This window comes from Mesoplodon bidens, assembly GCF_964165515.1.
Source record: "Mesoplodon bidens genome assembly, chromosome: 15".
NCBI lineage: Eukaryota > Metazoa > Chordata > Mammalia > Artiodactyla > Ziphiidae > Mesoplodon > Mesoplodon bidens.
The window spans coordinates 38,286,280-38,427,999 of record NC_138171.1 but is presented as its reverse complement, the minus strand read 5'-3'; the positions used below and the strand labels follow the sequence as shown (position 1 = coordinate 38,427,999).

Below are 141,720 nucleotides of genomic sequence, written 5' to 3'. Positions count from 1 at the left end.
GCACAAACCTCCAGTTATAAAACAAATAAGCCACAGGGATGTGGCTTATTTATATACAGCATAAGAAATATGGTCAATAATATTGTAATAACTTTGTATGGGGACAGATGGTTACTAGACTTATCGTGGTGATCATTTCATGCTGTATGCAAATGTCAAATCACTATGTAGTACATCTGAAACTAACATAAAAGTATGTCAACTATATTTCAATTAAAAAAAGAAAGAAGGGCTTCCCTGGTGGCGCAGTGGTTGAGAGTCCACCTGCCGATGCAGGGGACACGGGTTCGTGCCCCAGTCCGGGAAGATCCTACATGCCGCGGAGCGGCTAGGCCCGTGAGCCATGGCCGCTGAACCTACGTGTCCGGAGCCTGTGCTCCGCAACGGGAGAGGCCACAGCAGTGAGAGGCCCGCGTACCGCCCAAAAAAAAAAAAAAAAAAAAAAGAAAGAAAGAAGTAGTTATGATGGGCCATGGCTGTGGTTAGGATGATGTAATGAAGGCGTTACAGATATGCAATCTGGCTACATCCCAGTGAATGTGTGGCCCCTAATGGCGAAATACCTGGACCCCAGCAGCCTGAATTTTGCATTTGGCCAGAAGTTGCTGCCCTTCCTTGGTTTCCAAGGCTGCAAGACAGAGTTTATTTTGAAGAGGTGAAGTTCATCGCACATTTGTTTTCTACCATGGCATGTCAGGACCACATTTTACAAGAAGGCCTTGTTTCATTTGCTATTATTCCTGGAAAGGAAAGTTGTATGAAATTATTCTGGTTTTATTACAGAATGGTTTTTCTTTTTTTTAATTTAGGACTTATTTTGAAAAATGATGAGTTCAATTCAAATGTACGCAGATACCTTCCAAAGAAAGGTAATTTTATAGCAAATTAATCTTGATCAGATAGCATGGAGAAATTTTCTGGAATATTCTTTTTTTTCTTTTTGGCTGTGCATTGCGGCATGCCGGATCTTAGTTCCTTGACCAGGAATCAAACCCGTGCTCCTTGCAGTGGAAGTGTAAATTCCTAACCACTGGACCGCCAGGGAATTTCCTGGAATATTCATATTTGAAGATTATTAATGAATGCCTCTGATTTTATTTATTTATTTATTTATTTATTTATTTATTTATTTATTTATGGCTGTGTTGGGTCTTCATTGCTGCGTGCGGGCTTTCTCTAGTTGCGGTGAGCGGGGGCTACTCTTCGTTGCGGTGTGCAGGCTTCTCATTGCGGTGGCCTCTCTCATTGCGGAACACAGGCTCTAGGACCGTGGGCTTCAGTAGTTGTGGCACGTGGGCTCAGTAGTTGTGGCTCACAGGCTCTAGAGTGCAGGCTCAGTAGTTGCAGCACACAGGCTTAGTTGCTCCACGGCATGTGGTATCTTCCCGGACCAGGGCTCGAACCCGTGTCCCCTGCATTGGCAGGTGGATTCTTAACCACTGAGCCACCAGAGAAGTCCCTCTGATTTAAAACTAACCAAAAACTGCTAATATTTTCACTAGAGGGGCTTAATAAACTTGGTTGCAATAAATGAAGTACTTAAAATTAGTTAAAAACTCTTAATTTAAGTATCGTTTTGCAGAAGAGATGGGGAATGGAGGAAAGAAGGTGTTAAAATAATGTATGAACAGGACTTCCTTGGTAGTCCAGTGGGTAAGACTGCGCTTCCAATGCAGGGGCCCCAGGTTTGATCCCGCACGCGTGCTGCAACTAAAGATCCCTCATGCCACAGTGAAGATCCTGTGTGCCGCAACTAAGACCCGGCACAGCCTAATTAAATAAATAAATTTTTTTAAAAATTAAGGTAGACAATAATAATAATAATAATGTATGAGGGTAGTCATCTAGTGCCTTTGGTTATTTGGACATTAATTTCAGAAGTGTCTCTATAATTATAGTAAAGATCTTTCAAATTATAGGCCACAGGTATCCACTTTCAATGTTGAATAATTCTATAAAGATGCTATTTAAAATGGATGAAAGGATGTCCATTTAACTCAGTTAGATCAGGCTGGCTTTAGCTCCCAAGGGATCTGTTAGGTTGAATTTGAAGCAGCTGTTTAACAGACTCATTTAAGCAAAAGCTTTGGTTTCTTGGCTGGCAGTGTCCTCAGCAAGGAAACCATGTGGCCACTCAGGGTAAGGCCAAGTCCCTTCAAGGACATTCAGAGGTTTATGAAGTGGCTGCTTCAAGTCCACGCCCCACCCCAGAGGGACTGTGGTGATTGCCCCAGGCTGGGGTGAGGGCTCCCTGGTGACTCTGATGTGCAACTGGGGATGAAAACCAGCCAAGAATTGACTGACAAGAGGATGATGACTTTGGTCTTACTTCCATTGTCTGTCCTGCATGGGAGACTGGCGAAGAAGAAAAAGCCAGTGGATAAAAATATTTTGGTGACCTGGTAAATGTCTGCTCTAACTCCAGCTAATGTGTATGGCACGTGAAGAGTTTTTAAAGTGTTTTCAAAGATGTTCTCTGCTTTGCACTCTACAATTCCGTGAATAGATATTGTTGTCATTATGTTTATGGTTGAAAAAAACTGGTTTAGAGAGATCAGGTGAGGGGCCCAGCTGGCAAGAGGCAGAGCTAGGGCTCAGACTGGCTTAATCCACCTGCCCCTTTGTTCTGAGACTGAAACAATTCTCTTCTGTAAGGGCCCATCCATTCTACTTTTTGTTCTCTGCTGCAATCCAGCTAGCTTAGTTCTTTTCTTATTCTTTTTCTTACAGTGTAAATTGAGATCAGTGTAATTTCCGAGAAACTAGAAATTCACAGGGCAGCCATCCTGAGAGTGAAAAGTAAGGGACACAGTTGGTCGGTCTTGAAGCATGAAACACTTCCAGATGCCAAAATCACTTACTGCCCGCTTCACTTTCTTTGGCAGGGCTCAAATTAAATACTGCTTTCCAGTAGCTGGGATGGGAATTGAATTTTTGCATCTCTTGTTAGACGCTTTGGAAATGACCTTGAAAGATAGAAGAACCTCAATTTTTGTTCGTTGGTAGAAAATACTGTCAAGAGAATAGCGACACTTGAACACAGTTTCCATTTTTAAGCTGAAGGACTTGTAAATCACAGATTTTATTTCAAGGCAGGCAAAATTCAAGGGTAGGAAAGAGATCACTTTATTGGCAAAATTTTTTTTTTAATTTTCAAGCAAGATTATTTTCCACAACTACTTGAAGATCTGCTGCCACCGCACGGAAAATTTTTATAAACTTCCAGTTTAGGCAAGAATCCATGTTTGCTGTCTTCTAAGGCCTTCTAGTCACGGCTACTGTGTAACACTCCCTGGGACCAAAACCCCTGGGAATCTTTGGCCTGCCAACTGCAGCTTTTATATCCTTTGAGGTCACTTCGAAAATGGTTAGCATATCATAGAAACAATGGGATTAGCTATTAAGTAATAATACTTATTCTTAAAATATTTTTAATGTAAATTTTTTTAATTTAAATTTTTAAATAGTTCTTTTTAAAATAAATATTATTTCAGTTGTAGTTGAAATGAGTAGAGAGGACCTAATGATGAAATGTGTCCTCTGTAGCTCATGCCTGCCTGGTCTTGCACATACGTGAAATGACCTTCCCAGCACTGGGTTCGGGTGAATTCTTTTTTCAAAGCTCAGCTAAGGAATGGCTCCTCCGTGGAAACATCCTTCAGCTCATCCAGGCAGAGTGGGTCATGTTTCCCTCTTTGTTTCCGCAGGAAATTGTGCCCACTGCTAGGGTCATATTTACTGTTACCATATTTACTGCTGTAGCACTTTATTCCTTTTACTGTAATAATTTTGTAGAGGGAATGAATAGTGTGAGAGCTGAGAGCTCCCACTCCAGGTTCAAATCCTGGCTTTGCCTATTACTAGCTGTGTAGCCACGAGCAAGTTTTCTCTGGCGCAAAAGGAAGATAATTATAGTCTTACCTCAAAGGGTTATTATAAGCCTTCAATGAGCTAATAGCCGTCACGCGCTTAAAACAGGGCCTGGCACAGAGGCAACCCTCTGGAAGTGTGAACTCTCATTGCTACTGTCCACATTGTTATGCCCCATGTGCAGGTCTGTCTCTCCCAAGCACAGGCCTTTTGCATCTCCGATTCCTCCATTTAGAACAAAGTGAGTCAAGCAGTGCTCAGTTGTGTTTGGTGAATGCAGGTGTGCACAAATGAGACGTTTAAAATCTCATTTTCCACACAAATATTGTCACAATGGTGATCTCTGAGGGAGTGTGTGTGCGCTGGGGCCGGAGCTCTCTTTCCCCTGCCCGGGCATGTTCTAGCCCCCCATTTCAAGTCTAGTTCTAACTTGTAAACATTACACCAGGCTTAGGAGAGGGCAAGCTCCAGGCAGTCTCAGGAACGCAAAGTTTTTTGTTTTTTGGGGTTTTTTAATATTTATTTTGTTGCATTGGGTCTTACTTGTGGCAGGCGGCCTCCTTAGTTGTGGCATGCAAACTCTTAGTTGTGGCATGTGTGATCCTTGACCAGGGATAGAACCCGGGCCCCCTGCATTGGGAGCGCGAAGTATTATCTACTGTGCCACCAGGGAAGTCCCATCAGGCATGCAAAGTTGACACCAGCTAACACGCAGCCCAGAACAGAACCTGTGCACATGATGGTAACACATCTGGGTCAGAAGCCCAGCGTGGGAAGAAACATTTCCTTTCCAGACCCCGAGCTGCAGATACCTCCAGTTGCCTCCCCATATCTCCATTTTCCCCTCTGTTTTAGTTATTGTGTTAATTTCCTAGGGCTGCCGTGATAAAATACCATAAACTAAAAATAAAAATATCAGAAATTTATTGTCTCAGTTCTGGAGGCTAGAAGTCCAAGATCAAGGTGTCAGCAGCGTTGGTTCCTTCTGAGGGTGAGGAGGGAGCATCTGTTACAGGTCTCTCTCCTAGCTTCCTGTGGTTTACCAGTGGTCTTTGGAATTCCTTTGCTTTCACGTGGCATTCTCCCTGTGTCTCTTCACATTGTCTTCCCCTGTGCTTGTTTGTTTCTGTGTCCAAATTTCCCCTTTTTATAAGGACATTAGTCATACTGAATTAGGGTCAACCCTAATGACATCATTTTAACTTAATTACCTCTGTGATGACCCTATTTCCCAATAAGGTCACATTCTAAGGTACTAGGGATGAAGATTTCAGCATAACTTTTTTGCGAGGACACAATTCAACCCATAACAGTTATGGAGAAGATTTGAAGATATTGCTGTTAGAGGATTGGTAGAATTGCCATATTCTTGACCTTTCTGGGTGAAGTTGAAGCCAGTGTGATATAGTATTTAAGATTTGGGGGCTACTATTTTTTCCCCAGTTTTACTGAGATATAATTGACATAGAGCACTGTATAAGTTTAAGGTGTACAGCATAATGATTTGATTTACATATATTGTGAAATATTATTTGGTTTTTAAAGGGCACAGGGATCAGCACAGATGTTCATTGCTGGGTTATTTATAATGGTCAAATAGAGGAAATATCTAAATGTCCCACAGTAGGAGGATAGTTAAATAGATGCTGATGATGAGAATGATAACCAACATTCTTCATGGCTTACTCTGTGCCAAACACTGTACCAATGACTTTATATGAAAATTACCATTTAAGTGTAAGTTACGGTTCACAACCTGATAAAGAACATCTACAAACCCCCCCACAGCTAACATAATACTTAATAGTCAGAGACTAAAAAGCTAAAATCAGGAACAAGATGACGACGGCAATTCTCACCATTGCTATTCAACTTTGGTTGTTTTTTTGTTAATTAACTAATTAATTTATTTTGGCTGCGCCGTTTCTTAGTTGTGGCATGTGGGATCTTTAGTTGTGGCATGCGAACTCTTAGTTGCGGCATGCATCTGGGATGCCCCGCCCAGGGATCGAACCAGGCCCCCTGCATTGGGAGTGCAGAGTCGTACACACTGGACCACCAGGGAAGTCCTGCTGTTCAACTTTGTACTGGACGTTCAAGCCAGGACAATTAAGCAAGAAGAAGAAATGAAAGGCATCCAGGTCAGAATGAAAGAACTAAATTACTTCTACTTGCAGATGACATGATCATGTATATATAAAACCTAAGGAAGCCATTACACACACATGCACACACACACGCACACACACACACACACAAACTATTAGAGCAAATGAATGAACTTAGCAAGGTTGTAGGATACAAGACCAGTATACAAAAAACATCTATTGCATTTCAATCCAAAAATGGTACTAAGAAAAGAATTCTGCTTATAATGCTAACACACATATATGGAATTTTAAAAAAGTGTTACTGATGAACCTAGTGGCAGGGCAGGAATAAAGACGCAGACATAGAGAACGGACTTGAGGGCACAGCAGGGGAAGGGGAATCTGGGATGAAGTGAGAGAGTAGCACTGACATATCTACACTACCAAGTGTAAAATGGGTGGCTAGTGGGGAGCTGCTGCACAGCACAGGGAGATCAGCCCGGTGCTTTGTGACGACCTAGAGGGATGGGATAGGGAGGGTGGGAGGGAGGGGATATGGGGATATATGTATACATATAGCTGATTCACTTTGTTGTACAGCAGAAACTAACACAACATTGTAAAGCACTTATACTCCAATAAAGATGTGAAAAAAAAAGAATTCTACTTATAACAAACTCAAAAATAATACAATATTTAGGAATAACATTTTAAAAAGTAATGTAAGATTTGTACAATGAAGGCTATAAAACATCATTAAAGAAATTAAGGAATGGGACTTCCCTGGTGGCACAGTGGTTAAGAGTCTGCTTGCTAATGCAGGGGACATGGGTTCAAGCCCTGGTCCAGCCTTGGATGGGGGAAGATCCCACATGCTGCAGAGCAAGTAAGCCTGTGCACCACAACTACTGAGTCTGCGCTTTAGAGCCCGCGAGCCACAACTACTGAGCCTGAGTACCACAGCTACTGAAGCCCACAGGCCTAGAGCCCGTGCTCTGCAACAAGAGAAGCCACCGCAATGAGAAGCCCGCACGCTACAATGAAGACCAGCCCCCACTCACCGCAACTAGAGAAAGCCCGTGCACAGCAACAAAGACCCAACGCAGCCAAGAGTAAATAAATAAATAAATAAATAAATTAATTAATTAATTAAAAAAAGAAATTAAGGAAGACCTCAATTAATGTAAAGACATCCCATGTTCATGGATTAGAAGACTTAATGTTATTAAGATGATAATACTCCCCAAATTGATTTATAGATTCCAAGTGATCCCTATCAAAATCCTAACTAGCTTTTTTGAGCAGAAATTAAGAAGCTGATCCTAAGATTTATATGGAAATATAAAGGACCCAGAATAGCCAAAACAATCTTGAAAAAGGAGAACAAAGTTGGAGGACTCACTACTTCCTGATTTCAAAACTTCTAAGCTAGAGTGCAGTACTGGCATGAGGATAGATACCTGTATCAGTGGGACAGAATTGACAGCCCAGAAATAAACTCTCACTTCTAGTCAATCGATCTTTGACAAGTGTGCCAAGACCAATCAATGGGGAAAAAATTGTCCTGTCAACAAATGGGACTGGTAGAGTTTTATATATACATGCAAAAGAATGAAATTAGATGCCTATTTCACACCATATACAAAAATTAACTCAAAATGGGACATCAACCTAAATGTAAGAGCTTAAAACTCAGTCTCAGAAGAGGGTAAATCTTTGTGACCTTGGATTAGGCAGTGGTTTCTTAGATATGAGAACTAAAACAACAAGAGAAAAAACAGATAAGTTGGTAGCCAGCCACTGGGGGAACATGGACCCCAAAGTTCCCTGCCTCCAGGTATTCACACCCTTGTGTAGTCCTCTTAAGTTGTACTAGGTGTGCTCTGTGTGATCAGCAGCAGAAGGCAGAAGTGATGATCTTAGATGATTAAAAAGCCTGGGGCTTCTGTCTTTGGTGCTCATTTTCTCTCTTGAATCACTCTTTCTGGGGGAAGCACGCTGCCACATTGTCAGCAGTCCTAAGGTGAGGCCTATGTGCTGGGAAACTGAAGCTGCTGGCCAACAACCATCAAGAAACTGAAGTTTGGGTTTCCCTGGTGGCACAGTGGTTGAGAATCCACCTGCCAATCCAGGGGAAACAGGTTCGAGCCCTGGTCCGGGAAGATCCCACATGCCGCAGAGCAGCTAAGCCCATGCACCACAACTACTGAGCCTGCACTCTAGAGCCCATGAGCCACAACTACTGAGCCTGCGAGCCACAGCTACTGAAGCCTGTGCACCTAGAGCCCGTGCTCTGCCACAAGAGAAGCCACCGCAATGAGAAGCCTGCACGCTGCAACGAAGAGTAGTCCCCGCTCGCTGCAACTAGAGAAAGCCTGTGCACAGCAATGAAGACCCAACACAGCCAAAAATAAATAAATAAATACATAAAATTTATTTTAAAAAAAGGAAAAGAAACTGAGGTTTGCCAGCAGCCATGCAAGTAAGCTTGGAGCAGATTCTCCTGCCCCAATTGAACCTTCAGATGACTGCAGCCCAACCCACAGCTTGAGTGCAACTTCCTAGGAAACTCTGATCCAAAACCACCCATCTAAGCTGCTCTTAGATTCCTGACCCTCAGAATCAGTATTAGATAATAAATGTTTGTTATTTTAAGCTATGAAATGTCAGGGTAATTGGTTCACAGCAATTGATAAAAGTAATAGATGCCCCTCTTTCATGCAGTAAGCCACTTTGGGTAAATCTAAACTTCAGAAACAGAAGCAATCAGCAGTAAAGGATGTATCTACAAGGACATTTATTGCCACTGGCTTTGTTTTGGAAAATGAGTCGGTATAATTATAAATTATGGTGGTATTATTCTGTAGGACTATTGTACAGCTTTTGATAGGAATCTGAAAAGATTCATGATACATCAAGTGCGGAGAAAAAGAGTTGCTGAGTTATTGGTATGGTATCTATAGTAGGCATTGCTGGATGTGTCTCCCCAATACCTGTACTCCCCTTCTTCCTTATTCACAGGCCATGTACCCAGCTTAAAAAATAAACCTTGGGGGGCTTCCGTGGTGGCGCAGTGGTTAAGAATCCGCCTTCCAATTCAGGGGACACGGGTTCGAGCCCTGGTCTGGGAAGATCCCACATGCCGCGGAGCAACTAAGCCCGTGCGCCACAATTACTGAGCCTGTGCTCTGGAGCCTGCGAGCCACAACTACTGAGCCCGCGTGCCCCAGCTACTGAAGCCTGTGCGCCTAGAGCCCGTGCTCAGCAACAAGAGAAGCCACCAGAGTGAGAAGCCCACGCCCCGCAACGAAGAGTAGCCCCCGCTTGCCGCAACTGGAGAAAGCCCACGCGCAGCAACAAAGATCCAATGCAGCCAAAAATAAATAAATAAATTTATAAAAAATAAAAAAAAAAAAAAAAAAATAAACCTTGGGACTTCCCTGGTGGTCCAGTGGTTAAGACTACCCCTTCCAGTGCAGGGGGTATGGGTTTGATCCCTGGTCAGGGAGCTAAGATAGCACATCCTCACAGCCAAAAAACCAAAACATAAAACAAAAGCAATATTGTAAGAAATTCAATAAAGACTTTAAAAATGGTCCACATCAAAAATTCTAAAATCAATCAATCAGTCGATCAATCAATCTTGATTTCTCAGCTTCCCTTGCAGCTAGGCATGACCACATGACATATTTCTGGCTAATGAGATCTATAAGCAGAAATCTAAAGGAAGGAACCTCTGGGGAAACTATTGTTTTTCTTGTAGCAGGTTATTATGCTTTTAATCAGAGTCAGCTGGTATATGTCTGTTATCTTTTGCCCTCCTTCTTCTGTCCGCCTGGAACATGGACTCAGCGAATGCAAGGCAGAGCCGTCTTGTGACCAGGGGACCAAAGTCACACTTTCAGGATGGGGAAACATAAAGAGATGTGTGCCTGAGTGGCGGCAGCAGCCCACATCAGCTAACAAAACACATTTCTTACTTAAGCCACCATTTAGGTGCCGCATGCACTCCTGATTACCGTAGGATCCATTTTCATTTAAAGGGAAAAAAAAGGGAGAAAAATTACCAGTGGCTGTATGTGTGTGATGAATTATACTAGCATAAAGATGTTGAAGGATACACATGTCACCATGAACACTGACAGTTAATAGCAACGGATAAGCCTGGAGGCAAAGTCGAGATTATGAAGTTTCCGTTTGTACTCGATGTTGTTGACATCGGTACAGGAAATGTTCATTAATTTCGTGATAAAATACAATAACGTCCCAAAACCTTATTTAAAAAAAAAAGAGAGGAAGGGACTTCCCTGGTGGTCCAGTGGTTAAGACTCTGAGCTTCCACTGCAGGGGGCACGGGTTCAATCCCTGCTTGGGGAACTAAGATCCTGCATGATGCATGGTGTGGCCGAACAAAACAACAGAATAAAAAGGGAGAGAGGAAGAAAGAAAAAGGGTACAAAACCTTCTTGGAATTACGTGTTATCACTCAGCCAGCTCAGGTTCAAGGCAAGCTGGCCCCCAGTGACTGGGCAGGTACTATGGAGAGGGTCGTGGAGCCAGGCGTGGGGAGACTGAGGAAATGGAAGATTCGGAAGAGCTCTGCAGTGTGAGCCAACACCACCAGATTCAGAGTGTTCCGCAGGCCTTGGCGTGGAGGGTGGGGCCCTAGCACCGGCAGCCTAACAAGGCAGGCGCCCAGGAGATCATCAGAACCCCGCCTGGAGACAGGAGGCTCCAGGGTCAGGTGCAGCCTGGCAGAGAGGGGGAGCAGCCAGGGGTAGCTGGGGCCCGGGACCAGCGGACGACACAAGGCAGGGGTCCTGACCTGTGGCCTAGCACGGCTGTGCATGTAGCACAGGCCGCAGGCTCCCCAGCGGTCCTGGCTTTCAGGAGCAGGGCTCAGTTACCTTGCCTGCTCTGGGGGCCTGGCCTTGGGGCTGGATCCTGCCGTACATGCAGCTGAACAGGGCTGCAGCACACAGGAGCCAGGTGTCCGGACCAAATCACAAACAAAACCGTACAGCTGACTGTGCTTGGGCTTTTCAGCGATTCTTCACTTTCTGGAGCCGTCATGGCCCTCACTCTGTGCCACCAAGGGGTCGGGGTGAGGGCCACAGTGCTGCTGTCCTGGACCCACCTCCCCCAGCGCTGCCTCCCTGCTCCAATTTCCTCTCTCGAGGCAGCCAGAAGCTTCCTGTCCTCTCCGGCTGTCTGAGCAGCTTCCTCATTTATCTCTCGACGTCTTGCAGCAGGTGTCTGGATTGCTTCTGTGCTGAGAAAGGCAGACAGGCTGGGAGCAAACAGAGAGCCTCTGGGATTGTTCAGAGGTGCACCATGAAAGGATTGGCAGCTCAGCTTGGCGGGGCCCAGCTAGGTTCTGGGGGAGAGAGGCCACCATTTTCCTGAACCAGGTCTGATCGCTCTGTTTCTTCCTCCATCCTCCCCCGCTCAAAGGCCGCCTTCTCTCTGCAGATAACAGAGTCTGGCTTCTAGGGGAGGGTGGCCAGAAAAATACAGAAATTTGAATTTCAGATCAACACCAAATAATTACTTTTAGTGTAAGTTCTGTCTCAAATATTGCATGGGATATACACATACTAAAGAATTATTTGTTGTTGATCTGAAAATCACATTTAACGGAGCATCCTGTATTTTTATTTGCTAAATCTGGCAACCCGATCCTAAGATGGCTCGGCTTTCAAAGTTCAAATCAGATTTCCCAGAAAGAGAACAAAAGAAAAGAAAAGAAAAAAAACAGAAAACAGTGAAAAGAGCATGTGTGTGACTCAACAGCTGCCCCTCCTCAGGGTCTGGGGGTGGAGGGACCTCCCCCCGGGGGGGCCTGAGACAGAGAGAGGCTCAGTCTGGGAGGGGCCACTGGGGTCCAATCCTGACTCAGCCACCAACTTCCTGTTGGTCACCCTGGGCAGGGGCTGGGCCTCCCTGGGCTCCCAGGCTGGCGTCTGCGGCCTTAGCACCCGTTCATTCATCACACTGGTTCTGAGAAACCCCCTCCGTGTGTCAGACTCAGGCCTGGGAGAGGAACGGGATTCCCGGACCCTTGAGCTACTGGCCAGCAGTTGGTATGTGCAAGATACAGTCACAAAAATGGATCCCCATGATCCAGAAAGACGGAATTTCCTCCTCCCTCCAGATGGAGAGTGGCTCAACCCCCACTGGGCCCTAAACCTGCCCTCTTCCTGGTGACTGTGGCCACTCAGGGATCTGCAGGGACTGCCTCTGGGAAGCATCGCCTGTCATGGCACTTGGAGTACTCAGCACTGGCACTGCCATCATTGGCAAAAAGCCCTCTGGGGCTATTCTCTCTGTTAGGGGAACCACTGACAGAAACCGCCCACCCTGGCCAGGCAAGACAGTAGCCACTTGCAACAGGAGGTCCTGGTAAGGAATGCGGAACTAACAAGCTACCACCAACTAGAAGAATTCGGGAAAGGTCAAACGGAGAGAGGAGACGCTAGTCCATATGTCCTACCAACCTCCCAGAATCCTTCTCGCTGAAATCCACCCTGGCTGAGCGATGCCCACGCCACCAGGAAGGACCCTGAGTCAGAGTGATTGGCCAGAGACAACCCAGTTACCATAAAACCCGAGACTGCGAGCCCCGTGGCAGAGCGGTTCTCCTGGGTTCCCTGACCCTGCTGCTCTCCACCCGGGCACCCCTTCCCAATAAAGTCTCTTGCTTTGTCAGCACGTGTGTCTCCTCGGACAATTCATTTCCGAGGGTTAGACAAGAGCCCGTTCTCGGGCCCTGGAAGGGGTCCCCCTACCTTCAAAATTTCTCTACAGTGGTGTAGTTTCAAGATGCTCTGGAGGGACTTGCTTTCCCTGGACCAGCTGGGTTGGGTTGGATCAAGACAAGCTTGGGTCTCCCAGACGCCCACCTATAAGTGTCCAAGGGGCTTCCGATCACCTGGGTGCACCAGGGAATCTTTGAATGTCAGGCTGAGGATGGTATGGTCAATACTACGTGCTTTTTCCAGCATGGATGGACGGTGGGAAAAATGGAAGGAGAGAATTTGATTTCGATGACTAGAGGGGTCATCTAGATGCCACCACTGTCCTCCACGCAGCAGCCAGAATGCTTAAAAAAATTTTGTTTTTGGGCTTCCCTGGTGGTGCAGTGGTTGAGAGAACGCCTGCTGATGCGGGGGACACGGGTTCGTGCCCCGGTCCGGGAAGATCCCACATGTCGCAGAGCGGCTGGGCCCGTGAGCCATGGCCACTGAGCCTGCGCGTCCGGAGCCTGTGCTCTGCAACGGGAGAGGCCACAACAGTGAGGGGCCCGCATAACGCAAAAAAAAAAAAAAAAAAAAATTTGTTTTTAATCATGGTAAAAAATATATACCACTCACTATTTAGGTGCATAACTCAGTGGCATTAAGTACACTCACAATGATGTGTAACCATCACCACTATTGCCAGGATGCTTTCATCATCCCAAACAGAAACTCTGTACCCATTAAATAATCATTACCGAGGGAATTCCCTGGAGGTCCAGCAGTAGGACTCTGTGCTTTCATTGCCGAGGGCCCAGGTTCAATCCCTGGTCAGGGAACTAAGATCCCACAAGCTGTGTGGCGCAGCCAAAAAACAAAAAAGAAAGAAAGAATAATCATTCCCCACTCTTTCCCCTCCCCTCCTAGCCCCTGGTAACCTCGAATTTCCTTTCTGTCTCTGTGAATTTGCCTGTCCAAATACCTTATAGAAATGGAGTCGTACGCTATTTGCCCTTTTGTGTCTGGCTTCTTTCACTCAGCATGTTTTCAAGGTTCATCCCTCTTGTAGCAGGTATCAGAACTTCATTCCTTTTTGTGGCTAAATCATATTCCATCGTATGGATACACTACATTTTGCTTATTAGTTCATCTGTTGGTGGACTTCAGGTTGTTTCCACCTTTTGGCTATTGTGAATAATGTTGCAATGAACATTGGTATACAAATACCTATTTGAGTCCCTGCTTTCAATTCCCTAGAGTAACGTCTTAGAGTGGAATTGCTAGGTGAAAATGAAAAACTCCTGTGTTTCTCCTCTATTACAACATTCTGCATTTCTGGTCACCAAATGTGTGGGATTTTTCTCACACCAACCAATTTTCAGACACCAGCTTAGTGGGTCTACAATTTAACTCAATTTTAATGCTATCTACCTGGAGATAGCATCAGATCCCACAGGTTAAGGGCTCAATTCCACAAGACTGACCCCACTTTGGATGCCAATCCTAAATCCAGGTTGTCACCTGAGCTTCTGAAGGGCTGGTGATAAATTAGAGGTTTCCATGACTCCCTTCTTGGGTTCAGTCTTTTGCTAGAGTGGCTCACAGAATCAGGTTAACAATTTACTTACTAGATTTCCAGTTTATTACAAAGGATGTTAAAGGATATGAATAAACAGCCAGATGAAGAGGTACATAGGGCCAGGTCCAGAAGGGTCCAGAGCACAGGGACTTCTGTCCCAATGGAGTTTGAGGTGCGCCACCCTCCTGGCACATGGAGGCATTCTGGTTCATCCACTTGGAAGCTCTCTGAACCTGTACCGTAGGGATTTTTATGAAGGCTTCATTACTTAGGCAAGACTGATTAAATCATTGGCCATTGGTGAGTAATTGAATCTAGCCCCCTTTCCCTCCTCGGAGTTCAGGGGGTGGGGCTGAAAGTTCCAACCCTCTAACTATAAGGCTGATTCACCTGGCAACCAGCCTCTTTCCTTAGGGGCGGTCCAAAAGTCACCTCATTAACATAAACTCAGGTGTGTTTGAAGGGCTTGTTATGAATAACAAAAGACACCTCTGTTGCTCTTATCACTTAGGAAATCCCAACGGTTTTTGGAGTTGGTACCGGGAAAACAGGTGAAGACCAAAATATATATTTATCATATCACAATATCACACTGGTCATATAATTCCATGTTTAACTTTTTGAAAAACTGCCAGTTGCTTTTCCACAGAGGCTGCACCATTTCACGTTCCCACCAGCAATGCAGGGAGTTTCCAGTTTCTCCACATCCTCTCCAACCCTTGCTATTTTCTGTTTTATTTTTTATCATAGACATCCTAGTAGGTGGTACCTCATTGTGGGTTTTTTTTTTGTTTTTGTTTTTTTTAATTTTTGGCCACGCTGTGTGGCATGTGGGATTTTTTTTTTTTTTTTTGCAGTACGCGGGCCTCTCACTGCTGTGGCCTCTCCCACTGTGGAGCACAGGCTCCGGACACGCAGGCTCAGCAGCCATGGCTCCTGGGCCCAGCCGCTCCGCGGCATGTGGGATCTTCCCGGACCGGGGCACGAACCTGTGTCCCCTGCATCGGCAGGCGGACTCTCAACCACTGTGCCACCAGGGAAGCCCGGCATGTGGGATTTTAGTTCCCCGACCAGGGATCGAACCTGTATCCCTTGCACTGGGAGCACAGAGTCTTAACCACTGGACCGCCAGGGAAGTTCCCCTCATCGTGGTTTTGATTTGCATTTCCCTAATGACTAATGATGTTAAGCATCTTTTCATTAATTGATTGGCCATTTGTATATCTTCTTTGGAGAAATATCCACTCAAGTCTTTTGCCCATTTTTTACTTGGGTTGTGTTTGTTTTCTGTTGAGTTGTCGGAGTTCTTTACGTTCTCCACAGAGCAACCAGAGTGAGTTATGAAGAAGCATAAATTGGATCGTGTTGCTCCCATGACTAAATAAAACTCTTTGGCAGTGGCCAGGACACTGCGGATGAAGTCTTGCATCTCCAGCTCCATCCCATGGCTCTCTCCCCTTCACCCACCACTCGTCACCTCCACAGAAAGAAGTCCACTTCCTCCCCAATCCCCACCTCAGGGCCCCCATGCCCTGCTCCCTCTCTCTGGAGATGTTTGCCTTCTCCTGCTCTTTGCTTGGCTGACTCCTACTGACCTTTAAAGACTCAATTTCATCCCCGTCTCTTTCCTGGCCGACCCCAGCCTTGGTTCCTACACCTTGTTCATTTCCTTCACAGCTCTGGTCTTGTAGTTACATGTCGGCTGTTGACTTACTTCTTGTCCATCACAGGCAGGAGGCACGAGGTCTTGGCAAAGATGCTTCATGAGTGTTTGTTTAATCACTAAATAAGCTAATGAAATGTCACTCCAATGGGCTTATGACCTTTCAGGAGGATGCTTTCTGGTCACTTTCACCTCCTGGTCCTGACAGCCACCTCAAGAGGTTCACAAATCTACTGAAGACACAGCAGGTAACTCCCCCAACCTCTGCAGTCCCTGCCCCTTTTCCAGATTCACTTCAAACCATTCTCTTCATTGGGATCCAGGGAACCAGGTGCTTAGGCCCTGAGGATGTCTGAGGTCTGGAGAGCAGGAAGTCCCTCAGGTGATGAGGCAAGTATGTGAGCCTCCCAGAGTCCTAGAAACACCTCCTCCGAAAGGAGGTGGGGGCAGTAGCAGAGCAGAGAGAGAGAAGGAAGGAGGCAGAAGCAAAGGGAGCAGAAGCAGCCTGGGGTACTCCCTGGCGGTCCAGTGGTTAGGACTCTGCACTTTCACTGCTGCAGGCATGGGCTCGATCCCTGGTCGGGGAACTAAGATCCTGCAAGCCAAGTGGCATGGACAAAAAAAAAAAAAGCAGCAGCCTGCAGCTGCAGGGTTGGCTGACAGCAGAGCAGGGCAAGCTCTTGGAGAAGGAAGAAGGGTCAGAGACACCCCCGCCCCGCAAAAATGAGGCTTCAACAGACTACCAAATGGGAGAAGATATAAGCAAATCACATAGCTGATAAGGGGTTAATATCCAAGATGTATAACGAACTCACACAAAGCAAGAGCAAAAAGCAAACAATGGGCAGAGGAAGTAAGAAAGAGAAAGACAAATATCATATGATATCACTTATATGTGGAATCTAACAAAAAAATGATACAAATGAACTTTTTTACAAAACAGAAACAGACTCACAGATCTCAAAATCAAACTTATGGTTACCAAAGGGGAAACCTATACGGGAAAAGAATCTGAAAAAAAAAAAAATATATATATATATATATATATAACTGATTCACTTTGCTGTACACCTGAAACTAACACAACATTGTAAATCAACTATATTCCAGAAAAAAAAAAAAGGGCAGAGGATCTCAATAGACATTTTCCCAAAGAAGAGGTACAGATGGCCAATAGGTACATGAAAGGTGCTCCAAATCACTGATCATCAGGGAAATGGAAATCAAAACCACAATGAGATATCAACTCACACCTGTTAGAATGGCTGTTATCAAAAAGACAACAAATAATAAATGCTGGCAAGGAGGTGGAGAAAAGATAACCCTTGTGCACTGTTGGTGGGAATGTAAATTAGCATAGCGACTCTGGAGAACAGTATGGAGGTTCCTAAAAATTAGAAATAGAACTACCATATGATCCAGCAATTCCACTTTAGGGTATTTATTGGAAGGAAACAAAAACACTACCTTGAAAAGATATCTGTACCTCTGTGTTCACTACAGCATTATTTGCAATAGCCAAGACACCGAAGCAACCTAAGTGTCCCTGGATGGATGAATGGATAAAGAAGATGTGGTATATATATACCCACACAATAGAATATCACTCAGCCACAAAAAAGAATGAAATCTTGCCATTTGTGACAACATGGATGGACTTAGAGGGTATTACACTAAGTGAAGTAAATCAGAGAAAGACAAATATCATATGATTTCACTTACATGTGGAATCTAAAAAACAAAATAACAAATAAAACAACAAAAAACTGGGACTTCACTGGTGGCGCAGTGGTTATGAATCCGCCTGCCAATGCAAGGGACATGGGTTCGAGCCCTGGTCCGAGAAGATCCCACATGCTGCGGAGCAACTAAGCCTGTGCGCCGCAACTACTGAGCCTGTGCTCTAGAGCCCGCAAGCCACAACTACTGAGCCCATGCGCCTAGAGCCCGTCCTCTGCAACAAGAGAGGCCCATGCACCAAAACGAAGAGTAGCCCCCGCTCGCCGCAACTAGAGAAAGCCCGTGCGTAGTAACTAAGACCAACGCAGCCAAAAATAAATTAAAAAAAAAAAAAATCCTTACAGATACAGATAGATTGGTAGCTGGCAGAGGCAGGGAGTGGAGGATGGGTGAAATGGGTGAAGGTGGTCCAAAGGTACAAACTCCCAGTTATAAAATAAATAAGTCATGGGGACGTAATGTACACCATGGTAGGGGGGAAAAATGAAAAAACGAGAAATGAGACTTCAAGAGGAACAGCAGATTTCCTGAGCAAGGAAGGCTTGTATCTCAGACTTCAGAGCAGGACGTCTGGAAGGCGACAGAGAAGAAAAGGACATTCTTTTTGCTGGGGGATGTTTAGGAGATATTAGGAGCTAGTGTTTCAGGCTGTGTGTTCAATAAGCTCTTTTTTTTTCAGGGGACAATAGCACATTGTGTGGAGTTTTCTGAGAGCACCTGCTGGGCCGGGACCGCCTGGGGAGGTGGCACAAGAGAGGACCTTCCTGCTGGACCACAGAGCAGGGCAGACCCTTGTGAAGCAAAGGAAAGGGGAAGGGCCAGCCAGGCTGAAAGCCGGGGCAGAGGCGTGGAGGTATGTTAGGCTCTAGAATGTTCTGAGAACAGTAAGGACATGGTTTGGCTGGAGCCCAAGGCACACTGGGAGGTACAGAAGGAGTTGTTGGGGGCTGGGCCCCAGATGCCGGAGTGAGGCCAGAGGATTTCCTCCTGGGGCAGTGGGGGCCAGCAGAGCTGTGTGCTGGCAGCGCCGGGTGTGTCCAGAGCTGTGGCTGAGGATGGCCCCTCTCTGTGCCACTTTCTCAGATGCCAGTCCAACATCTGTGAGCCAAGCACTCTGCTATAACTGAGGATTGTGACAACACCTCTAATTAACAGTTTGAAAAATATGTGTGTGTATGTGCGCATATGTGTATGAGTCTGTGTGAGTGTGTATACGTGAGACTGTATGTGTTTGTATTTCTCTAGTCCTTCCAGCTGGGGCCTCCTGTTAATGTCCCTTTCCTGTGCACTGAGTGTCTTAGCAACTTTTCTGGGCAAGCCTTGAACTGGAACCCATTTTTCCCCCCTCTTTTTTTAAAAAATAAATTTATTTATTTTATTTATTTATTTTGGGCTGTGTTGGGTCTTTGTTGCTGCACACAGGCTTTCTCTAGTTGTGGAGAGCGGGCGCTACTCTTCGTTGCGGTGCGCAGGCTTCTCATTGCAGTGGCTTCTCTTGTTGCAGAGCCCGGGCTCTAGGTGCGCAGGCTTCAGTAGTTGTGGCTCGTGGGCTGTAGAGCGCAGGCTCAGTAGTTGTGGTGCACAGGCTTAGTTGCTCTGCGGCATGTGGGATCTTCCCGGACCAGGGCTCAAACCCGTGTCCCCTGCACTGGCAGGCGGATTCTTAACCACTGCGCCACCAGGGAAGCCCTCCCCCTTTTCTTATTTTTTAAATACATTTATTTATTATTTATTATTATTTTTGGCTGCGTTGGGTCTTTGTTGCTTCCCGTGGGCTTTCTCTAGTTGTGGTGAGCGGGGGCTGCTCTTTGTTGCGGTGCATGGGTTTCTCATTGCGGCGGCTTCTCTTGTTGCAGAGTCCGGGCTCTAGGCGCACAGGCTTCAGTAGTTGTGGCTCGTGGGCTCTACAGCGCAGGCTCAGTAGTTGTGGCGCACGGGCTTAGTTGCTCCACAGCATGTGGGATCTTCCCGGACAAGGGCACGAACCCGTGTCCCCTGCATTGACAGACGGATTCTTAACCACTGCGCCACCAGGGAAGCCCCCCCTCTTTTTAAATGTACCTCTGTTCTTCTTCAAACAAGGAGGAAACAAGACGAGAACTCCTCCCAGCTGGAGGTTGCTCACTGCTTTTCCACCCCTTGCCATGTACCCAGAGCGGGGAGGGGCAGCTGCATGCAGGATCTACCCTGGGGCAGCGCTTGGTGGCCTGAATCCTCTGAGTCAGGCAGCCCTAGCTTTGAATCCTGGCTTGGTGCTCAATTTTTCCTAGTTGTGTAACCCTGGATAATAACCCTTGATCTTTTTTTTTTTTTTTTTTTTTTTTTTTTTTTTTTTTTTTTTTTTTTTTTTGGTTACGTGGGCCTCTCACTGTTGTGGCCTCTCCCCTTGCGGAGCACAGGCTCCGGACGCACAGGCTCAGCGGCCATGGCTCACGGGCCCAGCCGCTCCGCGGCATGTGGGATCCTCCCAGACCGGGGCACGAACCCGTGTCCCCTGCATCGGCAGGCGGACTCTCAACCACTGCGCCACCAGGGAAGCCCCTTTGATCTTTTTTGAACCTCAAATTCTTCATCTGTAAGAGGAAGAAAGAATATTTACCTTGCAGGGCTGTGAGGATTAACAGTGCACACAAAAGGTCTTACCTAATGGCTCTGGCATTGTAGACAGTTAGTATATAGTGGTTATTTTACTATTATCTGCAAAAGTGTAAGCCAGGTGGAGTGTTTTTCGTACCTCTTGTAGCACCTAGTGTTTATTCTGGCTCCCATTTCCTACATCTTAGGTGGACCATTTCAGGGACATTGATGTTGAAACATCGGGCTTCTGGAGTCTAAACGTTTGACCAGAAATCAAGCAAGCAGGCTTTAATGGTGGAAAACAGGCAGAGGCACCCGTCCCAGTTCCCCATAGATGGGAGGGTGATGGGGTGGGGTCAAGGTTACTGGAATCACTAGGAAGGAGGATCTAGAGTTAAAGGAAGGGAGTTCCCTGGAGGTCCAGTGGTTTTAGGACTCGGTGCTTTCATTGCTGAGGGCTCGGGTTCAATCCCTGGTCAGGGAACTAAGATCCTGCAAGCTGAGTGGTGCAGCCAAAAAAAAAAAAAATAGAGTTAAGGGAAGGCTCACTTTCTGCCCCCCTGTGGAGATGAGTGCAGTAATAACATGTTTTGTTTGTTTGTTTGTTTGTTTGCGGTACGCGGGCCTCTCACTGTTGTGGCCTCTCCCGTTGCCGAGCACAAGCTCTGACACGCAGGCTCAGCAGCCATGGCTCACGGGCCCAGCCGCTCCGCAGCATGTGGGATCTTCCCGGACTGGGGCACGAACCCGTGTGCCCTGTATCGGCAGGCAGACTCTCAACCACTGTGCCACCAGGGAAGCCCAACGTGGTTTTTTTTTTAAAGGAGGTGAAATTTAAAAATTATGAGGTGGAGGGTATTTCTGCTTTAGACTGGATGGTCTGGAGAGGCCTCTGTGGAGGGGACATTTCAGTGAAAGGTAAAACAGGAAGGCGCTGCCACGTGAGTTGGGAAGAAGGAGAGGCCGCTTTGAGGAAATGAAAGAAGGACCCCCAACCCCATGTGACAGAAGGGCAGTGCTGGGGAGACGGCCCGGGAGATGAGATCAGGGGAGCACGGGGCAGAGGCCAGATCACTCAGAGAGAGTCTTGGGGATGTTGGGGTCCTGCTTCAATCCACACACGTCAACCTCTACTCCCCTTCCCACTTCTGCATCCTCCAAACTCGATCAACCAGAAACTCTGACACCCAGAGCTGCCCATCCCGCGACCACCAGCCTCCAGCTCTGCTCCTCCACCGTCTTCGTGCCTCAGTTTCCCCGCCGAAAAATCCCTAATACCATTTTCCCCGAGGAGCCCCTACACGAGGCTTCAAAGAGGTGCTACCATCCCTCTCCATCTTTCCTTTCTCCTTCTCTGCCTGGCCCAGGTGGGAGGGAGCAGACCCTACACCTTGGAGGTCAGCAGCTGAGCCTTAATAAAGCTTTGACTCCTTACTTAAAAAGGTATCTAGAAGGATTGTTGTGAAGCCCCTGCCAGTAGAGCTCAGGCTCTCACCCTCCTTTTTTAGCAGAAGGGAAGCAGCTGGGCAGGTGAGGGAGGCTTCCTGCAGGGGAGCAGGTGCATGAGAGCTGCTCCCCGCCCCGCTCCGGCCTCACCCTCTCTTTGTCCCTGCTCTGATTATTGCTTTATTACTGTTTTCAGTCAGATATAATTCTGGCATTTTCTATAATCTTGATCTTTTCATTGATACCAGATTTCTATACAAAGATTTGTATATAAAATGATTATGTACCCACCAGAATACATTTCCCAGCAATTAGAACGCCTGAGATGCAGCTCCCAACATGCTTCTGCACATTCCTCATTTATTACTTTTGAAAGTGTTTTGTGATTTTTTTTTTTTTTTGGTGCATGTGTTTACAAATCCAATAACAATTCTCATTTAGAGTTGCAAAACACGAAGCCAATTTTGAACCCAGACAGATGGCGGCTAAATGAAGTTTAATTAAAGAATGAGTGCTTTGAATCAAATCACTTTAAAAAGTACAGTACACTGAGATTCTGGAGAGGTTGCATAAACAGCATCTGGCTCTCTTGCAGAAAGCAGGGGCTGCTTGGGAGGACATACTTGGTAAGGCATCTCCCAGCGTATCTGGGGGTGCTGGCTGGGCACACGGTGGGCAAAGCGAGCAGGCGGGGTCGGGGGTGGAGGGGAGGTGGCCAGCGGCCCCCAAGCACATCCTCTGTACTCAGCCCGGACACACCTCCCAAAGCCCAGAGCGCCCGGGACAGGAGGGGAAACGGACACAGGTCACCTCTTGGTTCAAAAGCTTTGACTTGGCGGGGCGGGGAGGTCCCCTTTATGCTTTTATGAAATGAAGTCCGGCAACAAGGCGCGAAGGTTTGCTGCACCAACCTACCTATTTGCACACGTCCGAAAGATGACAGATGCAGAGATTCTGCAGTCCACAGCGCTGGTGTTTCGGGGTTCCAGCGCCCTTCCCCGGGGCTCCCTGCCTCTCCGCGCAGCCGGCGGCGGGCACGGTCTCGGTTACGCGGAGCCCCGCCCGCCCGGGGCCAGAGCCACTTCCGGCTCTGGCGGCAGATCTGAGCCCGGGGGCGGGGCGGCCCTGGCCGGTCTAGACAACCGGGAGGCGCCAGCTGGGGTGAGGGGGCGCCAGGTGGGCCCAAGTCCCAGGCCGGCCAGGCCGCGAGGAGGCCGGTGCCAAGGCTGCAGCCGCTCACTGTTCTGTGGCTGACGTGGAGAAGAAAGGGGACAGATCGGTGGGATGAGAGGCGGAGAAGGGGGACAGACCGGGAGCGCCAAGAAGTTGGCAATCAGTGCTGCGGGGGAGGGAAAGCAGTGGGGTTTTTTAATCCAGGGAGAGACAGGATGAGATGGGGGAAGGCTGGGTGGCAAGAGAAGGGGGCTGAAGGCAAGGTGGCAGCTGCAACGATGTCCTTGATCTCCTAGGCAGTTTATGCCTTGAGGGTGGTGGTCAGTATAGGGGATCGCCCCACCCATATCCTGGAGATTACAAGCCCAGCTGGGCCCAGGGCCAGGGGCCTGAGGATGGAGTGGAGAGCCCTAGCAGGTCCTGGGGCCACTGGCATGTAGCAGAGAGAGGACAAGTTTGGGTGGGGCATACCAAGCTCGTGGTTCTGGCTTCTTACATCTTTCTAGGAGGACAGGGCCTTCCCTCCCAGCTCTGGGCACCGGGCTAACCCAGAGGGCTGGCAGAAGCTGCTGAATTGTTTGGATCGTGTACTTAGCTGATTCAGGACTCAGTTCCTCCAAGCTGTAGGCCTCCTGCTGGACCTTGGCTGGACCCCGTGGTCACCCTGACTCCTCTATGCCCCAGCACTTGCATCCAATTGACCTCCAAGTCCTGTTGGCTGACCTCCCTGTTATTCTCCACCTGGCTCAAACCCCTGCCAGCTCTCGCTGGAACAACTACAAGAGCCTCCCACGTGGCCTCCAGCTTCTCTCTCCTCTGAAGTGTCCTGTCTGCTGGAAGTGGACCCTTCCAAAATGCAGATCTGGTCTTGGTTCTCCCCTGGTACTCCGTGCTGTGGCTCTCACCACCATACCCCATCACCTCTCCCCGGCCCACAGGGTCTTCCACCAGGGCCAGGGAGAACAGGATGCAACATGCAAGGCTGGGCCAGCAGAACCCAGGCTGCATTTCTGCCCCCGTCCACCTCTCGATCACAGCACCATGTGCAGGGAACAGCCCATCGGGAACACACCCGCCTCCCCGTCACACCTCCAGCCGCGCTCCCCAAGTCCTCTGCTCCAGCAACTCCTTGTTCCTGGAACTTCCAGGTTCTCAGTCCGGGCCTCCCTGCCTTTGCATGTGCGGCTCTCCCCCGCTTGGTCCCACCGTCCTGCGCCAGCCCTCCCCGCTTTGTCCCACCAACTCCTAATGTGCTTCTAAGAGCATTTCCTGATTCTGTGCTAGGTAAGGGCGCCCTGCCTTCCCCACCAGGACTGAATGAGCGGCCACTGGGTGCCAGGCCTGGACTACCTCCAGGCCCTTTCGACTTGTCTTTCTGCCTCCGGTCTCATCCTTTCCTTCACCTTTCCACCTGCCACCAAAGTGGTCTTTCTGAGAAGCAGCTGTGACCCATCACTCTGCTTCAGTACCCAGAACTCTATCAAAAACCCACCCCAGGTGCTGGCTTCGGCAGTACATACACTAAAATTGGAACGATACAGAGATTAGCATGGCCCCTGCGCAAGGATGACACGCAAATTCGTGAAGTGTTCCGTATTTTTAAGAGAAAAACAAATACCGGATGCTAACACATATATATGGAATCTTAAAAAAAAAAAAAAAAAGGTTCTGAAGAACCTAGGGGCAGGATAGGAATAAAGACGCAGACGTAGAGAATGGACTTGAGGACGCAGGGAGGGGAAAGGTAAGCTGGGATGAAGTGAGAGAGTGGCATGGACACATATATGCTACCAAATGTAAATAGATAGCTAGTGGGAAGCACCTGCATAGCACAGGGAGATCAGCTTGGTGCTTTGTGTTCACCTAGAGGGGTGGGATAGGGAGGGTGGGAGGGTGGGAGGGAGATGCAAGAGGGGGGAGATATGGGGATATATGTATATGTATAGCTGTTCACTTTGTTGTACAGCAGAAACTAACACACCATTGCAAAGCAATTACACTCCAATAAAGATGTTGAAGAAAAACACACACAAAAAAACCCCACCCCAGCCCTCCAGGCCCAACCCAAAGCCCCTTCGCCAAGATGCCTTCCCTCCAGCTATGGAGATTCCATACTTGCTTACCATACTTGACTTAAAAAAAAAAAATATATATATATATATATATATTTATTTATTTGGTTGCATCAGGTCTTAGTTGCGGCAGGCAGGCTCCTTAGTTGCAGCTCACTGGCTCCTTTGTTGTGGCACGTGGGCTCCTTAGTTGTGGCATGTGGGACCTAGTTCCTGGACCAGGGATCAAACCCAGGCCCCCTGCATTGGGAGCTCAGAATCTTAATTGCTGTGCCACCAGGGAAGTCCCCATACTTGACTTTTCTGACTTCACCTGAGTTACTGGGGCAAGGACAAGACGGCCCCTTACCACACTGAATGCTCCCTGAGGCCAGAGGGGACAGCCTAGCACTTTGCCTTCCATGGTGTCGCATCCTGAGGTCATGTGACCCCAGCAGCAGCCACAAATTCCAAGAGAGAACACGCAACAGTTAGGAACAAAGGCAATGTTTTTTTTTTTTGGTTTTTTTTTTTGGTTTTTTTTACTTATTTAAAAAGGCCTTGCCGGCAGGAATATAGTGTAAAAATCATTGGAAAAACTAAAAGGCATCGATACATATCCGAATATACACTTTGTACATAAATTACATTTCCTTTAGTCTTTTTGAGTGAGGTCCTGATTCAGCACTGAGGTCTAGTAATTCAGAGGTCCCGGGAGCTGCACGTTCAGGCCGGCATAGTCCACCATGTACATTGGCCATTGCTAGAAAGAGGGGGACAGAGAGCCCGGGTTAGGACTCCAGGTGATGTGGAGAGCATACCGGAACATTCAGCGCTGCTTTCTGAAGGGCTTCCTCAGATGCTATTTATTTTGAGGCCATGGAATACCCAGAGATGGGACGTGACCTGTCTAAGGTCACACAGTTCACCAGTGGCCATGGGGCCTGGGCTGGAGCCTTCTGACCTATTCCCACCTGTGTCCTGGGGGCTAACCACGTGAGCAGACATGTGGGGAGGGAATTGGGGATTGGCTCAGAACTGCTGGTCACCCCCATCAACTCAGCCCCCTCCAGGCCTCAGGCTCCAGAGCAGCTGTCCTGTCTCTCTGGGTGGTGGGAAGGGCTAGGGACCCTCTGTGAGCACCCTGGCAGGAACAGAGGCAGAGCCTGAGCTTTGGGGTTTAGCAGGAAGGGGTCCAAGGATAAACAAATCCTAAAGTCATTTTCAACTGTCTTCCAATATCCTCCCCATTTGGACTCGGGATTTCAAAGCTAATAGTTTGAAATTAGAAAGAACCCTCAAGTGTGTGCCCTTAATGAGGTTTTCCTCATGGGTGGGAGAGAAAAATCCAGCCACATGGCAGAACAGGTGGAGCTTTGGAGGTGGGGTCTCCATCCACCACTGACCAGCCATGAGGCCATAGAGTCATTCGGCCTCTGACCCTGGTTTTCCTTGTCTACATACTGTAGGGAACACCTCACAGGGCTGTGGCTCAGAGCATGTGATGTGAGCACAGAGATTAGTCTAGCATCTGATTGCCCCGGGAACCCAGGAGTCTGCTTGAGGTCCTGCCGAGTGGGTGGTCAGGTCCCTTCCCTCTCCTCGGCCTCAGCTTGCCCATCTGCACAGTGGGGGTGTGAACTCCTTCCCCGGGCGCCTGTGGGCACCTGATGAGAGGGGGGTGGACCATCTCATGGGCAGGGCAGGCAGATGTGTCTGCAGACTCTATTCAGTGCCCAGCATCTCCCCGCACCCCAGACCCATGCTCCAGAGTAGACGAGCCTGCCCGAGTGCCGGCTGAAAGCCAGAGAGAAGAGCAGTCAGGTCCAGGTCTGTGCAACTTTACCACGAGTGAGATCTGGTTGGTGGATGCCACGGACTCCGGGTTAGAGGAGGAGGAAGAGGAGATGGAATTCCCTTCGGAGACCCGCTTTCTCTTGCGCTTGGGGATGCTGCTGTCTTTGGCTGGTGGGAGAAAGGGTTGCTGACGCCGGGTGCCAGGGCCACTGTGTCTTGGCCTCCTGACCCCGCCCCCCCCCGGAGAAGGCCTTGCTCTCAGGTTTGAAGTCCCCTTCTCAGCACTCAAGGCTCCCGGCCCACCAGTGGCTGAGGCCCATCTCTCCAGCCTCCTTCCCTAAGCAGCCCTGTGCCCCACTCACCCACCTTCCTGCTCCCGCTCACCTGTCTGCTTTGCTAACAATACAGCCTCCTCCCCCAGGTAGGTCTCCCTAGCAGGTTTCCTTATACCCTCCCCAGACCATGTAGCCTGCGGGCTCCCAGCCTCCCCAGAACTCCCAGACTCTGAGCCACACAGACTTAAGTCTTAAGGGGAGTCACTTAGTGGCCAACGGGCCTTCATGTTGTCACAAGTAAGATGTAAGATCCTGCAGGCTTGCTGGGAGAGTCACATGAGCTAATGTGCCTGGTCCCCAGCAAACAGTAAGAAACTGAGAATTGCTATCAGTATTGTTGCTACTGTTACCGCTGATGTGTGATGACCCAGATCTGATTTGCTGTGAATGATGACAGGTCACAGGTACTAGTAGACAGGCAGTGTCCCAATGGAAAGAAACCCTGGTTTAGAGCCAGAAGTCCTAAGTTCAAACTCCACTGCTGCCACTTACTAGCTGTGTGACCCTGGTAAATTGATTAACCTCTCTGAGCCAAAAGGGGACAAATATGATATGAGACTCAAAGGAGATTATGTGTATGAAAGAGCCTAGTACCAAGCCCAGCACAGAGCAGGACGAGCAGGGTTTGTGTTGCTGCTGAATTCAATTCATGTGAATATGTAAGACTTATCAAAAAGATTTGCAGCTGTATATTGGGGAATTCCCTGGCGGTCCAGTGGTTAGGACTCTGCACTTCCACCGCAGGGGACCGGGTTCCATCCCTGGTCCGGGAACTAAGATCCCGCATTCTCAAGGCCAAAAGAAAAAAAAAAAAATGATTTGCAGCTGCGTGAAGCATAGGTGGGGATTGGGCTTGACTGAGTGGATGGACAGGTTACTGACACAGCCACCAGAAGGGTCTTAATGACACAGCAGGAGGGCAGGCTGGGCCCAGGGGGCCATTATTTGTTCAGCTGCTGAAGCAAAACCAGAGCCTGGCGTCTGGGATGTGGTATAAAGACCCCGGGAAATAGGAGACTCTGGAGGCAGGAGGAGTCCAGGTTGTGAGCCAGGGAGGAGGAATTTTTGTAGGAGGCTCCACATGCAAACAAGTCAGCGGTGCTGGCCCAGGGCTGTGGCCACCCTAGGGTCACTGTAAGACCCTAAAGATGGCCATGGTGGGGGGGGGGGTGGATGTAAGTGACAGCATCCAGTCTCTGATCATTTGTCCCAAACTCTCCTCCCTGAGGCCTCCATGGAGCCTTCTGTGTGTCTGCCTTTGACTTGGGAGCAGCTCCCAAACCTAGCCACCTCCCTACCATGAGTGCCTAGTGCCATGCCCGTGGCATCAGCACATGCTAGAAGGAGGTGGCTGCTGGTTGCCTGTGCCACCCCAGGCTGTGGTGTCCCAGGGGAACTGGGACCATCTGGAGTTGGACCATCTTGGGTCTCAGGCTGGGTTCGGGCCACCTCGCTGAATTCCGTCACTGTCCCCATTAAGCAGCCATGCTGGGGCCTGCAGTCCATGGTGGCCTGTGGTTCAGATGGATGGTCTGGACACCAGGTTCTAGGCGGCCACCAACTCACTATATGGCCTTGGCAAGTCCCTTCCTCTCCCTGGGCCTCAGTTTCCCAGAGGTACCATGAGAGGTGGGACTAGATGGGTGTTTCTTAATCAGAGGTGCACCTCCCAATCCCCAGGGCTCCATCCTCTCGAGCTCTATGGCACACCTGCTTAATCAGAATCCCAGAGTTTCCCAGGTTCTTGCACCCTGAAAGGTTCCAGAAGACCAGGGTCTGGTGCAGGTGCTGCCCTGCAAATGCAGGCAGAATCTAGGGGGCCCAGCCAGTCTCGGGCAGCGCCTGCCTGCCTCACCCCTGCCGACCCCACGCCACCCCTCCTCCCCTCCCCAGGTGACTTCTGCCATCCTACCTGACGCCCCCTCTTGCTGGTTCCAGCCTGTCCCTCATCCTCTCTAGCAGATCTGACACCCTCTCTAGCTGATCCTCTCTAGCTGATCTGGCCCTCTGTGGCAGGGCCTCTCTGAAGGGCGCCTGCAGGCTTCCTGTCCTTCCAGTACCTGGGGATACTGGCGCTGCAGAGGGAGGTCTCAGGCTCCCTGGGGAGGTACTGGGCAGGGGGATTACACTTCCCTCTATTGCGTGCCACTTGGCCCAGATCTGTCCATAGACTCTGGTCCCTGAGAGGCAGAAGGGTGGCCTTTTTTTTTTTTTTTCCAGCCACACTGCGTGGCTTGTGGGATCTCAGTTCCCTGACCAGGGATTGAACCCGTGGCCCCTGTAGTGGAAGCTCAGAGTCCTAACCACTGGACTGCCCAGGATTTCCCAAGGATGGCCTCTTTAGCCTCTGACTTACCTGGCACCTTGGCATCATTGCAGATTTCTGCAAAAGGTCTGAAAAAAAGAAAGATGAGGTGGCAGTTAGAAAATGAGGTTTCCCCTCCTCCTTCTCACCTGCTCCCTGAGTCTGGGCGACATCTCTCGTGAGATGACATGAGATGAGATGCCGCCACTGCTGGAACATTAGCCAGGTAAGACCCGGATGAAAACGGTCAGCATTCCCACCCAGAGCAGGCACGTGATCACCAGTCTCGGGACCTGGTTTCCTCTAGAGAGAGAGGGTGTCGTCTGACCAAGTGATCAAAAGTGTGTGCCTAGATGTATGTAAGTGGATATTTGAGACAGTATTATATTTTAATACATCTTTTACTTTTTATTTTATTGACTGTTTGACTTGCAGTGTTATTGTATGAACCACCCCCCACAAATTAGACGTAACCCAGATGTCCATCGGTAGAGGGTCCATCTAAACAGTCATCAAAGGGAGTTATCATGGAAATGGATAATGGTCAAATAAACGCAAGGTAGCCAGAGAGGAAACAGCAAGTTTACTTACTGTCTACAGATAAATACTGTTTGATCTCAGTTTCATTTTTCAAAATATATGTATAACAGGCATTAGAAGAGAAGTGGAAACGTTGAAGGAAAACCCCAGAATGTCTTTGATGGTTCTCTGTGGAAAGTATGCCTACAGGGTGTGGGGTGGGCATTTTCTCCTATTTTCCAGAAGTTACTTCAGGGGGTGGACTGTAGTTGGGAAGGAAGGGAAACCTCTACTTTTCATTTGAGACCCCTCTGCATAATTTGATTTTTTTGACACATGCAAATACTATTTTAATTTTAAAACATGGAGTATAAAATTGAAAAGAAAATATGGGTAGAGGAAAAACTAAGACAGAAATGCACCATCAGGGACTTCCCTGGTGGTCCAGTGGTTAAGACTCTGTGCTCCTAATGCAGGGGACCTGGGTTTGATCCCTGGTCAGGGAACTAGATCCCACATGCTGCGACTAAAGATCCTGCATGCCACAACCAAGACCTGGCACAGCCAAATAAATAAATAAATAAATAAATATTAAAAAAAAAAAAAAAGCACCACCAGTGTTAATTCTGAATAGGAGTGTTATGGGTTATCTTCCTCGTTTTTTCTACTTTTTGTATTTTCCCAAGTTTGTTGTGTGTATTGTTTCTAAATCAGAAAATAATCAAATAAACTACCGTATTTTTTAAAAAACACTATAAGGATATATAGTAAAATACAGACAGTGGTTGTCTCTGGGGGGTGGGGGTACTGAATTACTGTTATTTTCTAAATACAGTAAAATGGGTAAACATGAGGGGAATGGTAAAAAAAAAAAAAATCAAATTTAATTAAAATCAAAAAAATAAACACCCATGAATGCTGAGGCCTTGTGTTTCAGTTGAAAGGGGTTGTAATCAGGACATCCGGGGCTACAGACTGAATGCTGGTGTCCCCGAAAAATTCAAATGTTGAAACCTAATCCCCAATGTGATGGCATTTGTTGGTGGGGTCTTTGGGAGGTGATTAGGTCAGGAGGGTGGAGCCCTCGAGAACAGGATTAGTGCCCTTATTAGAGGCCCCAGATTTCTCCCTTGTCCCTCCCACCATGTGAGGACACGACGAAAAGAGGGCCATCTGTGAACCAGGAAGAGCCTCACCAGATGCCAAATCTGCTGGCACCTTGATCTTGGACTTCCCAGCCTCCAGAATGGTGAGAAATAAACTTCTTTTGTTTAAGCTACCCGGTCTGTGGTATTTTGTTACAGCAGCCCGAATGGACTAAGCTACCTGGGTCTAGAGCCCAGCTGACCCACTGTGACTTACACTGTCCCTTTCCTCACTCTGGGTATCAGTTTCCTGATCTTTAAGATGAGAGTGTTAAGCTAGTCCGTCTCCTGGATTCTGTGCAAGTGAAAGGTCCCTCTCTCTCCTTTTCTCTGTCTGTCTGTCTCTCTGACTCCTGGCTGGGCCTGCTTTGGGGGTTCCTCTCCCAGATCCAAGCAGCACCCTCTCCCACAGCCCCCGCCACCCTGCCCACCCTGACGCAGGTGCTGGGGGCACTCACTGGAGCTGGTTGATGATGACCATGCGGACGTGCTCCCGGGCCTTCAGGATCTTCTCCAGCCGGTGTATGTCATATGTATTGGGGTTCCGGAAAGGGATGTCATCGGGCAGGCCTGTGACCTCGACAGCATCTGGGCTGTCCCGAATCAGTTTGTAAGGGACCAGTACAGGCCGGTTCAGGCCCAGGGCCTCACCTAGAGGGCACAGGGAGTCAGGGAAGGTGTCCCCTGTCAAAGCCAAGCTGTGTGGGGAAGGGCTGGGACCCAGCACAGCCCCACTCAGTCACCACCGCACCACAGAGAGTTTATAAGTCAACAGACACACCACTTTTTTTTTTATCCAATTAGCAAAACTAAAAATCCAGGAGGGGTGGGGGTGGGAAAGAGTGGGAGCTTGGGATTAGCAAATACAAACTACTATATACAGAATGAATAAACAACAAGGTCCTACTGTATAGCACAGGGAACTATATTCAATATCCTGTGATAAACCAGAATGGAAAAGAATATGAAAAAGAATATATATAACTGAGTCACTTTGCTGTACAGCAGAAATAATACAACATTGTAAATCAACTATACTTCAATAAAATTAAAAAAAAAATCCATCAAATTCCCTGGCAGTTCAGTGGTCAGACTCCACACTACCACTGCAGGGGGCATGGGTTTGATCCCTGGTCAGGGAACTAAGATCCCGCATGCCTCAAGGCTCAGCCAAAAAAAAAATTCAATATCCAACACTGGCAATGAAACAGGTACTTTCACACATGCCCAGTGCAATGATTTGTTAAGTGTGCACGCCTGGACCTGACAAATGAGGACCTGATGCCTGCTAAAAATCCACTCCTGTTGTATTAGAAAACATAAAAGTCCTTACTTAGGTATTTGTGGCTGAAATGACGGGATGTCTTAGATTTGTTTCAAAGTACTAAACCTATCAAAGTGTGCCTGTGGAAACAGATGAACTAAGATTGGCAAAATGTTGGTAAGCACAGAAGCTGGGTTTGGGTTACATGGTGGGTCATTTTGTCATTCTCTCTGCTTTTGTATATGTTTGAAAACTGATTCCAAAATAAAAAGTGAAAAAGACACCACAAACCACCAGCAGAGTTGCTTCCTGTTACTCTCAAAATGAAACCCCAACTCGGAGTCCTGGCCTGCCCACCTCTCCCCACCCCGTCATTCCGACATCTTCCCACTCCAGGCCCTCCTGCCTTCTCGCTGCTCCCCAGTCACCGAGCTGTTCTCTCTGCCTGGCAAGCTTCCTTCTAATGTCTGTCCCCTCCTGACATTCAAGTTCTGGCTAAAACGTCCCTTCGTCCAAGGAGCTTTCTTTCTTTTTTTTTTTTTCAATTAATTAAGTAATTAATTAATTTCATTTTTGGCTGCGTTGGGTCTTCGTTGCTGAGCGTGGGCTTTCTCTAGTTGTGGCGAGTGGGGGCTACTCTTCGTTGGGGTGCGCGGGCTTCTCATTGCAGTGGCTTCTCTTTTTGCAGAGCATGGGCTCTAGGCGCATGGGCTTCAGTAGTTGTGGCTCACAGGCTCAGGAGTTGTGGCTCATGGGCTCTAGAGCACAGGCTCAGTAGTTGTGGTGCACGGGCTTAGTTGCACCGCGGCATGTGGGATCTTTCCGGACCAGGGCTTGAACCCATGTCCCCTACACTGGCAGGTGGATTCTTAACCACTGTGCCACCAGGGAAGTCCCCAAGGAGCTTTCTGGTTCACCGATCCAGACAGGCCATGGCTACCCCGTCTCACCCTCATCACACTTCTACATTTTCCTGTTTTCCTTTGTCACTCTCTGAAATTCTTTCTTTTTTTTAACTGTCTTTCTCTGCTACAATACAAAGTGGAGCCAATACTACTAAATTCATCACAAACAAAATGTATATAGAGCACCTAGTGCAGCCTGGCACCCAGTAATCTAGAAAATGCTCCATCAGTGGTAACCGTATTATCAACTGCACCATCCTGGGTTCCGCCCTGGCACCTGGATGCCTTCTGCACAGGACCTGGCACCTTTCATATATTCCATGGCCAGTTCCCTCCCGACACTGAGCCCCTGGACAGTGGGATCAGATGCCTTCCTCTGGAATCTCAGGGCTGAGTGTATGTTGGGCAGACAAGCATCTGCGTGAACAAGCACTTGGCTGTGGGGCACGGCCTCTGCCACACAGCCCAGCCCTAGAGAAACAGAAATGCTGACCATAGCCATCCCCACTGTGTGCACCACAGATCAGGGTTTTTTTCCCCTTTTTTGGATGGGGAGAATGAGGGATCAGCTCCCATCAGTCTCGGACAGGGCAACTATGTCCCCAGGGAGCGGACAGGCCAGCTGGGGGCAACTGGAGGCCAGGATGGCTGCAGAGGGAGGGGCGCCTCCAAGGAAGGCTGCCCCCCAGGCCCTGCCCTCCCCCGCCATGCACTGACCGTATTTCTCGTTGAAGAGCTCCTTCACCTGCTCCCGGAGGATCACCTTCTCCCCAAGTCTGTTGGCATCATCTTCATCTACAAGAGGAAGACGAGGGGGCGTGAGGGTCGGCACGGTCTCGGCCACCCGACCTGTTCCTTCTCCCCCATGGCGGCCCAGACCCTCACCTGCTGGCGCAGACTCTCCAGGGCCCGCCCACTCCCCTGCAGCCTGTGTCTGGCCTCAGCTGTCTGTCTGTACATCCATCCACCCGCCCCACATTCTCTGAACACCTTCCCCCGTACAGGCCCCATGTCAGGCATGGAGCACCCTGAGGAGAGGGAGGCCGTGAGCCTCCTCCCAGGAACTCACAGCCTAGCAGGGGTGGCGCCCAGAAGTGCGACAGGGGACACCTCCGATGAGACATGGGGCATGAATCGGGGTGCCTACCCAGTCCGTGCAAGTGTGGGGGGGGCCCCTGGGAGAGCAGGATGTTCAAATGGTCTCTTGGAAGGCAGGTAGGGGTCTGTGACGAGTGGGGTGCAGGTGGGAAAAGACAGCAGGTGTAGGACTGGCCCATCCGTGGGCACTGAAGGGAGAAAGGTCACAATGTGCTGGATGCGGCTAAAGCCCGGGCCAGTGCCGGGGAGGGGGCAGTGATGGGTCCAGCAGCGTGTGCCGGCCTGACTGAGCTGGGCTCTCAGAACTCACCCTGGTTGCCTTGCAAACCAAGAGCCCCAGGCCTGTGACCAGGGAGACAGGCGTGCTTTGGGGGTGTAGGGGCCGCACACCCTTCCGGCCTAGCATCCAGGGCAGCCCTCCACGGGCACTTTCTGCTTGGACCCCGTGCTCCCCTCACTCCTCTCCTTGGCCTAGAAGAGCAGGGGGGCGGTCAGTGGGGCCCCCCAGGGACAGGGTCAGGCTGGGCGGGAGTGGATGGCATGGCGAAGGTCCGGGCTGCGGGCTTGTGCCCTGGGCTGGGGAGGGAGCTGGAGTTCCAGAAAGGGCCCGGGCACCCTCGCACAGTAACCACAGGGCTGGGCCTCTGGGGCGGGGGGTGAGGACTAGAGCTGGCAGCTGGCAGGAAGCCAGGGCCTGGGAGGTGAGGGGCAGAGCAGACAGAATGGGTCTATGAAGAAAAACAACTCCTGTGTTCATCTGGAAAATCTCACAGAACTCGGTTCCATTTAGGAAGCCAAGGGCTCTGTGCCACTCAGACTGTCTGCTGCCCCCGCCTGCCCTTCACGCCCTGTCCAGGAGGCCCAGCCCTCTCCCTGCACCAGCGCCAGGGAGGGGCCTCCAGTCCCAGGCCAGGGCCGCCCCTCAGGGCAGAGAGCTTCCCGCACTGCCTGGTGCCTCCTCCCCCTTCACCCTCTGTCCCTGGTCTGGTCCTGTTCTTGCCCGCGCTCCTGACTCTGGAACCTAGATCTGCCGTATCTCGGAGTTCCTGAATCTCTCTCTTCAACCACGGCCTACCAGCCACCTGGGTGCCCACGAGACACTGCAAATGTCAGGCATCCCAGGTAACATCCTCCCTCCTGTGTCCCCATCTTGGGGAGTGATGGCTCCCCTTGGCCACACGAAGACCCCAAACTCAGAACCCCCTGGAGCCCTCCATCTTCCCATACACCCCAACATGGCCCTTCCAGATGGTTTTCAGGACCCCGGATGTGGTGAGAGTCAACCTGACCCTCCTCCAGGTCAGCAGACAACTAGGACCGAGCGCTGGGTCCCAGGGCCACCTAGAGCCTGCAGAGAGGTGGAGGACACTCTCTATCTAGCTAACCCCCTGCCACCAGGGATTGCTCTTGTGGCCGGCATTCTGCACAAGCACAGCAGCACCACAGAGGCCAGGGAAAGATCAGCCTGGATTCACCCAATGAGCGCTTGGATGCTCTGCTGGCAGCTTTCCCGGATGCGGTCATGGCCACTGCTCACCAGCCAAGGACACAAAGGTTCAGAGAAGTTAAGTAACCTGCCCAAGGTCACACAGCCGCTAAGTGCCAGGAATACTCTGTCTGACCCAAAAGTCCTTGTCTTTCACTCTACCACGCACTCTGGGTTTCCTGCAGTCTCAGTTTCCCATCTGTAGAAAGAAGGGTTGATCTTTAAAGTGTTTCCTCTAAACCTCTCATTCCATCAGCTCATAGTTCCACGCCTGTGTCTCCTCTCAAGCCCAGGGTAGGGCCGGACTCAGTCAGTACATGACAAAAAGCCTTCTGGATTAAAAGACGGCACCTCGGGGCTTCCCTGGTGGTGCAGTGGTTGAGAGTTCACCTGCCGATGCAGGGGACGCGGGTTCGTGCCCCGGTTCGGGAAGATCCCACATGCCGCAGAGCGGCTGGGCCCGTGAGCCGTGGCTGCTGAGCCTGCGTGTCCGGAGCCTGTGCTCCGCAGCGGGAGAGGCCACAACAGTGAGAGGCCCGTGTACCACAAAAATAAATAAATAAATAAATAAATAAATAAATAAAAGACAGCACCTCAAAGCAAGCCCACAAGCTCAGGTCCCTGTAGTTGCTGGACATGGCCGTCACCTGTGCACCTATCTGGGAGCGCAGGACTCACTCACCAACCCCACCTCCCCCTGAAGGCTTCTGCTGCACCGCTGCCAGCTGGGGGAGAGAGACAAAGACAGGGCAGGCCTGGGCTGCACACTGCCCTCGCCTTGTGGGAGGCAACACCAGGCCCTAAAGGGCCACGCCATGTCACCTCTCAGCATTTCAGCTCACTGTCTTGATATAGTATTCGTCTTGGACAAATATTTCACGAGCACCGTCCCATCTGGATGCAATGCTGCCCTTGGGCATTTAGCAGAGTACAGAGCACAGCCCTAGACAAGGCAGGGGACAGTGAGGAACACTTGGTGACCCACTGGGCTTGATAACTGTCAGTGCATGGCTCGTGGAAACATGGGGTGGGGGGGGACGACCCCAACCGAGCCAGGGATCAAGGAGGGCTTCCCAGAGGAGGTGACATCCATGCCACCCAAGGCCCCGTGGGACGCAGACTTAGCTGCACGTTGGGGCTGCATGCATCCCGTGGGTGCTCAACACATGTTAGGGGACATGGAAAATTTCCCCTCCCCATGTCCTGTCTGATCTGCCGGGGAGAACACCCCCAAACCAGGCTGCAGCTGACAGGGAGGGATGACACCACATCACAGGGTAGCCAGCACGAAGAGCTCACAGGTCGGTCCCAGGCAGCAAACTGTGGCAGCAGTTAAATGTCAGGAAAGTGGGACCTGAGTTGCCTGAGGGACGCTGGTGGCACCGGGTGTTCTGAATGTCTCTAGAGTGTGGTGGGAGTTTAGGGGCCTTTTTCCGTAATACCAAGAATAATCACAGCTGCTGAGTGGACCAAGCATGTCCCACGTGCAGACTGTCAGGCCCATGACGCACGTTACCACTGGATCCTCCCGGCTCAGCGTCGGGCCTCTGAGAGGACGCCCACGTTTCTCCGCAGCTGCTCCTGGCTTCTCCCCCACCTCTTTGTTTTTACTTAACTTGGAGGAAGGGGGTTCCATTTTTCTTAGAGGACTAGTTTTTGAATGAAATAGGCCAGGTTAGCCTCTGGCGGGGGCTGGAGGGGAGAGAGGCGCTGGTCCTCTGTGTACTCAGAGGCAACCCCTCGGGTGGTGAGGGCAAAGGAGTGACGCAGTTGCTGGGAGGTTGAACCTGAACCCCAGGTGAAGAGGCCCTGCCTGTGTTCCTGCTTGAGCCCCAGCCCTCCAGCTCCATGCAGGGGGGAGGGCTGAACACGCTTGTGTCGGGGGCTCGGAGGTGCCCAGGACAGAGCTGGTCTCCTGTGACTTGAATCATGGCCACTGTCCTCAGCTGGCCCCTGGCCGAGTCCTGGCGAGCCCCGGTGTGGAGGAGGAAGGCCATGTACCCTGCTAGCCTGCACCTCCAGCCAAGTGGGCCTGTTGGCAGGCTGCGGGCAGGTCACAGGACTCCTTCCTGACAGAGCCAGGCTCCTGCCACCACCGTCACACACCCACTGTCTGGAGAGGGGATGGCCAGGCCTGTGGTCACCAGGGACCTCCCCAAGGATGGCTGTGGGCAGCGGCTGTTCCAGCCTAGGCTGGGGTGGGACAGTCCCGGCAGCCATCATCTCCGAGTCTGTTCTGCTTGTAGGCGAAACTAGGATCAGGAAACATGAGAACATGGGGAGGGGGGTGAGGCACAATCACTAGGGCCCCGTGGGGCCTCGGCCGTACACCCAGTGGTCTTTCCCGGGCTCTGAGGTGCAGCCCTGTTGCCAGGAGTTAAGACTACACGCTCTGAAGTCTGACTGCCTGGTTTCAAATCTTGGCTCTGTTATTAGCTCGGGACCTTAGGCAACCACTGGATTTCCTTGTCTGGCAAGTAGCAACAGGGCTTCCCTGGTGGCGCAGTGGTTGAGAGTCTGCCTGCCAGGTGGACACGGGTTTGAGCCCTTGTCCAGGAAGATCCCACATGCCGCACAGCGGCTGCGCCTGTGCACCACAGCTGCTGAGCTTGTGCTCTGGAGCCCGCGAGCCACAACTACTGAGCCCTCGTGCCACAACTACTGAAGCCCGCGCGCCACAACTACTGAAGCCCGCGCGCCTAGAGCCCGTGCTCCGCAACAGGGGAGGGCGCCGCAGTGAGAAGCCTGCTCAGCACAACGAAGAGTAGTCGCCAATTGCCGCAACTAGAGAAAGCCCGTGCGCAGCAGCGAAGACCCAACGCTGCCAAAAATTTAAAAAAAAAAAAAAAAAACCTTAAAAAAAAATTAGCAACAACGACCGCATGGAGCTGCCGTGAGGATGAGGTGAGGACATTATGCCCGTGCCTGGCACAGTCTATGGTCTAGTTATTACTCTTCTTCTCTGGGGGAGTCCTGCCTGAGCTTCTCTGAACCCAGGTTGGTTGTAAGGACACCAACGGTTGCAAACATTTCAGAATGTTCTCCATTTGGAAATGTCACAGGGCTCCATGCGGAGTGTGGTGTGCCCTCAGTGTACCCGCTTGAATGCCTGTAGACAGTGGGGAGAAAGGGGGTCCTCAGGGCCAGTGACAGGGAAGTTCCCTGGCCCAGCAGGTTGCAAGACAATCTTGACTGTAACCCTAATGCTGTGTGGTATTTGGAAAAGCACTCAACTTCTGTGAGCCTCAGTTTCCACATCCCTCAAATGGGAATCCTGGCCTGTTGGGAGGGATCCAATGATACCGTGCATAAAAAAATTTAAGGTCTTACGCCATCAGTGTCAAGTTATCATTGACGTTATTACCAGTGCCTCAGTTATCTTGTGTAGTCTCAGGAAACGAAATCTTCCATACAAAACTCTTCCAGATGATGGAAGTTTGTTCTCTTAAGTCCCTGGGTTTGCTTTACTCATGTGGGAGAGACCATTTTCTAAAACTCATCAAGTACCCCTCTCTTATTAAGCACGTGGTTGGGGGTAGGCAGAGGTCACCCTCATAACCTGACCGCCAGTGCTGTCCAGAAAGTGCTGTTGAACTTGCGCTGGCTGCAGTGACCTGTCCCCCACTGCCCCAGGCTGGCATTTCTCCTGCCTCTTGCTGCTGTTTCCAGTTTTCTGGTCTCCTCTCTCTCACTACTGTCTATCTCACTACTGTAGCTCTCATCTTGTTGTTTCTAATCTGCTGTCTGTTAGCCTGAGGATTAACTGAATTTTGCCTGGGGAAAGAAAGCAACCAAGCTTATTAAACCACAGCCATGCTATGTACACAGTTTTAAGCCAGTCAGCTTGGGGTGATGCCTGGGGTGGCCTCACAGCCCTCTCCTGGGGCAAAGTACACGAGCCCTGAGCAGCCTGGCCTTTCTGAGCCTAGTCTGAGGTCCCCAACTCAGGCTGATGACTGTGTGCTGACAGCCATGATGCAAAATGACACAGAGGCAGCCAGCAGCAAGGAATGCTGCTCAGAGGGAGAGAGCAGATCTCTGGGGAAGAGTGGAATAACTATTCCTCCTCAACCCTCTCGAAGCAGCCTCTCCTCTCTGCCAGGCTTGGGCTGGGCGATCCGGGCAGAAAGCAGACCTGGGCGGGCCTGGCTCTCAAGAGAGCAGAGGGTGGATATCCACCCCACCTTGGCAGAACAGCTGCCTTGTGCAGGAAGCAGGGGCCGCTCAGGTGGGAGACGAGCCAAGTCCCTCTCTGGGACCCTGCGACTTGCAAGATACCTCCCTTGCCTGGCACCAGACCTTTGCCAGAATAAAAGGGTAAAACTCAGTTCATCTCTTAACCCCTTCCATGATCTGTATTTAGGGGGAGCAGGAATTCTGGGGTTTTTTTGGCCAGGCTGCACGGCTTGTGGCGTCTTAGTTCCCCGACCAGGGATTGAACCCGGGCCCTCGGCAGTGAAAACGCCAAGTCCTAACCACTGGACCCGCAAGGAAGTCCTCCATCTGTTTTACAGACGGAGAAGCTGAGGCTCAGAGAGGGGATGGCCCTGCTGCAGTGGGGTGGAAGCCCTCCCCAGGCCCATGACCCCATGTACCCAAGAGAATCTTTCGTATGTGTGCCAAAGAAAACATGCTCAAGCGTGCTAAGAGCACTCTTAGTAACAGCAAGACCATGGAGGGAACCCAGATGGCCAAGGACAGGAGAATGGACAAATCAATCGTGGTACAGTCACTCAATGGAATATTACAGAGCCCTGAAAACAAACAGCTATGGCCACACATTTCAACCTTGTGTTACGTCATGTTAAGTGACAGAAGCAAGTCCCAGGCTTCTTACAATAGGACACCTTGGTTATAAAAGTTAAAAAAAAAAGGGACTTCCCTGGTGGCAAAATGGATAAGACTCTGCACTCCCAATGCAGAGGGCCTGGTTTTGATCCCTGGTTAGGGAACTAGATTCCACATGCATTCTGCAACTAAGGAGCCTGCCTGCCACAACTAAGACCTGGTGCAACTAAATAAATAAATAATAATTTTTAAAAAGTTAAAAAAAAAACATGAAATAATTTTGGTTTAGGCCCGTATTATATGCAATAGACATGTTAAAAGAAATCAACCTGTGAGCAGTGATTAAATCACGGGGTACGACAGTATCAAAGACATTTTTGGGAATTTGAATACAGACTGTCTATTAGATGACAGGGAGTTAGTAAGGTTTATAAGTGTGAAAATGGTATTGTGGATCTGAAAAGAATAGCATCGTTCTGCAGAGTTGTGGGTTGTGTGTTGAAATATTTAGGCATGAACAGTCAAGATGTCCGCAACTTACTTTGAATGGAGAAAGAGGCAGAGACAGAAATCAATGGGGCGGGGTCTGTGCCTGTGGGAGAGACAGAGAGGGATGGAGGGAGGGAGGGAGGGAAGGAATTTGGCAAAATGTTAAGAATTAATGACTCCAGGGACTTCCCTAGTGGTCCAGCGGTTGGGACTCCACGCTCCCAATGCAGGGGGCCTGGGTTTGATCCCTGGTCGGGGAAATAGATCCGACATGCATGCCGCAACTAAAGATCCCGTGTGCCACAATGAAGACCCTGAGTGCCACAACTAAGACCTGGCACAGCCAAATAAATAAATAAATAAATAAATAAATAATTTTTTAAAAAGTAAAGTATTAATGACTCCAGGGAATTCCCTGGTGATCCAATGGTTAGGACTTGGCGCTTTCACTGCTAAGGGCCTGCCTGGGTTCAACCCCTGGTTGGGGAAATAAGATCCCGAAAGTCTGGGCTTCCCTGGTGGCGCAGTGGTTAAGAATCCGCCTGCCAAAGCAGGGGACATGGGTTCGAGCCCTGGTCCGGGAAGATCCCACATGCCGTGGAGCAACTAAGCCCGCGCGCCACAACTACTGAGCCTGCGCTCTAGAGCCCGGGGGCCACAGCTACGGAGCCCGCGTGCCACAACTATTGAAGCCCGAGCATCTAGAGCCCGTGCTCTGCAACAAGAGAAGCCACCACAATGAGAAGCCTATGCACCGCCACGAAGAGTAGCCCCCACTTGCCCCAACTAGAGAAAGCCCGCATGCAGCAACGAGGACCCAACACAGCCAAAAACAGAAAATAAATTTATTAAAAAAAAAAAATCCCGAATGTCACATGGCGAGGCCAAAAAATAAAAAATAAATAAAAAAATAAAAAGAAGAAGAATTAACACACACAAACACAAAAAAGAGAATTAATGAATCCAGACAAAGAATATATAGGCAGGCATTATACTATTCTTTTTTTTTCCTGCAGTTTTGCAATTTTGAAGGGAAAGAAACCAAGGGATTGACACACATAAAATTCAGAATATTTGTTCTGGGGAGAGAGGCAGACAGGATGAGGGAGAGCACGTAGGTGGATGTACGTTATTGGTTCTGTTCTGATTCTTAGACGGGTGGCGGGTTCATGGGCGTTCACCATAGTATTTATTAACGAGTGAGCAAACAAATATGTGGGAATACGAATGAAAGAATAAAAATAAATGAATGCTAAATGCAATGTGGTATCCTGGACTGGATTCTGGGATGTGAAAACGACATCGGTGGAATAACTGAAGAAATCTAAATAAAGCCTATAGCTTAGTTAATCGCATGGCACCAATCGATGTTAATTTCTTAGTTTTGATAAATGGACCATGGTTATGCAAGATGTTAACATCCTACATGGGTCAGACGGTATTTGGGAACTCTGTGCTATCTTTGCAACTTTTTGTAAATTAAAAATCACTTCAGGGCTTCCCTGGTGGCGCAGTGGCTGAGAGTCCGCCTGCCGATGCAGGGGACACGGGTTCGTGCCCTGGTCTGGGAAGATCCCACATGCCACGGAGCGGCTGGGCCCATGAGCCATGGCCGCTGAGCCTGTGCGTCTGGAGCCTGTGCTTGGCAACGGGAGAGGCCACAACAGTGAGAGGCCCGCATACCGCAAAAAAAAAAAAAAAAAAAAAAAAAAAAATCACTTCAAAATAAAAAGTTACAACCATCAATCAATTGATCGATTGATGATTACATGCAGGGATTGATGGCAGAGTGGGTTATGAGCCAGGATCGTGACGGATCTGATCAGTGCATGGGGTTCACTGGGGAGGGGGACAGGGGAGGGAAGAAAGCAAGCCTTCTCCCCCAGAGTTCCCTCGAGCTGAGCTCTGTGCCCCCATCAATCCATCTCCCTTCCCTGGGATGGAGGTGCATGGTGGGTGGACCACAACCTGCCTGGGCAGGTGATCCAGGTTCCTCCCTGGAGTCCAGCTGTCTGAACTTCAGCTGACCCACTGCACACAAGAGCCTGGAACAATGGCCAACAGAGAGCTGTCTGGCTGGGGCCTCCCCTGTTGGGGCTCCAGGCCCTTTCACTGCCCTCCCAGCTGCCAGACACTGGGATGCAAATCTTCCATTTGCTGATGTCACGTGCCCACCAGAGACAGTGCCTGGTGATTTACACAGTGATGTTCTTTATTCCTCATGACAAGCCTGACCTCTAGATGTTATGATCTCCATTTTACACATAAGGAAACCGAGGCTCAGAGGAGTCAAGGTGCCTGTTCCCAGCCACCAAGGCCGCATGGTTTGCGATGGGTGGCGCTGAGGCTCAAACCCAGGTCTCTCTGACCCCTGGGTGCTGCATTCCCATCTGAGAACAGCCCAGTACCTCCTCAGAGGGCTTTCTCACAAACTCTCCTGCAGCTCCATGCTCGAACCTGCAAACCTGGCTGGGCAGAGCAAGTGCCAGGTTTTCTTGTGGGGGTCTGTCTTGGACAGACAGTCCTGGGAGCAGACATGCCCATGGCCCTTCCCAAGGGAAATCGTGTCCTTCCCTCTCCTCTCCCCTTCCCTCCTCCATGGTCCCAAGGTCGAACTGTGGCCAAGACTGGCCAGGTACGGAATGCCACACACTAAATGTGATGAGCAAGGCATCAGCTCCCAGCCTGGGCAAGGTGGGCAGATGGAGGCAGTGGACCGCACAGGCGAGGGAGGGCTCTACTGCCTTATGCGGGGAGGGGGTACCGATCCCGATCCTCATGCTGTACAGCAAACTCTGCAGCCAACGACCCGAGAACAGATGTTTCCTGTGGGCTGAGCGTGCAGTCTGTTTGCACGTGTTCAGGACTACAGCCCCAGCACCCTCAATAACACCCGACACATCACAAGCGCTCGGTAAATAACTGTCTGAGAAATTAAGCTCCTGCGTGCCAGGCACTCTTCTTAGATCTTTGCATGGCTTCCTTCACTTAATCTTTCTGACAACCTTATGAAGTTGGTCCTAGGACTGTCTGCATCCTACAGACGAGGAGACGGAGGCACACAGAGGAAGCCACGTGCCCCGGGTTACACAGTGAGTTAGAGGGAGAGCCAGGATTCACCCCAGCCCACTGACCACTTGGCAGTACAGCCTCGTTCTGTTGTGGCTGGGAGGACAGGGCAGGAGTGTCCGACTCAGTTGCTGCACACGGGGAGGGAAGAGATCTTCCTCTGCTCCATCCATGCTGCTGTTTCTTCTCACTCTCTCTGCATCTGCAACCCCTATACCCATGTTTCCGCCTGCTTCCTTGAGCACCTTTGATTCTGCACATCCTAGGCCGGCTTCTCCAGGTCCCCTCAAACCTGTCCCTCCTCCCTTCTCGTGGGTCCCTGGCTCCAACCTCCCACACGGTCACTTAGGAGAGAAACCTCGGCTGAGTAGTGGCTCCCAAAGCTGTCCACGCCCTAAGCCCCGGAGCCTGTGACTATGTTTCTTTACATGGCAGAAGGGACTTTGATGGTGTGTTTAAATTAAGGATCTTGGGGCTTCCCTGGTGGCACAGTGGTTGAGAGTCCGCCTGCCAATGCAGGGGACACGGGTTCGTGCCCCGGTCCGGGAGGATCCCACATACCACGGAGCCGCTGGGCCCACGAGCCATGGCCGCTGAGCCTGCGCGTCCGGAGCCTGTGCTCCGCAACGGGAGAGGCCACAACAGTGAGAGGCCCGCGTACCGCAAAAAATAAATAAATAAATAAATAAAGAAAGAAAGAAAGAAAGAAAGAAAGAAAGAAAGGATCTTGAGGTGGCTAGATTATCCTGGGTTATTTGAGTGAACCCTAAATGTAATCACAAGGGTCCTTGTAAGGAGGCAAGGTCAAAAGCAGAGGAAGAGGGGACAACAGAGGTTGGACGGATGCACTTTGAAGATACAGGAGGGGCTGCAAGCCAAGGAACGCAGGCGGCCTCTAGAACATGGAAAAGACAAGGAAACAGATTCTCCCTCGGAGCCTTGGGAAGGAACCCACTCTGCGGACACCGTGACTAGCCCTGTGAGACTCATTTCGGACTTCTTAGCTCTACAACTGTAAGGAGATAAACCTGTGTTGCTTTCAGCCACCGAGTGGGTAATTTGTTACAGCAGCCAACGAAACCCCTCTGTGCCCCCTTGTCTCCATCCAAAAATCCAGGTGGGTCTTCTCACCTGCCCACCCCGAATTCATCCTCTGCTTTGCAAGCCACTCAGGTTTTTCTAAACAGTCTATCCGACCATGTCCTTCCTTCGCTTTAAACTCACTGAGGGCTCTCTGTTGTCTGTGGGGCAAATCCATCCTCCTTTCCCCGGTGAAGGAGATCCTCTGCTGGTACCAGAGAAGTTGTTTTCACCCAGCCCTGCCACTCTCCAGGTCCCCACCCAAGAGGGCGTGCAGAACCTGCTGTTTCATGGAACAGACAGTGGAAACCCGGGGCTCCCCTACTTCGTGCAGCGGAGGGGAAAGCTTCTCCCGCTTGCCTTGGGTGGCATTTATAATCCTGCACAGTGGGCCTGGGGCCTGCTGAGAAGCCATCGTTGCTCAAGGCCTGACCCCTGACATCCCTGCAAGATGCTAAGCCGCGTCTCTGGGCTGTGGGAGCCTCACGGCCACAAGGGGAGAAGGGCTTCCCCCGGGGAGAATGGGGTTTTTCCACTCAGCCCCAGGACACCACCCACTCCTGGCCCCTCCCGGTTTTTTCCTTACCCACAAAGGCTGAAGGCACCAGGGCCCTGGCCTCTGACTCCGCTCACTCCCGATGATCTCACTCTGTCAGGGCTTTAAATACCAGCAATATGCTTGTGATTCCCCAAATTATACCTCAAGCCTGGCCCACTCCCTGGACACGCCCCCCACCCTCACTCTACATGGAACAGTGCCTGGATAATACCCCACACTTAACACGCCACAAACACGCCTGGGACTCCACCCCACCCCCCGGCCAGCTCTTCCTGCATCTTCCTCGTCTCAGCTACCTACCCGCACCTCCATCCTTCCAGAAGCTCAGCCCAAATCCCTGAGGTCAAACTCAACTCTCTCTCTCACAGCCCACATCAGCAAATTGTCGGCTTCAGTTACAAACTCTGCCCAGAGTCAAGGACTTACCACCACTGCTGTCACTACTGGGCCTCACCTGCTTTGCCAGGACCAACTCCCTACATCGTCCCCTGCTGCTACCCTGTGTGTCCTCACCCAGCAGCCAGAAGGATCCTGTTAGATCCTAAACTGGATTCTGTCTCTCCTCTGCTCAGAAGCCTGCCCTGGCTCCCAGCTCACTTGGAACAAGGGTCAGCATCCTGATCCATCGTCCACAATCGGCCTTCTCTCCCATTTCCATCTCATCTCCTACCTGGTCCTCCACCCGACCTGGCCTCCCACCCTGGCAGGGGACCTCAGGGCCTTTGCAAGGCTCTTCTCTATGCCCTCCTGGCTCACTACTGCCGCCTTCAGGCCTCTGCTCACCAGCCTTCCCTGGCCACCCCACATCTAGGGTTGTGACTTCTCAGCACTCACACCTGGTACACTTTACCCTTGGCACATGGTCTGTTCTCTGCATCCCTACCAGAACGTAAGTTCCACGAGGCAGGGTTCTCTTTAATTGGTGTTGATCAAAAGCTACTTACACCCGGCCCAGTGCCCGGCCCAGAAGACACCTCGGAACCGTTCACAGACTAAGTACCTGGTCCTGAGCTCCCAAACCTGCAGGGGTCCCTCCGCAGGCTGTGCTGTGCTGTCCCCATCCCCACCTCCCACCATGAGGTCTCTTTTGCCACCAGACCCTCCCCCACCCCACCCAGCCCAGGAGGTTGGAAAGATCCGATCCACCCAGTAAGCCACGTGCGCTGAGCCATCCTTCGTGCCCCACCCCCCAGGCCTCCACTTGCGTGGCTCAAAGACGCATTTATCAGCCAGCGAGAGAGCTTCTGTTCCGCACGCAGTGCCTGGTGACCCTGAGAGCTGATCTCATTCCAGCCTAAATAAAGGCGTTAGTTGTTCCTGTCGGCTTGGGTGGTCCCAGCTGGGGAACTAGTTTCGGTGAGGTTTTCTGGAATGTTGCAGAAGAGCCTGAAGCCCCCCATTGCTCGCTCCTGGGGCCTGAGAAGCCCCCTGTCTAACAGCCGCTGGGAACCTTGAGGTACCCTTCCTCCACCTGGCAGAGCTGAGGGAGGGCAGGGCTGGGACCACTGACCAGCCCAGGGGCAGACTGGGGCGGCCACGACCCATATGGAAAGGGCGGGGCCTCCCCTCCTGCAGGAAAGGAGGCAGCCAGCCAATTCTGGGCCTGGCAGCCGGGTGTCTGCCCACAGAGGCCTCCAGGCCCCACCCAGCAGATGCCAGCTCTTCCCGGGAAGGCAGAAGTGAGATCATTACTGGAGCCTAATTAACAAAGAAAAGCAGAGATAATGAAGTGGAGAAACATGTGGCTGGCACTGGAACTGTGACATCTTTAGAAACTTGAGAAAGGAGGGTTTTATTTTGAGCTCTTACGAGTTGGAAGGGTGGAGGGGGGTGGCGTAGGGAAGAGAGGGAGGCAGGAGTGTGTGACAAGGGTCGCGGGGTGGACCATGAGAGCTGTCCCTGCTCCATGTGACCTCGAGGCCCAGAGATAGCAAGTTAACTTATCCAGGGTCACAGACAGTAAGTTAACTCATCCAAGGTCACGCAGCTCCTGAGGGCCCAGCAGGCGACTTGCTCCTGCTCCTATTCAGTCCCTCCCCCCACCCCCAAATGCCCTCTGTTGAGGTCAATCCCAGGCCTAGCTCAGGTTCCCTTCTCCGGGAAGCCCACTCCTCCCAGCACCTGATGAGTGACAGGAGGCCCCGCACAGACCTAGCAGAGGCCCCAGTGGGGACAATGACAAGAGGTGCCATTTGGGGCTGGAGCCGTTCCCTCCTTGTACCCTCCCCGCAAATGGGATCACAGCCCTCCCCTCCGCAGACCCTTCACCCACAGCTGAGCTTCTCAAACTGGGCCTCAGGCAACGCTGGGGGTGGGAAGTAGGTCAAGTGGGAAGATCTATTTTCTCAGCAGAATGTAACATGACATAGTTCCTTGAATGAAAACGCAAGTGGAGACTCTCTGAAACGGGGGCTTCCTAGGTAAAGCTGGGGCCCGGCAGAGCTTCGGCCCTGTCCCGCAGGGGTGCTCGGGCTCCGGCCTCGGGGACATCAGCGGAAGAGCTTGCCAAGGCCGGGTCTGCAGGGTCCAGTCCACGCTGCAAAGCCAGGCCTTCCAGGCCCTCCACGCTCCGGCCTGGCCGGCCTCTCCGCCTTACCCCTCCCGCGCACGACGGGCCATTTATTCCTCCTTTCCTTGCCCTGCTGGGGCACCCTGGGGCAGCCCCAGTGTGACTCTTCCCACTTTGCAAAGAGGGAAAGCGAGGCCCAGGCAGGCAAACCGGACTTGCTGCTGGAGTCACACAGGAAGTCGGCAGCTCTGCTCTGTCTGTGGGGCCCGGAGCCCCTTTTCCCGGGGTGGGCGGGCTTGCTGCTCACCAGGGGGTTCCCCCAAGCTGGCAGGGAGGACTGAGCTGCTGGGGTCCAAAGAACCAAACCAAAAGGAGAGGAAGCTGGAAGCCTGTGTTTGGCCAGAAGGGAGCCGGCGCAGGGCAGCTGTGGGGAAGCCTGGAGCCGGCAGCTGAGGGAAGTGAGTCGGTGGGTGGGAGACCCCTCTGTCTGCGCCCTCCCTAGTTCCAAAGGGCTGGGGCTTCGGGCAGACAGGCACAGGATGCACAAACCAAAGGTAGCTGCAGCGGGCAAAGCCCCTCCCACCTCTCCTGCAGTGCCTCCAGGTGAGTGGCTGCTTGGATGCCTCCAGTGATGGGGAACTTACTACCTAACAAGACTTTTTTTTTTTTTAAGTCACTGCTATTCGAGAACCTTTCGAGAATGTTCATTTCCTTGATCTCTCTGGTGTTGCCTAGGACTCTGCTCTCATGGGAGGTTTGCAAACAGCTGCCTGACTCAGCGCTTCTTACCCGCAAATCCCTCCACCTCCTTTCCTGGGGCTCCACCTCCTCCGTTCCTTCACAGGCTCCTCTCCCTCAAGGTCTCTTGGAGGTCGGTGTGCTCCCGGCTCTGCCCTGGGCCCTCTCTGCTGGCTCCACGCTCACCCAGGCCAGCCCCAGTGCCACCCTGCAGGCTCTCAGCACCACGACTGCTCTGGATGTCCCACAGGCCTGCAGACCCCGCCTTGGGGATGGACACCACCATCACCCTTCTGGAACCTTCTACCCTCTCTCCCTCCTCATGCCCCACTGCCACCTCTAGATCCTAACCCCACCCATCTCTGGGTCCCACAGCCCGTGCTGCTCCAGTTTTGCCTTCTCCCATCCACCTTGGTAGCTGGAAGTGTGGTTACCATGGTAATCGTAAGACAATACAAATCCAACCCTATCATTTCCTCGACTGAAAAAGCCTCCAATGCCACCAGAGAAAGCTTGAGTCCCCAGCGTTTAGGTCAAGGCCGTGCATGATTCGGCCTTATTCTTTTTCTGCGATCTTCCCCCATGCCCAACCAGCCCAGGCTCCAGAACGGCACAGCCCTGGGTATGACTTCAGCCCTGTTTACCTATGTGACTGCTTCTTTCAGCCTCAGTGTGCTCAGCTGCAAAATGGGAATGAAAACAGCATCTACCTCGCAGGCTTGCTGTGAAGACCCCAAGAGGCTCTGGGGGAAAGGCCTGGGGCGTGGCACGCCGTGGGCATTCAGCGAGGGTTGGACATGGACGGTCATTTCAGGGCTCCCCACCTCTGCAAGTGCTGCCTCTAAGCCTGGAATCCCCCCATCCCCAGGGAGGAATGTCAGCTCCCCGGGAAGCTCTCCCAGACCCCCAGATGCGCGTGGCCTGCCTGCGGGGAGCTGATTCTCCTGGGGAAGGGGGAGGACTGGTCTTTGCCTGCGGGTGGCACTGAACTTGCACGGGGCTCAGGATACCCACACCGCTGCCATCCGTCCTGTTTCCTGGGGATCAACGTGCGGGCAGACACGCCTTCCAAGCCCCTGGCCCTCCCTGTCTCGACCTCCTCTCCTCTTTCCAGTCACGTCTCAACCCCGTGGTCATCAACATTGGTGGCCCCTCCACGGTGTCCAGGTCATACATACTTCCTTCTGAGACTGTCCCTTCCCATCTTTCCAGCCCTCCCTCTAGGACCCTAACTCCAACAATCTTCCCTCCGCCCCAGTCACCCTGCCCCTGTCCCCCTGTGTGCAGAGGGGTTCTGGCAGCGCTCTCAGCACCGCCTTCCCCACCTCCTGTTCTCAGGGGGACGTCCCTCCTCTGCCCACTCTCCCCACCCTCTCTGCTGCCGTATCATCCATTTCTCTAAAATCACACTGTCACTATTCAACCTCTAAAACCCTCTCCTCATCGCATTTCACCCTGCAGCTCCCACCCCACCGCTCCTCTGTCCCTAAAGGGCCATCATCCGCAGCTGATGAGTTCATTTCTTTTCTCTTGTTCTCCCCTGAGCCCACGATTCCACTCAGGTCCTCTCCCCTCCCTGAAACTGCTTTTTTTTTCTTTAATAAATGTATTTATTTTATTTATTTATTTTTGGCTGTGTTGGGTCTTCATTGCTGTGCGCGGGCTTTCTCTAGTTGCGACGAGGGGGCTACTCTTCGTTGCGATGCACGGGCTTATTGCGGTGGCTTCTCTTGTTGTGGAGCACGGGCTCTAGATGCGCAGGCTTCAGTAGTTGTGGCACACGGGCTCTAGAGTGCAGGCTCAGTAGTCGTGGCGCATGGGCTTAGTTGCTCTGCGGCATGTGGGATCTTCCCGAACCAGGGCTTGAACCCGTGTCCCCTGAATTGGCAGGTAGATTCTTAACCACTGCGCCACCAGGGAAGTCCACAAAACTGCTCTTGACTGTGCCATCCTTGGACCTCTGGGCTGCTCCATCCCACAGTCCCATCTCAGGTCTGAACCTGACCTTGCAGCAGCACTGGGCCCAGGTGATCACTCTCCTTCTTCAACAGTTTCTCACTCAGCTTCCAGGACATCACACCCTCTGGGGGTTCACTTGTCTCTCCTCAGCTCTAAATGCTGGAGGGCCCCAGGGTTCATCCTTGGACCCTTGAGTCCCCAGTCCCCCCATGGATAGTCCCCTGACTATCCATGCTGAACCCCACTGTGATCCAATTTCATGACTAAAATGCATGAAATACAGAATGGCTCCCGACTGCATGTCTCCAGGGGGACTCTCTCTGTAGTCAAATGCTCTATCCCTAAGCTATACCCCTCAGTGGGGATCTCTCTGATTTGTAGATCCAACTGCCTTCCTAACCTGTCTACTTGGGTGTCAAATTTGCCCACCACTCGGATCCTCACCTCCCTTTCCCTCTCCAGCTGCTTGGGACAAAATCTTGATGCTATTCTGTTTTGTTTTGGTTTTTTTTGTTGCCACACCATGTGGTTTGCGGGATCTTACTTCCCCGACCAGGGATCAAACCCGTGTCCCTTGCAGTGGAAGCATGCAGTCCTAACCACTGGGCCACCAGGGAAGTCCCTTGATGCCATCCTTGATCTCTCTCTTTCCCCCTCCCCACATTCACTCTCAGCAATCCTGTTGGCCCTACTTTCAAAATATGTCCAGGGCCCCAGGGCCTTTGCACTGACAAGTCTTCTCCCTGGATGTCTCGACCTAGATTTCTTTCTTTCTTTTTTTTTAAACATTTATTTATTTAGTTAATTTATTTCTGGCTGCACTGGGTCCTAGTTGCAACACGCAGGATCTTCATTGAGGCACAAGGGATCTTTCGTTGCGGCACGGGCTCTTCGTTGTGGTGCGCGGGCTTCTCTCTAGTTGTGGCGTGTGGGTTTTCTCTTCTCTAGTTGTGGCGTGTGGGCTCCAGGGCACGTGGGCTCTGTAGTTTGTGGCACGGGGGCTCTAGTTGAGGTGCGCGAGCTCAGTAGTTGTGGCACGCAGGCTTAGCTGCCCCACGGCATGTGGGATCTTAGTTCCCTGATCATCGACCTAGATTTCTACATGGCTTATACCCTGTCTTCATTCAGGCCTTAACTTCTGGTGGCCTCTCTAAAATTGTGCTCTTGACAGTCCTATCTTTTGTGTGTGTCTCCGTGGCACTTGTCACTATTGAATATGATACGATTTGTTCTTATTTACCTGTCTCCCCTATTAGAATATAAACACCACGGGAGGTAGAGATTTTTTTTCTATTTTGTATTCCCAGATCTTGCTTGGCGTTCAACAGGCATTCAATAATCTTTTTATTGTTGTTGTGCAAATAAATGAACTCAAAGGATTATGAGCCTTAAGGGATAGACAGGCAGGACTAATGTTATAGATGCTGATAGCCAGAAGGGGGCAGCAAAGACCTACCCAGTGTGGATGAAAGGTCGGGGGTGGGGAAAGCCTGGGCACATGCTGTGTGACCTCCAGCGAGTTCCTTAACCTCTCTGAGCCTGTTTCTTCCTGTAGGACTGGTTATTGGGGGAGATCAAATGTGCTGGTATGGGAAGGCTTGGTAATCAGCAAATCATCAGCCTGATGTGGATGTTAGGTATCCACGGTGTGAGAAGTTGCCCTAATGTCCATTCTTGGGGGACAGGGCTGTTATATAACTATGATGCACCCTGATGACAGATCATTGTAAAGTGTCTTAAAGACATGGGAAAATGCTTATGTTTAAGCGTGTGTGTATGTAAATTTACGGAAAGGACGAGATATACAATTAATAAGCTTGGGGAAAAATCTGGAAGAAAGGTATCATCGTAAAAATAAACAGCCATCTGGGCAGTGAGATCTCTATATTTTCCAGATTTCCACCATGGGTATGTATTCGTGTTTCCCAGCCTACTAGAATGTTCTACAGCTGTTGCTACACCAGCTACCTGGGCAGAGGGCCTCTCCTTCCTTAGTCACCACTGATCTTTCCCAACGTATCATGAACAGCCCCCTTTGCTGTCCTGGGTTTACACAGCCTCGGGCCCCTCTGGGTCTGGGGAGAGACCCACCTTGACTTGGTGCTGCTGAGGGCAGAGACTGTTCCCAGCCACCTGCCTCTCTGGCCCCTGGCCCAGTGTCCCTAATTTAACTCAGTGCTGCTGCAGGCAGGTGGGTGAGGTGGGGAGCAGCCTGGCCAGGTGGCAAGGAGCTTCCAGTGGTGTGCACCTCGCCCAGGCCTCACTCACTCAGGCCCCTGGGATTGAGCCTGGTTTAGTCAGACACCCGCTCTGTGCCCTCACTTAGGCTGTGCCCTGTGTTAGAACCACACAGCCTTCTGCTCAACTCCAAGGCCCAGCTTAATGTCACCTCCTCCAGGAAGCCTTCCCGACCCCCAGGAACAACAGTAACAACTGCCAACCCCATTGGCTGAGCCCTTCCTATCACAGCTGGCCCAGGGCTGAGGGCTTCACAAACATCTCTCTCGAGCATCAGCAGGGGGAAAACCATCCTCCACGGCTCACCCACCAATGTCCACCCTTCATTCATTCAGATCACCTGGGGAGGCAGACATGACCATCTCCATCTCACCGATGAGGAAGTGGAGGCTCAGAGATGTGAAATAATGAGCCCCGAGTCACAGGGTTAGTAAGAGCCGTCTGGGGTTTCAACCTGGGTGTGTCTGAGCACCAGCCTGTGCTCTCCCACGGCCCCCACACCACCTCGGCCCCCAATCCTAAAGCACATCATCTGCCACCCCTCCACGCGCACAGGTACAGCCTACCTTTCTCCAGGCTACAGCACCTGCCAATGTTCCGCCTTCCCCAGAGACCTGACCTCCTGCTCCAATTCACCTCGGAACCCCAGGAGCTAGCCCGCATCAGGCTTCAGCGACTGTCTAATGGACAGTTTGGGAACAGCCCTTTCTGGGACAGGAACAGCACCCAGCGACCTCTGGTGAACCCTCGGAGGCCCCTGTGAGTCTGGACACCTTCCCAGCCCAGCGTGACAAATGGCGTTAGGAAGCACACAGCTGGCCTGCCAGCCCATCTGCCCCGGTCCCTCCAGGCTGACACCCGGCCCAGAGCGCCAATGCCTGGAAAGGCGCTGGCAGTTCCATCCCTGAGGCCTGGGGCCAGGGCCAGGTGCCCATCTCTTCTTCTAGGCAGCCTGCCACCCTCTCTCCCATACCAGAGAAAGCATTTCCAAGGGCCCTCTCTGCACACAGGGGGGCCACAGGGAAGGCCGATGGGTGGGTGGACTGGCACAGAAAAATGGGGGGCGGATGGCCACCCTGGGGTCATGGCTGAGATTCAAGAAGCTGTTCGAACAGGAAGATGAGCTGTCGAGCCCCCCTTGCTGGAGGGCGAGCCGTGGTCAGTGGAAGAGGTCGCCCCCCCCAGAAGGGGGCGATGGCTGCTGGCTGCCTCTCTGCGCCCCAGTGTTTCTCCCCAAAGCCTGACACTCCGCTATTTGGTGGCTGCTCTGAATTACATGCCGCCCGCCTGGCATCAGTGGGCCTCCCTGACGGAGCAGGGAGCCAGGTGTGGAACCAACACTTCCTCCACTACAGGTTGGGCGTCCCAGGCAAGTCACTGAAGTTCCCTTGGCTTCAGTTTCTTCATCCGTAAAAAGGGGACAAAAAAAGGTGATACGCAAAGCGCTGAACTCACAGCCCAGCATACGATCACGTGTATTTCTTGCTTTTCAAACTCGTTAAAATATGTGCATACCCCTGGAGCAGCTATATTTTCAGGCCTCCATGGGGCCCTTCCTTCTGGGTAGGAGGGGCTGGGGATCACAGGGTGCGCAGGGGGAGGCCGGCGGACTGCCTCACCGTGTTTCTCCTCTCCATCAGCAGAGGGAGGCCCGGCCATCCTTCCTGCTGCCGCTCATGGGAAGAGGACGGACACTGCCCGGCTCTGACACCAACCTGGGCAGAAAGTGAAGTCGGGACGGGCAGTGGCTTGAAGCTGACTCAGTGGCATAGGGCTGACAGGGTCACGGGGCCCCTGCTGTGGGGCAGGCGAGTGGACCACAGGCTGCCCACCACAGTCCTGGAGCAAGGCAGGTCCACAGAGGGCTGAGTGACCTGTCACAGAGCAGGGATGGACCAGGGGCCCCAGGTGGCACCAGGGGACATGTGTCCTGCCCCCCATGGCCAATGAGAAGAGGGTCCCTGGGCCTGTGATGTTCTCACGAGCACCTGAGCCCTCGTACCCCTGTTCTGTCCTGCAGCCCCCAGAAGCACAGGCCTACCTGTCCACGGGGGCGAAGTGCTCCAGATCACGGGCCTAGAGGCCGGCCAGGCCACTTGCTAGCCGTGTGACGTGGGCACATTGCTGAAACGCGAGCCTCAGTTTCCCCCTGAAGGTCAGGCTTTGGCGCCAACCTCACAGGTGTGAGGAGTAAACGAGATGCCTCCTCTGTCTGTAACCACGGTACCCAGACCACTGCCCAGCCCTAGGAGGAAGGACCTCCAGAAACATGTGTAAAATGGACCCACGTGAAGCGGTCAGCACAGGGTCTGACACCCAGTCATCTCTTGGCAAGGTTTCCGCCAGGGCCACCGCTGCTGCGCTTTGCTGCTCTCATCTTCACCATCTCTACCTTACTAACATCATCCGATGGCTTTCACACCTCCGAGAGTTCTGGAAACACACTTTGGGCGTAGGCCTTGGACCCCTGCTGCTTCCCCAGCTGACTGCCTGCCTCTCCCTCCCTCTCCTCTAGGCCCTCCAAGTCCTGCTCTCCCCCGAGGCCCCACGAGAGCCTTCCTCTCCAGGAAACCCTCCCAAGCACCCCTTCCTCTGTTCCTCCTCCTTGGGGTCCCTGCAGCCCGACAGCACCTGCCACACTGCTACCCCCCTCAGTGAGTCTGGCCCCCCTCCAGGTCGCCCCTTCCCCAGAAGCCCACCGAGCCAGGCCTGGGCGCAGGGAGTGAACAGCTATAGGTGGCAGGGTCAGTGCGCACAGAGGTGGGTGAGGAGTGAAGTGGGTGAGACCGTGACCGTGAAATTGGATTCCTGTCCTGCAGGCTTTCTCTGTTCCCAGCGCAGCCTCCCCAAGGGGCCAGGGCTGCCAGTGACCCCGCGCGGGAGGAGGGCAGAGGCGGCAGAGCTCGTCTCCACGCGCAGGCTCTGGGGTCTGCGTATGCAGCTGCCTCCTTGACGGCCCGGCCAGCCGTGAGTGCTGACCAGGTGGTCATGTCACCCCCCGCAGGGATAGCCCCTGCTCATTCAGGGTTTGGGAGGGCCAGGACATAGCCTGGGGGATGGTGTGGGGGGTGGTGGGTGGATGCCTTGAAATGGGGCCAGGAGAGGCATTTTACGAAGCGGGTAAGCACTCACCCACATCCCACCGCCAAGCTCGCAGGTTCCCCTGCAGACACCCCTCCCTCTGAGGTTAGGAACCCACCCCATCAACCTCATCTGCTCACCAAGGCCCCTGCATTAGGGGAAGTGGGGGGCACTGACCCGGCCAGGCCCCTCCCTCCTGAACACCCATCCCAGGCTTAGAAGTCACCAGTGCCACCCCACCACCCCTTTCTCTGTCCCAGGAACCGGGGCCAGGTTCCAGCTTGGCCCCTTCCTCCTCCCTGCTGGGGCCAGAGCCCAGGGAGGCGGGACAACAGAAGGGCGGGGGCTCCCACTCCAGGGCCCTGGAACCGGTGCGCCACGGTGAGCTCCACTCCGGCCTCTGGCCCCCAGCACCATGGCCCACCCCTGTGCCAAGTGGCCCCCCCATAGCCAGCGCCTCTTACCAGGCTTTGGGATGAGTCCTTGAAAAGGCCTGGAAGAGAAACAGAGATGGGGGTGTCAGGGGAGGGCCTGGGAGCTTGTGAGGAATGCGTGGGACCCACCCCAGACCTGCTGAAGCAGAATCTGCATTTTTAACAAGATGCCCGGTGCTTCGTGTGCACGGGACCCTGGGGACCCTGGGACGATCCGGCAGGGCGGCTGTGCACCAGGCCAAGCAGGGTCTCCTGCTGGCTCTGCCCCGCTGGCTCCACCCAGCTAGCTCTGTGGCCTGGGGCAAATCACTAGTCTCGGTTTCCTCTGCTCTGACACGGGCCAAACGCCTCTTCCAGGGGATGAGGAAGGAATGCAGTGAGCAGGTGCCGCAGCAGGTAGATGGGGCCCATGAAGGCTGCCCCCGCTATGGCGGCTGGGGGGCAGGGGAGCTAGTCTCACCTCTGTGGGGCTCCCTGCACCCTGGCTGGCCTGCAGTCCCCCTTCCTCCAACCCCCAGGGCCCAGGGTGGTGCTGGAAGAGCTGCCTTGTCCATGGAGGGCAGGTCCACCCGAAGGAAAGGCCAAGGGACTGTGGTGCGAGCCCCCTCCCGTGGTAGCCTCGCCTCCTCTCTGTCTCCCTTCCCCTGAGTACCTGGTGACGGTGAACTTGATCTTGTCAGCCACCGCAAGGATCCTCTCCAGGTTCTGGGAGCCAAAGGTGCAGGGCTTTCGGAAAGGGATCCCGGGGGGCAGCCCCTCGATGATCACCGAGCCGGGGTTACTCTTGATCCTCTTGTAGGGGACCTGGACTGGGTACTTGATGCCCAAGGCTTCCCCTGCGGACGAGAGGGACAGAGGAGGTGTCGTCAGGAGCCAGAGGCGGGGCTGGTGGGTTGTTGGCAGCCAGGGGGTGCTCCATGCACGAGTGTGATACACCCCGTGCACAGGGGGGTACAGTGGGGGGCTGTCGTGTAGCACTGCAGAAAGGCACAGTCAGTGAGGGACTGGGAAGCAGGGGCCCTAGGGGGTCGGGGGTGTGGGCGTGTGCCCAGTGCAGGCTGAGGGGTGGCCAGGGGACGTGTGGCTATGGCTGCTGGGAGAGGGCAGGGGCTAACGTCAGAGGCCTCACAGCCTGAGAATCTGAAAGCCGTCTTCCCTACAATGGCCCTTCCCTACAACGCCTGACCCTCCATCAGCCCCGCCTCACCCTGGTTCAGGATCGGCCTGGCCTAAAAGGGCAGATCGCGTCTGGGAGCAGGGAGGCCAGCCAGGGTGCGGCTCAGACCTCAGGGCTCTCTTTCCACATCTGGGGCTCGGCCTCATTCCTGTCGCCAATCCCCTCTGCAGAGGGCTGTGGCATGTCCATCCCAGGGACTGTACTTTGTCTCACAGCCTGGGAGCAGCCCTGAGTCCACTGCTGATCCACTCTAGGCCAAGGCCTGCTGCCTGCTGTCAGGCTGATGTGAACGTCCATGGCTCTCTGACTTAGGTGGGGTGCACCATGGGAGCCCCCTCCTGGACAGAGGGCTGGACACTCCTCAGTGTCACAGGATGCCCCTTTACAAAGATGTGCTGCAGAAATCTCTGCACGTCTTTGCACTAGGAGAAGTAGCTGAACTTTTTCTGGGCAATAAACTAATTTTTATCTCGTGGACACTGGGAATGGTATAACTGGCCTCATTTCCCTTTTTGCTCTGGCTCCTAGGAAACTCAGAGCTTGATGCATGCCCTGCATCTAGCACGTACAGAATGGCTGAGTCTTCATGTCACCCCTGGCTTCGTGCCATTGCTTCAGCTTGTTTGTTTGGCTTTATTCAATTGAGATGTAATTCACATACCATAACATTTACCATCTTAAACAATCCAGTGGTTTTTAGCGTACTCAGGAGGTTGTGAAATCATCACCACTATCTAACTCCAGAGCGCTTTCATCACCCCAAAAAGAAACCCCATCCCCATTAGCAGTCACACCTCTCTCCTTCCCTCTGTGCCCTGGCAACCAAACCAATCCACTTTCTGTTTCTATGGATTTCCAGCCTGTTTTAAATTCTTTATCCTGACTTTGCTGCAGACAGAAATGCACTTATACCCATAATCCATGAATGGGGACACTGCCATCTCTACTTCCTCACTCCTTGCCCCCAAAAGGGCTCTTCCTAAAATGATTGACGGCCTCTGTGTTGCCCAACGCAGAAGATATTTGCTCTCTTTTGGCAAAATCCAACACAGATGACCACTCTCCCCTCCTTGAAGCCCTGTCCTTGGTGTCCATGATGCCTCACTTTCTTGGTTTCCCCTTTCTGGCCACTCCTCCCCTTCCTGGACTTCACCTCTAAACACAGGGCTCCTTAGCTTTCTGCATGGGTCCTCTTTCTGCTCTCTTTGCACCCCTAGGGGTGTCTCCTCTGCGCCTATGGTCTAATTTTTGCAGCCCATCCGGACACCTCTCCTGAACAGCAGACTTGTCTCTCTGCCTGCCTGTGAGACATCTCCACTCACCCTTCAGACTCAACATATCCACATGGAGCCCATCATCTCCCCTCTTCAAACTTCCCCGCTCAGCAAGGGCGCTGCCCCTTCTCCCTGGCTGGCAGTTTGGGTATCCACCTGTCTCTGGCAGCTCTGTGCTCCCCACTCCTCCCCCTTGTCATGGTGACAGGTCTGGGTAACCCAGGCCTAAGCCGATGAGCACGTGGCATTTCTCTGCCATGGGGATTGGGTAAAGACTGGACATGTGACTCAGTGGGGATCCATGAGAAACAGGGGAGGGCCCAGGGAATTCTGGGAAACTCTCAGGCTTTCCTGAGAGAGCCTGTGGAAAAGCCAGCTCTCTCCCTGGATGGGATGTCTGGACCTGCCGTGGTCATTCTGCTAGCAAGCAGGAAGTCAGCCTGAGATGATTCTGACACAGTGGAAGGACACCAAGTTCATTCCCTGAGCTGCTGGATCCAGCTAATCCTGAAAGCCACCCTACTGCTGGATTTCCTGAGTTATGGCTAATTGTACTGTCCAAAGACAGCGGCACCAATCTTTCTCCCATCCCACATGCTCCTCTTATAGTGTAACATCGACACTCCCCATAGAGAAGGGGGTCTATATACCCTCCTCTTACACTTGGGTGGAACTTTGTAACTGCTTTGACCAATGCAGTATGGCAGAGGGGACACTGCACAACCTCTGAGGCTGGGTCATAAAAGGCAACATGGCTTCTACCTGGCTCTCTCTCTCAGGACACTCAGGAGCCCTGACCAACGAGCAGGAAATCCAGCTACCATGGAGTTGCTATGCCAGAAAGCCCAAGTAGAGGGGTCACACAGAAACTGAGAAAGATGCTTGAGGGGCCCAGCTGTTCCAGCACCAGCTCTTTCCCCAGCCCAGGCGCCAGACATGTGAGTGAGGATGCCGTCCAGATGACCCCAGCTTCATCCGCCTTCTGCCTGCAACCCCAGGACAGACCGTGAGTGACAGCTGCCCAGCTCAGCTTGCTCCCAAAGTCCTGACACCCTCAGAGATAATACATGATCATGGCTATTTTAGGCAACCACGTTTTCGGGTGATCTGTTGTGAAGTCATAGTAACTGAATCATCAGCCAATTAACCCCCTTAACGGTTGAAGCCAGTTTGTTTTTGTTACTTGAGACCAAAAAGCACCTTAACAGATACAGCTTGTCTTCCTCGAGGCAGGACGCAGCTGGATGCCCCCACTCCTCCCGCTGCCCCCGTCAATCTGCGCCAGCGATTCTCCCTCTGAAGCACATCTCACTCCATCTGGTTTCCTGCAGCATCCCCGCCAGGGCCTGCCCAAGCCATCATCACTCTCGCCTCAATACCGCTCCAGCCTCTGGGCTGGTCTCCCAGTGTCCACTCCCACCCTCCCACAGCCACTCACTTTCCTCACAGCAGCCAGGAAGACACTTTAAAAGTGCAAGGCTGCTCCATTTACTTCAATCCTCCCAAAATACAAACCCGATATCATGGTTCCCTCCAAGGCCCTGGACAACTGGATGTGTCTTCTGGCCAGCTCCGCAGGGCCCTCCTCTCCCCCAGTGCCTGCCCTTATGCTTTGGATTTTTTTTTTTTTTTTCGGTACGTGGGCCTCTCACTGTTGTGGCCTCTCCCGTTGTGGAGCACAGGCTCCGGACGCGCAGGCTCAGCGGCCATGGCTCACAGGCCCAGCCGCTCCGCGGCATGTGGGATCTTCCCGGACCGGGGCACGAAACCGTGTCCCCTGCATCGGCAGGCGGACTCTCAACCACTGCGCCACCAGGGAAGCCCTATGCTTCGGATTTTGGCTCCTTCTTATATCTATCTATCTACCTACATATATATACATATGTACATGTGTATATGTGTATATATATATATATATATATATATATATATATATATATATATATATGTTTTTTAAATTTTTTGGCTGCACCGTATGGTTTGTAGGATCTTAGTTCCCTGACCACGGCCCACGGCAGTGAAAGCACCAAGTCCTAACCACTGGACCGCCAGGGAATTCCCTTGGTTCCTTCTTAAGACAAGCCTCAGGGCCTTTGCACATGCCATTACCTCAGCCAGAATGCCCTTCCTTCACACTCTGCTGATTACCCATCGTTCAGTTCTTTCTTCCAAGAGCCCTTCCCTGGTTTCCCATCTAAGGAAAGCTGTTTTCTCTTGAGCAGCCTGCTCTTTTCCTGCATATTTGTGGGACAACGCCTCACTGTCACTGGATTCTGGGTAGAGCTGCTCAGTGTTGGTCTCATGTCACTGGTCTGCAGGGTCCCCCAAGGGCAGGGACTGCGTGGTTTTCTTGTTTGTTTTTGGCATGTGGGATCTTAGCTCCCCGACCAGGGGTCGAACCCACAGCCCCTGCAGTGGAAGCGCAGAGTCTTAACCACTGGACCACCAGAGAAGTCCCCATGAGACTGCGTGTTTTCTTCACTGCCTTTTCCCCAGTGCCTGGCACACAGTAAGTGCTCAAGACATATTTGTATGCAGGTGAGTGGTCTTCCCAGAGGAGACCACGGCCAGAACCGGGATGCTCCTGCCTCTCTTCCCTCCCGCCAGGGTGTCCCGGGCTCACCGTATTTCTTGTTGAACAGATCCTGGACTTGTTCCCTCAGCGTGTTGGCAATGTCTATCCGTGAGAGTCTGGCATCGTAATTTTCTGCAAAGTGAAAAACAATTACGGATTTGGGCTGTTAAATGAAAAGGCACTTGGTGACTTTAAAGGAATATGATTTCCTAACTTTGGGGAACTCCTTCTCAGGCAATTATCAGCTCCGTGGAGTGGGCACCTTGGAGTCCTCCAGCACTAACTTCTTGACGGAGACGTGTGTTATTTCCGGAAGGACGCACACTCTCGCGACAACAGCAATGAGTCAGAAATTAACTGTTGACCTTTGAAACCCACACCAGTGAGCCAGCCCTGGAGGTGAGAGACGCCACGAAAGGGAGCAGCCTCCTGCGTCACCGGCGGGTGGAGTGGGGCCTCGCTCAGGGTCAGGCAGGAGGCAGGAGGCAGCGCAGGGACGTGAGCTCAGCTGACAGGACGGCCCCGCGGAGGCAGGGAGCCGGCCTGGCAGCTCCCAGTGGTCACTCACTCACCCAGAGGCTATCGCTTACGGAGCCCGCGTGCCAGCACCTGCCATGAGACCCCTGGACAAGCCCCCGGCCTTGGGGAGATGAGAGCCTGGCACTGCCTTGTGGGAATACAGAGGTGGAGGAGGATGGAGGAGGGAGGGGGTGGGTCTCTGGCTGGTCGGACCCCAGTCTGCTAAGAGGGCTGAGTATGAGGGGTCTCGGGGTGAGGTGAGAGACGGAACTCCCCCGTCCCAGAAAGTTCCGGCTGCCCAGGAAGGAGTTGAGAGGCTGGGGGGGGGCGGGTAAGCAGGTGCCCCTCTGGGATTTGGGTCCCATCTCCCCGGGCTCCTCCACCCACAGGGGCTGGCCCTTCCTGCCGCTGGTCTGGCTGACCCTACTTTCTCCTCTGGGTCACACTGACCACCCAGGGCCCACATGGGGAGCACCCACCCTAGGGGACTCACAGCCACACCCTAGAGCTGCCCCGACGTGCACGTGGACAGCTGCTCTCAGCCACCGCAGCCCGTACTGACACCACACTTGATCTTAACCAAAAGGTAATACCAGACTCCACTATGGGGAGAGAGCTTCCACTGTCAGTCCCTGGCCCCTCCCTGCGTCTGTTTCTCACGGCCCTCTCCACAGTCCTGCACTCAGGGTTCCCCCATCTTCCACGCCTCTTCCTCCACGCTCACATCCTCCCACCCCTCCTTGGCCCAACCAGAGTCCTCCTTCTCGGGAGAGCCCTCCCTGCCCTCCGCGACCTCCTCTCCTCTGATTTCAAGCACTAAAAAAAGCACGGCAGGCTGCCTAATACGAAGCGGGCAGTCAGCTGCTTCCCCAGACGGACAGCAGGCCGGCTCCCACGCCCTGTACCCCCGAACCCCCAGCCACCTTGCAGAGCCTCTCACTGGGGCTGGCAAACTCCAGCCCTGCCTGGCTGCCCGCCGGCCTCATTCAGACCCCGGGGCCCTGAGGTTGGTGGCCAGCCCCTCCCACCCCTAGCCTGGCCCTCCAAACCCAAGCCAGGTCAAGGTCATGGCACTGGGACTGCGGACCCCATCCTGAGCTGCAACCTTACCTTGAAAGCCCTGTCTCTTCAGGCTCTCGTCCACAAGAGGGTCCCCGGAATCCCTCTCTGGGGGGCGGGGGGGAGAGAAGCCAGGGTGAGCAGGCAGCTCCTGGGACCCAGGACAGAGGTGGTATCTGGTGGGGGCAAACCCAGCAGGGAGGGCAATGGGGGGATGCCAGGGTAGACGGGACCAGGACAGAGGAAGCAGGAGGAGGGGTGATGGCAGAAGCCTGGGACCCCTCCCACGCCCGGCCCACGCCTCGGCCCGTGACCCTGCGCAGGGTACCTTGGCTGTCTGTGAGGGGCTCTTTGACTCCTTCGGTGAGCAGCTCAGGCCTGCAAAACACAAGTGGGGCTATCACCAAGGTCCCTCCAGGGCTCCCCAGTACCACCCAGCTCTCCCCCTGGGCCTCAGTCTGCACATCTGTGCAGTGGGAGCTCCTGGCTCTGGACAGTCAAGGTCTGGGGTTTCTGCCTCCCAGGCAGCTGTCCTGCTGACCCACGTGTGTGATCTGGGGGCTGCGCTGGGCTCTGAGGATCCAGCCAGGAGCGAAACCAGCCTGGTCCTGGCCCGGTGGAGCTGACCCCCTCACTCTCGGTTCCAGGATGCTGTATAACTGCCACTGGCCAGGGTCAGAGCACGTGGTCTGGGGGCCTTCCTACGGAGCTGGTTTGAAGTGTAGACACAGTCGGGACTGACTGTGGCAAGATCTTGGTGTAGGGAAGGTCCAAGGTTTCTGGCTGACACCATTTCACTCTGGAGTCGGGGCCTCAGGGACCAGACCCAGCTTTACACTAATGTCTGTATCCCTGCAGACTCCACAGAGCCCGTCCTCACATTAGGTAACCCGCCCGACATCCCTGAGGTAGGCGCTGTTTCCATCATCCCACTTGCAGGATGAGGAGACTGAGGCATCGGGAAGGTGAGTAACGTGCCCAAGACCACACAGCGAGAGGGGCAGAGTTCAAACTAGGCATCCCCTCCTCCTCACCTGCAGCCTCTCCAGCCGAGGGACCCCTCCCACCCCAGGCCTGTTTTCTCATCTGAAATGGAATAATAACCCTGCCCTGGCTCAGAGGGGAACGGGCCTCATAAATCCGTACTTGGAGAAACAACAGGACCGCAGAAAGCACTCTGGCCTGGGAGCTGGGAGCCCTGTTCAGTGCCTTTGGGGAAATCATTACATTTTCTGGGCTTCCGTTTCCCCATAAGAAGGCAGAGAGGAAGTGATGGGGTGTCTAAATGTAGTCTGAGGGCTTTTCCAGCTCCTGAAACTGTGATCCAAGGCAGGGTTGTGCCTCCTCCCTCCCTGGCCCTGTAAGCTCAGCTCTGTGTCAGGCACAGATGCCCGCTGCCAGGAGGGACACCAAAGCCTCATCCACTTGATGGAGGGGGTGGTGCCCTGAGAGCCTGGCCTTTGGCCTCACTCCCAGGCAGGGTCTCCTGTGTCACTGCTTGGATACCCCTGTGAGGAAAAGCTCAGCATCTCCCTGGGCAGCCTCACCCACAGACCCATCCTCACACTGAACCCTGGTCCAGCATCCCTTTCCTTCGGGAGATGTGAAGGAGTGATTCTGGTACCTGTTGCACCCGCCATGCCCTGTCAGCCCTCCTCTGGCCAATGTGACCTCCCCAGTGCCCTCAGCCTGCCATTCAGCCCAGACCCCCGTCACCCAGACAGGCCTGCTACAGTTGGACAAGGTTGCACCAAAAATGGGGCACTTAGAATCAGTGCTGTATAATATAGCTTGTCTGGTCTTCAAGCCGCTGGTATCAGCCAGACCTCTTGACCTCTAGGGAGGGGAGGGGGGCTGGAGACAGTCCAATCACTTGGCCAGTAATCCAGTGAAGGCTAGCAATGGATTCCAGTAAAAGTGTGGACACTGGGGTCGGTGGAGCTGCCTGGTTGGTGAACACACTGATGTGCTGGGAGGGTGATGGGGCCTGATTTCACAGGAAGAGGGGATGGAAGCTCCACGTCCAGTCCCTCCCAGACTTTGTCCTTTATGTCGCTTCATTTGGCTGGTCCTGATTTGCATCCTTTCTATAAAACTGTCATTGCAATACAGTGCTTTCCTGGGTCCTGTAAGTCGTGCTAGTTTATTATCAAACTTGGGGAGGGGTCCTGGGAACCCCTGAATTTGCAGCCAGCTGCTCAGGAGTGTCGGTGGTCTAGGGACCTTTGCACTTTAGCTGATGTTGGAAGTGGGGGTGGTGTTGCTGTGGACTGTGTCCTGAATCCGTAGGGTCTGCTAAGTCTGGGAGGTCGGCACCAGAACTGCCCTGCAGCACTGCAGTCAGACAGACCTTCTGCCACTCCTCCCCTGAACCTCAGTCTCCCATCCGTGTGAATCCACCCATGGTTTTCAATTTCCCAAGGTTTTTTTTTTTTAACTTTGGAGAATTTGATGAAAGCAAGGGACCCTATTTCCAGAAGAATGCACAAAAGAATATGAAAAATTTGGATACATGTTTGTTCAAGAATCTCGGTTAAGAATGTTTCTTGATCAAAGATTTAGAAAGTTTGATTTGATTCTGTGCCAACTCTCATCAACTGGCAGTTGCTGTCTGGAGGCTGTTTAGAAGGACATGGAATTCAGGTTTAGGTGGAAATCAATCCATCAGTGATATCCCCTCCAAGTGCCGATTTCTCATATATATTTTTATAGGCTCACTGTATTTCAAAATAAGGTCTTTAAATGAGGACATTAGGGTGGGCCCTAATCCAACCTGACTAGTGTCCTCATAGGGAGAGGAGATTAGGTCACAGAGAGATACCAAGGATGTGTGGACAGAGAGAAATGACCATGTGAAGACTTAGCAAGAAGGTGGTTGTCTGCGAGCCGAGGAGATAGACCTCGGGGGAAAGTAACCCTGCTGACACCTTGACCCTGAACTTCCAGACTCCAGAACTGCGAGAAATAAATTTCTATTGTTTAAGACACCCAGTCTGTAGAGTACTTTGTTATGGCTCCTCTGGCAAAGTAATATATATATGTGTGTGTGTGTGTTTATATTATATAAACACAGACGAACATACGTACATAAGACACACACATACACACACATACATTATACTTTATTGAGATGTAATTCACTCTTGAAGGTACACGCACCAGTGGTTTTTTAGTATATTCACGAAGTTGTTTATGCAGCCATACTTCTAATTCCAGAACATTTACATCACCCCCAAAATACCTATTTTTTAGAAGATTAATGAGAAGTGGCGATTTTTCACTAATATTCCCAACAGTATTTTGGGCTATTTTTTTAAATGAAGAATAACAAAATAAATATACTCAAGGGCTCAATCTCTCTCCTCCAATTATCTCTTAGAATCACCCCAACTGTTCCACTGGACAAAGTTAATCACTCTTTCCTACTTGAATCATTTTCTTCACTTGGCATTCAGAAAACGAATTATCTAAATTCACATTTTTTTTTTTTTTTTAAGCAATGAACTCCCGATACAGGCAACCACATGGGTGAATCTCAAAAGCTGAGTGAAAGCGCCAGACCCACTGAGATGCACAAGGCATGATTCCATTTATGTGACATTCTGGGAAAGGCAAAGGGGCAAAGAGGGCCTCCCTGGTGGCGCAGTGGTTGAGAGTCCGCCTGCCGATGCAGGGGATACGGGTTCGTGCCCCGGTCTGGGAGGATCCCATATGCCGCGGAGCGGCTGGGCCCGTGAGCCATGGCCTCTGGGCCTGCGCGTCCGGAGCCTGTGCTCCGCAACGGGAGAGGCCACAACAGTGAGAGGCCCGCGTACCGCAAAAAAAAAAAAAAAAAAAAAAAAAAGGGGCAAAGAAATGATCAACTACCAGGTCACAGGGTCTGGGGTGGCCCACAAGGGGGCACAAGGGAAGCTTGTGGAGCGATGGGACCGTTTCGTATCTTGATGGCTGTGATGTGACAGTGTGTGCACGTTAAAAGGGTGAGTTTTACTGAATGGAAATTAAACGTCCATAAACCTGACACTAAGAAACCCAAACCTTGATTGAGCACCTACACTGTGCCAGGTCTTTTGCTAAGCCTTGATCTCCAGGGCCACCCCACAAATGGTACAGTATGCCCCATGTAACACCCTGAACAACCTACCCCAGGTCAGGGGGAGTGACAGGAGGAGCTGAACTTAGACCCAGGAGCCTGCGAGTCACCCAAGGGCTGCCAGGGCTCACTTTGAGGGGATGGATGAGGCAAGCAGCCCCCATGTGCTACATGCCTCCTGAATGCTGACAGGTTCCCTCGTTCTGTCCCCACCCCGACCTCTCTCCTGAGTCTGACCCCCGTAATCCACCTGCCAACCCTCCCTGGAAGGCCCCCACGCACCTCGAACATAACACACAGCAGACCCACATCCCATATATCAGCAAATTCTACCAGCCTCATCTTCAAAACACTGTCTGAATCTGACAGCTTTTCACCATCCCATTTCTACCTTTACCTCATCCAAGATGCCACTGTGTCCCCTGGGCCAGGAACAGCCTCCTCACTGGTCCCCGTTTCTGCCCCTGCTCATCCTCCTCAAAAACTTCTGGTGAGTTCTCGTTAAATTTGAAATAAAATCCAGACTCTTTAAACTAGTCTAAGACCCTGTATGATCCAGCTCCTGCTATCTCTTGGGCCTCGCCACTCACACTCTTCCCTCACTCCCCCTGCACTAGTCACAATGGCGCCTTGCTAGACTTCAAACACACAAGGATGTCCCTGCCTCAGGGCCTTTGCACCTGCTGTCCCCGCTGCTTCAATGCTCTTCCATTGCAAATAATTTGCAAACCTTGCTTCATTAGGTCTCTGCTCCAAAGTCCCCTCCATAGACAGGTTCCCCCTGCCCCTCTTTCTTTGCCCCTTTAACCTGCATCATAGCATTTATCTCTACCTGATACTATATTGTGGTTTAATTCTGTGAGATCAGCCAACTCAAGGGCAGGACTCGGTGGCATTGGCTGCTGCATCACTCCTGGAACACGGTGGGCACTCAAGATGTATTTGTGGAAGGAAGGAACCACGTGTCCACTCTTTGCATCTCCTGGAGCATCACCCTCTCTGCTTCTCCTGGCGCAAACCAGCCCCCACGAGAGAGCTCCCTGCTCAGCACCCCATCAGCAGCCTGCCACTTGAGGCGTGAAGGACACTGTGAGTCTCCCAATTTGGGGGCCATCTATTCCCCCAGGGAGAACAAACCCTTAAGAGTCTCCTCTTTCTTGTCACTTCCAACCAAACCAAAAGTAAATTTATAAGACATCACGTTAATACACAGAAGCAAAAAAACACAAAACAGTTCACCCGAGGTCCTCCCTCATCTTTTAAAAATTCAGTAGCTGCCTCCATCTCCTCCAAAGGGACTTTATATCTGAGCTGGCACACAGGCTGGATACACTGGAGCTCCCTGGGTCCTCGTTGACAAAAATTAGATGCCCGAGGAAACAGAAGAGACTCAAAATGCCAATGCCTGATTTGCCAGTCCGGGGGTCATGGGGCATTGTCCTCAGCCTGGATGCCCTCTGGCCCAGACGATGCTCAGAATTATCCAGGAGATCAAGCTGGTGGGTGTATTCCCATTCTACATCTGGGTAAACTGGGGGCTGTTCTTGTGGGACTGAGAGGGCATTAGTGTCTGGCTGCTTAAGGTCCTTCAGGCCTGGACTGGGCCTGGGCAACCTCGTGCCTGCTCAACTGAGGCCAAACCTCATCGAATGCCCTATTTTTTTTTTTTTTTTTTTTTTTAAAAAGCCTTCCCCACGGGCTTCCCTGGTGGCGCAGTGGTTGAGAGTCTGCCTGCCGATGCAGGGGACACGGGTTCGTGCCCCGGTCCGGGAAGATCCCACATGCCGCGGAGCGGCTGGGCCCATGAGCCATGGCCGCTGAGCCTGCGCATCCGGAGCTTGTGTTCCGCAACGGGAGAGGCCACAACAGTGAGAGGCCCGCGTACCGCAAAAAAAAAAAAAAAAAAAAAGCCTTCCCCAGTCTGAAGAGGAAGATGGCTACTTGGCGCTGCTCCTGGGTGCCGGGCAAGCCTGGAAGGGCTCCCGTGGACCCGGCTGGGCCTTACCTCTTGATGACGAACTGGATGCTGTTGCTGGCCTCCAGGATCTTCCGGAGCTTGGCGATCCCGAAGCAGTTGGGCCTGCGGAGGGAGATGCCTTCAGGCAGCCCCACCACAAACAGCTCCTCTGGGTACATCAGGAACTTGGAGTAGGGCACCTTGACAGGCTCCGAGATGCCAATGGCCTTGGCTGCAGAGATACGGCTGCTGTAGGGCCACCCAGATCTATGGGGCCACGAGCCTCAACTCCCACCTCCCATGTCTGCATGGGGGGGCCGCAGGTGCTGGAGCCCTTTTGAAACTTAGCCCTTAGTTGAACCCTCCTGACCCTCCTGAGGTAAGTACTATTAGCCCCAGGCTGTGGGTAAGAGACCCAGAGCCCAGAGTGGACGTGACCTGTCTCAGGTCTCAGAGCCCCAGAGCTGGGGGATGTGAACCCAAGTAAGTGGGGCCCCCAGACCTACGCTCAGTTCGTGCCCTCATACCCTGGCAATGCAGGAGAAACTGCTGACGGCTGGTGAGACCTGGCATCGGCTCCACCCAAGTCCACTTGTCCCTGTGCTGCCAGAAAGGCTCTCCAGAGGGTCCCCCTGCCACCATAAATAACCCCAACCCCCTGCATGGCCCAATACCACGCCTTGGGAAGCAGAGAGATCTGAGGCCCAGGCCAGGCACTGCCACTCACTAGTTCTGGGGCCTAGGACAAGCCACATCACTTCCCCAGGCCTCATTTTCCTCATCTGTAAAATGGGCATTAGGACACAGGCATTTTGTGAGATGGGATAGGAGAACTCATGTGAAGCACCTCGCCAACCACAAGGGCTGAACGAAGAGTAGGCTTCTCCCTGCATCCCTGTTCTCTTTCTTGGTCTTTCTAGTAGGAAAGACCTTGTTATCCATCTGTCCTCCTGCGGACCCTGAAGGAGGGTGTCTGTGGGTACAGAGGGGCAGTGACAGCAGTCAGAGTGGCCTCTGCAAGCTGAGGCTGAGGCAGACCGTGAGTGAGTGTGAGCCTGTTGAAGGAGGAGGTGGGGACACTGCGTTTCAGAGGGTGGGGTTCTCTGGCAGTGCCTCAGTCTCCCCGGGAGGGAGGTCTAGAGCTGAGGAGGGGGCAGGATGGCAGTCCCTGCAGAGCCCTGGCCCTTTCCCAGTGGGTCCCAGCCCCTCCGGCCCCTCCCTCCCCTGTCTCTGTTCCAGGAGCAGCTGGGATGGGGAGTCAGGCCCTCTGAAAACAGGGCAGCTGGAGGGAGGCCTGGATGCCCCCGACCCTGCAAGGCTCCTCGCTCACCGTATCGCGTGTTGAAAAGCAGCTCCACCTGCTTCCGCAGAGGCCGGATCACGTCACCATGACTGTCTGAAAGGCAAAGAACAGTTTGGTGAGCCTCCCCAGTGGCAGCAGGACCCTGCTTCTCACCTCATGTCCTAGGTCTGCTGGCACCAAGAATGACCCTGCGCTGGGACCTTGGAATGGGGAAGGGTAATGGCGGCAGGTAACTTACTTCCTCAGAAGTGGCAACCCTGCAGACAGGTCCACAATTCTGGGGCTCAGATACCTGCTTGTGAAATCAGATCTAGGGCATTACCAGGACTGAATGGAAGGTTTTGAGGTCTAAGAATGACAATGGGCCTTTCTATGTGAATGTCACTCTAGACCAGCACCGTAAGTGACTTAGCTAGCACGTGAACTCTAAGCCTGCAAATTGAGTATGCCGCCACTAGGTGGCAGTGGATGTTGATTAAAACTTCAGAGTTCCTCCCCTGCCAGGCTGCGTTTGGGATTGGGAAAGTGACGCTCCTCTCCTCTGACACCCACTCATTCCGTTCCAGGGGTGAAAACAGATCCATCCTCACCTTGATCTCCCTGCCTGTCCTACTCCCACCCTCCGCAGGGTGGGAATGAGCAGTGTTCCTGAGACTGAACATGTCTATTGGACACAAAGCCAATTTTGTGCTTTCAGGCCTAAATTCGACTTGCTCAGGAAGACTCAGCCTTAAAACCTTTGTGGAAAGAGGCAGGGTGTATATAAAAACAAAATAAGAAAGGCTTACAATTTCCTTTACCAGAAAGAGCTGCTTCTACCTCTGACCGTGTACCTCTTAGTTCTACAAGACAGGTCTATAAACCTCCTCCCAACTCAGGCAGCCCACAGAACACCCACTCCCAAACCCAGTGTTGGGAAGAGACAAAAAGGAGATGCAGGACAGGGGAGGGGAGGAGACGTGGGGTGGGGGTGAAAAATGGGGGTGAACAGTGCCTCACCCTCCACAGGCCTCTCCTCAGGCCGCGGGTCCTCGCTGGGGCCTTTGTCTGAAAAAGAGGGTGCCAGGCAGCCATGTTCATCATCTCCTGCACCACCAAAGTCAGGGCAGACAGGTGGGGAACGGCAGGCCCAGACTCTGGAGCATGGCATGGTGACGCCCAGATGGGATCAGGGACCCCAATTTTGCACAAGCACCTGCCCTCGCCTCCACGTGAGTTTCAGAGACCAGATACCCTGTGACATTTGGTAAACACCCCGTGGAGACCAGCCGTGCACCAGCCTGTCCTTCCATCTACTGCCTGCCAGGTTCTGTTCTAGGCATTGAGGACACACGGGAACAAGACAAAGCCTTGTCCTCCTGGTGTGACGTCAGACATTACATACGATGCCAGATGGCAGTGATGCCGTAAAGAAAAACAGAGGGAATTCCCTGGAGGTCCAGTGGTTAGGGCTCCATGCTTCCACTGCAGGGGGCAGAGGTTCTATCCCCGGTCAGGGAACTACGATCCCACATGTCACATGGCATGGCTGGATAAGGGGGTGGAGGAAAGGCAGGTGGGGGCGTGGAGCCATCTAGGGTCACGTGGTCCCGGGGCATCTGACAAGATGACACTGGCTCTGGCCTGGGCCCAAGGGACCCAACCTTGTCCCCAGGTGCCCGTCCAACAGGCAGCAAGGTCGTGGCACAGTGAACAACAGGGGAGGTGAGGGCACAAGCTGTACAGGGGAGGGGTGAGACTGGCCTTGGGGGGCCGATGGGGGGTACACCTGGGCTGGACCCAAGTGTCCAGGGAAAGCAGTGGGGTGGGAGAGGGACACAGGCAGGGAGGAGGAAACAGTGTTGGGGGGGGAGGGTGGTGGCAAACTCAGAGATGGTGGATTTCCGCAGGAGGATGAACTCCAAGTGCGGACAGCGGAAGTGGGGTGCAGGGGGCGGGGCACAGGCCGACCGGCGGGCTGCAGGGCCTCCATCAGCAGCAGCTCTTTGGTGCCAAGAGCTGGAGGAAGGCGTGGGGACTTTCAACACTTGAAACAACCAGAAGGAAACTGCGACTTAGGAAGTTTGCCGTGTGTTTGCCAGGTGCTTTCCCAGGCAGGGCTAACCCTTAAACAGCCCTTCTCAGCCCCTGACACGAGGCTGAGCTGGTGAGGGGTGGAGCAGTCGGACCCTGGGTCTGCTCTTGGCCAGCTGGTGGAGAGGATGCTCGGTGATGAGGGATGCAGGGATGTTCCAGATGGGATCGTGAGTGGGAAGGAAAGGGGCTGATCCTGGTAGAGCTGCCCATGGTCAAGGCCCACTCATGGATGGAGGGAGGGAAGGGGAGCCTGCATCTGGGATTGCCAGACAAGCCTAAGCCTTGGGGCTCAGCCCGGAAGGTTCTGGAAGGTTTCATCTATGCTCAGCCTCTGACTTAAAAAGGGCCAGGCCTGAGCTTTCGGCCTAAATTTTCCTCATGGCAAAAGGTACACTATGGGCAGGTAGATGCTGGGCCCCCCTGACTCTGCCTAGAGGCTTTTTTCTGGCTGTGGGAGCAGACCAGCAAGGTACAAGGGCTGGGATCAATGCCTGGAAACAGCTCTCAGCCAGTGATGGAGGGCAGATCACCAGCCCAGCTCCCAGCTTCCTCAGCTGCGTTAACTCAGGCGTGTGATTTACGTGGGCTCCCGTGGTCCCTCAGCTCAGCTGCCCACAGGGGTGACGGGCCTGACGGCACTGCTGTCCTGTCCAGTCCCCCTTCGTACCAGGACGGCCCTTCCCGGACTCTCCTCCCAAATGAACGAAGGCCCCTGTCTCAGGGGAAGCCCCTGGGGGATCCCAAACTCATCAACTTCATCTTTGCCATTTCTAGACAGAGAGGGGCAGACAGGAGGAGGGGAGTCCGGTGGGGACAGAGGGACAAGCAGCGCTGCCAGGGAGGGTTCCCTGAGTCAGGGAGCTGGATCTGTCTCAGGGCGGAGGGAGAGGCCCAGATGTCACAGCAGCAGCACCGATCAAGTTCACGAAATGGCTTGAGAGGAACAAGAGGGGAGACCAGAAAGTCTGTCCCCGCTCTGAGTTGTCCATGTGTGCAGGGCCACCCCCAGGCGGTAGCAACAATCTGAGAGCCAGGCAGGAGATGACCGGACCCAGACACCCACAGGGAACCAGCTCAGCTCTGTGGCTCTACTAAGCAGGGGCCACTAAGGAGGGGCTTCTGCCAGCCTTTGTTGTAGGACCCTGAAAACAGAAGGAAGCGGGGCCAGGTCCTCTCCTCGGGGGCGGGGGGCTCTTTCAAAGGCAGCAGGAGATGATGACCTGTGTACTTGGGGGGCCCTAATTCCAAACGTGAGAAAGTTGCCTGCTTTCCCCCCTGCCCCCTGGCATGGGGGCGGGGCTACTTACCCTGAACAAACCCATCCATGTGCTCACTGCCTCCCCATTTTCAACCTTGGTAAACGATCGAGGGCATGACCAGAGATGCCCAAGGCACCAGGTGAGCAAACGAGGGATGATTTGTACAATACAGTAACACCACCAGTTGGGAGAAGCCTTTCCAATAGAAATGGCACAATGCTGGCCACGCCCGCAACCCCAGGGGCCTCCACAGATCGGGACCCCTTGGTCTTCTTTTTTTTTTTTTTTCTGCAGTATGCGGGCCTCTCACTGTTGTGGCCTCTCCCATTGCAGAGCACAGGCTCTGGACGCGCAGGCTCAGCGGCCATGGCCCACGGGCCCAGCCGCTCCGCGGCATGTGGGATCTTCCCGGACCGGGGCACGAACCCATGTCCCCTGCATCGGCAGGTGGACTCTCAACCACTGCGCCACCAGGGAAGCCCGGTCTTCTTTTTTTTTTTAATTTATTAAATTTATTTATTTTTGGCTGCGTTGGGTCTTCGTTGCTGCACAGGGGGCTTTCTCTAGTTGCGGCGAGCGGGGGCTACTCTTCATTGTGGTGCGCGGGCTTCTCATTGCGGTGGCTTGTTGCAGAGCAGGGGCTCTAGGCACGTGTGCCTCAGTAGTTGTGGCCTGAGGGCTTAGTTGCTCCACGGCATGTGGGATCTTCCCGGACCAGGGATAAAACCCGTGTCCCCTATACTGGAAGACGGATTCTTAACCACTGCACCTCCAGGGAAATCCCCCTCGGTCTTCTTTTTCTTAAAATAAATTTATTTATTTATTTATTTTTGGCTGCATTGGGTCTTCATTGCTGCGCTCAGGCATTTTTTTTCTAGTTGCAGTGAGTGGGGGCTACTCTTCGTTGTGGTGCACGGGCTTCTCATTGCGCTGGCTTCTCTTGCTGCAGAGCACGGGCTCTAGGCACGCGGGCTTCAGTAGTTGTGGCACGTGGGCTCAGTAATTGTGGCTTGCGGGCTCTAGAGCGCAGGCTCAGTAGTTGTGGTGCACGGGCTTAGTTGCTCCGCGGCATGTGGGATCTTCCTGGACCAGAGCTCAAACCCGTGTCCCCTGCATTGGCAGGCAGATTCTTAACCACTGCACCACCAGGGAAGTCCCCGCCTCGGTCTTCTTAATACTGCTGTGAATGCAGCCAGGTGACATGCGACTTCTTAAAGACCAGGCCACACTGCCAGCTCATCCTGAGCCTTTGGTCCACTACACTCCCCACACAGTTACCGGATTGCTTCCAATTCCACTCATGCCCAGCCCGTGCCTGACAATATTCTTTCCTCATTACCAAGGTATTAAAAGCACATCGCAACTGATTTAGGGAGTGACAAAGATAAATCGCTTAACCTAACATAGCTACTTTTTTGATATTTTCCCCCCCCAAAACAGTGATTATGTTTTCAACACAGTTGTAAACACCATCAGTTTTGTGTCTTCTACAATCTCCCTTGTTGCCTATTTTTAGTGGCTGCCTAATAGTCCATCAGGAGGATACCATTAACAGTTCACTGACAGCTGGACGAGCTTGTTGCAATTTTTCATGGTCATCATTAACGTTGGCACGAACATCTCTGTGCAGAAAACAGTTCACATTTCAGACAATTTCCTCGGACCGGGTTCCTGCTGGACGTATGGGGGAGGGGGTGGGGCTGCTCATTTTTATGGCTCTTCAAGCTGACAAATTCTCTAAAAAGCAATTTGCCCACTTGCGTTCTTACCAGCACCAGGTCTGTGCCCATTTCCCCATGTGCTCAGCAAAAGTTCCGTTCAGTTAAAAGGTGCAAGAGATGCCCCTTTGTTCAAGCCCTTGTTTCTCTGTGGCTGCATGTGTTTGTTTCCTGTCTCTCTCTTCTGCTGTGGCAGGTACTGGCATGTACTTACTACTCAGATCCCCTTCAAGGAAGAGCTTGTTGGCCTAGCAGTGGGGAGTGTGGTCAGCGGGCAGCTGCCCCTTCCAGGACTGCCCTTCCAGGGTGGCCCGCATCTCGTGACTGATTGAGGTGGAGGTATAAAGGCCAGGATATCCAGTGCAACTGGGGGCAACTCTAAGGGGCCTTTCTGGCTCCGAGCTCCCCGTGGGGTGGGTGGACGTGTTGCTGCAGCGAGATCATGGCTTGCCTTCCCCCTCGGCCCCCTTGTGCTTCTGCCCCCTCCCTTACATAGGTGTTGATCCCAAGGGCAGCTCCTAATAAACACCCCCACACATTAAACTCCATCTCAGAGACTGGGCCCCAGGGAACACAACCCATGACACATGTCCTGGGGCTGTGAATTTTTCTTGTGCGTTTCAGCTCAGTGTTCTGGTCTGTCAAGGCCATGGGGAACATCATTCTTGGACGGACTGACCATTCCTCCCCATGGATCTGCAAACTGCATAATCTTACTGCCTAAGGTCCCTTTATCCAACTAACTGACAAATGTTTGAGGAAGGACCAAGCCCTCCAGGACAACAGGGGAAACCTTCCCCATGTGGAGGCTGGGGTCCCCCTGCAGCCCTCCCTTTTTTTGCTTGAAATTCAAATAACTTTTATTTAAATTGAAAACAATACTTAAAAAACTGCATTTAGGGGCTTCCCTGGTGGCGCAGTGGTTGAGAGTCCGCCTGCCGATGCAGGGGACGCGGGTTCGTGCCCCGGTCCGGGAAGATCCCACGTGCCGCAGGGCGGCTGGGCCCATGAGCCATGGCCGCTGAGCCGCGCGTCCGGAGCCTGTGCTCCGCAATGGGAGAGGCCACAACAGTGAGAGGCCCGCGTACCGCAAAAAAAACAAAACGAAAAAAACAAAAAAAACCTGCATTTAGAGTCAAAACCCTTTTGTTTATAAAAATCATGAGGAGCTTCCGCAGCTGGAGGGTCATCTGGAGATCTTGATGTCGTATGAGCCAACTCAGTCCTGTGGATGACCCCACATTGGGTCCCCTCTGATGGCTTACAGTCGCCCATGTAGAAATCTGTTCCAGAACTGCGCCTGGGACTAACGCATGGTCCGCCTGTTTGCAATTTGGGCAAAACCTCATCCCCAAGACTATCTCTGTTGTCAGCTCATCTGTGTCCGCTGTGACTTCTCACGTCCTATGCACGTCTTAGGTATTATCCATAGATCACACTCATCCACAGCAGCTCTGAGGACCCTTTATATCTCCTTACTGAACTGGACTCCCAGGTCCTCCTCACTCTTTCCTGTTTTCAGACCATTCTCCCTGACAGAGAAGACGGAAGCAGACGAGGAGCAGAGATAGTCTGCCTTTATTCTGTCACCAATTAACGCAGCACCACCCATCTGGGCCTGTAGGAAACCTTCTTATTTATTTTTCCAGTCACTTGTTTATTTTTGGTAGGGGAAAAGTTAAAAAGTGCAGTAAAGCATACAGAATATTATAACAAACACTCATGGACCTATCAGCCGGAATGAATACACATTAGCATTTTGTCATATTTGCACACGATTTTTAAAAATAAAACATTAGCAATACTATTTTTACATCTCCAAATTTATAGAAATGCCGTATTGTCTATATCCTTCTGCACTTGCTTTTCACATTGGACATTATGAGGTTTCTTCACACTGTTCACTTAAATACACCTACTATGCTTTTGCACAGTATCCTTAAGCAATACCCGCCCCTCTCCCCTCCTAATCAAGCCCACACCAGACATCACAGGCAAGGGAAACAAATTCCAGCCGTCTTCCTAAAGTTTCCTGCCCTGGCCCTGCATCCCTTATTACAGAGCCTTCCAAACTCAAATCATCTAAGTACTAATATCGTTTTCTGCCATATCCGCAAACCTTCTATAATTTACATACTATTTGTCTTTATAATGATTCACTTAAAAAAAATTTTTTTTTTATTTTTTGGCTGTGCCACGCGGCACGCGGGATCTTAGTTCCCCAACCAGGGATCAAACCTGCACCCCCTGCAGTAGAAGCACAGAGTCTTAACATCTGGACCGCCAGGGAAGTCCTATAATGATTCACTTTTTAAAAACATTAACTATGTGTAATAATTCTTACTTCTTCTTATCAATAATAACATCTGTTGAGAATGGTTGGAGCTGAGAGTTGGGCATGTGAGATTCATTAAGCTATTCTTTTCAACTTTGGGTGGTTTTGAACATTTCCAAAATAAACTTTCAAAAACAAAACACACAGAACCCTACCTTCTCCCTGCTGCTATCCACCTGCCCAACCATTCCTCTTGCCTAAATTATCATCAGAGTCTGTTTCTGTCTTTGTCCCCAGACCTTCTGCAGTCTGTTCTCAGCTCCACAGTCAGAGTAAACACTGTTAAAATGTACTCCATTAGCACCAACCCCGCACTGGTTCCTGTCTCTTCAGAGTTAAGTCTCCAGTCTTTCCTTTGATGTACACAACCCTGCATAACTCACCCACCACCTCCCTTTCCCCACCTCACTCTGTTCCAGCCACCCGGCCTCCTTGCTGTTGCTGAGACATGCTGGGCATAGCCCACCTCAGGGCCTTTGCCTATGCCGCTCCCTCTGCCTGGAAAGTTCTGTCCTGATATCCACACGGCTCCTGCCCGCACCTCCTTCAGGTCTTTGCTCCAATGTCATTTTCTCAGTGAGGTCCTCTCTGACCACTCAGATCCTGTAATAACCACCCCTCCTGCCCCTGATACTTCCCCTCCTGGCTTTGTGTCTCCCTATAGCACTTACCACCATCTGACTTTCTATTTTTCTTTTTGCTTTTTTGGGGGGCCACACTGCACAGCTTGCAGGATCTTAGTTCTCTGACCAGGGATCAAACCTGGGCTCCTGGCAGTGAAAGCCTGGAATCCTAACCACTGGACCGCCAGGGAATTCCCCTATTTTTCTTATTGATTTGCTTACTACCTGTCTCCCTGCACTGGGATGTCAGCCCACAAGGGTGGGGACTTTGGTCTGTTGGGTTCACTGCTCTGTCCCCAGCACCTTGCACGGGACCTTGTACATAGTAGGTGCTCAATAAATAGTTATTGAATAAATAAACAAATTTATCCAAATGGGAGCTCCTGGGAAAGACACAGTAACCAGACTTAATATTAACTCAAGGTCTATTTCAAGTTTACAGAAAGGAACCTGGCTTGGATGGGGGAGCCAGGCATATACTGTTTCTTCCAAGGGGGACAGTCAATACCAAGAGAAGTCTAGAGGCTTCCTGGCCCACCCCTCTCCCTGTTACATCCCACGGAGGTGGGTCCCCAGCCCATTTCTTACCAGTCAGCATCTCCATCCCGTAACCTGAATCTTCCGAGGGCACATGTCCAGGCATCGAGTCTGTCATTTCCTCAGAGGTTGGGGAAGGGTCTGGAGGCAAAACTCCAAATGACAACAGCATCTTCTGTCTGTCCCACCCCATCATGGTCCCTCAGGGACCTCCCAGCTCAGCATGCCCACAGAGCAGGACCCTTAAGGAAGCTGCACCCTGGACTCTGGGAGGGTAGCTGTGCCAGAGGACAGCGGGGACCCAAGGGGCCTGGAGCCTGTGGTTACCCCATACTGAGCCTCCAGATGACAAGTACATGCCCCTCTTCACAGATGTGGAAACTGACGCTCAGAGGGATCCAGGTCTGGAGTCAAACTCAGATCCTCTTACTCCAATGACCTTTTCTTCTCCCCCGCAGCCTCTCAAATCCCAGGGAAGCCAGGCCAGAGAGGTGAAGGCTGGGGGGGCCTTTAGGAAGGTCGGAGCTGAGACCTGACCCCCAGCCCAGAGGGCAGATGTGGCTACAGAAAGCACACGCAATGCTGCATGCACCCTTTCACGATCAGACCAGAGAAACAGCGGCCTGGCGACCCCTTCTTGGCCGGGGCAGGTGCTCAAGAGACAGAACAGGACAGCCCGGGAGGGGACACGGTGGTGCTCGATCCCTGTACCTTCAGACGGGGGTGGCAGGATCAGCCCTTACCTGGGACAGTGACCTGAATGATATCTAGATCCTCTGGCTCAATTTTGATGGGTCTCAGCCCACCCAGCTCCCCAGAGGTTCCTGTGAGGGGGAAACGAGGAATCTGGTCAAGTGTGGGAGTGAGCTTGGCCGGGCAGGGGAGTCATTCTTGAACATTCTCCTGTCTGTGACTTGTTAGTAGTGCCAGGAAAAGTCATGTCCGCCCTGGTGTCTGAGCTATAGGTAGATACAACGTATAGACCTGGCAACTGAGGCCTGCAGCGCCAAGGATGTGGAGGCAGAGGTGATACCCGAATCCAGGTCTCCCACAAAGCCACCCACATCCCACCTGCCCCTCCCGGCCCCCAGCGAGCTCCCAGCATGCTCTGCGGCCTGGGGGAGGGTCAGGGGACAGGGGTGGACGGAGGACATTCATGAATACCCAGGCTCGTGGTCTGAGCTGGCCTCCTCCCCAGAGCTGCTGAGTGGGGCTGGTGGACTCCCTCCCACCCTGGACACGCGCAGTGGGGTCCAGATCCTCACCTGGCCCACAGTCTTCAGAGAGACTGCTTTTGTCCGACCTGTGGGAAGGAAGTCGAGAAATGACATGGCATCAGCCCCAGCTTTCCCCCTCCAAGCAGTCAGGGGCCCACAGTGGCTGCCAATTCAAAATGTGCCCCTGACCACATCTGCTCCCATCCCAGCGGGATCCACGCCGCCCCCCCCCTCCACCGCCAGCAATACTCCCAGTAACCCGTCTCCCGGACAGCAGTCTCCTGGCTGCCCCAGCCGAGCTCCTGATCCATATCCTGGGGTGACGTGCTGGGCGTCCACCTTGCCCACCAGCTGGGAGCTCCTGAGGCCTGGGACTGGCCAGTCTAGGAGCCCCACCACTTAGTGCAGTGGGGGTTTGATCAGTGCTTGTCGGGGGGACTGAGAGCTGTAGGGACCACCCGCCTGGAGAGGCTTTAGGAGTCTGGGGAGGGGAGTGGGATGGAGGATTCGGTTTATTCATAGAACACTGTCGGGGAGGCCTAGGCTGGACGTGGGGATTCTGGGATAGATGGCCCATCCCTGGCCCCCAGGCACTCAGGGCCTGGGTCGGGGGCACTGGTGAATGGCGACCAGGCTGTAAGCTGAGTGTGAGGCCTTGTGGACATGCAGGGTAGATTCCTGACCTAGTCTGGGTGCCAGGGAAGGCTTTTGAGACTAGATAACGTATGGCTAGATCCCAAGGGGTGACAAGAATCCTCCAGGTGGAAGAAAACTGGCGAAATCTCTGTTCTCCTTCTGGGTCCCTTTAGATTCTCCCTGGCCCACAGTGGGGTGAGGCGCACAGGTGCCTGTGCGGGGTGTCCAGGTGGAGTGAGACGCTGGGCCCAGCATCCTCCAGCCAGCCCTAGGCCTTGCTCCTCCCTGCAGAGCTGGCGTAGAGCTGGGGTGTGGCCTTACCGAGCAGTCCCAGCCAGGTCCAGGACGGCAGCACGGGAGACCTCCGCAGAGATGTCCTCGGGTGGGCTGGCTGGCTCCAGCTTTGTGGGGTCTTTGGTAAACTTGTTCCCTGGGGAGAGAGCCAGGGAGGGGCAGGGCGGTCAAGGCGAAGGTTCTCCAGCCTCCTCTGCCTGCGGGGCACCCAGCAGGGGCCTCTGGAGGAAGCTCCTGGGGGCACCCCTCAGGTATGGTCTGGCCTCTGTCCCTCCTTCTTGTGGCCTCCATGTCCAGCCAAGCCAGGAAGGAGTCCAGGGAGAGATGCCTCCCCTGGGATGAGGAATAAGGATGCCGGGGATCTCAGAAGATTGGGCAGGAGGAAGAAGCCAGAAATGGCTGTCCTGACCTCAGGACAGGGGCTATGCTATTGGGGCTGAGGGAGCCCTTGGGAAAGGGACCGAGTCTCTCCCATTCTCTCATTTAGTTATCCCAGGAACCCAGAGGATGGTGCTCTTATCTTTTCACAGATGTGGAAACTGAGGCCCACATGACTGTGCCCAAGGTCCCAAAGCTGGGGGGAGGTAGGGCTGGTATTGGGACTCAGATATGTTGCACCCCAAGATCCGTGCTCCCTTTGCTGCACCTGAAAGAGGCCGCCTCTTCCTCCTGAGAGGCAGGCCACCTACTGGTCATGGCCTGGGCACTTCGGTTTGTATCTAGACCCCAGTGCTCACTAGCTAGACTTCAGGGAAAAACCAGAACCCACTTTATAGGACTGTTGAAAACTAAATTAAATTAAAATTAAATACGCTAACAGCTTAGGAGAGTAGCCATCACATGTTAGTATTCAGCAAATGTTAGCTTTATTATTCCCCATCCAGGGCTTCCCATGTCTGGAGGGGATGTCCTGACAGTCTGTCCGTGCCTGGGAGCTGGGGCCCCCGGATACAGAAGCCACACCCAGGCTCCCTCGGGTTCGGTGTGGTGGCAGCTCAAGCACTCTTGGGGGCATCAGCTTGGCGGCTTCAGAACAGACTAGACGGTACCCACACATACCTGTGAAAATTCGCTCATCGAACATCCTGGGGAGAGAGGAGAGATGGGCATGAGAGGGGAGCCGGCCTCCAGGTCCCCTCAGTGACGGTCACTCAAGTCCCACATGCATGGCTGCAGACCTGGGCACCGGGCTGGCCTCACATGGGGGCAGGAGAGGGCATGGTCCAGAACAGCCAGATACCCCCAAACAACCAGACATCCCAAACCATTTCCCCACAGCCAGGAAAGGCACTGGCCAGCCCCTGTGGGGGTCCCGGAGGGTCCAACCTATTTATCTCAACCACCCAGGTTGGGGGGCGGGGCTTCCTCCGGCCCTGAGCTCTCCTCGGCCACAGCTGGCGGATAACTCACACCCCTTTCCCACCAGGGCTCCGCAGCCTTTACCCACCACCACCTGTGTCTCAGCGACAGGCACGGGGTAGGCCCTGCTCCCAGGAAGCTCTCTGTCGATGGCACAAGCCAGGAGCATTCCAGATCACAGCCTCACAGCGTGACATGTGGGACCCCTCAGGTTTGTCTCAGAAGCCAAGGGGACCCAAGCAGGGAGGGGGTCAGGAAAGACTTCACAGAGTTGGGGATGGCGAGCCCAGGTGGGAGGGCAGAGAGGTTGTCCAGGTAAAGGCACAGGGAGGGCTGGCGGCTCCATCTGGCCGGCTGCAGGCGTCCTGTGGGAGGTGACCAGCCTTCAGTGCTGTGCCCAGGCATGTGGTCTCTACACCGTGGGCAACGGGGAGGCCCCAGGGGGCATGGCACCCTCAGATCACTCCATCATCACACAGAGGATGGCTTGTGGAGGGGGGATGGCCAGGGGCCCAGGGGCCATTTGGGAACTCCTGAGTCATCCTGATAAGACACCTGGAATTATTATTCCTGGAAAGCGAGGATGGAGTGAAGGTCAGCGAGGGAGCTGGGATCACCTGGCCGCCTACCTGCAGGGCCGCTGTTCTTTCTGCTCTCTCCCAGACCCCACCAGGCTGGCTCCCAGCGGGTTGGGGAGCCTCAGGCAGCTGGTCTGGGGGGCCTGCAGTAGAGCCTGCGTGCCATGGAGCGGCTGGACAAGGGGACAGGGCTTTGGCCACTAAACTGGCACCCCCAGAGGCGACATGGGACAAATGAAGTCCCGCTTGTCTGAGTCCAAATACAAGGGGGCTGACAGTGCCCAAGGCGGGCCCAGAGGGAAATTCAAACAGAGGCAAAAAGGTCAGTGACAGAAGGCAGAGTGTGGGTTACCAGGGCGGTGAGACCCCAAGCACGGCATCCTGTTCTTATTCTGAGAGGCGCCAGGTTCCCCCACTGTTCCTGTAGGCTCATACTCGTCTGGGTCCCCCAAGGCCGAGAAGCAGCCACAGGGAATAATTCTGGAGAAAACTGGCTTCCACTCTGAGGCATGCTTCCTCAGCTCCACCCAGGGACGGGGAGGATCCCAGCATTAACAGCAGGTTTTATTATTTATGGTTATATTTACTTATCAGGGAGCACAACGGAGCGGGTGTGACACCTTGGCCTGCAGTTCCTAGTGGAGTTGGCGGGCGGGGAGGGGGGAGACAGATGACAGGGAGAAAGTCTGATCTGACGTGGCTCCAATGCTGTGACAGACGCCCTCAGGGGCTGCCCGGCCTGGGAGCCCCACCTGATGAGCACTGACCAAGGGTCGCTGTTGCACACTGCAGAGTTCTAGGACCCCCTCCAGACACTTTTCCCTCTGAAGTCCTCCCTTAGGTAGAACTGACACATGTGAACTCAGAGCCTCTCGCTCTGGGCTTGTGTCCTGGGGGGAACCGGGGATTTAGGGGTCAGGGCTGGGCATGAGTGGGGACCCAGGGGCCAGGAAGCCCCCTTCCACTAATAACAAGACCCACAGGCCTTGTCGAGGGGCTTCTCCCTTTTGTCAGGAGAGCACCCTGACCTCCCCCCCACTGCAGACACCTGGGCTGGGGTGGCAACTCCCCCTCCTGGCTGCTTCCTAAGCTCTCTGTTCTCTGACTCCCGTCTGCTAGGACGATCGCAAATGTGATCTCAAACGTCTCCCTGACGAGGCTGGGATGTGCAACAGTGAAAATGCACTGGGGCTCAGAAAGGAGCAGCCTCTGTTCTAAGCACCTTGCTCACATCCATATAGTCTCCCATCAGTACTATGAAGCCTGAACAATCATTAGCCGCATTTTATTTTATTTTATTCTTTAGCCACACAGTGCAGCATGTGGGATCTTAATTCCCCCACCAGGGATCGAACCCATGCCCCCAGCAGTGGCAGCGCAGAGCCCTAACCACTGGACCACCAGGGAATTTGCCTCATTAGCCCCATTTTATAGACGAGGAAAGTAAGGCAGAGCAGTTAAGTAACTTGCCCAAGGACACACAGCTGGAAAATGGTAGGGCCAGGATTCGAACCCAGGTTGTCAGCACTGATAAACTACTTCTCCATACGTGAAGGAGATGAGGTCAAGGGAGAAGACTCGCGTTTATTGAGCATCTATTCCATGCCAGGTATGTTATGTCTACCTCCTCATACTATGTTGAGAAAAACCTGAGGAACAGGGCATCATTGTCCCTATTTTTACAAATGAGGAAACTGAGGCTCAGAAGAGAAGCGCTAGTCAAGGTTATCACGCGCTGTGTGGCTTCAAGCCCAGTCTGCCTGATGCCAAGCCTCCTCCTCCAGGAAGCCCCACAGGCTTGCTGCTCAGATGCCATCGAGTCTACACCTGGAAACATGCTGTTTGATGCTCCCAGGACTCATCACAGGAGTGACCACCCCCCATGACTCGCGGTAGCCCCTGGGGGCAGATGGGGACTGTGCCTGCTGTTTCGTGAAGTCCTCAGTAGAGCTCAGTGAAGGGCTGGGCCTGCAGGAAGCGCCTGGCAAATATTAGTGAAGGATTAAACGACCTACAGTTTGGACAGAAGGAGATGAAGGTCAGCCACAGTGAGGACTCAAATACCACAGTCAGGAATGAATGTAAGGGGTCACTGGGATGCCCTTGCTGCTTTCTGCTCTTCTAGCCTCCGCCCTTGCTACCAGGAGTCAACTGAAGGAAAAGGACTTAGGCAGCAGCAAGAGAGACTTAAGCTAGACAACAGGAGGCACTGCCTGACAGAAGGCCAAATGATTTTGTTTTTGGCCCCGCCACGCCACTCGGTTTCCGGGATGTTCGTTCCCCAGCCAGGGATCGAACCCAGGCCCTCAGCAATGGAAGTGCAGAGTCCTAACCACTGGACCGCCAGGGAATTCCCTCGAATGATTTCAAATTCACCTCCAGAATGATTTATCAAGTGGGACCCCTGGTAGGGGTTGAAGGGGAACAGAGGTGGCTCAGATGTGGTCCCACTGCCGCCAGTGATCAGGGTGATGGGGGGTCGGTGGGGACGCGGACCGGGGGAAGAAGCCATCTGCTGCGGGAGGGGGAAATTCTTTCCGACTGAGGACAGGGGAGGGCTTCTAGACAGGATAGTGAGCCTTGAAAGACAGGACAGGTGGGAAGGAGGGCGGGGAGTAGCTCCAGGGAAAGGAAAGGGCTCCAGCGATGGCTGGAGACACGTGAGGAGGCAGGAGTTCAGAGAAACAGGAGGGAAGGCGGAGCGGCACTAAGCCGGGCACGGTGGCTGCTGACAGGCTGGAGTGTGGTACCCTGGGAGCCGCTACACCGGGGCTCACGGAGAGTGTGGGAGCGGGGAAGGGTTCTGAGCAGGAGTGTCCCACAGTCAGAGCTAACTCTCAGAGTCACCTCCCTCGGTGGCAGTGAGATGCCCGCCCAGCTCCCTGGCCACTCTCAGCCTCCTCTGCTGGCAGCCCCTCCTCATCCTGGCCCTGGCCTCTAACGTGGGGATCCCAGAGTCCATCTGGGTCCTCTCCACCTCTTCTTTCTTTCTTTTTTTTTTTTTTGGCCACGCTGCATGGCTTGTGGGATCTTAGTTCCCTGACCAGGAGGAATTGAACCCGGGCCCTCAGCAGGGAAGAGTGGAGTCATAACCACTGGACCACCAGGGAATTGCTCCCTCTCTTCTCTTCTCTATTTCTCTCCTGCCCGTGATCCCTTCCTGGCCCACGCTGCCAACTCTCAGATTTTTATCTCTAACTCCCAGACCTCCCTCCCGAGCTTCAGACCTCTCAGCTGGGCTTCTGAAAATTCCATCTCCTGATCATCTCCAAGGTGAACTCACTCAGAAACATGGGGGTGATCCTTCTTCCCCACTCCCCTCCCCACTTGCACGGTCCACTCACCAGCACACCCCGTCACCACTCAGATTCCATCCCCAACCTAGCCGCTCTCTCCCTGTGCCCACCACGCTGGCCTGGCTCACGGCTGCAGCAGCCTCCTCGCCAGTCTCCTGCTTCTGCTCTCTAAAGTCCGTTCTCCCCCAGCAGCCAGGGGGCCGGGCAGACCCCAGCTCTGGCATCCAGCAACCCTGCAGAGGTCCTTCCCAACGCTCAGAACAACTCCATGCTCTCAGGGTCAATACCACGGCCTCTTGCACCCCAGCCATCTGGGCTGCTCACTGAGGTCAATTCTTCTGCCCAGACGCTGCCCAGCTGGGTGCAGGCGGTCCTTCTCAACCTCCCGGCTCTGGCTTAACCAATGGGACCTTCTCTCAGAGGCCCCCAGACCACCCTAAACAGGTCTCCTCACCCACCCACCATTTTTCTCTCTCCTATTACCCTGTTTATTTCCTAAGCTCTAACAAGTTCGATGGCCTGAGTCCAAATTTGGACAAGCACTTTCATCCATCCATCCTTTTATTCCACAGATACGTACTGGCATCTCCCGCATGCCAGGGACTGCTGTGGGTGCTGGGGATTCAGCCACGAGCCACACAGTCCCTGCTTACAGTCTAGGGCAACAAAGAAGTGGGCGCGTGAACACACTGGGAGCACACCCTCAGCGGGCTCCCAGAATGGATGCCTGGGAAGGGCCCGATGCAAGCAGTGCTGCTGGAGGCAGGGGGCTGGACGGCAAGGCCTCTGGCCCCCTCCCTCTCTAACTATTTAGGAGGAAGCATCCCAGGAAGCCTGGCGTTGCCTGGAGATGCCTGCTCGCTGGTGAGTCCGGCCAGCTGTGAGGACAAAGCCCCCTGTGGGAGTTGGGAGACAAGGCTGGGGGGTGGGTGGCAGCAGGCTGGGGGGAAGGGGCTGCAGTTCCAGAGTCCATAGGGCTCCGCCTTCTCCCACCCGCCCGCACCTGCACCAGGGAAACTGGCCACCTGGGAGGACAGGAAAGGTGGACAAACTACCAGCAGGCAGGGTAGTCTGATGGGAGGTGCAGAAAGGGAGAGGCTGGCCCAGCCCCACCTGAGCTCAGGTGGGCTCCTCTCTGAAGGGAGGTAAGTACAAAGGCCTCAGGTCTTCTTTAGTGGCAGGAAAACACCTCTAAGAACTTAGCCAGTGCCTACTCGGGTCAGACACTGTGCCTCCATTTTTCCATTCAATACTCAGAAGAGGCCAGAAGGAGGAGGCCACGTAGCTGTCAGGTTCCAGAACCCCTTCGTTCCACTTCTGACCCCTGTTGCCTCCCCAGGGCCCTGCCTCGTGCCTTCTGTTGTCCCCTTGCCCAGACCTGCCCCCCTGGACCCCCTCCCCTACCTCTTAATGACAAAGTGGATGCTGTGCCGTTCCTCCAGGATCCGCTTCAGCTTGGGGACCCCGTAGGTGCAGGGGCGCTTGAAGGGGATCTTGTCCGGGATGCCCACGATCTCCACAGCCTCCGGGTCGCAGGCGATCTTCCTGTAGGGGACGGGGACCATGTGGTCCAGGCCCAGGGCTTCCGCTGGAAGGGCAACGGCAAGGCTGAACGCGGGATGGAGGCTGCGGGACATGCAGGGCCCCAGGGCCTGGTCATCACCACCTCCCACCTCCCAGGCACCACTCTGGCCACTCAGCAGCCAGAGGGATCCTCCTGAAACACCAAATACATCACTACTCTCTTAAAAAATGCCCATAGGCTCCCCTCCCACTCAGCGATGGCCAAAGTCCTACAAGGCCCTATGTGACCAGGACCCCATCACCTCTGGCCTTATCTCCATCTTTCACCCCTCTACTTGCTCACCCCAGTCTCTCTGGCCTCCTTGTTGCTTCCCTAACATGCCAAGCACGCACTCATCCCAGGGCCTTTGCACCTGCTCTTCTGTCTACTCAGACACTCTTCTTCCAGATCACCATACCCTTCCCTCCCTCCCTCTCTCCATTCAAGCATCTGCTCAAATGTCACTTCACCAGCCTAAAACAGCCCCCTTTATCCCTCCCTAGCCCACCCTGCTTTGTTTTTCATCCCATATTTATCATAATCTGATGTTACAAACATATTCATCTGTGCGTTGGTTCACTGTCTGGAACCTAAATAGGGCAGGACACGTAGTAGCTGCTTCCTGCATATTTGGGAGTGAATGAGCGGCTAAGGGAAGCTTCCAGGCTGGAGGTGGACTCCTGGCAAGATGCTTCCAGTTGTACAGGTGTGCCCTTTCCTCCAGGGTGGGGCCCAGCACTCTGCTCACTCGTCAGTGACATGAGACGCCGCTGGAAGCTGACAGCTTTGTCAACAGCAGTGTAGACAGAACCTGAGCTCAGGAAGTGGTTACTTGCTCTTTTCCTCCAAACCATTAGGTGCGGTCCTGTGCCATTTCAGTCACTCATACACCCCAGCTCTTCCTTTTCATTCATTCACTCACCAAATACTTCTTGAGCACCTACTATGTGCTTGATGGTACTTTCATGGGGCCCCAAGGCCTGGGAGACGAGCTGAGCTGGGTGTCCCCTTCACTCCTGCCTCTCCCAAGGGTCCCACTTCACCTCACTGCTCCTCAGGCCCCTCCCCATCCTGGCCTGGCTCCTCAGGCCACACCAGGATGTGTCTGTGTTCTGACAAGTGCCAGCCCAGAGCCGGACCCCCTGCAGTCATGCCAGGACCAGGGCAGGGCAGAGTCACCTGTCTGTGGCCCTCCCTGGGGCACCGCCAAGATTGTTTTTCTGTTGATGCGGCCCAGGTCTGCGCTGGAGGCTTTGGCAGCCAGATCCCACTGTGAAGTCACACTTAGCTCATCGTCTAATTAAACCCTCACCATCTCAGCAGCTGTCAAACCATCTCTTCCCCCAAACCCCAGCATCACCAGCCACCCTGCAGCCCCAGCACTTGAGCAATGGGCTCTTGGCTTCTTCGAGTCTACGTGAATCCACCTCCCCTCAGGTTCATCTGACTTGCTAGGCCTGTCTTTTCAGCCCAGGGCACAAAAGCTCCAGCCCATCCAGCCTCCAGCTGCTGCCCACTTGGAAGAGGAGGATGGAGCCGCCACGCACAATCCTTAGACCCTGGCGTAATCTCAACCTCCCCCTGGGTGACAGAGACACTGCGGCTTCCTCAAGGCTGGGGCTCCCCCCATGTCTTTTCTATTTCTTTTTCCCCCCTCTGCATCCCCAGCAACATCGCTGGCCCACTTGGCCCGGAGCTGGTAGCTGAAAGGGTGGAACCAGGAGCAGGACCGGCTCGTCCTGGGTCTGCAGGATTGTTCAGGCTGCCAAACATCCCCACCCCTGCCACAGGATCCCCCAGTACTCATGGTGGGGGGGCGGGGGGCGGCAGCTTCTCCCCAGGGCAGCTGAAGGGACAGCTCAGAGGGAGCTCTGGCCTGAGGAGGGGCAAGGTCTCAACCACTCCAAGCCCAACACTCCTCCTTGGATTTGGCCATGGTGGTGGGCCCAAGTGCTGACCTCTAGGAAAGGCTCAACATTCTGGAAACATCCAGCACGCACGACAGGCTGGAAGACTGGCAGCTGTCATGCCCACAGGGGGGGCGCGCAGAACCCACCCAATGTGGACAGAGCCAGCCCTCCCCAGCTCCCCTCTCCCTACTCCCCGTCCTGCTCGCACCTGTCTAGGGAGGGAGGGGAGAAGCTTGGGTACAGGCAGCCCCCTGCAGTACGGGGCCTCGCTCAGCCCCACCCCAACCAGGATGGCCCAGCCCACCAAACCCACGTGACCAAGTCTCCCAGGCCCCAGAGTGGATCAAAGAACACCTCCTCCATGAAGCCTCCCCTGACTCCCCAAGCCTTTCGAGAGACCTCACCTTCTTCTGAGCCGTCCTCCCTTTCTGAGGGCCCCCACCCCTGCACGTTACTACATACTAGAACGTACTACTGTACACCATTGCGTGTACTGCAGACCCACCTGCAGCCACTTGGCTGAAGCACCTTGAGACCAGAGTTGGTCTGAGTGCCTGGCACAAGGTAGGGGGCTCAAAACACGATGAGAGGGACTTCCCTGGTGGTGCAGTGGTTAAGAATCTGCCTGCCAATGCAGGGGACACGGGTTCAAGCCCTGATCCGGGCAGATCCCACATGCCACGGAGCAACTAAGCCTGTGCGCCACAACTACTGAGCCTGCGCTCTAGAGCCCGCGAGCCACAACTACTGAGCCCATGTGCCACAACTACTGAAGCCCGTGAACCTAGAGCCTGTGCTCCGCAACAAGAGAAGCCACCACAGTGAGAAGCCCTCGCACCGCAGGGAAGAGTAGCCCCCGCTCGCCGCAACTAGAGAAAGTCCGCGTGCAGCAACGAAGACCCAACTCAGCCAAAAATAAATAAATTAATTTAAAAAAAACCAAAAACGCGATTAGAGGGTTGGAAACATCCCCCACTCCTGGGAGGGGACGGGGCTGGAGGCTGAGCTCATCACCAATGGCCAGTGGTTAAATCAATCACACCTACTTAATGCAACCTCTGTAGAAACTCTAACCGAAGGGGTTCAGAGAGCTTCCATGTGCCAGGAGGCTGGTGCACCCTAGACTCCACGAGGACAGAAGCTCCTGTGCTCAAGACCCTTCCGGACCTTTCACCATGTACCTCTTCATCTGGCTGTTCATCTGCATCCTTTGCAATAAACAGGTCAACAGAAGCCAAGTGTTTCCTCCCTCAGTTCTGTGAGCCATTATGGAAAACTGCCGACCCCACGGAGGGGGGGTCCTGGGAGCCACGGGTGTGCAGCCAAATTGGATGGAAGTGTGGGTACCCTGGGGACCCACCACTTGTGACTGGCATCTGAAGTGGGGTGCTGTCTTGGGAGACTGAGCCCTTAACCTGGGGAGGGGTCTGTGTAACTCCGGGGAGTTAGGGTCAGAATTGAATCGAGTTGTAGGGCCCCCAGCTGGTGGCCACAGAGAACTGGAGGGGTGTGTGGCGTGGAAAACCCACACTTCTGCTGTCAGAAGTGTTGTGAGTAGAGAAAGAGGGTTTTTTGTAGCCAAGCAGGAGGGGAGGGAGGGCAGGGAGGGCAGTGAAGCCCTACCCCGGCAGGTCTGGTCTGGTCATGGTGAGAAGGCCAAAGTTAGGCAGGGAGACTGGCCATCCCCAGGGCATCCGGCAAGCGTCCGTGGACTCCCAGGGCAGTGCTCTCCCCTGACCCGCACATGTAGGCAGCCCGGGACCCTCCTCTCTGTCCCTGCAGCTCTGGGTGGTGCCCCTCCCCCCAGCCCCCTCCCTTGGTCCGATCGTGCAGAGGGACTTCCCCAGAGAGGGGTTGCGCAATTCAAGTGGGGTTCAATGACATCACGCCTGCGTGCTGAGTGATCTGTGGGTACCTGCATCATCTCCGCAGTGACTGAGAGCCACTCACCCTGGCCAGAGCCACGCTGCGTCTGACCATTGAGCAGAGCTTATAGACGGAGCGCAACAGAGGCTGAGCGAATAAGTGAGAGTGAGCGAGGACTGCTGAGGGGACAAAGGAGACCAGGTGTGGGAGGACACTCAGGGGTCCCAGGACCCAGCGGGGTAAGGGCTTACAGGTCCGTCTGGTCCAGCCCCTGCCGTCTAGCCAATGAGTGGCCACACTTTGCACTTGGCTGAAGCTCTACCACATGGAGGGCATCCCTGCCCCAGTTACCACCTGTGTCTGCTGCCCAGAGTGCAATGAGCCGACACGTGCTCTGAGCTCGGCTCTGTCCTGGGTGCTGGGGGCACAGAGGGGCCAGTGCTGTCCTGGCTTTCAGGGGTACAGATACAGACAAGGCGCATCAAGTGTGCGACATGGAACAGAGAGGAAACCATCAGAGCTTTAAGGGCTGAGTCTTGAAGAACAGGTAGGAGTCTGCCCGCAATACGTGCAAAGGGCACGCTGGGCAGGGGGCACGGCACAGGCAAAGGTGAGGAGGCAGGAGACAGGGTGGCGCATGGGGGACTTGCAGGCACAAGAGGCCAAAAGCCGTTTTCCTGGATGGTCGCCACCGCCCCCCCAAGTGGCCCGCCTCCCACAGGTGAGCCAAGGTCTGGGGCTTTGCCGTCAGTCCCGCCCCCTGGAGAATCTGGAAAGGAAATATTGACACAACCACCCCCTACCCAGACAGGAGATGACATTTGTGTTGACGGCGCGTGGTGCCAGCATATGGCTTCCACCGTCATGTTGGGGAACACGAGTGATTGCCACATAATGAGATGCTCAGTGCGCTGCTGGGGCCACACCACGGGCCGCGCCGCCCACTCACCATATCTGCTGTTAAACAGGATCTGCACACACTCCCGGAGCGTGTTGATGTCCTCGGTTTCTTTTATGAAGGCGTCCCACTTCTCTATCAAAACACAGGAGGTACAAGTGAGGGCCCGTTGGAGCAGGGACCCCATGGCTTGGCTGCCTCTTGCCTCTCTGTCCACCCCCATGGCAGCAGATATTGTGCAGGCTCAGCCAGTCCATCCTGGGCCTCTCCTGAGTCTTGACCTTGAAAAACTAACCCTCATGCCTTGTGCACCCAGGGTCTCACCCAGCTTTGGCCCTGCTGGAGTCCCTCGAACCCTCAGCCCTGCTGGCCTCTCCCATAAAACCAAAGCCTCTGCTTCAATTTAATATTAATAACTAGAGCGATCATTTGGTTCATTAAAATTATAAAAGGAACATATTTAATTTATTAAGTACTTATCTGTGCTAAGTACTTAATATTTATAATATCCTAGTTAATCCCTCAGGACAATGTGCGGAAATAGATATTATTCCCATTTTGCAGATGGGAAAACTGAGGCTCAGAGAAGCTGAGTAACTTGCCTGAGATCACCCAGCTAGTACCTGGTGAGATTCTATCTCTGCTTGTATCTCTTGCCCACCACGGCCTCCCACAATGCTGTTCTGCCTGGACATCCAGGTCCCCTCCCTGCCCGGGATGTATCTTGTTTGTGGCAGTGTTGGTCTCCATTCTGATCCCAGGGAACTAGATTTCTTAAAGAACCTTTCACTGAAGGTGAGGCTGAGACCTCCACAAGGCAAAGTTGCTGGAAAGTCTCACTACATCCCTTTTTGGTACAAATGAATCCCAAACCTTCTGGTTCTCTGTACTGTGTGGTACTTTTAAAATCTGTCTACATATTTTTTTGACCCTTGTTCCTTCATGAGGTGGAGTTTAATTCCTCTCTCTCCCTTGGGTATGAACTGGACCAAGTTCCTGACTTCTAATGGGTAGGGTATGGCAGAAGTGACAGTGATTTCTGAGGCTGGGTCATAAAAGACGTGGTTCCTTCCTTACTCTCTCTCAGATCACTAGCTCTAGGAAACCAGTCACCACGTTGTGAGGACACTCAAGCAGCCCCGAAGAGGCCCAGGTAGTAAGAAATAGGTATCCTGCCAACAGCCACATGGGTGAGCTGGAAGTGGATCCTCCAGCCCCAGTCGAGCCTTCAGATGATCACAGCCCCCGCTGACATCCTGAGAAATTCTAAGCCGGGACCACCTAGCTAAGCTGCTCCTGAATTCTGACCCACAGAAACCGTAAGGTATAAATGCTTGTCATTTTAAGCTACGTTTGGGGGCAATTTGGCATGAAGCAATATGTAACTATTATATATTGGCTTTACTCTGGTTTCACACCGTCCCTTGTGCGGTGCTGTTCCTCCTTTCTCTCACAAAGACCCAGTGGACACACATCCATTTCAGTAATAAGCACCACCCCAGTCCTGGATCCCCACTCTGGTCAGGGTGCTGCCACGGGCACTGTCCTACCTGACTTGTCATGGACGATGGAGAAGAGGATGCGCTTAGAGGCATGGACGTTCTGAATGAGAGGACCGCCAGGCCCAGTGGGCTTCTGTCCTGGACAAGGGAGCGGAAAGGTACAGGTTCCAGGTGGGCCCCAAGAGGGGTTCCCCAGATCTGGCCTGAGTGCGCGGGCTGGGGCTCTGGGGTAACAGTCTCCCCAGGGAGAACCCAGGACTGAGCCCTGTGATCATGAACTCAAGGCAAGTTCCCTGACCAGAGGCCTGAGACATCCTTTAGCAGAGCGTGCTCTCCGAATGGCAGATCGGGGAGGGCAGGACGTCCCAGGTCACATTTTACAGATGGGGACACTTGTTTCAGGCACATAAGTCCCATCCTCCTGCTCAGCCCTCATGGCTGTGGAGGGGAGGGGGTGTCCTTTTTTCTCCTTCTCATAATAACAATAACAGTTAAGTATAACTTATAAGCACCTACTCTGTGCCAAGCACTGGACTCGGTGCTTTAATACAGAGGTTCTCAAACTTGAGCACCCGTCAGAAACACTTGGTGGACTCGTCAGTTTGCAGGCAGCTGGGGCTCACCCCGCCCCCAAAATGCCAGATTCAGCAGGGCTGTGGCTGGGCCTGAGAATGTGCATTTCTAACGTGCTCTGTCATTTCATCATGATAACAGCCCAGCGAGACAGGTACTATTGGCATCTCCATTTTACGGATGAGGAAACTGAGGCTCAAAGAGGTAGAGATTTGCCCTGGGACACATAGCCATTCAGTAGAGGGGCCAAAATATGGACACAGGTCTTTCTCATGCCCAGCTGTTCTTTTTCTTCTGTTTCCAGTACCCCTAATCCACGCTGGGTGGAGGTAGTAGGTGCTCATTAAATGCATGTACCTGATTAGCATGTCTATTCTCTCCCTCCATAGACTCCCCTGGGAGTCCTTTCGGGCATCTCTTGGCCCCAGGCCAAGGATACTGTTCCCAGATGACTGGGCAGGGGCCCGGGGTCTGACTAAGTCCGAGCTACCACGCCTTCTGTCCCGCCTCAGCTCCTTGCTCCGACGTGCCCCCTGCAGCCCTGAGCACCCCGATCTGCCCTGGGAAGCTTCTCCTGCATGAGTGACCTCTGTCCCATGCCCCCACCCCCTCCCAGACTCGGGAGTCCCAGCAGCAGCTTACCACAGCAGTCTGGGAAGTCTTGGGCAGCGGGGGCCTTGGGCTCAGGCCCGGGCCGGCCGAGGCCCAGGTCACTGGAGGCAAGAGGGCAGGCGGGTGCCTCCTGCTTGAGCTCCCGCACGGTGTGGTTGGCAAGGGCGGTGCTGTACAGGAAGCTGGCCACGGACGAGGAGGTGGCGGTTGGGGGCAGGTCCTGGGGTGGCCCCTTGGGGGCCTGGCCGTGCAGACCACAGTCCCGAGACCCCTTGGCTATCAGGGAGATGCCATTCAACTCCACCAGGGCCTTCGAGTCCCGCCCACCATCCTCGAGCGGCCTGGGTGAAGGAAAGGACACGTGACAGCTTCATCCACCTGTCCCACCAGGGGTATGTCTTCCCTGAGACCTCCTTCTGCAGAACACGACAGGCCGTGCAGTATGCAGGACCAGTCCCCATTTTACAGGTTGGGGTGCAGGCCTGGGTGGGGGTGTGACATGCCCAGGGCCACACGGCTGGGCCACCCGAGGACCTGGGCCCTGCCCCTTGGCCTCTGTGCCCCCTCTCCACCAATCACGTCCTTTCAGCTGCAGCTGATCGTCTCGCACCTCCTAAGGCATCGCTCGTGCGCTGGCCGTGGTGCCCGAGCCCTGACGGGCCACGTTCAGCCCTCAGGCTGCTTCCTGGCTGCCCCAGAGATCGGTACCCTCCCCGGCCCAGCCTCCATGACCTCATGGCCCGTCAGTCCCTAATGGAGTCCTCGGCTGACAACCCAAGCAAGCACCCACGATGTGGCTTCCCGCCTCCACGCTTTTGCACGGGCTGTTCCTGATACCTGGAGGGCTGCTGGTGCTATTTCTTCCCTAACCAAGCCTCTCTGCAACACAGAAGTCCCCCGGGAAAGACTTCCATGACCCCACACCTGGCTCAGAGCATGCTCTGTGACTGAGTTTCTGCCTCACCTCTGCCATCGGACCGGGAGCTCTTACACCAGGGTCCCCTGTGGGAGTCTGAAGTCCCCTCCCCTCAGGCAGGACAAGCGGCCACAAGCGGCTGAGCCCGCACGGAAGCAGGTCATCGCCCGGCCTGGCCCCCGGGGTCCAGCCACCAGGGCCCCGGGCCACTCCCAGGCGGGCTGCCTCACTCACCTCTTGAGCTTGAAGCGGATCCGGTGGCTGTGCTCCAGGATGGCCATGAGGGCCTTGGGGTCGTACTCCGCCGGCCTCCGGAAGGCCAGGCCCTCAGGCAGCCCCTGCACAGCCAGCAGCCCCGGCTCCCGGAGCAGCCTCTCGTAGGGCAGCGGCACCACGCTGGCCCGGCCCAGGGCCTCGCCTGTGGGAGGGGTCGAGGAGGGGGCCTAGTATGAGACGGCAGCTAGGCTGTGGTGAGGACCGGGCGCACCCTGGAGCTGGGGCTGTGCTGAGTGACGCCCTGTGGTGCCGGATCCCCAGCAAACAGGACCCCAGAGGCCCCTTCACTGCCAACTTCCCACAGAATAAGCCCCTGCCTGCGGTGAGGGGGGCGGCAGGGGCTGTGGACAGGGGCCTGTGGCCTGCACCTGAGGGCTGGGGCTGCCCCATCGAGGGGGTTCCCTGCTTCCCCTGCCATTCTCCTCTCCGGGCATCTGGGTGGAGGGGAAAGCAGGCCCCGGGGCTGCGAGCAGGGGGTGAGGAGAGAGGGGTGAGGGAGAGAAACTGCAAGAAAACAGCCACAGGAAGGAAGAGAAAAGGAAAATGAGAGAAAGGAGGGCAGGTAAGGAAGAGAGGAATGGAGAGGAAGCAGAAGAGAGAGAAGAGACAGGATGAGAAGCTGCTGAGCACGTGGGAAGGGGGGAGGGGAGGGAGGGCCGAGAGTCTGGGCTCACAGACGTCTGCTGCTTCCCACCTGGAGCCAGAAGGAAGCCCCTCCCCTCATAATCACCTCTGATTCTGCCCGAGGCAGGCAAGGGGGGTGAGCAGGGGTGCAGGGGGCTCTGGGTGTGAACCCTGCATCTGGCAAAAGCGTCTGCAGTGGCACAGCCAACCATGCGTGACAAGTCCTCCCGTCCCCGGGGCCAGCATGCCCACCAGGGCCTCCGGGCCCCCTACCCCTCTTGGCCTCCTCCTGACATCTAGACAACGGCAGGAGTCCCCCACACCCCACCCCGACCTTTGCTCCACAGAACCAAAGGCTGCGGTAGGGAAAGGAATAAAGCAAATTAGAAATCATGGGATGGGACCCTTAGGGACAAAAGGGACCCGCGTGAGGTCACCCAGGGAGTGTGAAGGTCACCACTGGGCCAGAGACTCCGCAACCTGACACTTCCCAAGGGAGACCAGGCCTGCCTGTCCCCTCCCCTCTTCCCCCGAAAGGAAGCACTTGGCTGGGCAGTTAGCCTTCACTCAGTCATTCAACAAACACCCTCTGAGCACCCGCTGTTGCTGGGCTCTGAAGTGCAGGCTAGGAACAGCAGAAAGAGAAGATACAGTCCCTGATCCTGGAAAGCAACTGGGCGAGTGAGGGCACAGGGCACAGTGGGTGCCCAGAGGAGGCCTTAACCCAGTGCAGAGCTGGGGGCTTCCTGGCGCTGAGCCTTAGAGAGCAATGCAGCGTCCACCAGACAAAGGAGGGGAAGGTCGGCCCAAAGGTCAAAGCAGGTGTGAAATGAAGCCAGAACGAGCGGGAGAATAGGAGGTGGGTCAGCATGCTGGAGAATAGGAGGTGGGTCAGCATGGCTGGAGGGGGCTGGGGACGGGCCGTGGTAGGGTCTGATGCCACGCCCAGGGTGACAGGGAGCCCGAGTAGGCAGTGGAGGGAAGAGCTTTGTGGTCAGACTTGTGCTTCGGAAAGATGCCCTTGGTCACAGGGCAGGTGGGGACAGCAGGGAGCTGGGCTGGTGGCGAGGACACCAGGGTAAGCCTGGGGCCTCTTCCAGGCACGAGGGAGCAGTGAGCAGCGCAAGGGCAGGGGTGGTAGGGATGGTGGTTCAGGGAACAGGGCTGGGACGGAAGATCCACGCCTGGGGATGCAGAATGAGGGAGGGCTGGGGGTGGGGAGAGAAGGAACCCACGCCTTGAGGTTCCGCCCAGGGCCTGTAGTGGGGCAGGAGGGGGCCTCCTCCTCTGGGCAGGGCCGGGGGCTCCCACCCGCCTGGGGGCCCCAAATGGAATGAGGAAGGATCTTACTATAAAGAACATCAAACACCTCCTCTACCATCTTCCGCAGAAGGTACACGTCCGAGCCATGGTCCAGGGCAGACCGTGGGATGTTCCGGCTGCCACCCTCACCCCGAGGCACCTTCTTGGGGTGCTCTGCCTCCGGCTCCTTCCACGGGGGCCCTCCTGTGGGACACAGAGCATGCGGGGCCATGGTGAGTACTCATCACACCACCAGCCCAGTGAGCTGGGACGTCCCTGCCCTGTACTAAGCCCTGTAGCTGGGCACCCAACACGGAGTGCAAGTGGATGAATGAAGGAAGAATAAATGGGTGAGTAAGCCCTGCCCCAACCGCCCTGCCTAGGGCCAGGGCTGCTTACCTCAGGGTTCCCGGTACCCAGCAGAGGGCATTCATCCCTGCTCACCTCTAACTCGCTGTGTGACCTTACACAAGTCCCTTCTCTCTCTGGGCCTCAGTCTGTGAGCTCTCATGAGAGACCAGATGGGCTGGCTCAGAACTGGGGTTCAACGAATGTCTGTTCCATCACCTATTTCTTTTTTCTTTTCTTTTTTAAATATTTATTTATTTATTATTTATTTACTTTGGCTGTGCCGGGTCTTAGTTGCAGCATGTGGACTCTTAGTTGCGGCATGCAGACGTCTTAGCTGCGGCATGCATGCGGGATCTAGTTCCCCAAACAAGGGATCGAACCCGGGCCCCCTGCACTGGGAGCATGGAGTCTTAGCCACTGGACCACCAGGGAGGTCCCCCATCACCTATTTCTGAATTAACCAGTTGAGGCCCTAGTTTTCTGCTCTGCCAAATGGGGAGACAATGGGGACCCCACCAGGAGGCTGAGGGTCTGGGAAGAGGCAGGTTCATGCCAGGCTGGGCCAGGGTGGGGGCCTGGGAGTGTCAGTGGATCCCTGGGCTGGGAAGATGCTAGGCACTGCACTGGAAAGGGGATGAGAAGAGGGCTTGGGGGCCCCCCTCCCAGCTTGGAGTGTGCTCTCCTCCAGGACCTGAGAAGCTTGAAATAGACCAGCCAAGTTCCCGGTGCTATAAATAGCAGCTCTGCCTGGCTCTGGGAAGCCAGGTGCACCTTGCCCAGGCCCCAGTCTGGCTCCCAGCCTGGCCATCTAGGGCCACAGGACTCTGCCACTGCCCACCCTACACCGGTCCAGCCCCCTGCCCAACCTTGGAGAGGGTACAGGTTTTTAGGGCCGGGTGGGAGAGGGGCTGGCTGGGGAAGTAGCTGGACCCCAGTAATGATACGCCCCGGCACGGTGGGGACAGCCTTCCCAGAAATGGCTGATCCCAGGGTCGAGGCCCAGGCGGGGGTCGGGTAATGGAAATGCTAATAATGGTGAGAAAAACAACAGCTGGCGTTTAGTGAGTGTGAACTAAGTGCCAGGCATTGTTCTAAGTGCTCACCATGTAGTAATTCATTTAATCCTCAGATCGACCCAGGAGAAGGTAGCACTGTCCTCCCCTTTCACAGATGAGGAGGCTGAGGCCCAGCAGGCAGCAGCTGGCAGAGCCAGGATGTGGCCCCAGGTGTCTGAATCTAGGCCCTGCTCTTAACCCCAAGATCTCTGAGTCCCAACTTCTGGGCTAGAATGCCCGCCCAGGCTCTAAACCCACAGGACTTAATCCACCATGAAGGGGAAGCTGACCTGCCTCGGGAGCTCACCGCCAAGCTGGGGCATAGGCGTGGATGGAAGTTTAGGGCACAGGAAGCTGCAAGCGGTGGGGGGCAGTCAAGCATGGGCGCTGGGGCGGAGGGGCACCGATGGGGCCAGTGGCGGGAGGGATGTCAGTCTGGAGGCTGGGGAGGCATCTGCCAGGCAGAGGGGAGGAGTGAGGGCCTTCCAGGTGGGGACAAAAGGCAGTGGTGAGCAGGGACACGCAGAGCCAGGGAACGTGCACTTTAGCACAGTGCAGCCTGGTGAGCACCAGGGATGCTGGGAGGAGAGAATGCAGAGGCCGGGGCTGCTTATGAGGGGCCCTGAAGGCCTAGGTAGCATTGAAGAGTTGGGGGCTTCAGAACGACCCCTCTGCCTCGGGGCTCACAGCTCACAGCTCTGAGTGCTGGTGCTGGTTTCTTCCAGGAGCGACCAGGACCCCTTGGCAGGGGTCCCGGGGGTGCCCATGCTGCATCCCTCGTTTTTTTTTTTTTTGGCTGCGCCACGTGGCATGTGGGATCTTAGTTCCCTAACCAGGGCTTGAACCCACGTCCCCTGCATTGGAAGCGCGGAGTCTTAATCACTGGACCTCCAGGGAAGTCCCTGCATCCCCCCTGTTTTGAAGGGGTGCAGCCAAAAGAGCAAACTCCACCTCCATCACTCGTCAGCTGTGTGTCCCCTGGTTACACTCACTGCATCTCATTTTCTCGTTTGTAAACCGGTGATGACTGTTTCCCGAGCCTGCTGGGAACAGTAAACAGCACCAGCACGTGGCCCAGCCCGCGGCTCTATTTATCACATCATCCCTAACTGTTCCCGTTTCTAGAGCATTTCCTACGTGCTGGACAAGTCCTCAGTCACTTCATCCCCACGGGCCACCAGGAGGCGGCTCCAAGATTCTGCTACTGTAACAGGGTCAGTGCCAGCCTCTGTCGTCAGGGTAAGTGAGTTAGTGCTTAAAGGGTGTCGCACACAACAGGCGCTCACTAAGTATTAGCTGAGCACGTGCACTCGGTCCCTGCATCAGGGACGCACAGGAACTGGGCCACAGCACTGGGCCTCAGTGTCCCCTTCTGTCCATGAGCACATGGAGGCAGCTGGATCTGGCCTGCCCAGAGCCTCTATCGGCCGAGGGGCTGCTGTGTGACTCCAACAAAAACTGTGGCCGCCCCTGATAACGCGACATTGGGAAGCTTGCACCAGCCCCTCCTGCCCAGTGCCTCCTCCCACACAGGGCCACCCGGTGTTGCTCCAGGGACCCAGCAATGTGCCAGAGCTCCTCCCCTCAGGGACAGTGGGGACTGGCCCTCTGGAGCCCCGGGTACTCACGGCAGAACCTGAGGAAGTCTGATTGCAGCTCCTTGCGTGCGTTCAGGAACATCCTCCCCTTCTCGGTGCCAACCACGAAGGCACTCTCATCATGCACAGCGACACAGGCCACTTCTGCGTTCAGCTTGGAGAGTGCTGAGCACTGCAGGGGGTGCAGGGATGTGAGCCGGGGGAAAGACCCCCCACTCCAGACACCCCCAGTGCCAGCTTTGGGGGGTGGGAGGTGAGCCCCCCGCTGCCCGAGATCCCACCAGGGGCTCCAGGGAGAGGTCACCGTCCCAACGTTCTGGGTCTTAGACTGCAGTGGGAATGAACGAACGACACCCACAGAGCTTGGCCAAGGTCAGGGGGAAGAAGACAAGGTTACAGGGGCTGGAGGACAAAGGCACACGTGGCCTGTGCCCCTTCCTCCTCCCAGGCCCTCCTTGCTCTGGGGTGGGCTTCCTGCTTCAGGCCTGGCCCCAGCCTCAGGGATGATCCTGTCCTGGGCTCTCTCCAAGTCCTGGATGAGGAGGTGGGATGGGTCCCAGGAGAACCAAGGCACAGACAGATCCAGGCTTTAATCCTGCATCAGCCTCTTCCTGCAAGTCATGCCCTTCTCTGGGCCCCAATTTCCAAATCTGTAGAATGTGGACAAGCAGCCCAGCTCCCAGAGTTGTAATGGACTTGTTGTGGGGATTCAATGGGGCCTGGTTGGTGGGAAAAAGTCTCTAAACCGGGGCATCCCGTGTGGGTATGAGGCAAAGAGGTTCTTTTAGCAGCCCTAGAGTTGAGATTGGCAGGCCTACTGCGCAGGAAGCCCTAACACAGGGGGCCCTGCGACCAAGACCACCAGCATCTCAGGCCTACTGCACTGGGAAAACCCTGCCTGCAAAGCTCGGGGCATACGGTCGGTGCCTGATAAATGCTGGTTTTTATCTGAGTTAGCGCTCTGCGGACAGTCGGGAAGTCTGGCTTCTAATCGCAGTTCCACTGCTGTGTGATCTAGGACAGGTTCTACAACCTCTCTGGGCCGTGATCATGCCTTTAGTGCCAGCTCCGTCTTGGAGTCGCTCCGGAGAGGAAGCTGGGGACATCTCAGGGCCAGCAGGACTGTCCCCTGGGAGCTCCTGGGGGCAGGGATGGTGTTCATTTCCGGCTCTCTAAGATGAAAACCAAACCCCACTGCTCTCTTGCCCTGTGACAACACTGTATAACAAAGACGCCAAAGAGATTCAGCCGTTTCCAAGGAGTGGCCAGCCGAGCTGGAGGAGAGCCTTCCCTGCGCTGCACGGTCACTTCTCAGCTGAAGAAGCTAAGGCCGCAGCAGGGAGTAGACTCAGCCGAAGGCACAGAGAATGGGGGTCGGGAGGAAATGCCTGGAAACGGGTCTGAGACTGGGCGGGAGGAGGTGGTGAACGGAAAGCACTTTGGCCCCAGTCGTCCTGCAGACCCCGCCTGAGAACCTGGCCCCGGGCCCGCTGGGTGCCGGCGTTACGTCACTGCCAAGTAAGTGCCGCTGTCACCCACGAGGTCCCTTAGGAAACCTGTAAAGGCCTTGTCGCAGGGCGGGGGGAGCCTGTCTCGTTCATGCCACCAGGACAGCTACAGGGTCACTGGCTCCTCCGAGGAGCCTCTGAAACACCCTCTAGACCAGCACTGGACCCTGGAATTTCTGCAATGATGAAAATGTTCTATTTCGACACTGTCTGATACCACAGCCGCTAGCCACATGTGGCCACTGAACTCTTGAAATGAAGCTAGTGTGATGGAGTAACTGAATTGTTTAATTTTCACAAATCACAATTTAAATATCAACTGTCACATGTGGCTAGTGGCTGTGGCACTGGCCATCGCTGCCTGTGTCAACTGGACCTCCACCACCACACCAAGCTGACACTGCTACCGGCACAGGGCTGAGCTCCTGGGGCCCCCCTCCTCATGAAGGCCACTCTGTACAGGGGAGGGGTCAAACCCAGCTGGCCTTCCCAGGGGTGTCTACCACCTCTGCCCCAAATACCACCTAAGCAGCCCTTGAGCTGCCTGCAGCTGGAATAGACTGGAGGGAGGCCCTTTGTCCTTGGGAAACTGTAGACTTTGCCCCTGGGAGCCCACTTTAAAAACTGATCATGCTGTGTGACATCAGGCAAAGTACTGTCCTCTCTGAAGTTCAACTTCACTGAACCAAAATGCAGGGGGTGCAGCTAACGGATGCCAGACAGATTTTTTTTTTTTTTAAAGACACCTGCCTACCTTCTGTCACAGAACTTGCCCCAGGAAAAGTCTACAGGAAAATGACATTATTATTTTCTCTCTCCCTCTCTTTTTTTTGGCTGAGCCGTGCAGCTTGTGGGATCTTAGTTCCCCTACTGGGGCTCTAACCCGAGCCCCTGGCAGTGAAAGCTCTGAGTCCTAACCGCTAGACCACCAGGGAATTCCCTATTATTTTCTCATTTGGGATAAACTGCTATAGGTTTAGGTATGGAGGCAACGGTGTCAGAGGAGTGATGCAGTTACAGCCCTGGCTTTAACAACGGGGGTGACAGCTTTCTAATGAATCACTGTGACACATTACCCTACAGGTGACCTGCTGGGAGGGAGACTTGTGACCATCCCAGGGATGGGACTTCAACTGTAAGAGGTGACGAAACGAAGACGGGGTGAGGGGGTGAGAGCTGGAGTTCCACACACTTGACCTCACTTAAGCCTCCCACCCCGGCGTCGGCAGACAGGCCTTGTAGCAGGTGGGGACACTGAGGCTCAGGTCGGCGAGGGCTCCTGCGAGTGGCAGAGGTTACAAAGGCTGGCTGCCCCACTCCTCCAGGGGTGGGCAGGGGCACTCACCATGGAATCTAAGGCAGACACGAGGCTAGTGATGATCTCGTCTTTGCGGGCGATGGCAGAGTTCCAGCGGTCAGGCCCACAGCCGTTTGTGGGGACGTCGCAGCGCTTTCCCAGCAAGGCCATGGTCGCCTGGATGGAGGAAGGGAGGAGGCGGAGGTGGCCGTGGGCCGTAGGGCATGTCACACGTGGTGGCTGCCCCCACCACTAACCCACCAGGCCCCCGGGATCCCCAAGGCCACCTCTACTTCCCAGGTGGGACAAATCAAGAGCTGGCCTTCTCTTCACCTAAGGGTCTTATATGCATGATGGGGGTTGAGCTTTGACAGGCCTGGACACACAGCAGCCTGCACACGGCCTGTACAGGTGTGGGAACAGACAGCAGGATAACGGGGGCGGGGGTGTCTCAGGGCATGTCTCCCCAAGTCTGCACCCCCAGAGCCAAACCCACAAGCAGTCTGCCTGGCAGGCCCTAAATGCCAACTCTCCCCACGCACACCCCTCTGGCCATGGCCCTCCCTTGCTCACACACCCTCCATAGCTCCCTGCTGCCCACATTATCTCTTGACTCCTCAGCCTGGTATTCAAGGTTCTAGACTCTTGTCCCTCGCCTCAGCTCCTCCTCATACCCCATGCTCTTGACACTCTAAGTGTCACCATCCTCCAAACACACGGACATCCTTCACGGCTCCTCAGCTGTCACCAGTTCTGTTCTCCCTGAGTGCCCTCCCTGGCCCCTTCGGCATCTACTGACTGCCCCCTTAGCTTTTTTTTTTTTTGCGGTACACGGGCCTCTCACTGTTGTGGCTTCTCCCGTTGTGGAGCACAGGCTCTGGACACGCAGGCCCAGCGGCCATGGCTCACGGGCCCAGCCGCTCCGCGGCATGTGGGATCCTCCCGGACCGGGGCACGAACCCGTGTCCCCTGCATCGGCAGGCGGACTCCCAACCACTGCGCCACCAGGGAAGCCCTGCCCCCTTAGCTTTTAACTGTCACCTCTGCTGGCAAGGTGCCCCAGACTGCCCCACCTCCTGCCCCTTCCTGCCCAGGCTGGTCAGGTGTCCCTGGCCTCCCACCTGTCCCCGAGCCCCCCATCACAGCTGTGTATCAAGTCACATGCTCCCCGGGGGAAGGCCGCCACCCCAAGGCCGTGGAGCTTCGGTCTACTTCCTGGCTTCCAGGACTGAATCTCAGAGGTGCAGAGAGATACCACGGGGCAGAGGCCCCTTCACCTCAGGTGAGGTTCCCCCAACACAGGACACTGCCCCTCGTCATGAGGTTCCCGGAGGACACAGCTGTATCCTCCCCGCTTGCTGAGGCGCCCTCAGATCAGGGTGTCATGTCGGGGCGACACCAGGCAGGGAACAAGTCTGCTGGCCCTGTATTACCCAGCCGGGCCCGGGCCCCACTAGATACAAAGGTCAGCCTCCCTCGGTCCCCGATCCATCCTGCCCCTCCCTTTCCTGACCCCAGGAATCAGGTCCAGGGGGCCCACCCACAGGACGCCCCGGTGCCAGCATCTTCCTATGGGGCAGCTGTCCCCTCGCCAATCCAAGCAAAGGAGAGGGTAGAGGGCAGAGGCAGGAACGCTCAGTTTCCCTCCCCGGGCTCGGACCTTCTAGCGCTCTGTGCAAGGGCCCCAGGTGGCCAGTTCAGGGGTGGGATCAGGGAACAGAGCTGCAGGCATCAGAGGGAGCCGGTGAGTCCTGCCCTCTCTGCTTCTTGGGGGTAAAGGAATCTGTGCATGCAACTGGGGTTGGGGGTCGGAGGTCCTGGGTAGGTGATGGCTGGGCCTGGCACCTAATATAGTGCCAAGTCCATAGTGTCTTCTGCCACCACAGCTGCCCCGTGGACTGTAAGCTCTATGAGGGCAGGGACTGGTCTGCCAATCACCGCTGCACCCCCAGTGTCCAGCTCAGTGTAGTCCAAACCACAGACTGTAGCCTTTTAGTGGGTTATAAAATCGATGACACGGAACAGCAATCAGAGCACGTCACACATACAAGGTGAGATGCATCCAATGACAGAGATGGAAACATTCAAAGAAATTAGGGATGCACCAGAGCTTCGCTCTGGACTCCGTCCTGGCCCAAGTTGGCTACTTGGCTGTAGATAAATACTGATTTTAACAACAGGCCAGGGACTTCCCTGGTGACGCAGTGGTTAAGAATCTGCCTGCCAATGCAGGGGACGAGTTCGAGCCCTGGTCTGGGAAGATCCCCCATGCTGTGGAGCAACTAAGTCCATGCGCCACAACTACTGAGCCCGTGTGCTGCAACTACTGAAGCCTGCGCGCCTAGAGCCCATGCTCCGCAATAAGAGAAGCCACCGCAATGAGAAGACTGCGCACCACATCGAAGAGTAGCCCCCGCTCACCACAACTAGAGAAAAGCCGGCGTGCAGCAACAAAGACCCAAGGCAGCCAAAAATAAATAAAATAAAATAAATTAATTAAAACAAAACAAACAAACAAACAAAATAACTGGCCAGGTCAGCAGTTGGCCAAAATGTGTATGGGTTCACTTCTAAATGTTTATAAAATGTATTTCTTCTCCTAGGTTGCCTTATTTATTTATTTATTTTTGGCCATGCTGCATGGATGTGGGATCTTAGTTCCCCGACCAGGGATCTGAACCTGTGCCCCCTGCAGTGGAAGCGTGGAGCCCTAACCACTGGACCACCAGGGAAGTCCCGGGTGCCTTATTTTTAATAAAAGTTTGAAACCCATGTTATTAAGGGATGCTGAGGGTATGACAGGCCCCGGATGGGACCTGCTAATGGACCAAGCATCAGCCAGGGGCCTTCTGTGGCACGAAGCCCAATCGCAGGTCTGTTGCATGACCAGCTGAGAGGTTTGCCTGCCTGGGGTGCGTGAAGTCTTGCCCCCTCCCCTCAGCCACCCCCTGCCCCCCAGTCCCTTGAGCCACTTCCAGAAAGGCCTCAGGCTGCCAGCCTCCCAGCTGCTGGAGCCTAAATCGAATCAGGGCAAAGCAGGAGGCACCAGACAGCGCTCCAGTCCTGGCCTCCGGTCGCCCCAGACGGCTGCTGGCTCCTTCCGGCAAAGGTCCTAATCCATTTAGAAAGGAGCCAGGGAGGGAGGAGGAGGGGGCCAGGCTGTGGGCCATCCCCTGACTTCTAGTCCGTCTGGGCTCCCAGGACGCTCTGTCTGGAGCTGGAGCCCAAGGAGGCCGAGCCCTAGGCAGCTGGGTGTGTTTGGGTAGGAGGGCAGGAGAAGATCCTCCCGGACCTCGGAGAGAGGGGCAGGTTCCCATGGCTGGAGCTGCTGTGGGTGGAACAGGGGGGCCAGAGCGCTGGGCTGGGAGCCACGAGCTGTGAACCACGCACACGGTGAGACCCAGGCCTGGGGCTGCCAGGACCACATTGGACCAACCACCTAAACCCCCCGTTTTCTCATTTGTAAGGTGGGGCTACTTCTAATCTGAAAACAAGGGAGAAGAAAACCATCCAATGAAACCAACAAACGACACAGAACAGAGCGTGAAGTATGCTAGTTAACCAGAAGGCAAGTGCCCAAAAAACGAACAGGAGGAAGTCCCCAGGGGGAGTGGATGGCAGGAACAGAGGCCACTGCCTGAGCCGCCACACACGCCACACGCCAGCAAGCGAGGACGAGGGGCCGGGCGAGGCTGGAGGCAGCTAAGGGCTGCTCTGTGTCACCTGAGAGAGGATATCAGAAGTGACATCCTGGGTGATGGGTGGCTGGCTCCTGACCTGGGGCACAAGTGGCCAGGAAGCCCTCAGTGACAAGGGACTTCCACCCACCCCCGGGTTCCTGGGGGGGTAAGGCCTACGAGGGCCAAAAGGCAGCAGGGAGCTGTGAGCATCCCTCCCCAAACCCTTCTCCCAGGGCTGCCAAGGGCCACACACCTGGCTTCCCCCCCACCTCCCGGCCACGTCCTTCCTGGCACTGACCGCTGACCGCTGGAGGCTCCTGGGCCCTCTTCTCATCCCTGTCCAACTCCCTCCCTCACTGCAAGGCAGTCTCACGGCTTACATGTCACCTGTGTGCTGGGGACTCTCCATTTCTCTCTCCCCTCCCCCGTCTCCTGAGATGCTACCTCCTCCCCCTCTCCTGTTCAACGTCTAACAAGCAACCCAAACGGAACACGGCCCGCGTTTCCTGCTCAGGTCCGCTCCTCTCCTGTCATCAGCTCAGATGCAGGCTGACACTGAGGCCTCACCCCCGGCTCTCTTCTGCCACGTCCCTGAAACGATCCAGGGAGAGTCCTGCGAGCTCGCCTCCAGGATGCACCCAGGTCTGCCCACTTCTCGCCGCCTCCCCGTCCAGGCCACCATCCTCGCTCACCCACGTGGGGACGGTGGCTCCTCACTAGCCTCCCTGCCCTCCTCCTGCCCCCACGGTCCCCCTGCAAGCAGCTGCCACATCAGTCGCACGTGGCTCTCCCGCTAAGAAGCTTCCAGGGGGTTCCCACCGCAGGCAGAATGTCACCTCCCCACGCTGCAGGCCGGTGTGACCTGGGCCTGTCTGCCCTCCCCGCTCTGTGCTGGCTCCAGCACTGCCCTCTTTCTGTCTCCAGAACACACCGTGTGCTCCCTTCTGGGGCCTCGGACTCACGGCTCCTCCCGCCCGGAAGGTTCTGCCCGGTCCCCGTCTCCTCCCGCTGCCCTCTTCGCTCCATCAGGCCTCAGCCCAACCACCAGGTCCTCTGAGCCTTCTCCGACCCAGCAGCCAGGCGGCAGCCCCCACCCCTTGCCCCCACCTCTTCGTTTATTTCCTTCAGAACATCCGAAGTGACCTGTTCACGTGCTGCCTGCCAGATTTCCCCACGTGGAATGTGGCCCCGGGAGACCAGAGGCTGTCAGGTTTACCATATTTTCACTGCCTTGAGCACCTGCTTGGGTTTTCAGGGACACTCAACAAATAGTCGGGGAAACGGGGACTTCCCTGGCCGGCCAGTGATTAGGACTCCGAGCTTCCACCGCAGGGGGCACGGGTTCGATCCCGGGTCACGGAACTAAGATCGGGGAGCTAAGATCCCGCATGCCGCGTGGAGTGGCCCAAAACAAAAATATCTGGGGAACTGACAACAAGTGTGATGGTCAGCCACTCTGGGTGGGAGCCAGGATGTTTGCAAGCTTTAAGCAGGGTGGTCTGACAACGCTGGCCTGGCCTGGCTCTCAAAATAAAAAGGTAACATGGGGGATTGCAACTTTGGATGTAATTGGATCACGAAGGAGGTACAGTCCAGGAACTGAACATGAGGGAGGCTGCTGGGTCAGACAGGTGTCCTGCACAGGTGCTCCTCCAAGTGTGGTCCCAGGACCTGCAGCATCAGCACCACCTCGACGCTTGTCAGAATGTGAGCCGCCTTCCTTGCTGTATCATCACTCCATCACAGACGGTAGTGGGCATGAGCTCCATCCATCTGTCCCTCTGTCACCAAGCCCAGTCCTCTCCCGTTAACATGCACCATGAGGACTGTACCCCTCACACCTGCCAGGACGCGGGGAGCAGGAAGACCGGCCGATCGGATCCACAGCTGATGCTCAGCCAGGCTGAACAACTCGCCCTGGTTTGCCTGGGACCTTCCCGCGTTTAGTACAGAAACCCCTTAGTCCGAGGCAAAGCAGGATGGTTGGTCTCCCCATGACACAGGGACCAGCAGAGCCGGGAGCCCAAATGCCCCTCTCGCCCACTGAGGACAAGGACAGACCCCAATAAGGAAGGCAAAGCCAGGGACATTAGGTCCTGCCTTTCGGTCCAAAATATCCAATTTCACTTAGAGATGAGAGACAGGCTTGGGGGCTCCAGGGGAGGGGACAAAGGGGGAGGGTCTCCCAGAGCAGGAGGCGGGGTTGTTTGATCCAGGAGATCACAGGAGGGGAGGAAGCCACTCTCTTGATGTGTTTGAAGGTCACACAGGGACCAGAGGGGACAACCTTGTTTTATAAAGCCCCAAAAGGCAGAGCTGGGGCAGGTGGAGGGAAGATCTGGGTCCCTGGTCTGCAGGGACACTGCTGTGTGACACCTGCCCCATCACCCGGCTTTCCAGCCTCCCTTTGCCCATGTGTGAGTGAGGCGGGCAGGTGGCCCAGCTGCCGCCAACACGTGCCGGTCCAGCTCCCAGCTTCCTGGGGCCCACCCCCTAGAAGCCCTGAGGTGACAAGTCTACCTCAGGCCCCGGATGCTGTATTTTTCAGCCCCTAGGAGATTCTGACACGCAGTCAGGTAGAGGGCCTGGATGATCTCTGGGGATGTTTCCAAGCAGCTCAGTTTTTCTGCCCCCCGCCTGCCTCCTACACTTGTCTAGGATTTCTGGCCCAGACAGTGGCAGCTTTGCTGGCCACTGAGAGGTGGAGGCCTTCCCGGTCCCTGAGCCAAAGATTAGCTGAGTGCTGTGTCCATGGCTGAGTCACCGCTGCCCCAACTCAAGGCAGACTTGCCCCCGGGAGGGAGGCCCCCATGGCAGTCGGGCCCAGAAAGGCCACTCCCCCGGGCCCTGGGCGAGGGTGAGGAGACAGCACCTGGGCTGGGGGTTCCAATCCTAAACACCCTGCACTGGGCCACTGAGAGGCTGAGGCGGGACTGTCCTTGAACTTGCCCTTACTGCTGTCCATGGCCTGGGCCCTTGGGAAGACAGGTGCTCACTCTGGAGGGAACCTGACCTCCCCCAGTGACAGGGGGCCCCGCAGGAGAAGTGGATGGGGCTGATGGCGGGGGGGAGAAGGGTGTGTAGGCAAAAAATCAGGGCTGCAGACAAAGCTCCCAGCCCAACCCATAAAAAACCCGTCTTTCCCCACCCACCATCCTAGATGCCCCCTTCATCCAGGGGTTCAGCACCCCGCACGCCCCTTCCCTCCTTGTCCTGCTTCCCCTGCCAGCTCCCTCTTCCTCGCCCTGGCTGAAGAGCCACCCTCTTGTCCCCCTCCCCTGGGAGTGCCCGTTTATGAGCACGCTGACACCTGTGACCTCCACCCCTGGAGCGCAGCAGGATGGAGGGAACTGGGCCCATTTCAAGGGTGAAAAAACCAAGTCCCAGAGGCAGCACATTTTTGCTCAAAGTGAGTGATGAAGCCAGGATGGGATTAGGGGCATCTGACACCCTCGGTCCGTTCTCTTTTTGCTCCTCCTTGGCGCAGGACTCCTAATTCAGAGGAACGGGGCTAAGGGTGGAACCCCAGGCACGGTGACAGGACAGCCAGGTGGGTGATGAGACCGGTGGGCTGGCCCCACTCCTGGCTGGAGCCGGGCAGACAGGAACCAGGGCAGGGCTTGTGCACTTGACCGCAGGAGCCCAGGCGCTTGTCCTTCACACCATGACCCAGGGACTCGGGGCCGCACGCAGAGGATACGCGAAGTGGGCCAGAGCCAGAACAGCAGGTGCCCAGGGGAGGGAGGGAAGAAGCCGAAGCACTGCTCCCCAGGTGCCCAGGACTAGTTAATTCTCACAACCACCCTCATTTTACAGAGAAGGATTTCGAGTTTCAAGCGTCCCAAAGCCAGGATGTGGCAAAGCCAGGACCTGAGTCCAGATCATGCCGACTAATCCTGGTTCCTTCCACCCCACGATGCAACCTTCAACTCACTTCCCTCTGGAGCAGCGACAGATCGGGGGGCTCAGCCCGGCTGGCAGAGAAGGGGGCCCACCCTGCACCCTGCTTCCCTGCCCGTGGGACCCCAGGGCAGGCGCAGGTAAGGAGACTCCTGGCAGGAGGGTATATTTCTCCTTCCTGGGCCTGCAGAAAGCGAGCCTGTCCCCAGAGCCCAGGGCCACCTTTGACAGGTTCCTTCCCTGGACAGTGGCCCAACTGGGAATCCCACGTCCCTCAAGTCTCCACCGAGGTTGAAGAGCACGTGTTGAAAGAGGCAGAAGTGTGAGTGAGCATTCATGTGTCGGCATGGGGATGGGTAAAAAAAAGAGACAGTGTGTGTATGACACACACAGAACAAGAGAAGCCACCAGTCAGAGTGAGACCAGCCTCGCCAGGTCACTTGTCCCTGCTGGCTTGGGGGTGAACCAAGAAACAAACGCCACCCGCCCTCCTGCAAGCAGCCTAACTAGGGGGTGGCGAGCAACGGGCTAACCACGAGCCGGGTCTGCAGCAGCCCAAGCCCTCCTCCCACGTGCCGGCATGTCCGGGTCCCCCAGCACATGTGTTGGGTGCCCCTCCTTCCTTTCCACACACACTTGTTGAACCCCGAGGGCTACACTGGGTACTCATCAGCCACCCAGCAAGGCCACACTGGGACAGAACAGAGAGCACACCTCCACCTGGTCATCAGTTGGGTCAAAGTCCCAAGGCAATGTGCTCTTGGGGGGTGGGGCGGGCAGCCTACAACAACTCAGCAGAAGCTGGAGGTCTGGCCACCTGTGGGGAGGCCCCAGGGGAGATGCTTCCCGGGCCTCCTTTCACCCCAATTTGTTTACTTAACACCTCCTGGAAATGACTCAGACAGCCGTGCCTGCCCTCTTAGAGCTCACAGGCCCAGTCCACAAAAAATTACAGAACCAGGGATTTCCCTGGTGGCGCAGTGGTTAAGAATCCGCCTGGCAATGCAGGGCACACGGGTTCGAGCCCTGGTCTGGGAAGATTCCACATGCCGCGGAGCAACTAAGCCCGTGCACCAAAACTACTGAGCCTGTGCTCTAGAGCCCACGAGCCACAACTACTGAGCCCACGTGCCACAACTACTGAAGCCCGCGCGCCTAGAGCCCGTGCTCCACAGCAAGAGAAGCCACCGCGATAAGAAGCCTGCACGCTGCAATGAAGAGTAGCCCTGACTCGCCACAACTAGAGAAAGCCTGCATGCAGCAACGAAGACCCAATGCTGCCAAAAATAAATTAATTAATTTAAAAAAATTATAGAACCATGAAATGAGAATAAGAGGAGAAGCTCACCCAGGCAACAAGGCTTGATATGGGGGGAAAAGGCTCCCCCCCTTTATTTGTTTATCAAATATTTATTTATTTATTTATTTATTTATTTATTTATTTATTTATTTATTTGGCTGTGCCAGGTCTTAGTTGTGGCATGTGGGATCTTTAGTTGCAGCATGTGGGATCTAGTTCCCTGACCAGGGATCGAACCCGGGCCCCCTGCATTGGGAGTGCGGAGTCTTAACTGCTGGACCACAAGGGAAGTCCCACCCTTTTATTTAAACAATTTCTGTTTATTTAGCTTTGGGGGAGTCAGGGTTTCCAAACAAGGTTTTCCTGAGTTGATGATTGTTGAGAAGGGATTTGAAGGGTGAATAGGAGTTCTCTGAGAACACAAATGGACAGACAGTATTCGCATTTCTGTGGAGAGAGGCATAGGCAAGAAGCATGGCTTGGAGATACATAACACTCACTCTGTGAGTAAGGGGAAGTGTTTGGTTGTACTTACTAAGTGTCAACACTGAAATGAGAGTGGCTGCTCAGTGACCTCTGCTGGAATGGGGCAAGGGGGAGAGAAAGAGTGTGTGCCTGACAAACACATCTCTGACCCACAGGTGAGTGTGAGCACTAGCAACCCAACACACACTTACCCACATCACAGGTGCACACGCAAGTATGCTGATGCAAGTCCTGCTGGGGCTCCACCCATAGGGAGACAGTCAGAGAGAAGGCACCAACCCAAGCCCAGGCCCAGCAGTGCCACACACACAGATGAACAGGACACAAACCTTGCCCTCAGGGGTCACCGTGCTGTCCAAAGTCACAGCTATACCAGGAGATGACCTGATCCCTGATCCTAGCCTTGCTGCCCTCCCTCTGGCGCCCAAAACACCAGCCTACAGGCCCCTGGACATGCCTGACCTCTGGCTTCTGGGCCGTAGCACCCCTGTGCCCTTCAGAAGAGACACCCTTCCCTCTTCCTGGCTCACTCTTTGCTGTGGTCAGGCATGTCCTGACCCTCCAGGCTGGCCTGCTGCCCCTCGTCTGGGCACCCACAGCTCCTTCTTCCCTCCAACCCTGCAACTCTCCTTCAGTTAGGATGCAGAGGTATCTGGGCCCCCATGAGACCACCAGTTCCTGTGTGCCCCCCAGGCCTGCTGAGTACCAGCCTGGTACACAAAGGCCTGGAAAGGTGTCTGATGGGAGGGGCTGTTTCTGCAGGTTTGAAAGAATCAGGAGACATGAACAAGGTGGGTGGGGAGGAAGGGGGCACTCTGGACAGGAGGTGGCATGGGCAAAGACCCTGAGTCACTAGCAAGCATGATGTGGCTCAGGGTCATCAGTGAGGCTGGGAGGGCAGATGGCTGAAGCACTTTCTACACAGACCACGGTCAGGTTCTGGGACTGTCTAGTAGGAATCCCACCCTTGACCTCAGAGCCTGGGACTGCACTTCAGAGGTCCTGCTCCAGCCCTGGTCCAAGGGGCAAGCAGCCTACAAGCCTAAGAGGACACACCCCACATCTGCCCCAGACCACCTTCTGGGCACTCAGGTCCCTGGAATCCACTGGGCAAGCAATTCCCCGTTCTGGACCCCCAGGGGGCCTCTTCTCTGGTGTGTCCACCCAAGGTGGCTTTAAACATGATGGCAAATTCTTTAACACTTCTCCCATCCTCTTGAATATGGGCCTTAATCACTCACTTCTTTTTAATTAATTAATTAATTAATTAATTAATTAATCTGGCTGTACCGGGTCTTAGCTGTGGCTTGTGGGGGTCTTCATTGCCATGCGCGGGATCTTTAGTTGCGACATGCAGGATCTTTAGTTGCGGCACGCAGGATCTAGTTCCCTGACCAGGGATGGAACCCGGGCCCCCTGCACTGGGAGTGAGGAGTCTTAACTGCTGCACCACGAGGGACGTCCCTTAATCACTCACTTCTAACCAACAGATGTTCTGGAGATGCCACCCTGACCTCCAAGGCCAGGTCCCAAAGGGCGCTTGGTTTCTCCTGGCATCTTGCTCTCTTAGAGACACTCAACGTCGGAGCTCTGGGTCAACATATAAGCAGTCTGGCTGTCCTGAAGCCACTGTGGTGGACAGGTTGAGTGGATCTAGAGATGCCTGAGGAGCCCCAGCTCTTTCGCAGGCCAGGCACCAGCCTCGTGAGTAAGGAAGTCTTTGAGACAACCCCGACCCCAGCCATCTTTTGACTGTAATTGTAGGAGAGACCTTGAACAAGAACCATCTAGCTTAGTCTAGTCAAATCCCAAACTGTGAGAGGTTAAAATGAGAAATGACTGCTGTTTGACATTGCTAAGTTTGGGGCTATTTGTTATGCAGTGATAGGTAACTGATACACTGAGGGCAGACCATGCAGGTGCAGGTAGGTGCAGGTGCATCCCCAGGGGGCAGCTGTTTGGTAGGGTGAATGGAACTTGGGTACATGTTTAGGGTGTCCACAGGCACGTGTGCAAGGTTGCCCCTACTGTGGGGCAGAGCTGAGATGGGAAGAGAAGCGGGGGTCAGCTGGGAATTTCCACCCACCCCCTCTTCCTGGTTGGTATATATTACCAGAGAGCCCTTCTATAAGAACAGCTGCTCAAATTTGCCCTTAAGGACTTGTGGTAGGCCCAAAAAAGGCCCCGCAAAGACAGTCACGTCCTAATCCCTGGAGCCTGAAATGTCACCTTATATGGAAAAATCACTTTTGCAGATGTGATTAAGTTAATGACCTTGCAATGCGGAGATTATGCTGGATTATCTGGGTGGCCCTTAAATGCCATTACACATATCCTTATAAGGAGGCAGAAGGAGATTTGACCCACGCAGAAGGCCACATGAAGACAGAGCAGAGAGAGATGGGAAGATACCGGCCTTCAAGACTGGAGTGATGCGGCCACAAGCCACAGAATGCCAGCAGCCACCAGAAGCCAGAAGAAGAGGGGACAGATTCTCCCTGAGAGCCTCTAGAGATAGCACAACCCTACTGACACCTTGATTTTGACCCAGTGGTACTGATTCTGGTTCTGGTCTCCCACACAGTAAGAAAAGAATTTTCGGTTTTTTTAAGGCACTAAGTTTATGGTAATTGTTACAGCAGCCTCAGGAATGAATCCAGGACCCCTTCACTCACCACGTCCCCCTCACAAATCCCAGTCCACATCCTCAACCTCCTGGACACACATTCCTCAGTTCAGACTTCTACAGAGCTCAGACCTGGGTTTGCTGGAAAGTTCTCCCATCCCTTCCCTATAGGAAATGCCAGGAGCCACCACTGGAAAGAGTTGGATTTTTTCCGGATGCCAGGGGAGCACCTTTGACTCAAGTCTCAATGCCCGATGTACCAGCTGGGCACTGGAGCCAGTGGAAAAAAATACTATCACCACGCCAAAGGCAAGAGCACACAAACCACCCAAACACGGCCCCCGCACCATCCGCTGCCATATGCCTGTGTTTCTTGAAAAAGAAGCTTGAGAGAACAAACAAAAAGAAATTTCTCCCCTCCTGAGGGGAGGGGGGGCATCCCTTCTCCCCAGCAGTCCTACCTATAATGGGATCTCCTGTCCCAGGGGCTCCCCAGTGGGGATGGAATTACCTGGGGCCCTGAGTTCTCGTCCCCTCCCCACTGTCCACCCATCGCTGCAGCTGGCAGAGAATAAAGCAGGCCACTGCCCTGACTTCCACACCAGCGGGGCAGCTGGAGGGGGTCTTACACTGGCCATAGTACAATGGAAGGCAGCCTGGATTTGTGGTCGAGACACTAGAATCCCAATCCCACCTCTGACCCCAGTCCTTTCCCTCCTCCCTGCTAACAGAGCCCCCGTTATGTCCTGGCACCTAAATTCACACCTGGGGCGGCAAATTTTGGTGACGCCCTGAGTCTTACATCAAGGCAATCCCATTCCCTCCCTCACCTGGGATTGGTTCAAGGAGAAGCATGGAAGCTACTTCTGGCCACTGAGACATGAGGCTTCTAGGAAAGTTTTCCCTGCTCTTAGAAAGGGACTGAAACGAGGATGTCGGGATGGTCTAATGTGACACCCCCAACCATGACAGCCGTCTGAGGACCACGAGAGGAGCCAGCACAGGAGGTGAAGCCATCATGCAGAGGACAGCAGAGCAGACCCGTGGAAGAACCTGGACGCTCATGATCTGGACCTGCCACCTCCGGGCTTCAGGCTGGATATAACAATAGCCCACGTTTCATAAGCCTCGCTCGGTGGAGGTTTCTTTTTCTTGTAGCTAAAGGCATCCTAGTTAAGTCAACCTTTACCAGTTGTAAAAAAAAAAAAAAAAAAAAAAAAAAAAAATCACCCATTTGGGGAATTCCCTGGCAGTCCAAGGGTTAGGACTCGGCGCTTTCACTTTCAGGGCCCGGGTTCAGTCCCTAGTTGGGGAACTAAGATCCCGCAAGCCTCACAGTGTGACCAAAGAAAAAAATCATCCGTTTTTGCTTCCTGGTCTATTTTATAACAGACCAACACTCCTTTTGTAACTGGTGACTAGAGAGTGGCCATCCCATTTGGTGATCGACCCGCAGAAAGCATCTAGGATTCTGTGGCCAACGGTGTAGCTGGTTCACCCAACCCTCTTCTCTCCTGCCCACAGAGCAGGCACTGGCTGCCCCACCCCTCCCACCTGCTGCCTAGTGGCCCACAGTCCCGAGTACCTCAGGATGACCAAAGCCACCACCTAGGATGGAAAAGCCAGGGAAGGGAAGGCACTGGTCTCCCTAAAGTCCCAGAAGGCTGCCCCAGGGCTGGGCCACCTGCCTCCAGACTTCTCATTATAGGAGGAAACAAACCCCTCACTTTTTAAAAAAATATTTGTTTGTTTGTTTGTTTGTTTATTTATGTCTCAGTTGCGACACGTGGGCTCTTCGTTGTGGTGCTGGCTTCTCTCTAGTTGTGGTGCCTGGGCTCAGTAGTCACGGCTCGAGGGCTTAGTTGCCCTGCGGCATGTGGGATCTTAGTTCCCCAACCAGGGATTGGACCCGCATCCCCTGAACTGGGAGATGGATTCTTTACTACTGGACCACCGGGGAAGTCCCAACCCTCACTTCTTAAGTCTCTGTTTATCAGATTACTTACAACTGAACACAATCCTAATGGAAACAGACTCCACAGCACGCATCTTTATCAAACTTAGGCTCACTTCTGCTTCCGTGTCAGGACACAACCTTTGTTTTTTACTGTCTTTTTAAAAATTTTTATTGAATTTGTTACAATACTGCTTCTGTTTTACGTTTTGGTTTTTTGGCCGCAAGACATGTGGGATCTTAGCTCCCCAACCAGGGACTGAACCTGCACCCCCTGCATTGGAAGGCGAAGTCTTAACCACTGGACCACCAGGGAAGTCCTCCAACCATCTTGCTATATAGTTTATGTTTCTTTATGAATCATTCAAATCCCTTCTGAAATAAGATGGGATATAACTAAACAAAAATAAATCAATCCAATAACCTTTAAAAAAAAAGCCCCAGTGCCGGGCACCGTTCAAGGAGAAAAAGCCCTTCCTTCCAGGAAGCAAAATATTTAATCTCCCCAAACCTTGCTTTCCTCATCTGGAAAACAGGGCAAATCGGATGTACCTCACTGCACTGTTGAGGGATTAATTCCTGTCAATTGAAATGGAATCTATTCTTATAGACCTCGGTCTCCAAGACTCTCTTGATAAATATCACCATCCCCTAATCCTTGCCATGCACGAACATTGGCCCAAGCATCAAATTCGAGTTTCTCCTGCCAAAGCCCCCACCTGCTTCCTTCTACTGGGTCATCTGGAGACAGAGGAGATGGCTGGTTGAGCTTCCCTCTACCATGATCCCTCTCACAAAGCCTCTTTCCTCCACCCTATGCCACCCCAGTTCCTGGCACTCAGATGGTCAGACGTGTTAGAAGGTAGTAGGGCTCTCATCCCACCCCTGGCATGCATCCAAGGCCGGAAGAAGTCTCAGCAGGATACTGGATGGACCGACTCAAGCACTGAAGGAGGGATCGAAAGAGGTGACTTCTCAGATCCATCCCAGGTTTGAGATCCTATATCATAGCAATGTTGATAATAATAAAATAATATTATTATTTTATTATAATAATAATAATTTATAATAATTAAAAATAATTATTTTAGGGCTTCCCTGGTGGCACAGTGGTTGAGAGTCTGCCTGCCGACACAGGGGACACGGGTTCGTGCCCCGGTCCGGGAAGATCCCACATGCCACAGAGCGGCTAGGCCCGTGAGCCATGGCCGCTGGGCCTGCGCGTCCGGAGCCTGTGCTCTGCAATGGGAGAGGCCACAACAGTGAGAGGCCCGCGTACCGCAAAAAAAAAAAAAAAAAAAAAAAAAATATTCTTTTATTAATATTATTATTATCAGTCTCCAAGAGATAGTTATACACTTATGTCCATAGCAGCATTATGCTATGGACATAGCATAGCCAAGTGTCTATGGACACTTATAGCCAAGTGTCCACTGATGGATGAATGGATAAAGAAAATGTGGTCTATACATACAATGGAATATTATGCAGCCTTAAAAAGGAAGGAAATTCTGACACCTGCTACCACATGGATGAACCTTGAGGACATTATGCCAAGAGAAACAAGCCAGTCACAGAAAGACAAATACCGTGTGATTCTACTTATAAGCGGTACCCAGAGTAGTCAAAGTCACAGAGGCAGAGTCACATGTGGGTGCCAGGGGCTGGGGAGAGGGGGAAGGGGGAGTTAGTGTTCAAGGGGGATAGAATTTCCCTTTGGGAAGAAGAAATCAGTTCTGGAGATTTGTTGCACAATAATGTGAATGTACCTAAAGCCACTGAACTGTATGTACACTTAAATATGGTTAAGATGGTAAATTTTATGTGACGGGTATTTTACCACAATTAAAAAGTAATAAGAACACTAACAGTAGCTCCTACCATTTACCGAACACTATCAAGGGGACCCATGATGCCAGGCCTGGTGATGCCCATCATCTCCCCAATCTTTGATTCATGACTGGCTCCTGAAGCCCCACACTAGTCCATGTGCATTCATGTCACACTGGTAGAGGTTACAGGGATACAGGCTTTGACTCAACACAGGAAAAGCTACCCCACCGGGAGGGCTGTCTCCAAATGGAAGACCAGGAGCCTCGTGGGCCCCGGGGTTCCCCATCCCTGGGGGTTTTCAAGTAGAAGCTGCCCACTTATCAAGGCCTCTTAGAGAGGGTCTGTGCAAGTTTTTAAAGGAGAGACAGGCACCATCTGCAAAGATCCTTCTGTCAAGTCACCTGGCCTCGGGGTAATGTGGGCAGAGCTCAAAGACAGCTCACATTTGCTTTATGTAGAAAGTGAGGCAAGTTGGTAAATAGGATCACGAGACCAAACTTCACCCACTTTAGAAAAGAGACTCTTAGTGCTTTTTTTTTTTTTTTTTTTTGCGGTACGCGGGCCTCTCACTGTAGTGGCCTCTCCCATTGCGGAGCACAGGCTCCGGACGCGCAGGCTCAGTGGCCATGGCCCATGGCTCACGGGCCCAGCCACTCCGCGGCATGTGGGATCTTCCCAGACCGGGGCACGAACCCATATCCCCTGCATCGGCAGGCGGACTCTCAACCACTGCGCCACCACGGAAGCCCTCTTAGTGCTTTTAAGTATACAATGTCATAGCACTCAGAGCTGGATGGACCCCCATCCGACCACCTCCACGTGCTTCTGGGGAAACCAAGGCCCAGAGGGGACGGACTGTACCCTAGATCCCTGCACACTCAGTGCAAGCTCATCCCGTAACACGGCGTGCTCTCCCATGAGCTTAAGTGCTGTGCTGGCTGCAGAGTCTTTCTTATTCACCAGAGCAGGGCCTTTAGGGAGACATACTTTATGTCTTTGAAGACGGGCAATAATCCAGATGGTATCCTGCTTTCAGTGTGTTGCCCATGTGTTTGCCTCCAATGCATTCTCCCTGATGCCTGATCTGTTGAAAAAGACATCAGATGTATGAACAAAACACAGCTACACGCCATGCCGCGGCCGAGTCTCTCCAATACGATGAAAGAATCCAGGTGTGAAAGGTCACGCTGCAGAACTCCTTTTATGTGCGGTTCAAACACAGGCCAAACTCTGATGTTACAGGTCGGGATGGTGGTCATGTTGGCAGGGAAGTGGGGTGGGTTGGCTGCTGTAAGGGGGCATGACAGAGGCCTCTGGGGGGGGCTGGGAATGCTCCAAACTTGATCTGGGTAGTTACCTGGGTGACCTGCTTTCTAACACTTATCGAGCTGCTGACGTAATAAATAGCTTTGTCCCCCCCTCAATAAACCGCTTTAAAGAGACAGGTTTGGGATCCCCAGTTACGCAACATACAAGAAAGTTGTCTTGACACGTCTCCTTTAACCGAGCTTTAACTGAGTTCCCACCCTTTGACCCAGTCCTTTAATCAATTTATCCTTTTTTTTTTTTTTTTTTTTTTCTCTTGGCCGAGCCGCAAGGCATGCGGGATCTTAGTTCCCCGACCAGGGATTGAACTCGGCAGTGAAAGTGTGAAGCCCTAACCACTGGACCGCCAGGGAATTCCCTAACAATTTATCCTGAGAAAATTATCCAAAACACAAAGACTCATGTACAAAAACGTTTCACCAAAGCATGTCCTACATCCGGAAATACACACGCCAACACATAAAAAAGGGAAATGACAGACAACCTAAGTGCCCCACTGGAGCTGAAACCGGCATCATACAGACTAATGACCTCACGGAAAAGCCTGGGATGGAGACTCCAGACATTTCATCTCCGTGGCCGGCATCCACGAGTGACTTTCTCTCCTCTTCTGCGTTTTGTAAATGATCTGAGGTGAGGAGTATGACTTTTTCAATTTGGAAAGAAATAACAGAAACCTCATTCTTAAAAAAAAAAAGTTTTTTTAAAGAACCAACCCACGTGCTGCCCCACCCCCAAGACAGGAAAGCAGCCCAGGCCCGGGCAAAGGGCAGACACGTGCATCATGCTGCTTCCTGGGGAAATGAGGGAGGCCTTGTGCCTTCCCCGCCTTCCGCTTGGAGGAGGAGCTGGGGCCTGGCCGTGGGAAGCCCCGCCCCTGCTGAGCTCTGGATTCTGGAAGGTGGGGCTTTAGCCCTCTCAGGTGGGGATGGGGGCTCATGAAGGTGAGCTCTCTTCTCAGAGCGGGCTCCTGAGTACCAGGCTAGGGCCACGCCTGTGCTCAGGGCGCTAAGCCAACGAAGGGAACCCCCAAACCCAGGCTCTGCCCCAGAAGAGACGGGGCAGGTGCTGCTGGCAGTGTGCGGGTGTCTGGGTCGCCTCAGGGGCCTGTCCCAGCGGGAGGGGAGGCCAGGCTCCGGTGGGCAGACAGCTCCCCGGGGGTCAGGTTTCCATTTCGTTATTTAAAGCCCGGCTCCTGGCGGGCAGGCAGGGGCGGCCACCGCCTGCGTGACCAGGATGAGGAATCGCAATCCTGACTCGGGCCCGCGTGCCCATGGCAACTGGCGTCGTGGCCTTGGAGACTAATCTCCAGGCTGCCAGCCGGCTGGGGCCTCTCTGGGAGGGGTGTTGGTCCTTGCGGAGGCCCTGGGCTGGGGAGCGGGATCAGGCACTCTCCCAGCTGAGGAGGGGGCATCTGGCCTCGCAGCAGGGCCCCCAGCCAGGTTCAAAATGCACCAGTTCCCATGGGCACAGCCTCTGCCACACCCCACCCCCAACTCATGGTCACGCATGTGGGGACATGACCATATGCACACACACGCCAAAACCATCACACTTCATTCCACAGAGCACTGGGACAGACAGCAGGTGTTCCTGCCCTAGAGAGAATCCCAGGCTGGGAGGAGATAGGATAGTTACAATAAAACAGACTTAGAAAAAGAAAAGAGATTAAAACATAGGGTGACACTTCTTGATTTGAGTGGTGGTTACACGGGGCATATACATAGGTTAAAACTCATCACGCCGGACACTTAAGATTTATGCATTTTACTGTTAAGTAAATTATACTTCCGTCAAAGGTAAAAAGTGACACACAAGAAGCACAGGATGGTGGAAGGCAGAATCAGGGAAGACTCCTTGGAGGAGGCGATACCCAAGCTGACTGCAGTGTCATGTCACGTGGGAGCAGGAGTTTGAAGGGGAGCAGCAAAGCCAGGGCAGCAATACCCAGGCACCGCTCACCTACAAGGGGGATGACTGCTCTGCCCCCGCAGGGCCCACCTCCTTGGAATAAAATGCTGAGCAAATACGGCAGGACCGTTTGAAGGAAAGCCAAATTAGGCAGGACCGTTTGAAGGAAAGCCAAATCACCGGCTGCTCAGGAAACCCAACCACCAGCCAGGGCCGCCCATGTGTCTTGGTCGAGCCTGAGCAGAGCGCTGGGTTGAGTGGGGACAGGCCTGGCTCTGCGTGGCTGGAACGTCCAGGACAGGGCAGGAAGTGGTGGGTGAAGACATGGGCACGGTTGCTGGGCCCAGGTCAAGGACCTTGGAAGGTCATCGTTTAGGGGATGGGAACCACCAGCAGGTTTGGGGCGGGGGCAAGACAAGGTTAGTTTAGGGGGTCCTGGCAGGTGAACTACAGGGAGCAGGACTGGAGATGGGGAACTGGTAGCTACCAAGCTTCTGCAAGAGTCCAGGCCAGGGATGGCCACGTCTGAGGCAGATGGTGGCAGTGGGACAGAGGAGAGGATGGATGTGATCACTGAGCAGGGCAGAGCTTTGTGACTGAGTGGATGGGGGTTGTCCTGAGAGGGAGGCGCCTAGAGTGACACCCGGGTTTCTGGTTCTGCTGATAGAGCGGATGAGGGTGCCCCCAGCTCAGCAGGGAACAGAGGGAGGAGGACAGGAGGCCTAGAGGCTGACTCTGGGATCCCGAGGGACACCTGTCACCCGTGGGTGATCAGGGGCTGGGCTTGGTTGGGAGCTCTGGGCAGAAGGGACAAGACCTGCAAGACATGCGGCAGAGCAGTAGCAAAGGCCTAGCGTGCCAGGGAGAACATAGTGGGAGAAATCAGGGGCACTGAAGACAAGGGAGAGTCAGAGAGCCAGGGGAGCGGAAAAGGGTGGAGGTCAGAGGTCAGGAGGCTGGCCAAGGAGCCTGGAGGAACACACACACGGGGGTGGGAGGCGCGGCAAATGGGTGACCCCAGGGGAGCAGATGTAGAGGGCTGAGGAAGCAGGTGGAGGCCGTGGGGTGTGGGCAAGAAAGGAGGGGTGGGGAGGGCTCAAAAGGGCTTCATCCTTTAGGATGAGAAAACCTGGAACCAATCGGGTTGGATGGAGACACAGTCTGTGCTGGGGACCAGGCCTCCCGGGTCCTTCCAGATGGACCCCAAAGCCTCTGAGTCCAGGACACAGGCCCAAGAACCCTTGTGCCAAGCCCTCTGCCAATCCAGGACAATGAAGAGTGCCAACCCCACGGCCACTTCGTTCCATCGGACGGGAAGGTGTGTGCCGGTCAGCGGAGGCTGGAACCCAAAGACCAGCCAGGGAGGCAGAGAGAGTGCTGGTCTCACCAGCCTCCCCAACAGGACGTGCCCACGTGGGGAGGGGATTTTGTTTTGTTCACGGCTGTCCCCCAGAACCACAGCGGGCAGTCCATAGTACTTGCTGGGTGGATGAATGAGTCACTAAAAGGAACCAGAAGTCTGAAGAGTGAGGGGGAGGCAAAACCAAGCTGAGCCAAACTCCACCATCCTTGGCATCCAAGGCCCTGCCCCGGCACGTCCAACCCTACCACACTTGCACCCAGCCGGCCTGAGTCCCCCTGCTGCCCTGGCTGCCCCTCTCGGCGTGAGGAGGGGGGAAGTGCCTGGGCTTTGGGGTCAACCAAAGCTGGGATCAGGAGTCCACCCAGCTTTCACCAGCCTGTGACTTCCATTGGGCACCCAAACTGTCCACGTGTTTCCTCCTGAGCAAAATGGCACCACCAAATGCGCCGCTCTCAGCATCGAGAGGATCACGCGTGAGATAACGTGTGAAAAGTGTCTGGCTCCGGCCTGGAGATCCTACAGGCTCGTTAAAGAGGCAGCCGAGATGACGGTGATGACGGCTTCGCACTGACATCACCTGCTGAGTGGCTGTCTCCTCCTGACATCACCTGTCTCATCATCTCCAGGTCAGCTCACCCAGGGCTCCTGACAGGCAGCACAAGGACCCTTCTGTTCCCCTACGTGCCGGGGGGACTTGGGTGGGAAATGCAGGCCTGGCACTCAGCTGGGCATCAGGGGAGCTGGCTGACCCTGGGCAGCTCATCACTGAGCTGAGTGGCAGCACTGGTTCTCAGGCATCTGCAGAGCTCAGGGGCTGGGTGTCAGGAGACGGTGGGAAGAAGCTAGGTGGTGCCAGCCCCTGGGGCAAGCGCATCTCCCGAGAGTCCCCCTCCCAGACGTAAACAGGCCTTCTCAGAAGGATGAGAAACCTGGATGAGGAGCACCAGGCCCTGTCTTGTTGGGAAAAGGCTGGGCGGAAGAAAGCTAATCACTTGTGGGTGAGCTAATCGGGCTGCTGGGCTTGCTCACAGGCCCCCACCCCAACTGGCAACCCAGCCCTGCCCTCCTTCCTCCTGTTTCTGGCTTCTACTCAACCCGGCCCCCTGACCTGTGAGCCACCAGGGGTGTGGAGCAAGGGTCCCAGGAACCCATCGGAAGGAACCTAGCTTCTAACTCCTGATGACACCCTTAAGTGGAGCCTGGGCACCACCCATTTCTGAGCCTCAGTTTCCCCATCTGTAAGTGGAGAACTTGGGCTACAAGTTCTCAGCTTCAGATGGAGGACCACCACAACCCCTCCCCGGCATCTGGCCTCTATACCTGCCCTGATCTACTCCAGAGCAGTCATCTGAGTCACCCGCCCCCTCACACCCCTTCCTCATTTCTGGCCTGTCCACAGGCACCACCCCCAACCTGGATGCCCTCCAGCCCCCTCACCCTCTTGTTCTTACTCCTTTATTTCATTCTATTTTTTTTAATGTTTTATTTATCTATCTGTTTATTTATTTTGGCTGCTCAGGGATCTTAGTTGCAGTACACAGGATCTTCCTTGCGGCCCGTGGGATCTTTATTTGCGGCAGGTGGACTTCTTAGTTGCGGCATGCGTGCGGAATCTAGGTCTCCGACCAGGGATTGAATCCGGGCTCCCTGCAATGGGAGCGCAGAGCTCCCACCGGACCACCAGGGAAGTCCCCTGTTCCTGCTCCTTTAAATCCTGACCACATACACTCCAGGACCCTTTCCTCCTGCCCTCCCCATTCCGGGGGGCTCCCCCAGTCCTAGTCCTGTCCACCCCCCTGAGCCCCTTATCCACCTGAAGGATGCCACAGGACCCTAACTAATTGCACAGTATTTTCACTGCACCTATTATGACATGGACCCAGAACTGGGGTGACTCAGGCCCAGTTCCCACCCCAGAGCTCCCAGGTGGGGAAAGGGAAGCCAAAGGTTATAAATGGTGACCCACACATGAGAGAGGAGGCCCCCCTCCGTTCAGAGGTCCACTCATCAGGTATTTGTCAACTGCACCTGCTGCCTCCCCAGGTCCCTGTACCCTCTGTCCACACACTCACGCACACATCTCATGGCTGACACGTGCTGGTGCCCCAAGTCCCATTCATTCCTTTCACAAATAGTTAAGTATCACCTGCAGACCCACTGTGTGCTCTGGACGAGGAACGCCACCAGACGGGGAAGATGGAGCCACACGGTCCATCCTGGGGGTGTCATGGTGAATCCCTGCCCCTGCAGGATGAGGGAGTTGGTTCACATCAATGACCAGGTCACCAAGGGATGACACGCATTCTTTTGTGGCGGGACGCTCACAGGCTCCCACACACAGGTGCACACTGATCACCCCTCCCTGGCCACAGCTGCTTTCACACACCATCACATCTGAGGCCCCTGCACCCTGGGAGGAGGGCAGGATCTAGATCATCATCCACCCTACACTGGACAGCTGAGGCCCAGCGTGTAAGTGACCCGCCCTCCACTGCACAAGCCAGGGGGAGCCAGGGCTCCAAGCCACATGCCCGCTCCTCTCCCTGGCCCTCCCCTCCTGTGTGTACTCAGGCTGGTGCACAGACACCACTTCCTTCTCCAAACTCATGCCCCCATCTCCACCCTCGCTTGGGCGAGGGGAGCCTAGCTACCTCGATCCACCGGGGACAACCTGGGGCTTCCCTAAAGCTCCAGCCAGGTGATGTGATTCAATAAAGTGACCGGTGCCTGCCCTTCTCTCCCAACCCCAGGGACTGGGAGAGCCTGGAGGAACCCAGCCCAGGTCACCCCATTCCCTCCTTAGGGCCAGATCACTGCTGACGGGCAGCCCCCCCTTCCAAAAGCCCATGGTCTCGGGAGCGTGCACAGGGCCAGCCCTTGGGAGATCTGGGTCTAACTGATGGTGTGCCACCTACCGGGGCTGTGTGACGTAGAGCAACCTGCTTCCCCTCTCTGGGCCTCAGTCTCCTCCTCCCATAGACACCTATGGCACCCTGCTGCTTCCTTCCTCAGAGCAGTGGTGGGAGGTGAGAGCCAGGCCCCAACGGAGCCTTTCTATCCAAATCCCACCTTGGCCTGGGTCCTGGCTGAACCCCACTTTTCCACGAAGCCTCACAGTATGGCCATCCTTATCAGCAGCCATGTGTGACCACCCAGTGCTGTGCTGTTAGCATCCTTCTTTCAACCCCCTACAGCAACCCTCCAAGCACAACTCTACCCATCTGACAGATGAGGACACGGATGCTCAGAAAGGCTGAGTAGCTTGCCCAAGGTCACACAGCAGGAAGACTTCGAGGCCAGCTTCAAAGCAAAGTCTGCCAGAAGCAAACATGTGCCCGACACCCACACACCTCCCCCGAGCAGCCCCCCAAGCACGGCTCACTGCCCAGTGGCTGGTGTGCGGGTATCTGCAGAAAGGCTGAGGGGTCCTCCCTTGGTTCATTAGTCCAAAATGTCTTTTTTGCCTCCCTCAAGAGAGTGAGGGGCTTCAGGACAGGGGCCAGGCCTCCTTTCTGGGGTCGCAGTGAGGCCCAAGGAGGGCTTCCCGGAGTCATCATGGGTCCTGACAACCAGAAGGGACCCTACAGATACGGAGATGTAATTTTCTGAGCCAAAAACAGGGCAGAGGGTGGTGCCAAGATCGCGGACCTTCCGGGATGTTGGGATGAGTTGTGGAGACGGTGTGGAGAATTCTGGCAGCTGTCAGCCCTCCATGACCTGGGGTCGCCCAGTCTGCCCTCACATCTGCAGCAGCAGACGCCAAGCCAAAAAAATGGGAGCAAGGAGGCACTGGTTTCATTTCCAAAACAGAAACCCTGTCTGACGCCTGGGATGAGAAAATCACTCCTCTTCCAAAGTTCTGTCCCTGCAGAGGGGCAGGCCGGCAGGGAGGGGTCCCAGGCCCTGCCCCTGGCATCCCTATGTCCCCTCCCATTGGGCTCCGGGGTCCCGGCCCTCCAAGGCCTGAAGAGTGAGAACCCTCCTGGTGGGACTGACATAGCTCTGAACTGGCTCCCCAAGGTGGGTGGTGGGCACCTGGACCTTAGCCAGCACCAGCTCTGTGCCACGCCCACCTGCCCACCACCCCACGTGCTCACGGAAGCCTCGAGAGCTCTCGACAGCGCCATGAGGACGGACGCGGCCCACACAGGCAGTGACTCAACATTACACCAGAGAAATGTAGCACCCGCATCACCAAGATTGGGTCCACCTCGTACCAGGAGCGTCACTACCCACGATACTCCACCTGCCCACCCCTGCCCCCGGGCTCCAGGGGGGTCCTTCCAGTTCGTCAGCCCCATTCTACAGATCCCAAGGACGGAGTCCGCTGGGATTTACCCTGGACACATAATGAGGCTTGAGGTTTCCCCGAGGTGACACCATGAGCTCCCGGGGGCAGAAATCAGTGCCCCTCTCTCCTGCTTGGTCCCAGGGGCCATCCGCCTACACTCTACTGCATCAACTGCTCAGCAGCCTCCTGCCTCCCACCTCCGAGCAGAACCTACAGCCACCAGGTCCCGCTGCGGACTCTCCTCTCTCCTCACCTGGGGTGTTCCCTGTACCCTGATCACTCTCACTCCCCCACCCCACCCACCACGGTCTGCCCCCAGACCTCCCGCCAGCTGCCCTGCCTCAATGCGCCCACACAGCCTCCTGAAGAGGAGGCCCGGGGAGGCTCCGGGGCACCTGCCAGGGGACAGGGAGCCCTGGACCAAGAGTCACGAGATGTGGGTTTGGATCCTGATTCTTGTAACCCGGGGACCTTAGCCACGTGTCTTCCCAGCCCTGGGCGTCGGCTTCTCCATCTGAAAAGGAAAAGAGGTCAACGTATCCCGAGGTCTCCTCCGCTCTAAGGGTTGTGGCACACCCCATCCAGGAGGCTCAGGAGTAGGGGAGGGAGAAGGGTGCCTGAGGAAGGTGGCACAGGGGCTCCCACAGGAGATCTGGGTCCCAGCCCTGGGCAGAAGTCACATCCTGAAAGACAGACCCCGACTGGTTGCCAGGGGATGGGTGTGTGTGTATCTACTTAACGGGCCAGGACTTCTTTTTGGAGTGATGAAACGCTCTGAAATTAGACCATGGTGAACACTGCACAACTTTATGAATATATGAAAACACACTGCAGTGTACATTTTACTTTTTTTTTTTTGGTCGCACTGTGCAGGGATCGAACCCGGGCCCCCTGTAGTGGAAGCACGGAGTCTTAACCACTGGACCACCAGGGAAGTCCTGAAGTGTGCATTTTAAAGGAAATAATTTTCAAAAAAAAAAAAAAATCCAACGTGCTAGAGAGGAAGAGAACAAAGTCCCTAAAGGCACCACTGAGCCCCAACCCGAGGCTCTGAGGACCTACCCACAGGCTTCTTCTTGGGGGGAATACATAAACCCCCCTTTGTTTACGCCTCTGTACTTGGGTTTTCTATTACCTGGAGCCAAACACGTAACTGATGGTCTCGTGCCTGTGCCACCCGCCGGGACTAGAGGGGCTCCGCACACTGGGCAGCACGCGTCTGAGGCTGGTGGTCAGGACTCAGCTAAACGTCAAGTTACTGGGCACGGTCGCTGCCAGCGGCCTCTGGATCACCACACAGATGTGTGCACACGCACATGCATGCACAAAAGCGTGTGTCTAAATAGTCCAGGGGATTAACTGTTCTGAGGCTTCACACCTGTGCTCTCTCCACACGCACCAGCTGCACTTCACGGAGGGGGAACCCCCCAAACTGGTCTGCACACAGTGCCCCCCACCACCATTGCCATTACCCTCTGGATGCTTCTGAGAGGCACCGCCAGGCCAGTAGAGGCAGCAACTGGGGACAATGGGTTGAGCCTGTGAGAGCTGGGATGGAAGGGTAGAAAAGCCCCTTGACCTTCCAAGGCCCCGCCCCACATGTCCCGGCACCCAGCTTGCTTCTAATTCACTTAACAAGTTGGTACAGGACACTCACTGTGTCAGGCAGCGATCTGGGGGCGGGGATGCGGAAGGCAGGGCGGCACGGCCCTGACCCATTGGAGGGAGACAGACAAGTACAAGGCCAGTTGGAACACAGCAGGTGAGGGGCACCGAGCTGTAGGAACACAGAGGAGGGGCACTTAACACAGACCCGGGAGGGGACATCAGAGAGGGCTTCCGGAGGGAAGTGACATCCAAGCTGGGACCTGCCAAGAATTAGCCCAGTGAAATGGATGGGGAGCAGTAAAACGTGTTTAAAGGAGAAGCAGTAGCACATTGTGAAGCAAGACGGGAACGCAGTATGTTCTGAAAACTGATGAAGCTCATCATGGCTATCATAGAAACAGGCAGGGCCTGGCTGGGAGTGAGGCAATCAGATGAAGGTCTTAACCTGGACCCAATACAAGGCCCTCCCCCAAGTTGGTCCCCGCGGAAGGCCTTCTGGAGTGTCATTTCCCATCTCTGGACCCTTTCCTACACTGCTGCCCCCACCTCGCCCCACCCCAGAATGCCCACCCCAGGCTACTCCTGAATCCCACCCGTCCTCCAGCCACCTCCTGAAGGCTGCCCCCAGGCCCACTGGGAAGTACGGTGGGGCCCATACCCCCAGGTAGCCCAGCACCAAGGTAGGGCTTGGCATCGGGATGCCTGATCACCCACCCCAAGGGTCTGAGAGGTGGACAGGCCAAGGGGACTAAGCACTTCTACCCCTGGGGTTTTCCCAGCTTACAGAAACAGAGACTCAGGCACGGCACAGCCCACGCTCTGAGGGGAGAATAGGCAAGAGCAGAGCAGGGAGTGACGGCGTCCAGTTCCTCTCTGGGCAGGCCTGGAGCTCTCCAGGGGCCAGCCTCTGGGATCATCGTGTCACTGGGATGGGGACCAGATTCTCCCAACTGAACAGGCGGATCCTCCCAAGAACCCTGTCATGCAGGGATAACCACCCTCATTTGTTCAGATGAGGCTCAGAGAGGGAAAGTCACTCGCCTGAAGACACACAGCAGGTGAGGGGTAGCACTGGGGCTCGAACCCTTGCCTGTCTGGTTTCAAAGGCTCTGATGGTTAAATGGCACCCTGCTGGGAAGTGGGGAAGCTCTAAGGAAGCCAAAGGAGCCTGCCCGCAAGGAGGGCCACTGGCCTCCCACCCAGGGCATCCAGGAGCATCTCCCCGCCCTGGATGTGCAGAGAACAGAGCATCTGAGGCAGTGGCTGGCTCCGGGCGGGCGGGTGGGCAATGGACCAGGATCAGAGGGAGGATGTGGTTAGCCTATCCACCCAGAGGGCTGCACCCCCAGCCAGGGATGTGAACAGGGGGGCACCTAGCTCCTTCCCAGAGGCCCTACCTTTCCCAAGCTGGGCCTCTCTGCTGAAAGCCACCACACCTGAAAAACCAGCTCCTGGATAAACATGAGACACCAGATGGGCCCAGTCACAAGACCCCCTTGGAGCCCGCCAGGACCACCTTGGAGCTGGCTGGGTGGGTGGGCAGGCAGGAGTCCTGCCTGCTCCAGGGAGCCACCCAGGGGCACCCGAGGGCCCTTCTGCACAGGGCTAGCCTGCCATGGTCCCTCCACCAAGCACAGCCCAAGGGTGGGACTCAGGGGTCCAGCTTTTGAGGACATGGGGGAGGGGACAATGGTGGGGTGGAGGGGGGGCCAGCTGGCTTATCAGGAAAAGTCAATGACTTCCTCACAAGCAACAGTTAAAACCCCCCAAACCTCTCAAGACACCCATGCAGGCCATGCTGCCGTCACCCACGGTGCTCCCTTTCCTTAGGAAGCCACGACCCCTGGGGGGCCCCCCTTCACTCAGGGACCGCCATTCATGAGCCCACAGGCAGTGCAGCCTCCGTTTTCTAGATGGTCAAACTGAGGCTCAGCTGACGGCAGCCATCCAAGCCACGCGCAGCAGGCAGGCGGCAGAGCTGGAATCGGCCTGACCAGAAGCTTCTGTGACCATCCGAAATCTCAGTGCTACCGCCCACATGAACATTCAGAAAAGCCACAGCCAACTGTGGATCTCAGATGTGTGTCAACCAATGTTTCATTCAGAGCCCTAACAGGTAACTTGGATAGAAGTGGCCCTACTCCAACTCAGAGGGGGACACAGGGTGCTGGAAGCCCGCATGTCCCCACCTCCTTCCCCCGTGGGGTCCCGGGCTCTGTGGAAGCCCAGTGGCTTGTGTGACCCCTGCTGAGTCTCATGCTGGCCCTGGAAACCAGATGCTCTGTTCTGTTCACAGATGACCACGCTGAAGCACAGAGATGTGGTGTCACTCACCCGAGGTCACACAGTCCCATTCTGTTTGACCCTAAATCATGCTCCTGCCTGCCCTCCTTCCAGATCCACTTGTTTCAGGAAAACACAGAATTTGTATCCCAAACTATAGAGCCACAGAAGTGGGGACCAGGGACTCACTGCCAGAGACCCCCAGACTCCTGGGCAAGTGGGGCACACAGAGACAGGCAAGACACCACCGGGCACAGAGAGCTTCCCTCCCTTCAGGTTCACCCTCTGCCCCCAGAGCATCAATTGTCCAGGGAGCCACCTGGTTGATGGGCGGGTGGAAGACTGCAGCCCTGAGGGCGGCTGCAGGCAGGTGTAATTTCATCGGGAGCTCCCCGTCTGCGCAAGTCACCAGAAACGGAGGATGAAATTCCAGCTCTGCGGACAGAAGTGTGCAGCGATCCTGGCTGAGGGTCAGCTCTCAAAGCGGGTGGGGAGGGGGTGTCTTTGTGAACATGAGGAAAAGATACCCCCTCCTCTGGGCAGCCCCGAGCCGGAGCTCAGCTCTCCTCCACGAGAAGAGTGGCAGAGCTCTGTGGTATAGCCGTGCCGCGGAGTACTACTCAGCCACCAAAAGGACCAGCTCCCGATGCCCCGACAATGCATTAGGTGGAATGGAAGAAGCTAGACGCAGGCCGCATACCGTGTGATTGCATTTATGTGACGCTCTGGAGGATGCGAAGCCATAGAGACAGAAACCAGATCAGGGGTGGCCAGGGGCTGGGGGAAGGGAGGGGCCTGGCTGCATACAGGCTTGAGAGAACCTTTGGGAGGGATGGAATGTTCTATGCCTTGACAGGGGCTGGGCTATGTGAATGCATGCATTGGTCGAGTTCCTTGGACGGCACACTTAAGCCCTGGGCATTTCACCAGATATTCCTCATCCCTTGACAATATATATGATAACACGTGGGGTGAGCCCTTCCTACGTGCAGGCCCGGGGCTGGATGCCAGGACCTGAGACCCTGCAGACTTGGTGCCTCTGCAAGTTTCTCACTAGCTTGTAGAGTGACCGATGGATGGATGGACAGATACAGACCCCCCCATAGGGCAATTCTGCCAGTAGCCAGAAAACGTACCTTGAGACCCCACTAGACCCCACCAGCAAACAGGCCTGGCCCTGCCCAAGCCTCCAGGAGAGAAGCAGCCTGAAGAGTCTCCTCCAGCTACAGGCCAGGAAGGCACATGGCCTCAGCTGTCCCTCCTTCCCTGACCACACAGCCAGGCCGGGCACCTGTGAGCTGCCCAGGACCCCAAGCCCTCAAGCTGGGACCTCTCGCCTCTGGCTTCCCACCCCGTCTCCACTCCAGACCTGCAGCGGTGTGACCCACCTACCCCTCTGTGGAGCCTCCACCATGCAACACTGAGCCCCCCAAAACCACAGCACCACCATCGGGCTCGGGCAGAGAGGGGGCATCACTGCCACTTTACACACAAACACACAGCCAGCTGTGGGGAGGGGACATGGGTCACTCCCTGGCCTTGGGCCCTCCCGCGACATTCCAGGGGCCTCAGTGCAACACAGGGGCTGGGGCTTCTGCCTCCGATGGCAGCATGGCGGCATGGCAGCGGGGAGGTAATTCCCAGCAACCAGCGTGCTGTACTCACCCGGCATCCCTTTAAAGGGACAACCCCTCAAACCTGTGACCAGCCCAGCAAGGACCCTACCGTACCAGGGGCCCCAGAGGGGCAATCTCCAGCCTTGGCGGGGGTGAGCACCAGAGAAACAGCCTCCCAGGGCTCAGGCCTGGCTCTGCAAATCCTAAGTCGATGTCAGACAGGGCGACCCCGGCAACCTCCCTGCTTCTGCCAACACTTCTTCACACACCGTATGGACCGCAGTGGCACAGAAGACTCTGAACACCAGGGCCTCCCAGACTGGGGATCCCTGAGGCCCCACACTACCCAGGCCTAACAGGAGATCTGGACGCTTGGACCCCAGACAGGAGAAAGCCCAACCGAGGAAATCAGAATCGCCGCTGCCTGATTCAGACTCGCTCTAGACCATCCCCCGACCCTCAGGTTGAGTCCTGACCCCAACCCCAGGCCCCAGCCACACCCTGAGTCCCTCCCTAGCCCCCAACAGTCTCACTGCCCAGAGGCCGCAGCTGAAAGGTTGCCAGAAAAAAACACAAGACCCCCAGTGCAGTCTGAACATCAGGTAAACAGGAAGTAAATTTTTAGTGTCATTTAGAGCCCCAATACTGCATTATCTGTCGCTTATCCGAAATCCAAATGTAACTGGGTGTCCCTCTTTTAGCTGGCTAAATCTGGCAGCCCGGAGCAGGTGGTCCTGAAGGAGGGAGACAGGTGGGCACACAAATAGCTGTGGGTCAGCCAGGCCCAGCTCGGGACCAGGAGGGAGTTCGGAGAGAGAGTTCTGCTCCCTGCCTGGCACACCCCCGCCAGTCACGCCAAGCCCGTGCCTGGTCAAAGCAAAGCCTCACCCAGCTCATTCAGGAAACCTAACTCACCCCGAAGTGAACAAGGGCTGGGCCCCATGCGCCAGCCTCCCCCAGCGCTCTGAGCCTCTTTGTGTCATCAGACATAACCCATAGCACTCAGTCTGAAGTGACGAAATATCGACCCCAGTGAGACAGTCCCAGCCAGACATTCTGCAAATGAGGAACCTGGGCGCCCAGCGAGGCTGGCTCCCCTTGGGACTCACCTGGACACCCCAACATTTACACTCAGAAGTCTCCCCTGTCACCAAAGGGGTGACACGCCACTGTCTTCGGACCAGGTTTGTCTCCTTCACTCCTCCCATATAAAACAATCCTCCCCACCGTCTGCCCCTGCTTGTGAATTCCTGCCGGGAATTCCCTTCCAGTCATCGCAAGGGGTCACATCTCATAGGCCCCACATCCGCCTGGGGGATCCCGAGCCCTCGGTCCTGGGTCTCGCTCTGCTCTCCGGGACTTGTGAATTAACCCTGCAGCTCTTGTTCCCAGTGCCCCCTGAGGCCTCCACAGAACCCCTGGAGCTGGCACACCCTCCTGGTCTGTCCCAAGGAACCTGGCTCTGTCCTGGCTGCAGGGCATCAAAGAGAGAGATGTCCGCAAATGGCTGAGAGTCGGAGGATCAAGAGATGCCGGATGGATGACGCTCAGGGAGCAAAGCCCCAGGCTCAGGTTTGGGGGAGACACAGGCTGGGGTGATGGGGTGAGGAGCCTCCCAGAGGATGCGGGGCAGGAAGCTCAGGGAAAGACCCTGGGATCCAACCATTGTGGGAACCTGCCCCAGAGATGGGAATTCAGGAACAACACGAGAAAGTGTGCTTAGCAATTCGGACCCTGGGGCAGGACTTCATTCATTCATTCACTCAATAAGTATTTGGGGACCAGCCCTGGGGCACCACGGAACCAAAAGCAAGCCTCAGTCCCCACCCTGTCCCTAGTACAGTCGGGACCTGTAACACTTGATTAAGATCAATGTTGGGACAGGGGAAGGACAGAATGTCATGGGGACACAGAGGTGGCACCTTGGCCAGTCCTGTGAAGGTTTGGGAAGGCTTCCTGCTGGAGGACATGACAGCCAGCTGAGTCCTGACAGAGGAGAGGAAAAAGGCAAATTCTACAGCTCTTATCCCCCATCCTCACCAAGTGGGGCCATTTAAGGAAGCCCTGCCCCCGCAGGTGGGAAGAACCTCTGAGGTGAGAGGAACTGCACGTGCAAAGGCCATTCAGGAAAACTGCAAGATTGCAGGTTTCAAAGAATGGGCCCAGGAGGCAGCGGGTGGGCAGACGAGAGCCAGAGGACACGAAGCAGAACCTGGAATGAGGAGGGACCAGCAGATGCGGTCTGTGGTCCCAAGGTCACGCTTAGGACACGAGAGCCCCAAGCTGTCACCCAGCACATCACCCTCAGATCCTCACCCGGGGTCTCCAACAACTGGGCCATTACCAAACTGGGGACGCCCTGGGTGCTGGAGACAGGGAGGCTGCAAGAACAGTTGTCTCCGAGACCCCTATCATTACGTCTGCCTTTCCGACTATTTCCAAGCATCAAACAACTGGAACCACGTCAGAAGGCTAGCCAGCTCCGGGAGACTGCCTTAAATGAACAGATGAAGCACACTGCAAATAAATGACCCTTCCTCCAGCATCTAGAGAACGGTCCTCTTAAGTAGGTTAAGCCTGCCCCTACAATGCTACCTTCCCAGACCCAGTTTTGCAAGCTTTTCCCCCCAAGTCCACCCACATTTTGAACGAGTGGTCAGTGAGTGGCGGCCGAGTCCCAACCCTGCCTCGCTTCCTCCGCTGGGGTCCTCTGGGACCCTTTGAGCCAGAGCCACAACTTTCTAGGTCACCCTCGGAGCAGGGTACAGAATGGGGTGTGGTCTTAAGCTCCCCACCTCCCAAAAGCAGATTGGGTGCTCCGACATCCTGTCCCCTTGGGGCCAGATCTATCCCTTGGTCCACAGGTCCCTGTTCAGAAGAAGGCAGAGTGTACCCCCCACCCTCCTGGACCCCTACTCCTGATGGCCACCTGACCGCCCCCATCCTTTCTGCCCTTGTGCCCGGCCCCTCCCTGCCAGCAGTCACCAGCCTCCCCACCACCACTGCCTCTCACTCTGAATAAATAATCGATGCCGATGCCCTTACCCTTTGGGAATGACGTTGCTGAAATAAATGGGCTGCTCAGAGGCACTTCCCCAGCCCGGAGGCCCCAGGTCAGTACCAGGGAGCAGCAGTCCTAGCCACCGAGCAACCAGACACACGAGGGAGACGATGGCCAGTGGGGTCAGAGCAGCTTCTGGCCACCCCTTCCTTCTGCTGTGGGCAGTAAGAGAAGCCCCCGCAAATGCCCACTCCTCTAGAAGCTGTCCGGGCCTGCCCCACGCCCCACATCAACAGCACCATACTCCACCCAAGGCCATCGCTTTCCCCACGTGCTGGGCAAGGAGACCCCTACATGCCGAGCTCCCTCACTTGGGCTGTGATGTGGACACAGGAGCCTCCCAGCCCAGGTCTAGTCCTGGGAGCCTGGGTCACAGGGCCAGATGTCCAGGGCTCGAGCCCCCTCCAGCAATGCCAGGAGAGCGGAACTCTCAGATGCACTGTCCCCCTCTGCCCTGGGCCCAGGCCGGGGCATCACCCCTCTCCCTGGCCACAGGCAGGAGCTGGGGAACCCAGGAAAGGCATTAAGCCCATCATACTCAAAGCCCATCCAGCATCCTATGGCTGCTCCAGGGGCCTCCCCACCCATCTGCGGGAACTCAGAGACCACCCAAGACAGGGCATCCCCAACTTGCTCCTCTGAAAGCTTTGCGACCCCCACTGCCATCCTCTGAGTCTCCTTCCCCCCCACCCCACGAGGAGCTCAGCTGCCACCACTCAGGCCAGCCCCCTCCCCAGGGACCCCAACAGGAACCACTGTGCCGGGGCAGTCCTGCCTGGCTGTCCTGTTCAGTCCTGCCTGAACTCAGCCTATAAGTGGGGGGCACCGGCCAGGAGACCGGCCCAGCCCGAGAAGGGCGGAGGTGGGGGGAATTAGGGGGCGGGGGCCGCGGCCTTCCCAGCCCCCTCCGCTCCCACACTGGCGCCCGCCGTCTGGGCAGCACAACTGACCTCATTCGCCAACTGCAGCAGCCTGCGGGCGCCCGCTGCCCGCCCCGGGCGCCCCTACCTCCGGAAGGGCCGGGGGGTGACAGCTCCCGACTGCCACCCCCTCCTGGCAGGTGGGGGCGGCCGTCCCTCCCCTCCCCCGGCCCGAATTATAATCCCAGTCACGTGCCTCCCAATGCACCCAAAAGCCGGACCCAGATTCTGTAACACCTTGAGGGGGAGGGGCGGGGGCCCCGGGGGGGGGTGGGAAGAGAGGGGAGAAGGGCCTCGGCGCCCGCCCCCCGCAAAAGTTTCTCCTACCTTGGAGGATCCCCAAGCGCTCCTGCCAGCGGCGCCCCGGCCCCGGCCCGCGGCCAGGACTCAGACTCCTGCCGCTGCCTCCTTAATTAATCCAGGAGAATGGGGGAAGGAGAGGCAGAGGGAGGCGCGGAGCGGCGGAGGGGGCGGGCAGGAGGAGAGCGGGGCGCTGGGCGGGGAGGGGGCCCGGCGGGGGCTCTCGGGCCGGCCGGGGGGCTGGCGCTCGGCGGCCCCCACCCCCGGCGCGGGCTGCGGCGGAGGGCGGGGCGCGGCGCGGGGAGCGGAGCCGAGAGCGGGAGCGCAGGGAGGCTCTTTGTTCTGTAATCCCAGTAAGATTGCCAGCCATTCGCCCCGGCCCTAATCCCAGCCCCGCGCAACACCACCCTCCATTGGCTGCCATTTACATACGGGATTAGCCCGCCCTGCCCGCCCCGCGCCCCGTCCTGGGCACCGCGGGGGGAGCGCCGTGCCCCCGCCCCGCGCCCGGCGCCCTGAGCGCGCTCCGCCGCAGCGCCCGCCGCCAGGGTGGCCCGCAGGAGGGGCGGCCCCGGCGCCCCCTGGCTGCCCGCGACGCCCCTCTGCCTCCCCAGGTCAGGCCGGGACGGATTAGAAAGCTGCGGCTCGGCCCCGGGAGACCCGGGCACAGGAGCCGGGCCGGAGGGTCAAGGTCACTCAGCGGGCGCCGGGAGGATCCCCGGGAGACACCAGGGCCCTGAGCGACCGTAGGCCCGGCGCGCCACGCGCTGGGGAAACTGGAAGTGCAGCGGCTGGTCACCCCTGCCGTGCCCAGGTTATTTCCCGGTGGCTTGGCCCGGGTGCCTCTTTCAGCCTTTGTCCCCTGGGATGGAAAGGAAGGCAGTGACATGCTCAAGGTCACAGCAGAGGCAGTTGAACACGCCAGGTCCCATCTTGTCTGGGCAGCCCTCCTGATTCCCTCGACCCAGGCCACCCCCTTCCCCTCCATACCAGCCGTGCTAAGAGTCAGAAGCACACCTCCGATCCTCTGCAAAGCATGCATCTTAATTCATCACGAGGAGCACGGTGGTTCATAGCAGTGCCCTGAGCCCTGTGCTAGGCCCTTGCTATGCTGGACACTGTGGGGAGGGAAACAGACCAGGCAGGCCCCAACCCCAGGGAGTGCCTGGCCTAGATGGAGGGAGTCAGATTGAGAATCTTCTAGGTCCTAGCAAAGCCCACTGGGGCCCTGCCGGGCACACAACGGGCCCTTGGTAAAGGCTGACCTTGGCTGGCCAGGTGTCCCCCTGGCAGGCTGTGTCCACACTGCCCAGCCCAAGGCCAAACCCAGAGGGGCCCTTGTGCCCAATGAATGCCTTGCCCACAGAGGGTATCAGCCAGAGCAGGGGATTGGGAATGAGGCCACAGTCATGCCTTCTAGCCCATGCTGCCCCGGCCTCTTGGGGATACTCTCTCATCCTCCTTGTCGCTGGGAGGCCTGGGGACACCTTGAAGCACCCTGTCTTGTGGTCCCCCTCAGACTCACATCCCCACCCACCCTGTGCTGGCCCTGGTGTGGCAGAGTGACTAAGGGGAAGGGCCAGGGTCTGGAGCCTGACCAGGTGACTTCAAATCCTGGCTCTTACCACCATGTGACCTTGGGCAAGGCAGTTCACCCCTCAGAGCCTCCATTTCCCCCTTCCTGCAGCCTCTCAGTGAACCATGGCGTGGCCTCTGCAGATAACAGTGATGATGGACACTGCTAGTTAAGCGTCTACTAGGCACCTATATCTACTAGGCATATTACCTAGGCTATCACCATTCCTTACATGAAGCCTGCAAGGCCGTATTATTGGCCTTGTTTTTTTTGTTTGTTTTTTTTTTTTTTTTGCCGTACGCGGGCCTCTCACTGTTGTGGCCTCTCCCGTTGCGGAGCACAGGCTCCGGACGCGCAGGCAGCGGCCATGGCTCACAGGCCCAGCCACTCCACATGTGGGACCTTCCCGGACCAGGGCACGAACCCGCGTCCCCTGCATCGGCAGGCGGACTCTCAACCACTGCGCCACCAGGGAAGCCCTGGCCTTGTTTTATAATGAGATGAAGTGACTTGCTTAGGGACATGCAGCATGTGAGTGGCATTGCTGGGACCCTCTCCATAGCCCTCATTCTGCCCACTGGCCTATGGTCCTTCCATTACATCTGCACAGACCCATGAGGTCTTGGGGGTTAGGCATGGCCTCAGTGGGCCCAGCTAGGGGAAGCTGGTCCCAGGAAGGGCTGGCTGGCTGAGCTGTTGGCTTCTGGGCAGAATGCTTCCTGGACCCCAAGTCCAGGGGCAGAGTGCCAGAAACCTCTGGACCCCGGCCGGGGCCTAAAGGATCCGAGGCTTGGTGTGTACTCAGGACTGCCCTCTGCAGGCAGAATCCAGAGCAGCAGACAAACAAGTGGAGTACTGGGAGGGCACGTCCTGCCCCTGGGCTGCTCCTCCCCGTGGGAACAGCCAGCCTCACTTCAGCCTCACCCAGGCAGAGACTGGGGGCAGTGTGATAGAGCAGAAGGCCCTGCCCCTCTCAGTTGCGTGTGACTGGGGTATGACAGCTGGCTCCACGTTCACTGGCTGTGTCCTAGGCCAAGTTAGTTGCCCTCTCTGGGCCTCAGCTTCCTCATCTGTAAAATGGAGTCAAGATAGTCCTTTCTTAGGAACAAAATTGGGTCATTTGTAGAGAAGTGGATTGACCTAGAGACTGTCATACAGAGTGAAGTAAGTCAGAAAGAGAAAAACAAATATTGTATATTAATGCATATATGTGGAAACTAGAAAA

At 54.5% G+C, this 141,720-nt stretch overlaps 1 protein-coding gene across 6 annotated transcripts; it reads right to left on the bottom strand.

Moving 5' to 3' along the window:
- Nucleotides 1-25,091: 25,091 nt before the first annotated feature.
- Nucleotides 25,092-139,198, bottom strand: GTF2IRD1 (GTF2I repeat domain containing 1). Of its 6 annotated transcripts, XM_081257604.1 has the most exons (27): nucleotides 138,947-139,197; nucleotides 104,510-104,638; nucleotides 101,687-101,828; nucleotides 98,701-98,856; nucleotides 96,685-96,868; nucleotides 95,565-95,875; nucleotides 94,398-94,487; nucleotides 92,899-92,982; nucleotides 88,014-88,197; nucleotides 82,436-82,461; nucleotides 81,404-81,512; nucleotides 80,495-80,532; nucleotides 79,973-80,053; nucleotides 79,281-79,370; nucleotides 71,681-71,728; nucleotides 70,709-70,774; nucleotides 69,427-69,610; nucleotides 63,657-63,706; nucleotides 63,380-63,436; nucleotides 61,799-61,882; nucleotides 57,377-57,560; nucleotides 56,755-56,783; nucleotides 33,914-33,991; nucleotides 31,486-31,678; nucleotides 29,415-29,452; nucleotides 26,773-26,891; nucleotides 25,092-25,689 (listed from the first exon to the last, which is right to left on the bottom strand). In XM_081257604.1, the coding sequence occupies exons 2-27, from the start codon at nucleotides 104,630-104,632 to the stop codon at nucleotides 25,621-25,623; spliced, it is 2,817 nt and encodes a 938-aa protein (XP_081113730.1). In that variant the 5' UTR covers nucleotides 104,633-104,638; nucleotides 138,947-139,197; the 3' UTR covers nucleotides 25,092-25,620. The 6 variants fall into 6 exon arrangements, with proteins under 6 accessions (XP_081113730.1, XP_081113733.1, XP_081113731.1 ...); XM_081257607.1 differs by lacking the exon at nucleotides 26,773-26,891 and having other exon boundaries at nucleotides 138,947-139,198; XM_081257605.1 differs by lacking the exon at nucleotides 71,681-71,728 and having other exon boundaries at nucleotides 138,947-139,198.
- Nucleotides 139,199-141,720: the final 2,522 nt, after the last annotated feature.

Coding starts and splice junctions, on each gene's coding strand:
- GTF2IRD1 (XM_081257604.1), bottom strand. CDS start 104,632: ATGGCCTTGCTGGGAAAGCGCTGCGACGTCCCCACAAACGGCTGTGGG. Junction 98,857..101,686: donor AGACTTCCTCAGGTTCTGCC/GTGAGTACCCGG, acceptor TGTGTCCCACAG/GAGGGCCCCCGTGGAAGGAG. Junction 63,437..63,656: donor GCCCCTCACAGACAGCCAAG/GTACCCTGCGCA, acceptor CCCGCCCCCCAG/AGAGGGATTCCGGGGACCCT.